Source organism: Canis lupus, chromosome 19 (genome assembly GCF_011100685.1).
Source record: "Canis lupus familiaris isolate Mischka breed German Shepherd chromosome 19, alternate assembly UU_Cfam_GSD_1.0, whole genome shotgun sequence".
NCBI lineage: Eukaryota > Metazoa > Chordata > Mammalia > Carnivora > Canidae > Canis > Canis lupus.
In genome coordinates this window covers 46431785-46554585 of record NC_049240.1, presented here as the reverse complement: position 1 = coordinate 46554585, position 122801 = coordinate 46431785, and the positions used below count along the sequence as shown (strand labels likewise).

The window sequence follows — 122801 nt, the reverse complement described above, 5'->3', positions numbered from 1 at the left end:
TAACTCTTGATTTCAGGTCACAGGCTCTGGTTTATGAGATCAAGCCCCAGGTCCAGGTCCATGCACAGCATGGAATCTGCTTGGGATTCTCTCTCATTTTCCCTCTGTCCTTCCCCCTACTTCTCTCTTTCTCTCTCAGAAATAATAATGATGAAGATAATAATAATAATAATAATAATAATAATAATAAATGTATCTATATTGGCACACTAATTGTAACAAATGTACCAGATTAATATAAGATGTTAATAACAGGAGAAACTGGGTATAGTATATGGGAACTCTCTTTACTACCTTTGCAATTTTTCTTTAAATCTTAAACTATTCTAAAATAGAAAGCTTATTTTAAAAAATTTATTTGTTCATTATGAGGTGATGCCACTTCAACAGAGCCTGCTTGATGCCCAACCCCAGCAGAGAATGTGAAGCAGTTTTGGCTCAATCAGTAGAGCTTGCTGGATGCCGAACCCCAGTAGAGACTGTGAAGCAGCCCTGGCTCAATTGAGCATTTCCTCTTTATAAACACAGAGATTGTTCCATAGATAGACATATAATTTATATTACCTCAATCAGAGCAATTCCTGGAGTGTTTTCTGGGGGAACTAAAAAAAGAGGTGTTTTTAATTTTCTTTTCTTCCTCCAGATGAGCTGTGCGCATGAAGGCCTGGAGCCATCCTGCCACCACAAAGGCAGTACCTGACTTAGGACAGGAATGAAAAAATGAGCTGAGGTTTGCAGAGTGTAATGCTTATTCTTAATCACATTTTTTTGAGCTCCTGGATCTAGTTGATTAATTTTTAAATCAACTATAACTTTTGTTCTTTTTCACTAATATGAGCCAGTACGATCCTTCTTTTGCTTAATTAAGCCAGTTCAAGTTGTGACCCTGGCAACCAATTGTTCTAATTGTAACTGATATAATGTATTTGAGATAAAGCAGAGAATTGTAGGGGAGTACACAACTTCTAACAGGGTTCTGTCCTTCAGAGATTCTCTTTGCATAACTTAAACTATGGACCCAGTGGCATAGAGGAACAAGATAGTGTATAGAAGAGAGTTGTCTGATTTATTCCTCAATATTTGTATGAAATACAGCTGTTCTATTTAATGAAGCAGTTCGGCATTTTCCTGTAATAAATGAGTTAATTGATGACAATATGGTCCCTATGCTCATTTATTATTGTTATTTTTTAATGAATGCTTGAGTGCCTGTGTGTGAGGCATTAGCAACAGTGAACAAAACAGACAACATCTCTGATTCCATTTAATAGGAAAAGATGGACCTACCCAAAAGCCAACATACAAAACCCCCCCAAAACAAGTGGGTATACTATCAGTGAAGTAGTGATAAGTGCCATGGAGCAAAGAGAGGATAGCTGAGACCAGAGGAGGAGGGAGGGAGGGTGTTGCACAGATGGCTGGTGAGGAATGTTATATTTACAGGGAATGGTGCAGTGGTCATGAGTGGGATATAACAGATGCGGTGATTCATTGTATGTGTCAATTTGGTTAGGTAACGGTGGCCAGATATTTGATCAGATGTTATTCCAGATAGATCTATGAAGATGCTTTTTGGATGACAGGAATGTTTAAATCAGTGGGTTTTGAGTAAAACGTATTATCCCCCATGATGTGGGTGGACCTCAGCCAATCAGTTGAAAGCTCTAATAGAACAAAGGCTGACCTCCGCAGTAAGAGGGCATTCTGTCAACAGATCTCCTTTGAACTTCTACTGCAACTCTTCCCTGGGTCTCCAGTCTGCTAATCTACCCTGAAGAGTTTTGACTTGCATCTCCACAGCTGTGTGACCTAATTCCTATATATTTTATTTAGGAATAATATATTTATCATTTTGGATTTTTGGTGAATTCAAGAAAGCAATGAGATTAGAGTGGTTTGGGTAGAGGGAATGAGGGGAGAGAGAATGATAGGATATGATGTCAGCATTATTAGCTTTGCCTCACAGTCAGAGAGTTTTATTGTAGGGCAGGGTGGGTTATTCAGCAAATTGACAAAATTAAATCCACTAACAGTTTCCATCCCCCCGCCCCCCCCCAAGCTCAGTGTTGTTGCTTCCTTTAGCATTGGCTTCAGGTGTTGATATCTTTACATAATAAAGTGCACCTATCATTTCTACTTTTTAAAAGCCTCCAATTGGGAGGGCTGGGTGGCTCCGTTGGTTAAGCATCTACCTTCGGTTCAGGTCATAATCCCAAGGTCCTGGGATGGAGCTCCATCCATGTCATTGGTCTCCTTGCTCAGTGGGGAGCCTACTTCTCCCTCTCCCTCTGCAGCTCCTCCTGTTTGTTCTCCCTCTCTCTCTTTCTGTGAAATAAATAAATAAAATCTATAAATAATAAATAAATAAATAAATAAATAAATAAATAAATAAATAAATAAATAAATAAAAGTCTCCAATTAAGTCTGGCTCTGACAATGATATAACCACAGACTAATATGTCAAAAAAAAATAAAGTAAAATAAATTTGATTATTTAGTGTTTTATAACAAATAAAACAAAGTCTCTAACCCCCATCCCCTGCTCTCCCCTGACAATTATTTCAATAAATCTTCATTTTCCCTATTGCTTCTCAGCAGCAGGAAAGTATATGCCTAAGAAATTAAAATATAAAATATTTTTAAATTTGCCAGTTCCTCACAATTGAATATTAGAATTAAGCTTTCAAAATTCTGATTCTTTGAGTTGACACTAAGAGTTCCAAAATTTTCCAACTCATATGAATTGTGACATACCGTGCTGTTTTTAACAAGAAAGCCTTCTGCAGAATATTAACCACACACACCCATAACAGCTAAGTAACTCTGGTATTCCTAGATTTCCATATATTTTTCATGAATTCTAGCTTTGATTCCTAATAACTGTACTTTATCTTTTTCATTTTTGATTTTAGGTACAAAGCTAATGACATTTTGTTAATTTGAAAAAAGGAGAACCCTTTATTGTGTCTAATGTACCAGGTCTCACTTTTGGCATCAGATTTCAAACCTCTCTTCCTCTTCCAGAAGAAGTTGAATGACAATAAAAAAATCTTTGATATGATTAGCAGACAGATCTGGGTCATCATATAAGATGGAATTCAAGAGAAATAAAATAGCTTTTAAGAAGCATACTTCTGCTTATACATTCAAATCAATGTTTTCCTAGTCTAAGTGGCCACCTTTGGAGGGGTCATTTATTTATTCTAATGACACTGATATTATTCAAAATATGTTTTAAAACCTTTTTCTGTTTTGTTTTGTTTTCATTCAGGTTCAGAACCCATTTATGAGTCACCTAAGAAAATTATTTGTCTCTGTGTGTATTATTCATTTAATAAACACTTACATATGCTAACTGCTGCAGCCATTGTCCTAAGATGATACCCTTTCTAAATGTTCATTTACTTGATCCTTATGCCAACCTCATGAAACAGATAATATAAGAATTTTAACTTAATCAATAAGGAAACTGATGTACCGCCCAATATTACACACTTAAGAATTTAGGGAGTTAGGCTAAACTCAAAGCCATCATAGTACCGGATTAATCACTACATTATGTTACCTCTCGCATTTAACTTTTGTTTCAAAATTATCAACCATATTTTTCACAAAGTATAAAATACCTGTAAATATTATTTTTGCATTTAACATAAAGTGGCTTCTTCAATGGTTCTTGGGAGATAAATTGAGGAATTCGAAGCAAAACAAGAACCTGAGTCATGAAAGATTAAATCATTTATATACTTACTAAGGAGGGAAAATGGAAAAATTTCTGCTAGAAAACGTTTTCTGCTTATCCTTTAGCTACTCAGAAGAACTGATATGGACATAGCCTTCTTTCTTTTAATGTCTAGTGAATTGAGATTTTACTAAGGCAAATGCAGTATCAGTTCTCTTAGCCACCAATGCAAAGCTATCATTCTTAAGTTTAAGATGTGCTATGTCAGCACTACGTTGACTTTCACTAACTCAGTCGGACCATTACTCAGTTGATCTTGATGAATCTCTACTAGTGGGATGATTTTGATGAGCTATAAATCAGCCTCGATGTCTTTTTGTCCCCTTAAATCTGTCTTGGTAGACTGTAGAAATAAGTTAGCTGAAAAGTTTTGTTCAAATATAGATTCAAATAATGCAAAAAAAGAACATATTGTGTGTGTATATATATATATATATATATATATACACACACACACATATCTACACACACACACTATATATATATATAGTATTGTGATATATATATAGTATTGTGATTTTTATTCTATTCTATTTCTATTCTTTTATTCTTCTATATATTGTCATCAAAGATCTAATCCAAAGGAGAGAATTGAATGACTCTAAATTTCTTATGGTTCTATGAATTGATCATCAGCCTAAATTAAAAATGTAATTGCTCTTCATAGGAAAACTTATTTCTCATGGGGGGGGGGGTCATTTAAGTGAAATTCCGTAAAATTGTTTGCTTCACCCATAGAAGTAACCTCCATCAGGGTAATGATTATGTCTATTTCATTCATCATCGTATTCAGCAACTAATACAATGCCTGGTACCTAATAGTAGGTGTTCCATAAATATTTATTGAGTGAATAAAGATTTCATTCTTACTGTTATAATTAAGATCCTTTTCTAGCCTGGCAAGAGTAATTCATATCCTCAGAATGTTCTCATAAAATTTCAGGAATAGACTCAGTAGCCTCACTCTTAGAGAAATATGTGATTTGGAATGGCAAGATTAATCCCATCATCTTGTATTTTTATAAAAATTAACCTATTTAACTGTATTATATACATCCTAGTTATGTGCAGCAACATCCATAAGAATAGCAAAATAGGTTTTCTTGCTTCTGCTTTTACAGATGATAAAATAGACTCCGGCAGTTTAAGACAGTGGCTCAGGGGTCACACTCTGAAGTCAAAAACCTAAGCAAGGATTTGAGCTTCTTCCCACAGAGTTCAGAAGGGTGTAAATCTGCCCCAAAAGCATAAATTATTTAATGACCTAGTTTCATCTTTTTGCATCCAAAATGAGGCTAGTATATTTGCATCTTTGTGACTGCTGAGGAGAGAGAACTCATGGCAGCTGGCAAGAAGGGCAAGCAAATTAATCAGTTTATAAAATGTTTATAAACTCCCCAAAATTTCAGGAATCCCCAGTCTAACTCTGCTCCTACTAATTCTACCAATGATTTCTTGCAGAGCCTTGATCTGATGGTCAGTTCAGATTTACTCTGTTAATTTGTATTTTATACATCTTGAGGTGTGAAACATATTGAGTGTCCCAAAGAAGCTGGTTATCAAAATCGATGGTATTTGTGAAATGCATTATGAAAAGGCTAATTATAATTTATTATGAAGCCTCCCTACATCTATCGTGCATAAACTAATGTGCTCTTCACAGCAGGCCCTAGTTTCATTAACCTTTTCATAGAAGCAGTGATCTCATTCAGAAATCTTATTTCTGAATTATGTGCTCATACTACATACTGATTCCTTCATACTTGCGGTGGGGTAGGGAGAGGGAGGACCACTGTGTAGCTGTGGATTGATTGTAAAGATTGACACTGCCATGGAAGGTAGGGAAAGATGAAAAAAAGAAGGGAGTAATTTCACTAATAAAGCTACTAATACTTCTTTTCCAGGCATGATTTTCTTTCTCTTTTTTATTGTTCCTTTCATTCCAAAAGTGACATTTTAAAAGAAAAAATATCACAGTAAATGAAAAAGTGACACACACAGTGATACAGTAATCAAGGGAGATAGTGATACGTATTTAGGGGGGAAAGAAAATGACCGCAAGTCTCTGTCATTTCTGTTTCTCCCTCTCTCGTTCCTTCAGTTCTTTTCTCCAGGTATGAGTGCATTCCCTCGATAATTAAAGACAGAGAAAATGCCATTTTCATTATTATTCTACTTTAGTATAAATCTCTCCTCTATCCAACACTCTATCTTGTTGGAAAGGACAGAAATTTCCTGATTACTCTGTATGTTTCCTAAAACAAACAGGCAAAATAAGACAAAATACATTGCCAACTAAGAGTATGTTCTTTTTGTGCACCTTCACACAAGGAACTCAGGATAGTCACTGAAGTCTTAGAGTCTCTTTCCCCTGTTTTATTTATTTATTTTTTTTCTTTCCCCTGTTTTAAATGCCCTTCACTTCTTATAGTCTTCATGGAGGCAGTAAATGCAATGAATGCAGAGTTTGTCAAGCTTTCAGCTCTTAAAGCCCTCTGACCCTTGCTGCTGGTGTCACTTCAGTTCCTTATGTAAATTTAGCTCTTGCACAGAATCTAAAACCCTTGAGTAGGTGTCAGGGAGCAAGAAGTTCCTGCCTTTTCAAGGTCCTTCTAGCTGGAAGAAGAATCAACTTGACATGAGTCAGATTAATAGAAGAAAATCAAACTTAATTTTATACATATATGAGGAAGCCACACAGACATGGAAATTCCAAAGACAGATCAACTGAAAGTATATATGTCATTCTGAAGTAAGGACAAGGGGGTAGGGCTCTAGGACTTCAAAGAGAAGAAATGCAAATAAGAGGAAGATGAAAAAGAATAAATGTTTGGTAAACAAATATTTACTGGGCCACTCAGAAAAATTGGGACACAGAAGACTGATCAAATAGGCCCTGCTAGGTTCCTCTTCGTCTACTGTACCTAGTTCCCGTCCTAATGTATTTACTATGGTGATAGCTCTCTTCTTGGAGCAGGCCCTCTATTGAAATTCTTTTAGGTGGTTGTGGGTATAAAGAACTTTTCCTGAATCTGCTGTGGTTTGATTGCTTTTTAACTCAAAATTATCTTCATGCCAACATGGCCTATCCTTGAGGCAGCCTGTCCTTAGCCGCTAGGTTGGGTTAAAAAAACTCTGGGCCAGCAGCCCAGGTGGCTAAGTGGTTTAGTGCTGCCTTTGCCCTGGGGCATGATCCTGGAGACCCGGGATCGAGTCCCACATCGGGCTCCCTGCATGGAGCCTGCTTCTCCCTCTGCCTGTGTCTCTGCCTCTCTCTCTCTCTCTCTCTCTCTCTCTCTCTCTGTCTCTCATGAATAAACAGAATCTTAAAAAAAAAAAAAAAAAAATTCTCTGGGCTACAATTTATTTTTTTAGGATTAAGTCAGCCAGGCTTCTGATCTTATGTAGATGTTAACACACCAGGATGAAGAGCACGACTTTTCATTGACTGTGACCAGTATTTTGTTTTATTTTAATACAATCCGGTTGTATCAGCATAACAGTTGGGTGCTCAGTCCTTTGGGTAATATGCATGCTCTACTGAACCAAAATCTTTCATTCTCTTCTCCTTTATTTTTCTAGGGAAATATCTTCTTTCTCGTTCCTCCTCTTCATGGTAGAGTCTTCTCTACTGGCTTTCAGATCTGCTGAGGTCAATTGCCTAGCAAAGTCCTTAAACAGTAACCTCTTGGATGATAAGTGCCTATTTTCCACAGACTCTCCCAAATATTTTTTTCCTGATTCCCGGGTCTTGGTCATTATTGACGGGCTCATTCTCTTTCTGACGAAGTCCCAGTTAAAATAATCTGCATAATATGGGCCATCATTCTCATAAATGTTTTAATCATACTTTAAAGTTAAATAATTCTATATCTGACATAAGCATTGACTATGAACGGTTTTGAAACTGTTTGAAAACAAATTTGTTTGAATAAGTACACACTTAATTTAGGCAATATACAACTTCATATTCTTCCATAAAGTTTTTAAAAAACCATTACAAAAGATATTACAGTGAAATCTGAATTCTGTCGCTTAACCACAAAAGTGCCCTGGCTTAATAAATCATGAAGAGAATCAATGAGGCTTGCACTGAATGCCTGAAAGAAAGCTGCAATCATTCATAGGGAGTAACTTTGGATGATTACTAAGTTCTCTAAAGTAGTCGAGACTGCAGAAAACCATAAATGCTTCGTCCAACAATTATCACTCTCTCATATACCACTGGAGCCATTTTGAAAGTATTTCCAATAAATCCACAAATGCCTTGACTGGAACTTACATGGACTATTTCTGCAGATCTCTATTGTAACTCTCAGTTACAAAGGTTGCTGTCTGAATGGAATAATAATGTTCTTTTGTCAAGATGATAAATATTTGTTTATAATTGTAGATCTTTTGATCAAATGCCTCTACTCAAGAGGAAAAACAACAAAAGGAATGCTGCTGCTAGGCAGAACAATGTAATGACATAGAAATATGACAGACTCACAAAACTGATTTAGTGTAGACGATGGATGATTAAGGAGCAGCCATTTAGAGGCTTAATTGAGTTAATTTCTCTCCTTCATAGCTAAGAAAATACATTCCTTGAATATGTTGTTCTATGTACCACACACTGTACTAGATCCTAGAGGAAAATAAAGACGAATAGATTTGGTCTCTATTTCCAAATTATTTCAAATATGGAGAGTTCATGATGGATAAGCAAGAATACAATAACACGGATATGGCTGAAAAGAAGGTGTTTTCACATAGCCATTATACATGGCTAATTTACAATTTTCACCATTAACATAGGGATTGTGCCTGAATTTCTAAACAAACCGTTTATTGAGATATTAAATACACAGCAACGGCTGTTGTTGAAGAGGACTTCCCAGATTATTTGAAGAAAAAAATATATGGACGCACAATACATAATCCCTAAAAGGGGGTGGAAGTTGCTTAAGTGACAAGACTACATCTTAGCCTAAGTATAGCCAGAGGACATAGAAGGTCTTCAATGATTTGCCGGTGACTGAATGAACCTAAAATAATTATAAAAGCTATATGAGAACTTATTACTTATGTGGTATGGCCTGGGTTCACACACATTGAATGTATAAAAATTAATGGTATGTTTAGAGAAGGAAAATGCTAGAAAGAGTAGAGAAAAGCTATTAGGATTGAATGAGGGCCAATGTGTTATGTAATTAAATCATAGATACTAGGCCAGTAATAATTTTATGATGGATTCACAAGGGCAAACTTTCTTTGCAGTATGTCTACTGTCAAATCAAGTGGATGATATGTGAAAACATATTTACTGGAGTATATTGTGGAGAGTCAGGCTGCATTTCCAATCCTTTCCTAAAAATAACTTATTTTGCAATGTGTTTCAATACATGAGAATGTTTGGCCTTAGTTCATGGTATCCAGAGTGTAAAAGAGTGAAGGCATCTGTATCTGCTCCCAATGGCAACACTACTTCATTTACATAGTTCCCTGAATCATTTTCACATCTTTCTTCACACACCATGGGTAAGAATGCAAGTGCTGAGTATTCTCTGAAGTCAATGGAAATCTGTTATTAGGTTAGCTTGATAAGGGTGTTGCAAAAAATTAGAAAATTTTTCCTTGTGACTAAGGACCAAGAAAAACAGATGGTTGGGTGAGGAATGCGGAGGTTGTCAGATAAAACTCTTGCCAACAAGATTTGGTGCTAACATAATATATTCAGTCAATTGGAGCATCTTGATGATACCAAATATAGAAGAGAAAGATGCTTCTGGTTGTCTTTGTAACTTATGTGATGATTGAAAGCAAACTGATTTAGCTTGGACGGAGTGATATTTGCTTATTTAGAACAAAGGTCATATTTCTAAAACAAACAAAAAAATGTTTCCCTTCTTATGTATCTGATTTTTACAAGTAAATAATAATTTTTTAGTTGTAAACCAAAGCAATTGTTAAAAATTAATCTATTATCAAATTAAGTATATCAAATGTAGATATAGATAGAGAATGGGAGAGAGATGTATAGCTCATGTACAAAAACAATTTGTATGGTTAGATGATAGCAATAATAACCAATTTTAAGTTCAGAAAAGGACTTCCTAATTCAATTAGGGAATATAATACAATATACAACAAAGCAGTTAGCCTTGGATATAATCCTTATTGCATTCCAGTACAGAGTGGGCAATCTCTGGTGCTATTTATGGTACTAGAAAAAGCTTTAATGGCACTTAGCTGCTATATGCAGCTCTTTAGTTTCTTTTCCTCTCCCTTTTATTGGCCTACATTCCAAGATTACTTTTTTCTTAGGCAGCCTGTCTATATCTTCTTTATATCTGTCTTTCTTCTTGTAATTGTATTGTGTGATTATATTCCCTTTCCTTTCTCTTTAAGTTTATTTTCCTTAACGTCTTGACAGACACATCCACAGACATTTTTAGTGATTAATACCCTGCCTTTGGAACTAAAGCATTTGGTGTCTCTCAACACTTGGGACTGCAGATGTTGTCTTAGAATCAACTTAGTCATTCTATTGCTTTTTCTGATGGGCAATTAGGAAAGAATGGAAAACGGGCAGCTTTATCCAGGGCCAAATATGATTGAGTGTCTTCAGGAATAGAGAGACACGAAACCTAAAAGACAAGAGTAACAAATAATGTTTTCCACACCAGTTTTTATATAGTCATGAGAAGAGGATCCATATGCTAGATGTGAAGATACCATAGGATCTTGAAAAAAAACTTAGAGTAAGAAAAAAAAAAATAGCAACACAGGCCTGAAATAAAACTCATTCCTTTCCTTTACTGATTATCTTAGACCAGTCACAGCCACCATAAACCTGTTTCCTCCTCCCCCAAATGAACATAATGGTACAATTCTTTAAGATGGTTGAGGAGCTGGAAATAACACATATAAAGAATTCATCACAGGATTGAAATAATTTTTATTTACATTTATAATCTCCCATACATAATTATTGATAATTATTGATCAGAACAGGGGAGATAAATGACAGAAATACAATATCACCGATGAAGGCCAGATGCTTATTTTTCTGGTTACACTTATTCTTTCATGTTCTCAATATATGCTTGATGTATTAACATCATAACACCAGAAGTTATTACTAGGTTTCTTTTAAGCTTTCTTTAAATTTTCCATTTAAATTCCAGGTAATTAACATAGAGTGTATATTAGTTTCAGGTGTATGGTATAGTGATTCAACACCTCCATACATCACTTGGTGCTCATCACGGCAAGTGCTTCCCTTAATCCTATCACCTATTTCACCCATTCCTTTTAACTTTGGCAAATTTGATATTTTTTTTTCCTTTAAACTTTATGTGTGCCTAAAATTCTGAGCATTGGAGTCTTAACATGAAAAGCAGTTTCAGAAATTGTTCCACTAAACTGGTAGGTACCTCTGAGGCTTTATTTCTGTAGTTACAATGAAGGAATAATAGTATCCTCATTCTTGATTAGTGATTCAAAATATGCCAACATCTTTATGGAAATATAATTGATCAGAAGATATTTTATCTACAGTTTTCAGGAGGAAAAAAGTTGAGGAAAGGGCAAATTATTCAAGGTCAGAGGGTTTTTGAGTGAGAATGCAAGACCCAAACTCCATACTCCATTAGCTTTTTTTCTGTACTGCATGACTTTCTTATTTTTTGGACTTCTGTAATTCTGTTTGGAGATAAATAGCTCCTAGATTAGTAGGTTGGTAGATTGAAAGTTTCACATTTATTTTAAGAATCTAACCAAATAGTCTTAGATTTCAACACAGTCCCTTACAAATAAGTTAGAAGAAAATGAGGCTTCATCTATGCTAAAACAACTTCATGTATGCTTTCTCTACATGCAAGGGAAATTGTTTGAAAATCAGTTGAATGCTAATTTCATACTAGCCATAACTTGCCTCGCATTTTGATTAGAAATTGGTCTTACAGCATTTTCTTGAAACCAGAATTATTTTTCCTATGAGGGGAATAATTTGCCTTATTTTACAAAATCACTAAAACAAATTCTTGGGCACCTGGGTAGCTCTGTTGGTTAAGAGTCTGCCTTCGGCTCAAGTCTTGATCTCAGGGTCCTGGGATTAAGCCCCATGTTGGGCTCTCTGATCAGTGGCGTGTCTACTTCTGTCCCTCCTCTTCCCTCTGTCCTCCCCTCTGCTTAAGCAGTCTCCCTCAAATCTATAAAATCTTTAAAAGTTCCTTTATTAGTCACTTTTAAAAATTCCTTAAAGTGTGCTGCTATTTGAGAATAGTAAAATTTGAGATTAATAACAACCAACATAAATTGCTCCTAACTTTTCAAAGCTTCAACTGTTTTCATTCAATCTCTGATATTATTTTCTGTTTTGATGAGGCAAGTAAAAATTCGCTAATTTTTTTCTACGTGTAAAATGTTACTAAAATATGTCTTTCACTCCTGTTAGCACAAAAGCTCCAAAGCTGTCCACCAAAGTAAAAAGATTTTTAGGGTAATGTTATTTTGTTGTTATTTTTTCCTACAGCACTAATAGAACTTTCTAAGTAAGAGACAGGGTATTGGACATGTCACAAAGTAGATTTTTGAATACTGCATAAATATATTGTGTGGATTGTTGGCAGTTTGCTGCTCCAATCTCCTCCTTTTCAAAATGAACTTGTACAATATGTTTCACAAGGGTAGGTGAGTATCTTTAAACCAATTCACTCAATCATGGGAAATGACCTTTAGGACTTTTAAAATCCTGTAAAATGTAGGAACTTCCATAATATCATTAAAAATACTCATTTAATTTTTGCTTGAATAGATCTGTGGTTCTCATTACTTCAAAGAAAGCCACTCTCTTTTGTCAGATATGAAAAAGCACCCTATTTCTATAATCTTTAGGGAGCTTTTTCTTATATTGATCTGAAGTCCATCTCCCTGTAATTCCAATTTATCATTCCTATCTCATGAATGGAACTCTACAGATTGAGTTTTATTCTATTTCCACATGGTATTCTTCCAAAGATCAAATGGTAAATATACAGATTTTAAAATTCTTCCTAAATGTAACAGCCAGAATTGGACACATTACTGTGTACTGCCTAACAAGTGCAATGCACAATGGAATTATTATTTCCTAGGGACTATGACTATGTATTAGGTCTTCATCCCCCAGCCATGCCACTCTGTTAGCCAAAATTGGGTAAATTAACAACTACACTACTCTACCTCCTGGTCAGTTATTATGTGTCAGGTACTATGTTAAGCAGTTTGGGTTTATTTCTATAACAACCATCTTAGTGCGTTTATTTATATAACAACCACTGTAGTTGGGTATTTTTATTCACGGGATCCAGACAGGAAAACCCAGGTTGTGCACAAAGAGACAGAAAGCATGAGCTATCTCATGCCAAAGCTCATATTCTTAGCTACTAGACAAAACTGCTTTCCCAAAGCAAAATGCTGGGGACGCTGTCACACAATCAGTGGGCTCAGATACGTACTGCTGGTAACAGTGATTTCCTCTGAAGGCTAGATCTGTGCCTTGGCTTTGGGCGAGACTCCTTGTACCTGTACTCCTTCAAGCCTGATTCGTCCTCTCTCTCAATAATTGTGATTTGTGCTTTAGCTCTTTGGAAAAAAAGTGGTTTCCTTCTAATCAGCTATTTTTAGGGTAACCTTTATATTGGTTTTGTTTTTGTTGTTTAATGAGCCAGAATTAGATTATGTTGTTTACACTTAAGACTGACACACTTATGGCTGTTATGCCTCCATGGAATCTCATGCTGTGATCAAGACGTATTACGTGATGACACCTTTCTTATCTTTCTATTCATAAGTAATCTTATGAAACACGAGGTTAAATTTAGTTTGTTGCATGAGAACTCCACTCTTTCCTAAGTGCTTACCAACTCAACTCTCTGTTTAATAAATCAATTCATCTATGATTTTTCTGGAGACTATAATAATGACAAAATCTATTTTAGTATCTTTAACATGTCACTGACTCATTCTGAAAATTATGAAAACATTTAGCCACTCCCAGCCTTCTGTTGGTAATAATTGAAATAATATCAGTGACATTTTATGTATGAGATCATGACATTCTGATGCCAAAAACCAGTTGTTGCATTAATCTTGATAGTAAAAATTTACTTTATTTCTGATTGTTTTAGAGAAGAAAATAATGGACAATTTTGTAGTTAGTATATCTGACAACAGCCTTGCTCTATCAACATTTCCTCTGACAATAACTCGTTATCACTTTTAGTCATTGTCCACACAATTCTCATTCCCATCCTTATAATCCCAGTCTTGTTAATCTCCATCTCTCTTCCCTTCCTGTATTGTGAATCCTACATCTAGACAAAGGCCTGGAAAAATTCTAGGCTTCAATAAAACTCTTATCTTCTACATTAATAATTGGTTTCCCTGATTTCTAGTAATCCTAATCCATATCATACTACCCAGCACTTGACTTCAAACTGGGGAATATGGTTTTCTTGATATATTAAACGTGTCACGCTCTTAACTAGAGGGCAAGAACCTTCGAAAAGAAGAAACTATTGTCTGCTTTCCTTGTCCTACTTCTACATCTATTTCTTTATGTGACAAAATCCCCAATCTTACATATTAGCCCTCTATTTCCTTAGGCTGCTTAGTTAAAACTTCTTTCCTGAAGAAGCCACAAGTGTACCCTAGTCATATAAATTCACTGTCTGAAAACTGCCTTGCATCAATATATTTTCTGACTATAGTAGCTCTAGAAACTATTTCTTTTTCTTCTTTTTTTCTTCATGACCTAGGACAGCTTACATTTTTGATACACTGTGAAAAAAATTTTTTGTTTGTTTTTAGATGGTGTAATGAAGACCTTTCCAGTTGTCTGCCAAGCTAACAGTGGGGGGCCTGGCACTGTGGGTGATTGCTGTGAGTGACTTCATTTTCCTGGACATAGCTCTGTGCAATTGATTTAGAATCCTGGATAGAGCAGAAATTTTGAATTGCGAATTCAGACATACTAGTCAATTTTGGCTCTTTTCTGAACTGAAACCTCCAAACTACAAAGCCAGTTGAGCAAATATTTTTCCCATATAAAAGAAGAGCAGAGAAATAACTCATAGAGAGACAGAGTGGAATTTAAGAAACTCAGAATGATTCAGTTTTGGGGTGCCTTGGTGGCTCTGTCTGTGAAGCATCTGCCTTCAGCTCAGGTCACAATCCCAGGGTCCTAGAATCAAACCATAGGACTGGCCCCCTGCTCAGTGGGGAGTCTGTTTCTCCCTCCCCACTCCTCACCCTTGCTCATGCTCTCTCTCTCTGTCTCAAATAAATAAAATATTAAAAAATAAAAGAAAAAAAAGACATCATGGTCTTAAAGAGTGAGGGAGGTGGGAGAGAAAGAGATGGATAAAATGAATGAGAATAACAGGAGGGACCACAGAGGAACTGCCTTAATTCCTGATGTGTTTCTAGTCTTCGTCCCCCAGAGGCTGAAATCTCTACTTTTTCCTGAGGTTTTTGACCTACAGCTTTAATTTTGTCCTACATTTCCTATTTTTTGTAAAGCTAACCTGAGTGGGCTCCTATTACTTGAAAACCAAAGAAACAGCCCAGACATTCAGCCATGGATAAAAAATGGGGAAAAAAAGCCGTGTTAAAGGGAGATAATTTAAGAGTTACACCGATATTGATATAGTCATAACTTCTATTTGATTTGGAATTTTTTTCAGTCTGAATCATAAAGCAACAAGGGGCTATAGAACTTTTCTTCTTCAGCAGGTGGTAGTGGAACATGGAAGTGATTGCCCACAGACACACAGTTAGGAGAGACACACTTGAGGATCACGGTGGTGCACAGGGACACTGTTCCGAAGTTTAAAAGGCAGTTAATAGGTCTGCAAAGTGAAAAGAAAGCAAGGGACTTTGTTATATTTAATTGGTGTTAAAATAGCATTTAGAATGTAAATTCTGAGCAACCAAGAGTCTAGAAATTATTTTTCAATTATATATAGAATATATATAATATAGTGCACTGATAAAATGTACCACCTGCCATTCCAAGAGAGAACCTACTGGCTCTAGAAAAATACAAGATGTTGAGCTAATCAGAGAGATAATCCAGATTGAGCTGTTAGAATACATTTCATTAGCCTGCTTAAGAATTTTACTTATTTCTTAGTGAGACATAATTAAAAGTCACCTCCAATATTACACTGCACAGAATTAGTCATATTTCTCTAATTTGGGTTGTTACTACAGCAAGAAGACAGTCTTTCTCATAGAATTATTTCGTGTTTTTATATATAAGGTTTTCATTTTTGGGGGTTTTTTTTGTTTTCAAATGCATCCAAGAAAATGAGAGCTGTCCAGGTAAATTCAACACATCGTTTCCCTTTAGACTATTGACCCTAGAAAGGCAGACATAAAAATAGCTACTCTTACAGAGTAGTCTTCACTGGACATTCTTCCTGTTGATTGGTTTATACTACATATGTAAAGCTTTCCTGCCTTCACTTTTAAGAAACCAAGGGCAGTACTAAAGTCAAAAGGTTCAAGCTAATGCCTTGGTAGCCCTAGAGAAAAATTTTGTCCATAGGCCTGATTCATTGTTTCTTAATCAAGAAAATACCAAAAACTAGGATACAAAGCAATAATACACTTATAAATGGTATTAAAATATAGTTATCTGAGTGGTTTTGCTCTCCGATAATCTGAAGGCAACAATTGCTTCTCATTAGTTGGCATCACTGTCATAAGGCTTTGAGGCTATTCACAGCCCTGTGGCATTTGTTCAAACTGTCTACACAGAGGAACATCATTGCAGTTCACAGCTGATGGCAGGAATTAGGCTATTTTCCATTTTTTATACCCATCGAGTCCATCCAAATTGACTGGAGACTCTAACTTTGATGCTAAAAGATTTTTTTTTAACTTTCTGCAGACTTCATTACAGTTAATACTACCCCAAAGCATAAATCTTTTTTAGAGGGTTGATGAAGGCAGGAATGAGTAAGACCTTTTTTTCCCTCCAACTTTTTCTTGATAAACAAACTCGTTGTACCTGCACATGCCATAGGTGACAGAATGGTATTTCATCCATAGAGGTGGGAGATTGCTAATTGGGAGATGGATTAGAAGAGAAGAATGGGATATGAAAACCATTTAGTAGGAACCAGGCCAATAAGGTGCAAAAGGGAGAGGAGGAATGCCTTTGGAATATTTCTCATTTTAAAAGAACAGGGAATGATTTGGAGCCGTAAGCTAAGCATCTGAAACATAATTAGCACTAAATTAATGTTTGATGACTAAGTGAACGAATGCGAACTTTAAAAAGATGAATGTGTGAATGTACTTTTCTAGTACTTTCCGCTAAAAGAAGTATCTAAGCATTGAATTTCACCCATGTTGAATGACAAATGTTTGCATGGAAACTGAACACAGTATTAACAATGAAACTTAGAACAATGCTTTTTAGCTATTAATTTACCGTATATAACTTATCTGTTAATTTATCTTTTTTCTTTTTTTGTTTTTTTGCTTATCTGCAATTTTTCAACATTGCATTTGTTTTAACATTGTGAGATATATGTAAATGAATAAAACAGTCCTTCTTCTGGAAGAGATTTCCATTCTAAAGCGATTATATAATTATATACAAATGATAGAGGCCAGTAATCAAAGAAGAAAGGGTGGCTGGTCAGAAGTGGGCTGAGGAATATGCAAACATTGGAGGAGCTAAATTTGTGCTATAAACAGACTTGTTTTTTAAGCTTTTAAATTGACCTTTAAGTTTTTCTATTATAAAAGCAATATGCATTTATTAAATAATTTTATTCATAAAATAGACAATGAAACAAGGAGGAAAATCATCCATATCAACTTTAGATATTAACACACATGCATATAGACTTCAAGAATATGCACAACTAGCAGAATTACCACAGCAATATCTAAAATGGCAAGACACTTCTACTAGCCAAAAAATTTAGTAATGTTTACTAAAGAATTCATTAATAAGACAGAAACAACCATAAAAAAGATATTTCATAAACATATTTAATGCTATGGGAAAATTCAGACAATAAATTCACATTATGCTTTTGGTTTCATAGTTTATATAAACATTTATATTTCTATCTATATCTATATTGTCTATGTATATATCATGTATCTATGTATCTGTCTATATATCTATCTATCAGTGAAGAGTCAACACAACACAAAAAAATAACTTACTAGAAGTAAAAGAATTTGCTTCTAAACAAATATTTCAAAGAATGAATAAAAAGGAAAAATCATCACTGTTGATATTTGAATTAGTGGTCTGGGAAATCAAATAGAATACCTCAAAACACAGAGCAAAAATATAAAGAGATGAAAATCATGAAGTAAAGGAAAAGGGACAAAGAAAATAGATACCAAAGACATAAGATATGAATAATAGAGGTTTCCAAAGGATAAAAAGGAACAGATGGAAGAGAGGCAGTAATTCAACAAATAAAGAAGGAAATTTCCCTGGTGTGAAGAAATATTTGAGTCTGCAAATTACACTAGTTCACTGATTTCCAGACAGGGTGGATGGAACACAGATCTAGGTATATCCTGGAAAAATTCCTGAACTTTAAGGTTAAAAGAATCCTATAGTCTGCCACACAGAAGACAGAAGTTATAAGCAAAGAAGCATAGTTTTTCCTCAGTGATGTTAGATATTACATGAAAATATAGATTCTTGAGACAAATGGACTTTAACCCAAGAATACTCTACCCAGCTAAGACAGCTTTCACATGGGTGTTAAAATATTGGAGAATATAGAAGCCACCCTAACATATAATAACCACATATTTAGTATTCAAGCAAACTCTTAGTAAATATTAAAAGAATCAGATCAGTTGTCTCAATGGGAGGGAGAGAAGGAAATAACGCAGTGGTGAGTGGTGGCCAAAGATACAATAATTACAAATATATGATCAGTCCAAGTTATGGTTTCTTAGAGTAGAAGAAACAAATTTTTATAAGAAACTTAAAGTACTAAACAATCACAACAAACTCAGCTGAATGGGGATGGAGTAGAGAAATAAAGTACTTCCCAAAGTTTTGTCTCTTGATGGGGATGTAAGGAAGTAAAAGCATTTTCAAAGTCTTATCCTCTATGTGGGAGGGAAATATAAGAAGAAAGATTGCAGATATGAATAAATAGTTGTTGGTTTTTATACAGTGATTGAGGATATGTGTTTGGTGAGGAGTGTGAGTTGAAAGAAATGCAATCCCCAATGGAAAGCAGTCCAGCCAAGCATGTCTCGTTACAGCAAGTGTGAATAGGTTACATCTATTTTGAATGGAGAGTCATACCTGGCCTCCTGCATTTCTATTTTTATTTTTATTTTTATTTTTATTTTTTTAAAGATCTATTTATTTATTTATTTATGATAGACAGACAGAGAGAGAGAGAAGGAGGCAGAGACACAGGCAGAGGGAGAAGCAGGCTCCATGCAGGGAGCCCGACGTGGGACTTAATCCCAGGACTCCAGGATCATGCCCTGGGCCAAAGTCAGGCGCTAAACCGCTGAGCCACCCAGGGATCCCTGCATTTCTATTTTTAAAAGGGAAGAGAAAATAAAATCTGAACTCTGATTCAACCTCAATAAGAGAAATCTTGTGGAGTTATTTTTGCTTACATTCTAAGAAACTATTTGTTATGACATTCCTTAGAGCCTTCTATCCCTTACTTCTTTTAAAAATTTCACTAAAATTAAATTATTTATTTACTATCCCATGTATACTATCTAAATAAAAGACGGAAAATTAAATGACAAAGCATCTAACTTTCCTTTCAAAAACGAAGTCCTAAGCGAGGATCTTATTCTCCATATAGAAAAGGATCACTGAAGTCCTTCCTCAAGTAGAAAAGAAGGAATGGTCATGCCTCATCATTTTCACAATGAAACAATGAAAAAAAAAAACTTTCTGAAAAGAAACTTGAATCTAATCTGTTTGATGGAAGCATCAATGTTTCTACAGATTTGATTTTATCTCATCAGTATAGAGCCAATGTATTTACACGTGTTAATATTTCTAAAATCAGGATGCCTTATAATCCATGTCGATTTACAACTTTAATACCAGATTTTACTTCTGTTTTTCAGCAAAATATAAAATAATACATTATCTCCAAGTTAGTGAAGTTGCTGTTTCCAGTGAGTAACCTTGATGTGTATTTAAGCCACCACAACCATTAGCAAAATTTTCACTCAAGTGTAATCTCTGAGGTTTGGCTGGAGAAAGTAGAGCCCACTGTTAATACCTCTGTAATTCTGATTTCATACATTTTTGCAAACAGGATAATTGTACATTCTTCAAATGTGCTAGCTAAAACATTAGAAAAACTCTAATTTTTTAAATATTTGATAATTTCACAGAAAAACATAAAATTAAAATCAAAACTTTGAATTCTTAAAATTGAGCATGGGAATAAGATTACCTGAGGGAGAAATGTATAAGTAAATATGGTATTTTTAACCTAATTTTCAATCCAGAAATTTTGAGTTTAATCTGGTAAAATCTCTTATTAATATATAACAAATACAAAATGTTCAAAGTGCTATTACCTGCTGGGTACAAAAAATATAACAAATAATTGCAAAATTGCAAGTTATTAATATCCGTTAGTTGCAATTTCACTGCATATTCATACCTCATGAATTGATAATGATTCATCAGTTTGCAAATGTCTCACTTTTTGTGTAAAGAGTATTTGTCAAAGGGGTTGGGAAATAAGAAGCAAGAAGATAAAACTAGTTTAAATATTTCAGTAGAATTAAAATAAGCCCAAAGTTAACATTTAAATTTGCATGCATGAAAATCATTGTTGTTTGAGGATTTTTACAACTTTTTTCTTCTGTTGAAAACACATATTGGCTGACATATCAAGATATATATTTTATAAAATATTTGATTATTCTGTTTGATGTCCTGAAAGCTTTAAAGTTTGCCTTTTTTCTTTAACTTACATCTCTTTTAAAGAAAATAACTGTGATCCTCCTATCTCTGTAGGGAAATTGTCAATGAAGTGCAAATCTGAACTTCTGAAAATACTTCTCACCCTAGAAGTATTTTCACAAGTGACTCCCTCTAGGGAGTTCATAAAAGGTGGCAGAAACTACTGAAAGGATTATAGATTAGTAAAATATTATTCGTTATCTGTACATTTGCTCAACATTAAACCATTCTATACTAAATGTTGTTTCGTTTCATAATAAATCAACGATGGGGCAAGGACTCTCTTCAAAGAGGAAGCCTATGGCCTTAAGAATTTTGGACCTAAGACACTCCTTCATCATAGGACTGCCCTCCTACTCATGTACATATGAAGGGAGATGCTTTTGAACTGGTTTAAGAAGAAATGCAACATAATTCGTGTATACCATAGAGTCAGGCATAAAATAGGTGCTCAATAATTACTGGTAGAATCAGATAATTTATTAACTCACTTCTGTTCGCGGTATCTCTAGCTTATTTTACCTTAACATAATTATCACAAAAAAAGAGCCATATTTCTTTATGATTATTTTCACTACAAGTTTAAGGCAAATATAATTAACAACAATGTCATATCAATTTTCTTTTTTAAAAAGATTTTATTTATTTATTTAAGAGAGAGAGAGTGTGTGTGCACAAGCAAGCACAAGCAAGCACAAGCAGAGGGAGAGGGAGAAGCAGACTCCTCGCCGCCCAGGAAGCCCTGTGTGCGGCTTGATCCCAGGACTCCTGGACCATGACCCAAGCTGAAGACAGACACTTAGCAACCCAGGAGCCCTTCATATCAATTTTCTTGATATTTTTCTAATTCAGTTGGTTTGAGATGGGACCCAAGAACTTCCATTTTTAACTAGCTCCTTAATGATGCTGATGTTGCTGGCTTAGGGAATACAGTTTAAGAACCACTAGTCTGAGTCAGTAATAAGTGCCATACACAGAGACAGATGGTAAATACCTGAATATTCACACATATCGGTTGATGACCATTGTCCATTCCCATTAGTAATATTCTATTCTAATAGGTGATTATGCTACCCTGACTGTTGAATATTAAATAGCACCCCAAATAATGCATTTTGTTTTTCCTTTATTGGCTTAGAAAGGTGTATGAGATCCAATTCTGGCCCAAAGTACTAAGAGTTCTACTGGAAACTTCTGAAAACATTTTTCTTGATTTTGAAAAAGAAAATGCATGTGAAGAAAGAGACTTTTCTGAATCTGGATATTGCCTTCTACCTGCATGTTGACAAGTGAAAATATGGTAGCTATCTTTGGATGAAAAAGGGAGTAACTTTCAGAGGATAAGCCAATCATTACAAAAGGCTGAGCAGAGACACAGAAGGAACATGGGGTCTTGATGATATTGCTGAACAGTCCATTTGGGAAGACCATACAGTCTTCATATTTTTTTGTCATATGAGGTTACATGTGTTAGTTTTTAAGCTGCTTTACATGGAGTTTTCTTTTCCTTGCAGCCAAAGCATCCTTATACAGTGGATAATTCATACAGCATAGTAAGTTAAAAGGTAAATTAAGTTAGTAAGTTTATTTTTTAAAAAGATTTTATTTATTTATTCATGAGAGAAATGGAAAGAGAGGCAGAGACACGGTCTCCTTGCGGGGAGCCTGATATGGGACTTGATCCCTGGACTCTGGGATCATGTCCTGAGCCACTCAGGCATCCCAAGTTAGTAAGTTAAAAAGTGAAAAGTCTTTAATTGGAGGGCAAGATACGGTATACAAAAACAAGAAAGTAATTGTTAATTAGTTTAAAATAATTATACATGTAAATAGAAAAAATTCACTTAATCATTGTAATGTTATGTGATTTACTTTAAATTGAAAAAAAATTCACTTAATCATTGTAATGTTATGTGATTTACTTTAACTTCTTTAAGATTTAAAACAAATTAACAAAGTCTAAGAAATGTTGCCATTGTCTTTTTGATGGAAACCAGGTAGAATGTTTAAAATAGCAGTTTTTATTTAAATCAGAGATTTAAAAAAAATTACTTACTGCTGATTACTTTGGAGTAATATGAATTTAGCAAAATAAATATTTCCTTTTGAACAAAGTACTGATTTTTCATAATTTGAATAAAGATTCAGTTTTATCTATTGCCAAGACTTTTTTTTTATATTGCTTTTAGACTATCTTCCGTTAGACACCAAACTTTTTCTCCTTTTTTCTCATTACCACTTATGTGTGGTTTTGATATTTCCAGTCAAGAGACTTTAGATTTTGCACTGATTATTGTCTGTCATTAAAAAGTGATCTTGAAAAAAAGATTAGATGTAGGCTGAGCTGGAAACAATAAGACTTTTAGGTCTGGGGAACTAGTAAGCTCAGTTGGTTGACACACTGCACCAAAACCTCCATATTTCATCCAGAATAACAATAGCATCCCCACTTTGCCCTCCTGAGTTCATAACTAGTTGAAATGTAGACATGGATCAAACATCTAGAGATCAGACTTATATTTGCATTGATTGTTAGTTCAATTGATGGAAAATATGGTTTTGGATCAATGCGGGGAAAGTGGGCTAACTCTTCCAGATTTAGCAGATTGATCTACCCAATTTTTGACCCACCTGGATGACCACATGCTGCCCTGAAGGAACAAGCCTAATGCAACCTCTTCACAGGAAGGCAAATATAGAAAAGGACAGAATACAAGGGAATTAAATTTCTTCTGCCGAAATCATTAATCAAATAAGGCATTGCTCCTAGGGGCAGGAATGAGTGAGGGCACAAATCAGCTGGAAATGTTTGCTCTATTATTTTTCCACTTGGGCAGTAGAGTAAAATTTTGCTCTCCTCCATACATATGGGAGGAGTAATAAATAAATGCCCTTCCCCCATACGTTTACTCAATACTTTGTATTTTCCTGTCTCCCTCTAGACTAGACTTAATTAGATTTGTTGTCGTCAGTCAGGAACATGGCTGGACCTACCAGGGGAAGAGACCAGCAGTTGGCCAGATTACCCCACCATACCTAGGACTGTTCCTTTTGTTTGTTTTGTTTTGTATTTTGGGGAGAGCACTAGGGTTCAGTTTATCTTTAGTCACGAGGGAATTTTAAATTAGGTCATAAAATAATATATTTAACTCCAAGACCAAAATAGTATCCTTTGTTCTAAGTCTCCTCTCAAACAGTGTCCAGGCACCTGTGCATCAGAACTCAACAGAGATCATGCAACATGGATGCCAACTCCAGAGGGATTCCTATGATTTGAATTAAATTGTGAGAAAGGAATTAAAAGCCCGAAATGTAATAATCTCCATTCCCTAGTAAGTGAAAGTAAAGTATGATCAATGTTCAAAGTAATTAATTACAGATAAAAAAAAAAAATAAAGTCTGAAAAAAAATCTCCTCTCTCTTAGCCAGAACAGAATTTTTATATTTTATTTTTGAAATTTGGCTATATTGGGGGGGTCCTTTCAGCAGCAACAACCTAGGCTACTTTTAAAAGCTCTGGATACGGTTTCTTTAGCACTTTCAAAATTTGAATTAATCCAATGCAAATTCATGTTCTTTAATTTTTAGAGTATTAACAATGTTAACCCTTGTCATTGGATTCACAAATGCACACCACAAACTCCCATCATACATTTTAGAAAGGCAAGTGACTTTCTAGTTGCTAAAGTCTTGTTGGAGGCAAAAATGATTGTTCCCAGAACTCGGTTCTCCACATAAACCAGGAAACTGATGCTCTTGGTGCTAAAAAACCACAGAAGAGGCTCAGCAATCTCTGCGGGGAAAAAGCAAACTCTTCTGGGTCACAACCTCATTGTTCAGCCTATCACAGTTGTCCATAGATTGTGAATTGTGAACTAAAACTCAGTGGGGAAGAAATTTCTCATCAGACTGTGACACGACATATACCTTATTTAAAGTTTCCTTGGAGGAAAGCTTATCTGTGTCTATTGTACTTGCTCTGTGTGTGTAGCTGCTGGGACATTTCTGACTTTCTGCAAATTTGAGACAGTAATTTGACAACCTTAGTTAGCAGAACTTACTTGCCATGCTCTCCTCCCTATTTAACATATTCAAAATCTCTTATGACCCATTTTCCTGTTGGTTCTATATATCTGGTGCCCAAGGCTGTGCTGAGTCGCTTCAGGCTCCTCACTGAGGTCCTGCCCTTCATTTTCCATTTTATTGCATTGATTCTCATGCATTTTTTTCATACATAATAATAACTAAAACACCTCCCCCCTTTTCTTATCGCATCTTTAGCAGCAGTAGACCCAGGCACATCTTAGATATTCTTTACCTTATTTCAGGCTTGTCCTACAACATTACAACCTTTCTTTTAAGAGACAAAAAATTAACCTTCTTCTTCCTGATATTTTAATCATCCCCACATTGCTTCTGTTCTGAGAGCTGCCCTGAAATATATTTTTAAAACCAATCTAGCTGCCATTTACATTCCAGCAAACTTGTTTGATTAGAGACTGAGATTTCCAAACACAGGCTTCTGTAATTGCTTTATTTACTTTCAAGTGTGGAATAATTTCATTCAACTATTTCCTTTCTCAATCAAAGAAAACTGAGTATTCTCAGAGAATCTCTCAGTATTTCTGGGATTACTCAGTATCCTTTTTCTTCTCTGTATTTTTATTCTCACAACTCTGAGTATTTTAAAGTCAATGGTCTTTAAAATGGGATGTGTGAACCCCTGAAGCTACACGGAAATCTTCCCAGGGGCATAGTTTCTGGATCCTCAACTTTCATGTATTCTTTTCCCTAGTGAGTTCAAAGTAGTCCTCCCACTTTACAAGAGGGAGAGGATTCTCATCCTGAATTTTGCAGTTATACTCTGTTCTGGAAACAAAAATGAGAGATCCTAACCATGAGACAATTAAAACAATATTTGTTTGGAGAAAATCTTTAATGATGATTCAAAATAAATCTGTATTAGCAATAAAAAAATTCAGTATCTTTTACATAATGCATTACTTAGAAATGGGGAGATATTAGAAATATTATAGATATTAGATTTTAGAAATGGGGAGATTTGTGGAGATATTCCAAATCGTATGTTTTACATAGTGTGCATGGTAAAGTTGATGGCAGTTTTCATTCAGAGACTTCATGAATTCTATGGTCCGTATATAGCTTTCCCTTGCAAAAAACTGATAAGATCAAAGCAAAGACAACATTGGTTTAAAAAATTATGACTGTAAAAGTGATTTTTATGGTCTTTAATTATACAAATTATTTTCAGTTATTTTAATGCTTGGTCACAGGGCTGGCTATTTGCCAGAAACTTCTAACAGAAGAAACAGTACAGCTTATGATAGTGACTATTTTAAATAAAATCAGAACATTTTAAAGGACCATTAAATATTCCAAGTTATATTTGAGAAAATTCACAGACAGACATTTTTGTATGATTCCACCAGATTCGGTGAATATGTTATAATCAGGTATTTTAAATCTATCCTATCCAATCATATCATGAAATGCTCATTATATTTACAATCATATTATCATTTTTATCATATAAAATACTTAACAAAAACTAAGAGCATATGTTAGTCTTAAACTGCATACATCTTTTTAAAAAAGAGCATAGATCTTTTTTCATTAAATACATACAAACAGTTTGGTTTTGATATCTTAATGGGGTTATTTATGTGTTGGTTCTTATTTTTTTTTTTAACACAATTCTTATTTATTACTTATAAAAGTTGAACCTCAGAAGTCAACACAGTTATGCACTGACATTTACCCAATAAACACAGTGCCTATTATAATCTTCATTTCAGAAAAAAAATTTATATATATATTTTATCTATACATTACTATCTAAAAAATTAAATTATAAGAAACAGAATATTGGATTGTTGTTTTTCAACTGATTATGAAAAAAGTCTAAATTAATTATTATAGACGCTCTTCATTTTAATCTTGATTTAGCTAATTTTAGCAATGTATGTCACAAATTGGATCCTATAATTTATATATCATTTTATACTTTCCTAAATCATATTAACACATTACTTATGTCAGAAATTAATATTAGATTTTTATAATAAAAATTAATTCCAATTGGTTGATAAGCTTGATAATGATAATGGTTAATTTTGATAATTAAGATAGGTGAGATTCATGTTCAATAAATGAGATGACCCAAATCTGTGGTATTAGTGTCGTGATAAAAATACACTTTGAGAAATAATAAAATAATTTATTATGTATTTTTTTGGCAAAATGTGTTGAAATGAAACTTAGCTTTAACAACTTTGAAATATAATCGATTGACAAGGTTCTCAAAGCAAAAGAAAAAAAACTAAATGAATAGATCAACTAAGTAGGATAATTGTTATTTGATAAACTATTTTAATGCCTCATTAGTATATTTTTCAGTGATTTAGTATATATCTTTCAAGACAGGTTACCTAGACATTTTTGCAAGTGATGGCATTTTTTTTTCTTGTTTCTGTAAAATTAAAGGTGTAAGTAATTAATTCGCCAGATGATATATCATTAATAATGATAATCATAGATGATTATGTGAATTTGGTATGCATCTCATAAAAGAATTGAGTGTTACCACTAAACAAAATTTAGCTACTTTGGTAAGTTAAGGTCCAGGCCTGTAGATTTGACTGAGAAGTTCAATTAAAGTAGCTGAAAATTATTCCATTCACTAATGCCTGAAAGGCTTATGTAAGAACTTTAACTTATATAAGAGTCTTTTAACTAAGACTTTAAGACTCCATTCTGTGTAATTTAATATTGGCCTATTTTGGCATGTGTAAGAATCAAGTGAAGGTCAGTTGAATACATCCACCTCTTCTCACCTTATTAGGATATAGTCTTACTAAGGCCAGTTTGTATTTATTAAAAAATGGCCTTGGATCTAAAATGATAGTCACTCACTAGTAGACAAAAATTCTGTAGGCTTCTGTGACTCACTGAAACAATCTCATGTCAGCTGCACTAATTTACATGAACATCTAAAGCAACCCCCATGATTTTTCCATAAACTGATGTCCACTTGTTTTGATTACCAGGAGCCAGGCTTTGTTTATTTCTCAAGGTCCTAGACAAAGACCAAGTTGCTTTGGTTTTAGAACACTAATAAATAAACTTCTTTTTTCTTTCCCGAATTTAAGTGACAATTTATAGGAGGTCAATAGAATTCAAAATGCAGCTGCAATATTAATAAAGCTGACTCAAGATCATGTCTTTATATCTGTAGTGAGAAGAACTTGCTATCACCATGCATTGCTCTGTAGTCTAAATACTAGAACAACCCACTCTTAGCACTAAACAAAAATTGTCTCATATCTGAGATGGAAAAAAAGAGAGAGAACGAGTCTTCAGTATTTTCAGATTTTTAATAGATAAATTCCATTAGTGATAAGTATGGACATACTCATGCCATTGGCAATCAGATTCTTACTTATCTTTGAGGAAGTAAATATTAGGGAAAGAAAACAGATGTACTACTCTAGCAGAAATCCCTCCCCATGAAATCATTTCCAAACACCATTAATACGGAGAATACATCTCTGGTAGCGTGATGGTTAATTTTGTGTGTCACCCTGATTAGGCCATGATTCCCAATTTTGGGTCAAACATCAGCCTGGAAGTGGCTGTAAAGGATTTTTTAGATGCTATTAATATTTAAATTGGTAGAGTTTCAATAAGGCATATAACCCTCCATAATGTAGGTCAGCCTCACCAAACCGGTTGAAGGTCTTGAGAGAAAAGACTGAAGTCCCCTGAGGAAGACAGTTCTGTCTATGGACTAGCTGCCTTTGGACTAGAGATTCAATATCAACTATTCCTGGTGCCAGTCAACAGCTTGCTCTGAAGATTTTGGACTTGCCAACCCCTACAAACATGTAAGCCAATTCCTATGTACTTACATATACATATATAGACACACATACACACATATATGTGTATATTTATATACAGAGATATTGTAGGTTCAGTTCCAAATTACCACAAACAAATATTACTTTTTTTTTTAAGATTTTATTTATTTATTCATGGGAGACACAGAGAAAGAGAGGCAGAGGGAGAAACACGTTCCCTGCAGGAAGCCTGACATGGGACTCGATCCTGGGTCTCCAGGATCACGTCCTGGGCCGAAGGCAGTGCTAAACGTGGGAGCCACCAGGGCTGCCCACAAACAAATATTACCACAAACCAAAGACTTCTATGTTTTGTTAAACCACATGAAACAACCTCTCCAGCTTTAAACTTTTCCTCTGCAGCTTCCTCACCTCTCTCAGCCTTCACAGAATTGAAGAGTCTTTTTCTGGTTTAGGCTTTGGCTTAAGATCATGCTGTGGCTGGTTTGATCTTCTAACCAGACCACTAAGACTCTCTCCATATCAGCAGTGAGACTTATCCTTCATATGTTCACTGGAGTAGTACTATTTTTTTAAAGATTTTTTTTTTAAATTTTTAAATAATCTCTATACTCAATGTGGGGCTCAAACCTACAACCCAGAGATCAAACATCATATGCTCCATTGACTGAGCCAACCAGGTGCCCCTGGAGTAGTAGTTTTAATTTTCTTTAAGAACTTATATTTAAAAAAAAAAAAAAAAAGAACTTTTTCTTTATATTTGCAATTTGGCTGACTGTTGAGCACAAGAGGCCTAGCTTTCAGCCTATCTAAGCTTTCAACATGTCTTCCTCACTAAGCTTAATAATTTTTAGTTTTCGATTTAAAGTGAGAGGCGTGCAACTCTTCCTTTTAATTGAACACTTAGAGACCTTTTCGGGGTTATTAACTGGCTTAATTTCAATATTATTGTGTCTTAGGGAATAGAGAGGCCCAAGGAGGGAGAGAGATGGGGGAATGGTTGGTCAGTGGAACAGTCAGAACAACACAAAACGTTTATGGATTAAGTTCACTGTCCATATGGGCATGGTTCTTGGCACCCCAAAACAACTGCAAAATACAATAGTAACATCAAAGATCATTGATCAGAGGTTGTCATAACAAATATAATATTAATGAAAAGTTGGAAATATTGTGAGAATTACCAAAATGTGAGAGACATCAAGTGAGCAAATGCTGTTGGAAAAATGGTTCCAGTAGATGTGCTCAACACTGGATTACCACAAACCTTCAATTTGTTAAAAATAGAGCAATTGTGAAGTGCAATAAAATGAGGTATGCCTGTACACATACATGCAGACATATCCTACTCGTTCTGTTTCTGTGGAGAACTTTGACTGAAACACCTAGTACAACTATCTTGTGAATATGACACTAGACTTTGGAAGAATTTCTCTTCTTTATTGGAAAATAGTATTGAAAGTCCTGTGTCTTTGTGATGGTTGCCATAACTTCAGATGATAGCTCCATATTGCAAAATGTCATACTAATGATAACACACTGATATACGTGAGGGGAAAAAACTCTGAGTGTTCCAAAATAATCTATATTTTCTTAGCTTTAGTATCCATCAAATAGAATTACTCTTATTTCTATATTTGTTTTCCCCATTGATTACGATCTCCTGAAGGTCAAAACTTATTCCTTCCTTAATAGATTTTATTTTTTTAATTTTTAAAAACTTTTTGAAAGAGAGAGAGGAGGGAGGAGGGGCAGAGGGAGAAAGAGAATCTCAAGCAGGCTCCATGTGGAGGCTGAGGAGAGGCTCAATCTCATGATCCTGAGATCATGACCTGAACCCAAACCGAGAGTTGGATGCTTAACCAACTGAGCGATTCAGGCACTCCTAAACCTTGTTTCTTTATTCTGTATCCCTGAGGGATAATAGGCACTGAATAGTTTATAATACAAATGAATTAAAAGGCAACAGTCTAGAATACTGAAACATCAAACAATGTAATTTATTTTCCTAGGAAATGCACAAAATTCAGAACTCTCATATGTTTAGTGACAGTGTAAACAGCACTATTTTGCAAATAATGATAGTTCTTCATCAGGGGTAAAGTCTGTTGAAGTAAATGAAGGTTGAGACACTTATGATGAACAAGAACAGTCCCATAAAAAGACTTTTAAAACTAGAAGCTAACTGTGATGTTTTAAAATTTTAGGTTATTCCAAAGCAAACGTGCCATAGATGACAGATTTGCTCTGATTGGCATTTTGATAAAGTATGTCTGAGTAGGCTTTCACTCCTCTCTCTCTCCCTCCCCCCTTCCTTTCTTTCTCTCTTCCTTCCTTCCCTCTTTCCCTTATTCTTTTCATGCCTTTTACCAATATTTCTTTCCCTGTAATTTAAAGTTGTTTATGCCAAATATTCCTATTTAGATAGATTTTCATTAATTGAACTGTTTAGTTCAATGACCTTTACCTATGTTACTAAAAACATGGTCTCTAAATTAAAATCTTAATGGACCTCATAATCATATGAATTGAAAATAAGTATTATCTTCAAGCAGATTGGGCTATTTAAGAGTTACTGTGCCTACATATATTTAGTCTCCAGATTTTGTAATCGTACATTATTGAGTTGAAAACAGTTTTTCTACCACTTTGAAACATTTCTTGGACTTCTGTCATCATCATTAGGTGGTTGTGGTTGACCGTACAATGCCCTTTTAGATGTCATTGTTTAAGGAACATGTAATTTCGCTGGAACAGTATCTTTGAATACTAGACTTTAAAAGTCAATAGTGTTCTTCCTGTGACCTACTTTTAAGATAACGATGTGACACATGGGAAACATACATTGATAAATGAGGACCTTTGTTGAACATTAGAACAAAAAGAACTAAATTGGGTCTCCAGATATTAATTATTCTCAGAGATGCAGTCCATCTTAGTGATCTCCAAATTGAGAGACAATTTTACACTTTAAGATGATTGAGCATAGAAACATTTTAGACCTGGAGCGCAGTAAGCAATATTACAAATGGGTTGAGAAGAAGAAGGAAAAAAAAAAAACCCACTTATGAACACATTTATAAATTAAGTTGAGAATGGTAATATTCTCTGCCCTGAGACATTTTGGCTAAGCAAAGCTATCTAATTCAAAATCTGAAAAGAAAGGATAATTTTACCATCTTCTGCTCAGTCTAAGGATACCCTAGGGGCACTTGCTTTGTAAAACAGATCAAAGCACTTTTATAAACAGATGTAGCTTCATCAAAGTCAACATAAACGATTTGGATTAATGCTCACCATAGGTAAAATAACAAGCAGATGTGTCCTTTGCCTTTTTATTTTTGCATAATGTTAGTTTATTTTGATCTTATGTGTAAAAGTATATATAATCAATTTACCTTGCCAAATGGATAAGATTTATGTTGATTATTGTAGTCCAGGCTTATTAGATGATCAGATTAAATAATGTATATGAAAAAAGTTTGGGAAAATACAATGCATAATACGAATGGAATTGATTATTATGATTATAATCATCATAAGTAGGGAGAGTAACTGCTGTGAACATTTTAAAATATGCTTCCAACTAGGATAATAGTCAGTCTGTCAGTCAATTGCATTTATTTTACGAGTACACACACAGAATTCTCTACTATACCAACTGGTGAGATAGAAACAAAGGCGACTCCATGATAGGTGATTTCTGAAGTCTTCACAAGGTAGACAGAGCACATGATCATCTTAAGTGAATATGTGAAAGGTAACATATGCACATCACATACCAAATGCCAAGCATATAAATTATGTCAAGGTCACTACAGAGTATCTACTCTTGGGGGAATCCCTGGGTGGCTCAGCGGTTTAGCGCCTGCCTTTGGCCTAGGGCATGATCCTGGGGTCTTGGGATTGAGTCCCACGTCGGGCTCCCTGCACGGAGCCTTCTTCTCCCTCTGCCTGTGTCTCTGCCTCTCTCTCTCTCTCTCTCTCTCTCTCTCTGTGTGTGTGTGTGTCTCTCTCATGAATAAGTAAATAAAATCTTAAAAAAAAGGATATTTATTCTTGGATAACAGTAAGAAAAACAAATGCAACCAAATCACTGCAATAAAATAGCTAAGAGGAATAATATAGGTTTATGTGTAACACAGACTGAACAGTTTTGCACAGTGGTGGCAATTTAGCAATTTAATCTCAAATCTGATTGAAAGACATGTTTTATTTGGCCAATATACTTCTCATTTCCTTCCTTTCTGCCCGTCTTCCCTCCCTCCCTGTGTCCATCCCTTTCTCACCCCCTCCCATCCTCTTCTTCTCTCTCTCCTTCCCTTCCTTCCTTCTGACAGAAGATGTGGAAGCCCTTTATACAGAGAATTATAAATCTGTATTGAGGGTTACAAGTCTTCAATAAATAAAATGTGTGCCGTTGGCTCTGAGATTTTACTTTACCCCACTTAGAACCTGCCAAATTACTTTGACACTATTTCATAGATTCTGGCAGAAGGCACAAGGCTCCTGAGTTAGAGATCAAAGTAGTACAGCTAAGGAAGCAGCATGAATATTGCCATCCTTGCTTTGGTCCCTTTGCCCTCATCACCCAAGATCACAGAGAGATGACAGGCCCAGGTAGATGCCTGCACACACAGTGGGCTGAATTATAGAAGAAAACTGAGTTTAGGGATCCACTGCTTTCACTGCAGGCAGTAAGCAAGACTTTTTTGTTTGATTTTGCATTTCGGGTTGAGAGAAGGCATTATCTCTTTTCTGAAAGCTACCAGCTACATAACTAACACTGAGAAATGACCTGTTCCAGTCCAGTGGAAAGCAGTCAGTTGCCTTGCATTCTTGTCACATCCACAAAATATGTAGCTGGAATACAAGAGGCCCAAGGAGGACTGCCTTCCCAACATGTGTCACGTTCATAAATGGTATATATTAGTATGATATATAATAACAGAACATATACATCACATACATATGTTAATTATCCCTAGATTAATTTATGAGTTTATTGCAAGTCCAGTCAAAATCCCAATAGGCTAATTTGAGGATATGGAAAAATATATATGGTTGGAGGGAGTGTATGTTAACATGATTATTATGGATTTTTATTTGGCATTATCTAGCATAATTGATGATGGTCATCTTGCATAATGCAGAATTTCTGTTTGTAATATGTCCATCTTGGTGAAACTGTCATATGTGCATTATAAGGATGTTCATGGTATTCCTTACGATATTGTTTGTTTTGGAAAAAAAATCGAAAAAAAAATCTAAAAATGTCCACATAGGAGTGGAAAAATGAATTATTAGATTGCTATTAAAATAAGGTAGTTAGGGGATCCCTGGGTGACTCAGCAGTTTAGCACCTGCCTTTGGCCCAGGGCATGATGCTGGAGTCCCGAGATCCAGTCCCACATCGGGCTCCCTGCATGGAGCCTGCTTCTCCCTTCTCCCTCTGCCTGTGTGTCTGCCTCTCTCTCTGGGTCTCATGAATAAAAAAAAAAAAAAAAAAAAAAAAGATTAGATCCAGCGGGTTAAGGGGATAATACTAAAAGGTCTAATGTGCTATAAAATAAGTCACAAAAGGATACATGCCATTTATGCAAATTAAAAATGCAGAACAATATAATTTATTATTTGTAAATGTAAAATGCTAGAAATTTAACACCATACATAGAAAAACCCCCCACAAATTAAGGATATTACCTTTGGATAAAGAGGATAAAGGGGAAATAGAAGAGTGGGAAGCTTTGACTGTTTATGAGATTTTTTTTTCTAAAATAAAGACCTGAAGCAGCTATGGCAAATGATAGCAGTTGTTAAATCTGGATGGTGGGAACATGGTTATGTCACAATATTCCTTGTTTCTGTCTGTATGTTTAAAATATTTCAAAATTAGAACTTTAAGAAATATAAAAACATAAACACTTTGCCTGCCTGCTTGCCTGCATGTCTGAATAAATGAATGCATGCAAAAGTATTAAGAATTTCTCCAATAGTTATACTGACTAGATATTAACATGTTAGTCTTTAGCATGAGCTATATTTTTGTGTTCAAATTTACAATTTAATCATAATCACTGTGAAAAATAGAAGAATATTTAACAGTTGAAAGATAATATTTTCCTGGAAGTGAAAAGAATGAGGATAAGCAAGACAAGTTCTGCTGGAAAGGTTATTTGAAATAGGGATTAAGTATTTTGACCCAAAACAATAACAGTGTTAATATTGAAAGCTACACACTGAGGAGTAAAATTTCTGGGAGTTGTTAGAACTGTAATTTTATGGTTTTTCTAAAAGGTTTTATTTATTTGACAGAGAGAGAGGGGAAGAGAGAGAGAGAGAGAGAACAAGTGCAGGGTGGGGGCAGCAGGCAGAGGGAGAGACAGAGGGAAAGGTAGGCTCTCAGTCAGGGAGCCCAGCATGAGACTCAATCCCAGGACCCAGGACCGACTGAGCCACCCAGGTGCCCTGTAATTTTATATTTTAACATCAGATTGTATTGGTGGGGGTGTGTTTTTAGTATTTCTGAGTCACTATACCTTATTTGATGTACATATCCATGGGTGTTTCATTTTATTTTACGAAGTTTATAATTTAAAAAGTAATATATGGGGACACCTGGGTGGCTCAGCAGTTGAGCATCTGCCTTTGGCTCAGAGCCTGACCCCGGATTCCCAGGATCGAGTCCCACATCGGGCTCCTTACATGGAGCCTGCTTCTCCTCCCTCTGCTTGTGTCTCTGCCTCTGTTTCTGTGTCTCTCATAAATAAATAAATACAATATTTTTTAAAAAGTAATATGCGCTTACTGTATAATAAAATCAAATTCCAAAATAAACAACCATATTTCATAACACAAAGACACTATTATTAACATTTGACTTCTCTTAGTACTTTTATATGCATACCTTTATTTTTAAATTAATTACAATCGTAACATATGTAAACCATTTTTCACAGCTTCTGAAGTTTATTTTGAGACTTATTTTCAGAATTAGAATCTAGCAATTAAATTTAGTTTTAAAAGATTGGTTTTTTAAGGTTTGCGTCAAGGTGGCAAAAACTACAGAAAAGTTTGATTCAGAAAAGTACATAATTATTTATAGACACTAAAACTTTCAGAAAGATTTTTTTTTTCACACTAAGAAAGTACTGCAGTTGAAGTCTTTCTCTGACTTTACAGCTGGATGGAGAGCAGGGTGGACCTCACAAAGCAGGTGTTTACCTCTGCCCTTTCAGTCTTCCTCGAAGGATTGCTTAGGAATAAGAGTGGAAGAAAAAAAAATCAAGCAAATTAAGTGTTAAGTCGGATTTCAGATTTGGGTTCCGAAAATTTTTGTATCTCTGAGAAACCAGAACATTCCTCCTCACCAAATACTATATAAGTGATCAAGTGATAGTACAAGCTGCCGCAAAGACAATGCAATTTGTACTCTATGTGAGGAATTGTAGAACACTGTGATAAACACATCTATATCCCAAGGATCCCTAGTCTTGATTTGATCTATACTGTCTCTAAGTTTGATCTAGTTGTAGTTTTGGCTTCTGCATACATTTGTTTTGTAAGAAAACTCAGATTTTGTGGAACAAAACAGTGAATCCATCAGTGCAATAAGCTTCAATATTTTGATAAAAAACAACTTAATGCTGGGTTCCCAACTGTGCTAAATCCCTCTGAAACATTTAAGCTGCTCTAACATTGATGACTAATTGTTTCAGGATATTTGGGGAAAAATATATTTAATTTCTATGAGCTCAGATTGCATGGCAGGTAAATCAGTCCACAAACATCTGTTCTTTCTCTTCCAAAACAAATTGTTCATCATTTCACTTGTTTAAATAAATATTTAATTACATATTAAATATATAATTATTTTTGCTAAATAACACCTAATCAAGAAAAGGAAGAGGATTGATACATATATCATATATACTTATATATATGATATCAAAAATATATATTTTCATATATATATATGAAAGAAACCCCACCCCAAACATAAGTCAATTAAGGCATTCAATTTGAAGTTTTCATTCTTCACTCATTTTGGTTAATGAAGGTTTTACGTTATTACACATAAGTGTGCTTGTGTGTGTGTGTCTGATGTTTTGATATAGTATTCTCTTAAGGATCTACACCTGTGCTGTTATCAAGTTCAGTATCCTCTAGACACATATGGCTACTCAGCAAATATGGCTAGTGCAAAATGAGATAAATATAAAACACGTATTGGACTTTAGGAAAAGTAATAAGAAAAAAATTCATATGATATTTTTCATCAATATTGTATATGGATTACATCTCAAATGATAATATTTTGGATATATTCAGTTAAATACATTATTAAGGTCAATTATGTCTTTTCTACCTTTTTAAATGTGATTACTAGGAAATTCAAATTATAGGGATTTAAACTTTAAACACATATTTATGGTCAGCACTATATTTCTATTGATCGGAAACACAAACAATTACTAGGGTACACATAAAATGCTATAGTATCTTCTTTTTTTGAACATAGAAATCTAAAAATATTTATGTCTTTGTGCATACCTAAATGGTTATTTTAATTCCAAATTAATTTTGTTACATTTCTGCCAGGACATGTACAGCATCTAAGTGCTACACTTATCAGTAGTCACTAAGAGATGCTTATGACAAATTTCAACAATTTGCGCTTATACATTTTGTTATTTTCACGTCCAATTACCTTAGAGTTTATGGCATATTCTATTCAATATCCATGTTGAGAGCTTCTACCTGGGACTGAAGAAAAGAATTATTTTTTACCTTATTTTTTTTATTGAGGAATATAGTTGAGATTTTAAAATATAATTATGGATGCCAAATTGTCCCTTTATATCTAATAATGCCTGATTTGTGGGAGAGAGCATAGTGTGTGTGCCAATCAATCCTCTCAATAAATCCCAGAAATATGCAGCCTCTCCCAGCCAGACACAACTCTTCTGGATCCAGGTGGGACTTGCCCTGCACAGTAGTCCTCCTAAACACCCCTCCTCAAAGAGCAAAGCTCAGAGGAATGGATAGAACTCACTCTCAGCCAGCAAGAGGAAGAAAGCAGGTAGCGTTGGGACAGCCACATCTACTCAGTCTTTCTCAGTTTAACTACCAGTGAAGTCACTTGATTTTTGGAGAAGCGTGCACACAGAAGCACAAGTAGTCTAGGAGTGGTGCTCTTTGCTCAGGCTTGGTAAGAAGAAAATTCTTGGAGTGAAGCTGTAATCCTACTGTCAACCTATAAAATGGGAAAAAATAACTTTTTCCTTAAAATTAATGACTATCATTTATATATCTTCACAGATCTCATAATATTTCTCTTAAGTGTGTTAATATATAATCCTTACAACTCTGATTTCAGTAGTCATTTCATTTTCATCTGGAAGACAAGAAATAGAGTCTCTGAGAGTTTAAATCGCTTGCCCGCTATTACCTAGTCAGAAAGTGGAAGATACTTTTACCAAATTCTGCTTGCTGTTCTGTCTGTTGCATCTTCATTAAAATTAAACATAATTTCTCAAAAACTCCACAAACAATTGGGTCCAGACTTGTAAATGAAATGTATCAGGATGGTGATTATGATTATTGAAAACAAAATGAAGAAAAATAGATCACCTTTCTCCTTTGGTTCTGTTACAGTGGTAAAGAGAAATTCCAAACTTTTTGAACATCATTTATTTTATTTCTAGAATCAGTGCAAAATTAACTGAAACAACTACTCTTAAAATAATATTAGTTATTATTAATACTGACATCTAGTAAGTTTTTCTTAAAAATTAAAAATCTTACTTCTCTAAAATTACTTATAGTCAAACTTCATATTTTTATTATTTTTATCACATTGTTCTGCATATGGGACACCATAATGGCTATGATTTCATAGATGAAAATGAATTCTTGCAGAGCAAAGCAAAATATTTTACAATGCATTTATTTTTATTTAAGAATGGCAATACAGATAATTTGAGGTTAAAGAAATCTGTAGCTTTTCTCTTGATCTATTGATGTTTTGGAAGGCTGTTACAAAATTACCTTATAATCTTTGAAGTTTAGTTTTATTTATTTATTTTAAAAATATTTTATGTCTTTATTCATGAGAGACACAGAAAGAGATGAAGAAACATAGGCAGAGGGAGAAGCAGGCTCCCTGCAGGGAGCTTGACGTGGGACTCGATCCCAGGACCTCGGGATCACGCCCTGAGCCAAAGACAGATGCTCAACCACTGAGCCACCCAGGTGCCCCTAATCTTTGAAGTTTAATCCGAAATTTTCCATTTTGTTTTTTTCCAGAAGTTTAATTAAAGAAGCTATATTTAAAACACATACATTTTTTTGTTGTATTCTATTTTGCTTCCTCTGTTGCTGAACTATGTGATTTCAACAGCAGTATTATTTTAATTTATGTGTCCTAAGCTAAAAAAATGCTGCATGTTATTTGCACAGTCTGTTGGGACTTATGTTGTAGTTTTTACTCAGGCAAATCCTTTATCGATTTCAATTTTTGCGTGATTAAGAATGATAGACCCATTTCTATTAATATCTCGGTACAATTAGGTCATAGAGCAGGAGGATTTTTAGTTTTTTTTACATGATTATAAAAGCTTAAATTTCTAAGACCTTTGTTATACCAGGAAACCTATTTGGCACTTATTTCTTTTCATTTCATACCATTATTGACATATAATTTAATGATGGAAGATTCCTAATGCATTTGTTGATAAATAGGAGACCAGCCTTTCTCTCTATAGGATTACTGTGTTTTATCTTTTCTTCATTAAATTGTCAAGGCTTCTCTCCTCAATCACAAGTACATCCTGTACAATGATGTACAACAATGATTGGTGATAGAAAAGTGCAGTGGAGAGCATTTCAATTTTTGAACTTCCTGGTTTTGGGTTTTAGTTAATTATTCTACAATTGATGTGCATGCAGGGATGTCATTGATCCCCATCTCCCAAATGCCTCATTTACTGTCTGATATTAGACTGGGCATTCAGGGTGGTATGTTAACTCTCTCAGGCCAAAAGAACACTATTTAGTGAATTATAATGGAGCTGTTATTATATTTAGGTTTTTTTATTCAGGTCATTTATGGCAAGCTTCGGAGATGATGCCACGACCCTGTATTATTGGCCAATTATTCTATCAATGTATGCCCCAGCCATAGTCATGATCACAGAATTACAAAGCAGAATGAAAGCTTCTGCTCAAACAGCATCATTTTAGGGAGGCATAAATTGTAGTCCAGAAAGATTAAAGACTTTGTGACATCATAAAAGTAATGACATATCTGGGGATAAAAAGACCCGACCTTTAATACATTGTTTTTGGAGAATCCAAGGTTATCGCACTTACTGATGTGTGATATTTGGCAAGTTGTATAACTTATTAGGTCTCAATTTCATCATATACTCTTTATTGATAATGAGCACTTCTAAGGTTTGTGTGACAAAAATAGCAGATGTACAGTAATTAAATTTCTTTCCCTTATTTTTGTTGTTTCAGGGAAACCCACCATCAGATTTTGAAAATTCTTCTTTTGGGCATATTACCTTTATGATTGTGAAGTAAGCAGATTTTGTTAAAATTATTCTTTTTAGTCAGAGTTAAAATACTCTAATTATTAAATACTTGAGTTTTTAAACTCAAACTCAAACTCAATTATTAAATAATTGAGTTAAAATACTCAATTATTGTTGGTGGGTGAGTGGAGAGAAAAACAGAAAGGATTTGAGGAAGTTGGCATTTCAGTCCCATTGCATTAGAAATAAACCACAGCTAGAAATAGGTTGTGTATTTCTTTGAGTGGAAGATTTTTTGTAAAATTTTCCCTTTTTTCATCATATTTCTATGAACACGAATAAGTGAGTGCTGATTCACTTGTCCTCTATATCGCTCCCTTTGCCTCTTCTCTATTTGATCTTGTAAGCATAGGATCCTGGAATCCTCTTATAATATTTTTTTTCCCCATAGAGGAAAAACTTAGTCCTGTATATGATATTGGTGAGATAGCTCAAAAATGTCAAAATTCAATCATTTGATTGCTGACTTGGATTGCTGTTCAAGAAATACAATATAATTGTTGAAATCATTTATTTGAAATGGACTTTAAATCTTATGACTATTTGAATATTAAAATAGTTGAATGTATCAAATCACCTTCATTCCCATTGTTGTCTAATTATAGAGGAGGAATTTCAGAAGCTATATTTATAAAATATCAGACAAAAATGGTTAACCTCAGTCTAGACCTGTGGGTTGTTGAGGTACCAAAGCATTAGGAAGAACATAAGATGAATGTGCCAACAGAACTCTTCCTAATAAGAAGCAAAGAAGTTTTAACGTTTTAAAATGGAAGTTAAATGTCTTAAAAAATGTAATTTTTTACTTAAAAGTAAGGTTATTATAATGGCTAGTATGGAATACACACCAAGTTTTTAAGACAATAATTATAGACCAAGTTTATTTGAATTAGAAATTCATTAATGATAGGTTTGTTTTGAAAAAAGTGTAATAAAGATATTCAGATAGCATTAGAAACATTAATTTATGATCCCCAATGGATTGTTTATACAAAAGCAACATAATTGCCTAATGATAATTCTTATTTTTATAACATTTATGATTATATGGTAGTTGATGGGTAGCCAAATATTATCATGTCATCTTCGAACCATCCCTTGAAATAAGATATTACAATTATTTTTATTTTATACATGAGGTAATAGGTTCAGAAAGATTACATTTCCCAAGGTTACCCAAGCTGGAATTTGAGCGCAGCAATTCTAGTTCCAATCAAAATCTTTGATTTTATATCACACCCTAATGCAATACATAAGAAACACTTGATAATGTGATGAGAGAAGTAAAATGAGAATTTAAAATCTGGGTTTTGGTCCTGACTGTGTCATTAACTCAGTGCTGAAGGAGCATACGAACTTTTGGATCTGCAAAGAGAAAACTGAAGCCCAAAGTGCTTACTTTGCCCAAGTCACTGTTTAGAGTTTCATAGACTGTCCTTACCTTGCAATATAAAGAGTATACTAACTACAAATTAAATAAAATAAAATAATTATTTGAAGCAAATAAGTTATATCAGGAAAATTTTTAAAGAAATATATCTGGGCAGTAAAAAAAGTGATACATTGGAGCTCAAAAAGAAAATGCAGAACAAAACAAAAAACACATTCTTTTGTTATATGCAGATGACCAATGCAATCATCTTCCTAGTCTTATGTTTCTACATTTTCTCCAGAAAATGGATTAATCATCTCTTTTTAAATTCACATTTCTTAATTCTGCCTTCCTTATCTCTTCTTATGACCTGGTGTCTTACTAGATAGTCAAGTAGATTGCCTACAAAGAAAGAGATATTTTTTAGCTAAAATATCTATTGCCAGGTAATTTCCATACTCAAAGCTCAATTTATATGGTTCATAAAAGGACTTTTGGTAGCGAATATTGCCAGAACAAAGCGCGGATTTAATGTGCTTTCTGATTCCAGTGAGATTCTGAGTCGTGTTTCTGCTTGGGCACATATATGAAAATCCTTTTCCTGTCTCCATGCCTCACTGCTTACTCCCAGGCTTTCTGAGTGTCTCTTATCATTGGTTACTCAGAGTGTGGTCTACTGACCAGCAACATTGGCATTTCTTTGTAAAAGGCTTGCTGAAGACCTTCTATACTTACTGAACAAGAGCAGTATTTCCAGATAGTTCCCATTCATATTAAAGTTTGAGAACCACTGTTCATTGTTATTCATCATCTCAAAGATAGACACCTTTTCATTATTATAGCTCTTTGGACCCATTTCTCTAAGTCCTCCATGTCTTGTTATATGGATAGTATTTTCATCTGACTTATTTCATTTAGCATAATGTTCTCTAGATCAATCCATGTTCTTGCAAATGACAAGATTTCATTTTTTTATCACTCAATAATATTCCAGTGTGTGTGTATGTGTCAAATCTTTATCCATTCACCTAATTATGGGTGGGATTTTTGAAAATATCCATTTAGTACTCATGCATGGCTCATGTTCTAATGAGTATTGCAGGATGTAGAATGGGTTAGAGAGAGGGTTGATATTTTTTTAAGCATAGATTGTGCTGTTTATGCCTTTTTTCACTGGCTTATAGATTAGAAAAGAGACTCAGAGGAATAAAATGGTCTATTCATAGGCACAGGGTCAGCTAGTTGCAAACTTATTACCAAGATTTCTGTTGAAAAGTTAAAGAGACTTGAGTAGACACTAAATGCCCTAATGTGCTAACAATATGGTCTCTCTTGGATATTTCATGTAATCTCTGCAAAGCAGGTAGAAAAACCATGGAAAGATTGCTTTTTAAAGTGTGGGGCTGTATTGCCAAGGCAACCTCACATTCATTTAGTCCTTGCATCTCTTTGAGCATGATAAAATTTTACCCAATATATTTTTATTGGGTCATAAATGCTATTCAAGTGAAGCCTATGAATTTAAAAATAATTGATTATGTATGAAAACTTTGTATGGTGACAGATGGTAACTACTCTTATTGTGGTGGTGGTGAGCATTTCATAATGTATATATAATTGCCTAATCACTATGTTATACACCTGAAACTAATATAATATTGCATGTAAATCATACTGGAATTAAAAATAATAAAATAAAAATAATTGATTATGAATTTTACATAGGAAGAATGGAAAATTTTGAATTAAATCATAAGCAATTAGCAAATGCCTTGTGCTTTTAAGGCAATTTCATCAGAATTCCATAGATGACCATTTTGAGGTTCAGTACATATTAAGTTCTAGAAAGTAAAGCCTCTCAAATTTTTGAATAAGAGTTTCATCAGCTTTTCTTGGCTAAATGCAAAGCATTTAATCTAGATAGCCTATGTAACTCTAAAAGCTGTTTGCTAAAAAATAAAAGATTACACTGGAAAGAAAAAACAATGGACTGTATTGTGAAGCTCAACTAAAAGGAAGTTGACTCCAGGTTTGCGATTTTCTTTTAGTCAAATCTAACCAAAAAAAATTCTGAACCTTAGCTTAAAAAAATTACTTACAATCAAAAGAAACTAAGTGAATTTTCTCACTTTGGTAATCAGCTTTGTGAATGAGAGTTGTATATATGAAAGATTCACCAAATAGAGAGAAGCACAGTAGCGATACTAGCAGTATTTCAATGTGAGGAGTAACCATCCTGTAATCTTGATAAAACAATACAGAATAAAAGAAAGAGCTTCTTGCTCTAAAATATAATGAGACTCCTCCTTTCTACCCCAAAAGATAAATCCCATATTCTGTCTCCACACCTTCAAAAACTATGTTCTGAGGTTCTTCCCTCCTGTTCATCTCTATCTGAATTTTGTGTGTCACCCACTAAAAACCTACACATTCATTAAAAGTCCTCTCAAAAGCTACATGGGCCATGATGGAAGCACTCCCTAACCCTGACCCCAGTGGATTCACAACAGTTGCCTCTATGGTTCCACAGCTGCTGCTGCTGCTTCTTCTTTTAAAGATTTTATTTATTTATTAGTGAGAGAAAGCAAGCACAAGCTAGCGGGGTGAGGGGCAGGACAGAGGAAGAGGAAGAGGAAGAAGTAGGCTCTCCCTGAGCAGGAAGCCTGACACTGGGCTTGATCTAAGACCCTGGGATCATGACCTGAGCCAAAGGCAGATGCTTAACCCAGTGAGCCACCCAGGCACCTCATCACAGCTACTTCTTTGTTACACAAAATTAAAACACTTTCGTGGCCAATGGCAAATGACATTTTGTGATATGTATGTACTTATATCTCTATCTGTTCCCTTCCAATAAATTTGAAAGCAAAGAAATTACCCGATTAATCTTTCCAGTTCCCACATTATCCAACCTATTCTTAGCAATACTATGCTCAATAAATGTTTGTTCTGTTGCATTCACACTAAAATGTCTATGTCTAATCATATGTTTTAATATAAGGTTATTATGGTTAGAAAATAATCAATTTAGAAAGAGGTAGAACAAGATCACCCGGGAAATGATGCAGAAAAATGTACAGAAATAGATGTCATGAGGAATGAAAATAATCTCCTAATTGCTAATTTATAGAAGGTAGACAATTAGCTGGCCTGCTGCTAAAGTCATCGCTAGTGCATTATGTAAATGGTTGATATTTTCCACTATAGAAGAATTTATGATATTATTGTGTTTCTCCAGTTCAGGAAATGATGTAAGTAATTGAACTGTGACAACTCTGTTTTCATAAATTCCTGAAGCCTATTGAAGTTACATCTTCAGCTCTGGAAGATTATAAATCTTTCTTAACCAGAATTTTGAAGTGGTTTTTAACTTGCATTACACAGACGAAATTTATTACTATACACACACACACATTCCCAAAGACTAAACACCAGTCTAAAATCTTTCTATTTAATTCCCTCATCAAACCAGATAATTTTAAACTTCATTGTTTACTTTTTATTCTGTGTGCTATAAAAGATTGGTTATGTTGTACATACTAAGCAGATTTCTTCTCTGATCTTGCTATCTTGATATCTTCTCATCAGAATAATTGCAACTTTATATTTTGAAAAATTTTAAAATATGCATTAAATTTTCCAATGAGGAATCCATTATTTTTGTCTTTTTTTTGAAGCTGAACAGAGGAGAATTTATAACAGCCTAAAAAGAAATTAAGGCTGAGTAGAACATATATTCTGCTGAATTTAGTGATATCAACATGAGTTATTTCTTTTTTTTTTTTTTTTTGCATCTATGTTTTTTATCATGGATGCATTCTGACCAAACATAAATGAATTTTTCTTCATAGATACACAGCATTGTTCTCTTAAAATTAAAAAAGAAATCATGTCATAAAGTTTATGTGGCAACAAATAGCTTTATTTATCTTCATTAGATAATTAATTTGTAAATATATTATATAATTTCATTAATAACAATGAAGACTTTCCTTTATATTTTATTGCCAAAGATGTTCTCTTACTACATGTTTTCTTTGTAGTGAAAAGTATGTCTTTTAGATTTGCTTTTTAAAATATATTATTAATATTTTAAATGTATTTTTTATACTTTATTCAATCTTCTTTCTTCACATAGTGTTTGATTTCTTCTGTTGTTGGAACTTATCCTTAAATATATTGCTTCATGTGTATTAGAACTATAAATATCACTTCTATTATACTGCTTTATTTTCTTGCACTTAAAATTTTGCCTTTTTTTTTTTTCCTTTTTTTTGGTCTGTCCTTGAATAATTATTTATTCTCTATCATGTTTGTTGAATCACAGTTCACACTTTGTAACACTTAAGAGTTTGAAAGTCAAATTGCATTCCAAATTGTATATTTCTGAAAACCTCCTAAATATGAACATAAGTTCAAAGTTGGGAAATAAAGCTGACTTAATTTTGTTTTTTACATGGCACTCATTTTTACAAAAAAACAACTAACTCTTACTTCCTCATGAAACTTTCCCAAGTATACCCTATGATTTTTTCCCCTTGAATTCCTATAGGATTTCTCTCCATGTATTTTTTTAATGGTATCTTCTAATTTTTTTTACAAATTTTAATATAAACGGATAAAATTACACAACCTTTGAATTACAGTTAAGGCTGTTTTTGGTATTTCAATCACTATCATCCTATGATTATATACTGAGATATTTACCATATTAATGAAATAATGAGATGATTTTTGTAAAATATGTCATCAGTTTGACCTCTATGGACCATGTCTGAGGGATCATAAGCAGAAGTAATTTACAATTTCTTTGTATCAGTTATTTTGATTCAGTGCATATGTTAATGATAATGTTTAAGATGGACAACAAAGCAGTGTGCACTGTTTAGTTTTAGTATCCTCTTATCTATGTCTTAATGCCCCAGCAACGAATTTTCAGTTATCTAATAATTAAAACATTAGATAGGCTATCTTCATCAGTGCAAAAGGACCTTTTCCCTCTTGGCTGTCTAATCAAAGCCACTTTCCTTCTGTTGAAGTACTCCCTACAGAGGCTACAAGTCACAGAATGTATGAAGATTGCCCTGACATCTGCTTCTTCCTCAGTATAGCATTTCTGCTGGAACAAAATTATGAATTAAAAATTTTATTGAGGCAAGTAAAGGAGTTGTGAGCTCACTGAATCCTACCTAAGTGAGAAAAAAAAGTTGTATGCATAATTATACCAGAGAAGAACCTCAGTTGTTCTCTACAACCAGGCCCTCAATTCCCTCAGTTGTAGTATCGTTATTATTTAAGATTGTATGTATGTATGTATGTATGTATTTGAGAGATAGTATGAGAGAAAGGGAGAGTGAGCATGTGCATGAACAGGGGGAGGAGCAAAAGGAGAGGGAGATAGTGTCCAAAGCAGACTCATTGCTAAACATGGAGACCATCTGAGCTGAAAATCAAGAGTCGGACATTTAACCAACTGAGACACCCAGATGCCCCATTAATTGTAGTATCTTTTGGTTCTTATCATTGTGATTGCTTTAAGTCACAGTTTTAAAATGATAACACATATTCACAAAGCCTCCAGTAGGTTTCAGACATTGTGTTATCATCACATTTAACCAACCTATATGGTTTAACCCCTATCCATACCCAGAGTAGGTTTTATGATTCTGTTTAGAAAAGATAAATTGAAATAACTTGGTTTAGGTCATTGCAATAACAAGTTCTATAATGAGAATTCAAGTGTAAAATTTGTCTTTCTTCAAACTCACATTCTTGACTAAACCATGTTGCCTCCACAAATCTTCTCAAACATAGTGTGAACTAATAGCAGGTTTCTTTTTTTTTTTTTTTAATTTACAATATTATTCTTTACATTTATACTACTGTGACAATTGGAGAAAATTAGGTAATTCCCATTTTGGAATATTAATTTTGAATCTAGAGACAGCCAAAGGATTCAAATATATCTTGTGAATATGTTTTGACTTAGTTTTCCAGGCCTATTGTTGATATCAATGTTACCAATATAGATCCCTTTAAATCTTTGGAAATGAACGTAAATACCTTTTTGATCATTTTTTAGCTTTCACTGTCATTTTAATTTGAGATATATCATTTATAATCTGACATTTTGATTATGTCTTTAAACGGCTACAATATATATCATATTCAGTCAACACAGACAGTATAATCAGATAAATGGAGTAATTCTCTGTCATCACATTGTATTGATGCTGATAATAACTCAAAACGTTCTATGAGGTTATTCTCTCTAAGCTCGATAGAAATATTGTTGCTGTTCTTTACCATGTCCTTTTAGATAGCACCTAAATATTTTCATTCATTCACTCATTGCTACTGTTGCTCGTAGGACAATAATTCTCAAACACTGTTGACTCACAACTCATCTGAGGAGTTTATAACTGGTGCCATCTCAGAGACTAATTCATTTGACAAATCTAGCCATTCTGAGGCATATTAATCCAAGGTCAGTCACTTAGCAAATAATATTTATTTAGTGAAAAACATTAGATTCGTTTCAAAAGCATATATTCCTGCCTTTGAATATTCTTAAATATATTCAGGGAGATGAGATATACACAGATTTTAGGATATCTGTGAGACAATAATCAAATAGTATTTTTTGAGTACTTTCTAACAACCATAATTTTCAAAGCACATATTCTTCATTGCCTTCATTTCAACATTATTTTCCCTGATCATTTTCATTTAGGGGTATATAGAAAGGCCGTTTTAAATCTTTTTCTATACATAGTATGGAGTATTGACAGCTGGTTGAGAGGTAAATAGTCCATAAATATAAAAATTATTACTATTAGGGTTAAATATCTTATAACTTAGTTTATTCTATAGATATTTTTGTCTCTTAAAAATGATTCTATCCTTAGAATTTTGAATTCTAAAGAATTAAATTGCTATATTTAATTAGCATAAAGCCCAGATAAAAATGTGGTTTATTCATTTTCAGTTTATTCCTTGTTCTAATTTTGGGAATAAGTCATCACAAATGTGGTAAAATATTAACTTGGATTTTATAATTACATGTATTTCATTCTGATATATGCATACCATCTGGGTTTATTTGGCATGCAATATGAAAAGTTAAGTAATCTTTACCAAACTAAAAGTTATTGAAATATTTATGAAGGTTGACATGTATCTTTCATCACTAACAAAATGAATGCAAATATCAAAGAAGATATCTGAGGAACTCACTATGGGAAAAATAAACAAATGAATAGTTAATCATGGGAGAAATAAGCAGGATTAACAACTACAGGCATGTAGAAGATCTTTTGTATTAATTATAGCCAAGTTTTGATGTGTCTCATTAAATTTCAGTCACAATTTTTTTTCAGAGGAGCTAATTTAAGTGGTTTTTGCATTGAGCATTGTTGAAATGTTTAAAATCTGGACAATGGGCTTGAATCAGAGTGATGGTAAACAATGTCATGTTTTCTGGGTGCCATAGGGATGAATGTCAGCCTGACCTAATTTGAAACCTCGTTAATGATGTGAGAGTCGGAGCAAATAGTGTACTAATGAAATTCTGAGATGAACTCAGATTGGCAGGTAGTGAAACCATGACTAAAAAAAATAATGGCCATTGTGTAAGACAACCTTGAACAAGTGGAATCTTGGCAAGAAAGTTAAACACATTTAATTTTTAAAATGGGATACAGCTGAAGAAATTAAGGGACACTACAGTGTGAGCTCAAGCCTTAAACGGCAGTTTGGAATTAAATAACCGTAAATATCTAATTTCACAACAAAGTAGTTCCATAGATAGTACAGCATAACATTCAAAAGTTAAAAAACTTAATAGATTTGTTATATATACAGATATCCACATATCTATTTGAAAATCTACAGGAACTTTTCTGTACTTAGTACTCTGGATATATCTACATTATAGCCCCTCAGAGAATGAACTTTAAATCTTGTTATTGATGTTGGCTATCTCATTCCAAGAAAGTTGCATATGAAGTGGCAGGAGAGAAAGAAAAAGACCCATAAAAAGCAATTAGGGGAGGGGGGAAGGAATAAGAATTAGGAAAGAACAGCATTGGAATGACACCTTTGGGAAAAGAGAGAAGAATGCCTTCCTGGAATCATTTATATGAAAAAGAAGTAGGGAAATAAACAGTAAAACATGAAATTTAGAAGAAATATCATGAAAAGAGTGGTAAAATAACGGAAAGAGTAGTATTTACAAGTGAAAATAGTTTGAAAATAACATTCACTACAAAGATTATCTTTTCAGAGCACACAGATCTGTTTCTAAGTTATCTTACAAGCTCAACTGCCCTGTTTATTACTATCCTAGAATCCTTTCTGCTCTTCTAATTTAAATATTTCTGTGATATAAACCTAGAAAAATTCCCAAACACTACACATTAATAATTTTAAGCTTATTGAGAACCTATTGGTACATTTGTCGGTTACAGAGCACTTTTTGCCTTAGGCAACTTCTAAATTTATTTGGGGTTCTAGAGTTTGGTTGAGTTTTAAGAAAACCATGTACTAAAAATGCATTTGTTTAGGGCATGGGGAAGTGCTCTATTTTTGGTGTCATAGCAAATATATTTTAATGAATACTGAATTATAAACATTGTCAGGCAGATTCCATTAGTAAAGTTATCAACCAGGATTACCTTGGGTATATCCCTTAAACTCTTATATTTAATTGTGAAATCAGACAGGTGGAATTAGATGATACAATGACTCTAGGATTATATAGGGGGGAATAAGTCTTTTGTCCCTCTTATCCTCTAAGATCTTGGAAATAGAGACAATATTTTCAAGAACAACGAAAAGAGGGGGCATAGTATAACTAATCAGAACAGATTCTACTGTACAAGTTTAATGGAAATGAAATAATTACTCATCAGCTACCTAAACACTATATTAAGACAGTATAAATAATATTAGAAACAATCTAGAATTCTGAAGATTAATGAGGCTAAGTGTAGATATTTAAAGAGATTTAAGAATTTCCTCTAAATTAAATTATAAATAAGAAGGGTAGATCCTAAGGAAGAAGAAAGAAAAGAATGATAGTGTTCCTTTAGGGTCTACTGTTACTAAAGCCTAACTTTTAGCTCTTGTACTTAAATTTTTCATATGGAGTTTTGATGAATGCCACTTGGAGGCACTCTTATACTGTAGTACTGTGCAATTTATATTATCAGGATGTCATATAATGAAACTTGCAGTTTTTATTTCCTTTTTTAATTCTAATAATCACTTGGGGATGGGTAATTAACACTGGTTGTGGTATTTAAACTTTCACATGATTTATATTTATCACCTTGTAATTTTTGCTGTTGTAAATAATCTCCTGTTCATCTAATAAACCAGATTTCATTCATTCCTGTAGGGAATGGGGGTTTTAGGACAACACCAAAGAAATAACTTGAGGAAAAATTTTAGTTCACAAACTCATGTTTGTTTTCCAAATTAGAAATTATTACTTTTTTAAAAAAATTAATGTTAATTTAAATTTGCTATTATCCAAAGTAGAACAATCAATGAGAATTCAGAGGCACTCTTGATGAGAACCAATCTCTTTAATCATTTAAAAAAATTCTGGAAAATATAAGCATTTAACAAGATTATATTAAAATATCTGATAGAATACAATGGCATGTACTGGAATATACATTAAATTGATTTGCACTGGGAAACTAAAGCTCATAAGAAATTTTTAGAGGAATGGAATCATATTATTGGAGATTTTCTTACTTGTATTTACTTTTATAAAGTTAATTTATTTTAAAATTATATGAAAATTATTCATATACATGTGAAAACTAGGAATTGTTCATACTTTTCTTTGTTTCAACTATATTTGGAAGATGCTGAATGTTACATGAGTAAGGATATATATTTTGCCTCATTTCTACTTTAATCTGAAAATGAAATCTATAAAATAATGCATTAGAAGTAATTATATTTTACTATTACTTTTGCATAGGATAGTGTAATATTCTTATTATAAGTGATGCTATTATCACAATCAAGCTACAAAATTAAAATGTTTATTTTTACCAACATTTTAATTAATTGGTAATAGATAATACTGATTAGTATATTTAATTATGCATGAAATGAGTAAACAGTAACAGAACTTATGTGTATGTTAAGTTATATTTGAAAAATACTAAGATTTTATTTCTTTAAGCTCTTGTTAGTTCAAGAACATATTGAAAAAGCTGTGTTATTTGGATAGCTTGAGGGGGAATGAGTTTCTTCACTAACCTGACTTGTTGATTAAATCCCCATCCACAGTTTGGGCACTGGCTCACTCTTCACTTTCTGCATTCATTCCTTCTTACGATGGTTACTCATCTCCAGGGGCTTAACAGCTAAGGCATTCATGTTTGTCAGCACTATAAATCTTGCTTTGCCCTATTCTTACATATAATGAAACATTTCTTTAACTAACCTAGGAATTTGATTAATATTTGGACGGAAATCACAATCCTATCCTTATCCTATCTCTGTCCAAATATCTCTATCTCTATCTTTCTAAATCTTCTTTTTATCAGTTGAGGTTTTATTGGTTGAAGTTAATATATCATAGATTAAAAACTAACAATTAAGGGTAAAGGTTATTTATTTAAATTCATACATGAACTATGGTTCCACATAGTCACCAAAAACCTACTCTCTCTAGGAACTTAATGGAAAATTATATTTAGAGCTAAGAAAACCAAACTAGCGGTCTATTGAAGGAGTGAAGACATGGATTTTACTTCTTGATTGAGGAATTTTAAAAAATCACATTTAATGCAGGTTTTTATCAAATTTTCCAATCAAAAATAGACTCTAGCTTAAATAGAGAAATCCAATACCCAAATTGTAAATATCAAAACAAAATTTTTTAATTATAAATACATGCAGTTATTCTGTGGTGGCTCTGTCAGTTAAGCATCTGCCTTTGGCTCAACTCATGATTTCAGGATCCTGGAATGGAGCCTTCAGTCAGGCTCCTCGCTCAGCAGGGAGTCTGCTTGTCCATTTGCCCCTCTTTCTGCTCTTGTTCTCTCTTTCTGTCTCTCTTTCAAATAAATAAAATATTAAATATATATATATATATATATATATATATATATACATTCAACTTAGCATTTTGTATATTTAGAGATTTCTAATCCAACCAAATATATGTGTTCATTCTAATGAATAGTGATTTTCTTTTTCCAAGTTTAAAATTAAATGTGTTTTTTCTAAACTAACAAGAAAACATTTCCTAAATCTGTAATTTTCTGTGACTCTCCGATTTTCTGTTCCCTTACATATTAGGATGAGTTCGTTAGTGATCTAGTCTAATCCTCTGTGTAAAGCCTAAGGTATTTACCTTGACAGTATTCCAGACACATAAGAATCCAGCTAATGCCCAAATACACAGAGGAATAATTGACTGGCTCAGGAAAGTCCAATCATATGTTACCCAGAAACAATAGACAGAATATTTCTTAATTTTTTTCCAATTTTATTGAGAAATAATTGGGATACATCACTGTACAAGTTTAAAGATACAGCAAGATGATTGGATTTACATATGGTGTGAAATGATTACCACAATGAGTTCAGCTAATGTCCATCTTCTGATACAAATACAATAAAAAGAAAAGAAAGAAAGAAAAAAGGAAAAAAAAAAGGTTTTCTCCTCATGATGATAAATCCTAGAATTTACTCTTAACTTTTCTATATATCATATAGCAGTTAGTTAGTCATCATGTTGTGTGTTATACCCCTAGTACTTATTTATCTTATAACCAAAAGTTTGTACCTTTTGACTATCTACCTTCAATTTCCCCTCCCCACAATGTACATCTCATAACCACAAGTCTGTTCTCTTTTTCTATGACTTGAAGATTCCACTTAAAAGTGACATCATGGAGTATTTGTCTTTCTCCGAATTATTTCACTTGGCATAATGCTTTTCACATCCATCCATGTTGTCCCAAATGGTACCAATTTCCTTGTTTCTTTTATGGCTCAATAATACTCATATACATATACAAAGAGATGTATCTATCTCTTTGTCCATTGATAATCATTTAGGTTGTGTCCATGTCTTGACTATTGTAAATAATGTAGTGTAAATAATGCTGCTATGAATATGAGGGTAGATACATCTTTCCATTTAGTGTTTTTATTTCCCTTGGATATATTCCCAAAAGTAGAACTGTTGGATGATATGGTAGTTTTGTTTGTATTATTTGAGAATCTTCCATAGTGTTTTTCATAGTGGCTCTATCAATTTACAATCCCACTAACAATGCACAAAGGTTTCCTTTTCTCCACATTCATGCCAACATTTATTATCTATTATTATTCTTTTTGATGATGGCCATTCTACCAAGTGTGAGGTGATATTTCATTGTGGTTTTAATGTGCATTTCCCATATGACTAGTGATGGTCAGCATCTTTTCAGGTACCTATTGGCCTATATATCTTCTTTGAAAAAAAAAAAAATGTCTGTTCAAGTCCTTTGCCCATTTTTTAAAATTGCATTTTGTTTGTTTTCATTGAGTTGCAGAAGTTCTTTAAATATTTTGGATATTAACCTCTTATTAAATATATGACATGAAAATATTTTTCAAATCCTTGGGGTTTGTTTTGTTTTGTTTTGTGTGTTTTGTTTCGTTTGTTTTTACCTGTTGATGCTTTCTCTTGCTGCAAGCTTTTTGGTTTGAGGTAATCCCACTTGTTGATTTCTGGTTTTGTTTCTTGTGCTTTAGATGTCATATCCAAAACAGCACTATGAATGCCAATGTTAAGGTGCTTTATTTCTATGTTTACTTCTAGGAGTTTCATGGTTTCAGGTCTTACATTTAGGTCTTAATCCATTTTAAGCTTTTTTTTTTTTTAATTTATTTTTTTAATTTAAATTCAATTTGCCAACATACAGTAGAACACCCAGTGCTCATCTCGTCATGTGCCCTCCTTAATGCCCTTCACCTGTTTTGTTTTACTTTGTTTTTGAGTGGTTTGAAAGAGAAGGTCCAGTGTCATTCTTTTATATGTGAATATCCAGTTGTCCCAAGAACACTTATTGAAAGATTGTCTTTTCTCTATTGAATAGTCTTGGTTCCCTTGTCAGTATTACTTGACTATAAATACATGGGTTTATTTCTGGGATTGCGATCCTGTTCCATTGTCTATTTTTATGCCAGTTCCATACTGTTTTGACAACTATAGCTTTATAGTATACCTTGAAATCAGGAAGGATGATGCCTCCTGCTTTTGTTCTTTTTTAGTCAGGATTTCCTTGGCTATTTGGAGACTTTTGTGGTTCCATATGAATTTTAGGAGTTTTATTTGTTTTGTTTTGTTTTTTAAATTCTGTGAAATAAAATTCATTGGAATCTCTTGACAGAGATTGCTTGAATCTAGGGATGCCTTTTGCAACTACTGACATTTTAATAATACGAGTTTTTTCTAATCCATGAACATGAGATACCTTTACACTTATTTGCATCTTCTTTGATTTTATTCTGCAATGTCTTACATTTCAGAGTAGAGATTTTTCACCTTCTTACTTAAGTTTATTTCTAAGTACTTTATTGTTTTTGGTGCTATTGGAAATGTGACTGATTTCTTTATTTCCTTTTCAGATAATTCATTGTTAGTACATTGAAACGCTACTGATTTTTGTATGTTTATTTTATATCCTACAACTCTACTGAGTTCATCATAGATTCAAGAGTATTTTGGTTGAGTCTTTAGGATTTTCTATATATATATAAATATCATGTCAACTGCAAATTGAAATCATTTTATCTCCTTTCCAATTTTGATACCTTTTATTTCATTTTCTTGCTTGATTGATCTACATAAGATTTCTACTAGTATGTGGAATATGAGTGGTAAGAATGGGCATTGTTATTCTGTTCCTGATCTTAGAGGAAAACCTTTCAATCTTCTATCATCGACTATGATGCTAGCTGTGGGCTTGTCATGTATTGCCTTTATTATGCTAAAATATGTTTCTTCTGTGCCAAATTTGTTGAGACTTCATCATGCATGGATGCAGATGCTGTCAAATGCTTTTTCTGCATCTATTGAGATGACTGTATGATTCATTTTTTTCATTCACCATGTATTACATTGGTTGATTTGTGTATGTTGAACCATATTTGCATCTCAGTGATAAATACCACTTGATCATGGTATATTATCTTTTTGATGTGTTACTGAACTCAGTTTGCTAGTATTTTCTTCAGAATTTTTTAAAAAGATTTTATTTATTTATTCATGAGAGAAACAAAGAGAGAGACAGAGACATAGGCAGAGGGAGAAGCAGGTTCCCTGTGGGGAGCCCGATGCAGGACTTGATCCCTGGACTCTGGGATCACGACCTGAGCCAAAGGCAGACACTCAACCACTGAGCCACCCAGGAGTACCTTTCTTCAGAATATTTGCACCCACATTCATCAGGATTCATCATAGTTTTCTGTTCTACTTGTGTTCATTTCTGATTTGGGTATCAAGATAATACTGGCCCTATAAAATATGTTTGGAAGTGTTCACTTCTCTTTGATTTTTATGGAAGAGTTTGAGAAGGATTGGTGTTAATTCTTTAAATAGTAAAATTCACCAGTAAAGCCATCAGGTCCTGGGCTTCTCTTCATTGGTAGATTTTAGATTACTGATTCAATATTGTTACTCATAATTGGTTTATTCAGATTTTCTATGGCTTCGTGATTCAGTGTTGGCAAGTTGTCTATTTCTAAGAGTATTTCCATTCTTCTAGGTTGTCCAGTTTTTTGGTGTTTAGTTGTTTATAGTAGCCTTTTATCATCTTTTGAATTTCTGTGGTATCAATTATAATGTCTTTTTCATTTATAATTTTATTGATTTGGGGTTTTCTTTTTTATTCCTTGGTTAATCTAGTTAAAAGTTTTTTAGTTTTTAAAATTTTTTCTTTGGTTAATCTTTTTCTACTGTTTTTCTGTTCTCTATTTTATTTATTTATGCTCTAATCTTTATTATTTTCTCTGCTAATATGTTATCCTTTTTCTTGTTCTATAAAGTGCAGTTAGGTTGTTAATTTGAGGTCTTTCTTCTTTCTTACTGTAGCTATGTATTACTATAAAATTTCTTTTTAGAACTGCTTTTGTTGCATCCCACAAGTTCTGATATATTGTATTTCCATTATCATTTGTCTCAATGAACTTCTATTTCCCCCCTTAATTTCTTCTTTGATCCATTAGTTGTTCAGGAGAGTCTGTTTAATTTTTTATGTGATTGGAAATTTTCCAGATTTCCTCATTACTGATTTCTAGTTTCATGCCATTGTGGCCATAGAACATACTTGGTATGACTTCAATCTTCAATTTGCTAAGACTCTTTATGGTCTAAAATATGGTCTTTTCTGGAAAATGTTCCATGTGTGCTTGAGAAGAATGTATTCTGCTACTGTTGGATACAATGTTCTGTATATGTCTATAAATCCGACTGGTCTATAGTGTTATTCAAATCCACTGTTCCTTTACTGATTCTCTCTATATATAATCCATTCAGTATTGACTGAGACATTAAAGTCCTCAAGTGTTATTGTATTAATGTTATTTCTCCCTTTAGCCCTGTTAGTTTTTGCTTCATATATTTAAGGGCTACAATATTGGGTGTGTAAGTATTTACAATTGTATCTTCCTTATGTATTGACACTTTTATCATTATATAATAACCTTCTTTGTCTCTTTTTATAATTTTTAGTTTAAAATCTCTTTTGTCTGATATAAGTGTAGTTACACACTTCTTATTTTATCACCATTTGTTTTAAATGTCTTTTTCCATTGCTTCACTCTCAGTCTGTGTGTGTCTTTAAAGCTAAAGTGAGTCTCTTATAGACAGCACATTTTTTTATCGTGTGTGTGTGTGTGTGTGTGTGTGTGTGTGTGTTTTAATCCATTCAGCCATTGTATGTTTTTTATTTGGAGAATTTAATTCTTTTACATTTAAAGTAATTATTGACAGGTAAGGACTTAATATTGTCGTTTTGTTGTTTTCTGATTGTTTTGTACATCCAATCTACCTTTTTTCTTATCTTGCTGTCTTGTTTTGTGTATGTGTTTTAATACCTATTATGGTATTAGTTTGATTTGACTTATTTATTATGTTTTTATGTGTGTAATTACTACAGGATTTGTCATTGTGGTTGCCATGAAACTTACATAAAAAATCTTAATTTTCTCCAACAGGCTTTTCATTTGGATGGGGCCAGGAGCTACCCTGAGCCTCGGCTATGAATTATCCTCCTGCCTGTGTAGAGCATGAAAATGTTCCATACCTGGTACTAGTTATGCTCTGTGGGCAATCAATTCCATCTGTCCTCCTCTCAGCTCAAGTGTTGCTGGGCTGCACTGCTTCCAGGAGTTACCACCAGCTCTTCTGATCAGATAGGGTTAGAAAACTTTGTATAGTGGGTTGGGCTGTGATTCAGCTCCTTGGCTGGAGGTGGAAAAACAGGGGCCTAGAGCCAACAAAGCTCTTCACTTGAGGATCCAAATCAGGCATATCTACAACCAGACAAGCTCCCTAGTCAGGGTGTGTCCCCATCTTAGTTCTGCAGATGAACAATCTCCCAGTTGGGACTGTTACTTGGACACTGCAGGTGTGAACTCAATATGCCAATATCCATGTGCTGGTTGTTGCTAGTTCCTTCCCTCTTCTTTGTCACAATCAGATTCTCAGTGGTTGAGCTCCCAGATTCCTCTGCAATACCCATGGTGCAAGATCAGAGTAAAGGTGCCTATAATGCAACCCGAATTTGGGGGCTGGTTGTACCCCTTAAGTTTTCTTTTCCCACTGGAGAAACTGAAGGGTCACAGAAGATGTCTCCACATGGTGTGGTGCTAGCCTAAGGGAAGGACAATATATTCAATGTGCAACCTCTTCTCTTACCCTTCTAATAGAGTCTTTCCTGGCCTCTTTGGTGCAGACAGGGGTGGAGGAAGGGTTATTTCAGCCTTACCTTTGTGTTCTAGAATCTCTCACTGGTATCTTATTTGTGAATGGTTGCCAGTATTCTTATTGTGAGTGAGATAGAAGCCAAGAACAACCTGTGTTACCATCTTGGTGATGTCACTCATTCTTAATTTAAACCATCTTCTGCCTTTTCTACCGTAGGCTCAAAATATTGAACTTGTGAACACATCCTGGTGGCTCCTTAGAACTTTGCATTATTTAAGATTATGAATTCTTGATCAGATCATCTGCATCAAGTAAGTAATCTCTGTTGTGTAGATCAGTCATATACCGAAAAGCCACTTTCAATTCAGCTCAAAGATCCACTTAAAAATTCTTGTCTCTACTTTACTCTTAAACCCCCAAATCAGTAACAACTTTTGCTAGCTGGAAAAACATGCTTCTTAAATGAAACAACAAATGTAAAAGACTCACATACAACTTGACACCAAAAATGTGGGTAGTAAATAGAAAAGTACTTGGCTTATTGCTTTGGCCTAAAGGATGATCCAAGACCTGGAGAGCTGAATGAAAGTGAAGACAGTTACATTAAGACTTTGGCTGTGCTCTTTGTCCCAATATCCTTTTTTTAAAAAAAAAAAATTATTTATTCATGAGAGACATACACAGAGAACGAGAGAGAGAGAGAGGCAGAGACACAGGCAGAGGGAGAAGCAGGCTCCATGCAGGGAGCCTGATGTGGGACTCGATCCTGGACTCCAGGATCACACCCTGGGCTGACGGTGGTGCTAAACTGCTGAGCCACACAGGGATCTCAGTCTCAATATCTTCAAAATGAAAATCCTAATACAACATTGGAATCTGTTCATCTTGTTATGTTTGATGTAATGGAGAGGGGATGACTACTCTTGCCTCTGACCTCATGGTATCTCCACGTGCCCTCTCTCTTGAATTACAATTGAAAGGGGGATCCCTGGGTGGCGCAGCGGTTTGGCGCCTGCCTTTGGCCCAGGGCGCGATCCTGGAGACCCAGGATCGAATCCCACGTCAGGCTCCAGGTGCATGGAGCCTGCTTCTCCCTCTGCCTGTGTCTCTGCCTCTCTCTCTCTCTCTCTGTGTGACTATCATAAATAAATAAAAATTAAAAAAAATAAAATTGAAAGGAAGCAGTAAATATGCTTTCAATTGTACACCATTACTACAGAATCTAGTATTTAAAAAATCAATAAATATTCATTCAATAAATATATATTTACTGAATAAACAAATTAGTAAATATTTGAAAACTCTGTGTGTGTGTGTGTGTGTGTGTGTGTGTGTGTGAAAGACATCTTGGACTGACCTCCAGTTTAGAAACAAAAAAGAAATATCCACAAGAGAATCTTTTTTGGAATAGAAAGAGGACCATGATTTAACTAGATTTAGCAGGATACTCTTCTCCTTTTACTCCCAGGATATAGTTCATTTTATAATTTTTTAGTATATATGTAAGAGAGAGATCCAATCTCACAAATTCCATTATTTCCCAAAAACATTTATATCTAGCCTGAAGACAGCTATGTTCTCTGACTTTTCCCAAGTAAAGAAGAAAAATGCAGAGGTCAAGTCTAGGAAAAATATTTAAATAGTAATCTTTATGCACTGCAATCTTATTTAAGAAGCATGTCTTACTGCTGGTGAGGATGCATAAAATCCCTATTCAATATGAAAGTAAATAGAATGTCAAGAAAAGAGGAAAATAAGGCATACCATTTTTCTTGATGATGTTTCTATTTGCTAGAGTACTAAATATTCTTATGGGAGCATCATTATGGCATTGAGGGAAAAAAACACAAGATTTAGAATCAAGTAGACATGTGGTCAAATATGTGCTTTAACACTGACTTTGGAAAGCTACTGAACTTCTCAGAGCCAGTAAATTCATTTGTCAACGTGGTTGTGAATATTACATCAAATAATGTAAGCAGCATGTGTACAATAATGTCTCTCTCATTCTCTTCTTTTTGTCATTAGTAGTTAATCCTGGATAATTACTATATCTAGGGATTTATAATTGTGGTGTATATGCAATCAGTAATGAATGCCAAATATCTGTCAGAAACTATTGAACCTGAGAAGATATGCAGATGGCCAACAGGCACATGAAAAGATGCTCAATATCACTAATCATCAGGGAAATACAAATAAAAACCACAATGAAATATCACCTTACACTTGTCAGAATGGCTAAAATAAAAGATACAAGAAACAACAAGTGTAGGCAAGGATGTGGAGAAAAAGGAACTTTTTTGCATCATTGGTGGGAATGAAAATTGGAGCAACCACTGGAAAAGAGTATGGAGGTTCTCAAAAAATTAAAAATAAAATTGCCATATGATCCAGCAATTCCACTACAGATATTTACCCAAAGAAATTTGAAATACTAATTCAAAAAGATATATGCACGCTTATGTTTATTGTAGTGTTATTTAAGATAGCCAAGATATAGAAGAAACCTGAATGTCCACTGATAGATAAATGGATAAAGAGTGTAAGATTACTCACCTACAAAAAAGAATGAAATCTTGACATTTGCTACAACATTGATGGACTTAGAATGTATAATGCTAAGTGAAAAAATTATCATGTGATTTCACTCATGTGTGGAATTTAAGAAACAACAAATAAACTAAGGGAAATAAAGCCAAAAAAAAAAAAAAAAGAAAAGAAAAGAAAAGAAAAGAAAAGAAAAGAAAAGAAAAGAAAAGAAAAGAAAAAAGAAAAAAAAAAAAAAAAAGAACTAGACTCTTAAATGCAGAGAACAAAGTAGTGGTTGCCAGAAGGAGGATGCCTGAAATACATAAAGAGGATTAAGAGTATTCAATAAGCACTGAGAAATGTATAGAATTGTTGAATCATTATATGTACACTTGAAAATATTATACTAGTACATATTAATTTACTTGAGTAAAAAATAAAAACAAAAAAACATTGAACCTGGACCTGATGACATTGGCACATACATAATTCTGAATACAATCTGGTGCCTCTTCAGACCTCTGGAATATATAAGGCACTAAATTCCTGGTCAGAGTACCTGTATCAAATACATAACCCATGTAATATAGATCAAACATATACCAGAAATCCATGTTGCTTGACCTTAGGAACTCTCTATGTAGTGGATGAGATGAACATAACAAGGAGGTATTTTCAAAGTATTGGACAAAGGGGGTAAGATATGAGCACAAGACTTGGATTCAGTAGACTTAGAGTCAGCTGTGCTTAAATACAAGATTAATGGCAGTCATTTAAACTAAGTGAGCTTTCTTGTTTTTCTCACCTAGAGTCATATAATCATAAGATATATTGAGAGTCTAAAAGCCACAATTTACTAAACTTATATACAAAATGTATTCTTTATGAAATAAAGGCAAATTTTATTCTTTAAATTTTTGTTCTACAATGGAGTGTGAATGAAAAGAGGAGGAAAGTGAGGTCTGTAAAGTCAAGGGGAGGATTAACATGTACTTACTACCTGATTTGTTAATATTTTCTAATTCTCCAAAACTAAAACTATATTTACTTCCCACTGTAAAAAATTATAAAATCAATAAATCAAAGGGGTCCCAATTTACCAAATAATAATTGGTTACCTCTGAGTTATAATCTACTCTTTTTCATTCATACCCCTTTCTGAAATGTTGGCAGAATTGTCGTTGTTGTTGTTATTATTGTTGTTGTTGTTAAAAAGCATGAATAGTTTCAAATTTCCACTATGGTAGCAACAGTTTCACTTGCCAAACATTCCATCTGCACCACCACATTTCTGTTCACCTTTGACCATGTAACTAGTATTTGCCTGTGGACTTTGGGCAGCAGTGATGTGTGTCACTTCCAGCCAAAGCTTGGAAAAGCCAACAATTCACAAGCTCTTTCTTCTCCTAAGGCAAGAGCAGATAAGTCCTCAGGCTGATAAAGTCATAGATCAGATCAGTTCAGTATCAATGGCTGGCTGGGGCCCTGGTTGTGCTAAACAGTTGCCCTAATCCATAAAAGATTATGTACAAGAGAGAAATAAACTTTTGTTTTGTTAAACCAGAGAACCCTTGTGATTGTTAGCGCGGCATACCCTGCTCTGTACTGACTAATTCTTATCTGAGATATCTGTATTATAGCCTCCATTCTTTATCACTTGACACTGACTTTGCCCACATAGACATTCAACAAATATATCAAAGTCTAGTCAGGGGGCTAAAGTAAGTTAAATATTAGGAAAGTATATGTGTATACAAATAAGTTGCTTAAAAGGACTAGGGCTTTTGGAAAACCAAAATAATGGAGGACCATTACTAGTCTTCAATAATTATACTATCACTAAGTAGTCGTGCTGAAGGAAACTAATAAGGTTATGAAGAGAAATGCCAGGAAGTGGTACAAAGCATATACCTTTTTACTTTGAATCTAGCAGATCCATCAGCAGAATAAGATAACCAGAAGCATGCTCAGAGAAGTCTAAACCTATATTTTGCCCTTACTTCCTTCCAACTTATATAAAAGAGTACTAGTAACTGATAACTTTTGACTTAGCTTATAGGGCAAGGTTAAAAGTTCAAGAGCCCCCCCCCCCCCCTTTTTAAGAAAAAATTATGTAATATGGCAAAACTGGAAGCAACAGTTGGGAAAAGCTTAATCTAAAAGGCTTTATTTTTATAAACAGCCTTTGAAATGAACTATATTGAAATTGAATGGATACATTCCTAGAGCTTTTAAATTTTCTAGGAGAAAATAAGTGGATTCATAACTACAATTCAAATTTGAAGTTTTTTATCAGAATTAGTTTTGGATGTTTATGGGAAGGGATGTGTAGGTAATGCCAATGGTGTTCTAAATATGAGGTTTTCACACTATTAAACCTAATGAACTATGAATATGTGAGTTGAAAATATAATCTCTCCAGTTATTTCAATTGATTTAAATCTGGTGTTGAGGCATTTCATTTCCAACCTAAGAACATTTTCAAGACTAAATCCAAACGACTTTGGTTACTTTGTTTTTTTCTGATTTGTTTGAAATTTTACATGACTAGTTTTAACATAGACCTGTATCATATAATAATTGCCGCTGGCTAGGAATTTAAAGCAATGAGAAACTTTTCATGCTGCTTTCTCAAATATTAAATCACTATCTTCTCTATTAGAAAGACTCTTGCAGATACAGTTTCACTTGCTCATGGGTCACTAGATGGATTTATGTTTGTGGTTTACACCTTAACTGGTGCCTATTGCCAATTTGACCAGCCAACTGGTGGAACACTTAAACACTTTCTCATTAAAATGACTCAATAGAGGTGGAATTATGCACTAGAGCATTAATCAAAGGACCATCTGTTCCAACAAGAAATTTTACAGTTTCTTAGTTGTTCTCTGAAAATTTAGTGAGACATTTAGGTTACAAATCTCAGCATTTGCATAATATTGACACAGATTATAGATTAGTCTGAAGTGTTTATAAGATAAAGAATGTATAATAATATGTATATATAAAGATAATTTTAGCTCTTCTAAAATGATATCCAAATTTAAAATCTAATTATTTCAACATTATTCACTCTTCTACATTTTAAAAATACAGTGCTTAACTGTATAGTTACCAAAGTTGGATGGGAATTCCCTATTTCAGATTTAATACCTAAAAAACAGCACATACTCTTTCAGAATGTTCCCTGTAGCACCTTACCATTATCTGAGAAAATGTTTGTTCTCTTTGAGAGAAGGGATTTAACATTTCCTTTCAAAAATCAAGATCTTGGAGCTAATGAAAGCAGATAATAAGTATGCGTGGGTCCTAAATATAAGATGTGTCAGTTAGGATGGTTTCAGCTGCAAGTAGTACTATTCCCAATTCAGAATTGCTTAGACAATAGGGGCACATGACCTCATGAAACAAGATTCCCAAGGGAGGACATTCCAGAGTTCATCAAATCAATGGCTAAATGAAATCATCAAACACCCAATTCCTCTAATCTTTTTGAGCAAGCATCCTCTTCCTGTGAGCTAATGTCCTTAAACTTGACCCCTTTTGGTATTACTGATGAGCTTTCAGCATCCCATCCTCACACAATCATCTAAATGTCAAAAGAGGCAAAGAGTATATATTCCTAAGAGGAATGAAATCTTTTCCAGAGGCCCCTAGAAGATTTCCTCAACATTGTCCTGATTTGGAATTATATAAGAAAATCCTTATTAAATCCTTCTTAATTCAGGCTTGAGAGGAGTAGAATTGCCATGATATTCAGTAATCAAGATTCATCCTCCAACTAGGTTTAAGGAGGAGCCCCTTTCTAAAGCAGGTAGTCACCTGAAATCTAGGTAAATTTGTGGTTAGATTAACAAAGAAAAATTGGGAAAGGATGACTAGTAGGTAAGTGACCTAGTGCTTGCCCTTGAGCATGAAAGAGTCATTTCAAAGGATCCAAAAATAAATACCAAGAGGAATGTGATGAGGGACAAAATGAGATGTTTTGGTACTATTTCCCATTTGCAGAAATATCAGTATTTTTTACTTGCTAATCCTTCCAATGATTAGTATTGTTCTATAATTAATACAGTTGTGGATAGCAAGACTGAGTATTTGAATGGAAACATCATTATAACCATGAAAGACTAGAAAATATATATAGAAAAATAATGCTTTTTAGCATTAGCAAGGGACATATCTGAGTACCCTTGATGCACGTAAAGAGAATAAGAAAATTTTAACATATAGGAACAATAAATAATTTGTTATAATATAACAGAAGACTTTTCTAAAAAAAAAAGATTCTATTTATTTATTTGAGAGAGAGAGAGTGGAACAGAGGGAGGACACACTGAACAAGGAGCCTTATATCTATTACCTGCGAGATCTTGACCTGAGCCAAAATCAAGAGTCCGTCCTTAACCGACTGAACCAGGCACCCCAAAATAAACTCTAAGAAGATGTTCAAAACTAGCACATTATCCCTAAGTTTCATTTAGAAAGCTTAATGCCAGGCAGCCTGGGTAGTTCAGCAGTTTGGTGCTGTCTTCAGCCCAGGGTGTGATCCTGGAGACCCGGGATCGAGTCCCACGTCAGGCTCCCTGCATGGAGCCTGCTTCTCCTTCTGCCTATGTCTCTGCCTCTCTCTCTCTCTCTCTCTCTCTCTCTCTCTCTGTGTGTGTCTCATGAATAAATAAATAAAATCTTTAAAGGAAAAAAAAAGAAAGCTTAATGGCATTAACTTGAAGGGTAACTTTAAGGTGTGGAAGTTTTAATACACATAATCATGAACACGCTTTTTTTTTTTTAAAGGAGGGGATCTCTAATAATTTTTTGCTTGTAAGTATAACAACACTTTGAGATTTAAAAATGAGCAAAGAATTCAGTAACAAGAAAATGCTTCCTCCTTAATATCAGTTAAGTACTGACATATCCAATATTAATGTGGTAGAAATTTATCTTAACTCACAAGCAGACCTGCATCATTGTTACTCCTGAGATCACCTGGAGGGTACCCTTCAGGGCAGTAGTCATAGCTCCGGGGGCATAATAGAGGTACATTTGTTTGAACAATAGATGACTGAGCTTGGCTCACTTGGCAACTCCTTAGAGCCAACAACTGTAGTAAACTTTCCATCACTTTTTATTTTCTATTTCCTCAACTTTAACACCTGTATCTTAATACCAGTAAATGGAGTACATGTCTTTGATCTATTCAGAGTTGCACACTTCGCACATTTGGTTTGGGTGAGTCACTGACTAGCTGGCTATTGTTATAAGACAGATAATGAGTAGGTAGTAGCAAAGTTATCTTAATGTCTGGAGAATCTTCTTTTTATCCCTTGGAGTGCTAAATGCATTTTCTTCTCTGATCCTCAAATAGGTTCTAAAATTCCACCTCTTTATAGAAGACTTAATAATAGGAAGAAAACTAAAAGTTCAGCTGTGACCTTGCCTAATTAAACATTAAACCCTACTGAGCTGTCATTGTTCACTGTCTCAAAAAATTAAACAGGATTTTTGTTTTAGATTGTATATTCTTCTAATCTTACTTTTTCTTCCTAATCTCATCATTTTATGGAGTGACAATTAATATTAGTGTGTATGTCAGATTTCTGTTCAGATATCACCTTCTGAATCATTCATTGTCCCTATAAATATGTGCTTATTAGTCAGATAAGACATTGTGCATAAACAAATCTGATAAGCATCAGATCACTCCCTCATAGGACACAATTTGTCTTTACCCTTTATGCCAAAGATTCTTCTTACACAAACAAAATTTGGGGAAAATTATAGTTCTCCATGTCCATAAGTGAAGTTAGTGGAACTACTAGTGTTTTGTGCTTATTGACATCTGGTCAAATGGAAAAATAAAATAGGACACATGAGGGTTAATTTTCCCACAGAATATAAATGCCTTGGGAATTAGAACAAAAGTATTCCGCATGTTGCAGAAATATTAACTTTGTTGGGTAATATTACCTTTGTTGAGATTCAGACATACTGGGCATTCTTAGAGTCCTGGTAGGACATTCCTAAGAGAATTTCTTTGCATGGCATCTGAAGTGATCCGCAGGAAAGAATACTACTAGAGAGCTGAAGTATCTGAAGCATGTCTTGGAAAGATAGTGTAACACACCAACCTGACAGTAACAGAGGGAAATAATTCATCCCAAGAGAAGAAGTAGCTGTGCATGAGAGTTAACTTTAACTGGAGTCATTGTAGAAGGGGAGTCACAATTCTGATTAAATCATCAGTCTCACATATCCCAAGAAGAAGGACTATAAAAATAAAAATTGTACAGAAAAACTGTGTGAAAGACTGAATTACAAGCAGTTCTGCTTTGAGAACTCTCCAGCAAAATACTGCATGAGAGGGAGTGACCTTTTTCTCCAGTTAGTCACAAATCACCATGTAGGTAGGCCACCACGACAGGCTAAGTCACTGATTGCAGGGCCTGGTATGTCAGTCAGTATTCTCCAGAGAAGGGAAGGAAAAGGAAAAGGAAAAGGAAAAGGAAAGGAAAGGGGAAAGGGGAAAGGGGAAAGGGGAAAGGGGAAAGGGGAAAGGGAAAGGAAAGGAAAGGAAAGGAAAGGAAAGGAAAGGAAAGGAAAGGAAAGGAAAGGAAAGGAAAGGAAAGGAAAGGAAAGGACTTATTATAAGGAATTGGCCAAATGATTATGGAGACCAAAGTTCAAAATCTGCAGTGTGGGAAAGCAGGTTGCAGACCCAGGAGAGCTGATCGTGTAGATGAAATCCAAAGGCAGCCTACTAGAGAATTTTCTCTTACTTGGGGAAACCAGGTTTTTTGTTCTATTCAGGCTGTCAACTGAAAAGGCCTACCTACACTATGGAGGGAATTTTGCTCTACCCAAAGTTCACCAGTGTAAATGTTAATTTCATTCAAAACACTCTCGAAGTTGACACATAAAATTAGCTATCACAACTGCCAACATCTGATGGGAGAAGATAGGTTTAATGAACATATTTGATACCCATTGGGGATTCCTGAAAATAGTGGCAATTGAAAAGAGGACCCTGTAGGTTGTTAGTCTATTACAATAGCAGGGGAGATATCGGTCAGTGGAATTTAAATCATTGCAATTATTTAATTTCATACCATCATATAAAAAGCTATTAAGGCCAAGGCAAACTCCACCTACATGCTGTTCTTTATTTGTACAATGGGCATCTTGGGCTATAAACCATTAAAAGGTTAGACTGATTTAGAATGCTTAGCAAAATATCATCTTTTCAATAATATTTAATGATTATTTTGCAAAAAGTGTGACATTATAGTATTTAGGAGCATAACGGAATGAGTACATGGGTTCAAATCCTGGTTCTAACTGCTTACTGTATAGCATTCTGTAAATTACTTGATGTTTCAATTTCTTTATGTGAAAGTAGAACTACATAACCTTCTACACATAAGTGTTAAGAAAAGTAAATGAGACAATATTACACAATTTTTAGTGCATAATCAATACAAGTTAACAATTGTTCTAATTATAATTTTAATAGTGTAATCAAGCTATAAGTTTTCAACTAATTACCAGTCCCTCCATTTGTATGCATTTATTATGCAGCCAAAGGTTTGCCAAAAGTAAACATTTAACAGTAATAGAAAGACTGGTTAACAACAGCATAATTGTAGAGCAATGACAAATGAAGGAAATGGTTAATAACGTTTGTATTTTATGCTTAACTGGTTTATATAAGGGAAAATAGAATTTTCTGTGTGAATATGTTTTGTAATCTATACAATATGGATTATGTTGAGTGGGCACCATCCATATAAGGAAATTTCCTTTCTTCTCCTTTTTTAATTGATTACTTTTTAAAGTAGTTTTAGGTTCACAATAAAATTGTGCAGGAAGTACCACAAGATTTCCCAATTACCACCTTTCCCAACATATGCATAATCTCCTTGATTATCAATATTCTGACCAGAATGGTACATTTGAGCCTACTGATGAACCTATATTGACACTGACACACTGTTATCATATTAGGATTCACTCTTGGTGTTGTACATTCTATGGGATTGGACAAATTTATAATGACATTTATCTACCATTGCAGTTTCATAAAGAGTAATTTACTGTCCTAAAATCCTCTCTGCTCTGTCTATTCATCCATCCCTCTTCTCTAACCTCTGGCAACCATTGATCTTTTTACTATCTCCACAGATTTGCCTTTTCCAGAATGTCATATATAAATATATAGTTGAAATGATTTAGCATATAGCCTTTTCAAATTGGTTTGTTTCACTTAGTAATGTGCACTTAAGTTTCTTCCATGTCTTTTCATGGCTGGATAGCTTTTCTGTGCATGTGTGTGCTGAATAATATCCCAATGTCTGGATGTACCATAATTTATTTATCCATTCACATGGGTAAATACCACAAATAATTGTGGATTGTATGGAAGAGTATGTTTAGTTCTACAAGAGACTGCAAACTGTCTTCCAAGGTGACTGTACCATTTTGCATTCTCACCAATCAATGAATGAATGATTGAGAGTTCCTGTTGCTCCGCATCCTCACCAGAATTTCGTGTTGTCATTGTTCTGGATTTTGAATGTTTTAATAGGTGTGTAGTGGTATCTCATTGTTGTTTTACTTTGCATTTCCCAATGACATATCTTTTCATATGCTTATTTGCCATTTATATACTTTCTTTGGTGAGATGTCTGTTAAAGTTTTGGCCCATGTTTTAATAAGGTTGTTTATTTTCTCATTGTCAAGTTTTAAGAGTTCTTTGTGTGTTCTGAATAATAATACTTTAGAAGAGAAATCTTGTAAATATTTTCTTCCAGTCTCTGGCTTGTCTTTTCATTTTTTTATGTATTTATATATCTATATATATCTTTTCATTCTTTTGAGAGTTTCATACACAGAGAAGTTTTTCATTCTAATGGAGTCCAATTTACCATTTCTTTCATGGAGTTTCCTGTGGTGTTATATGTAAAAAGTCATCACCAAATGCAAGGTCATCTAGATTTTCTCCTATGTTATTTTCTAGGAGTTTTATAGTTGCCCTTTGCTCATAGGCCTGCGATCTACTTGGAGTTAATTTTTGTGAAGTTTGTAAATTCTGTGTCTAGGATAATTTTTTATGTGATTTCCTAGTTGCTCCAGTATCATTTATTACCATTCATTTTTTATCTGTGAATAAGTTTTTTATCCAAAAATATCTATTTATTTATTTATTCATCAGCTTTCAATTTTTGAATGACTCATACATACAAGATACTATACTAGGCAGTAAACTTTCATAAGACATATTCATTGTCCACCAGGAACTCTATCATAAAAGATAGAGAGCAGTAAATCAATAATTAAAATAAAATAAAATTACACACATGTAAATATTCCTGTAAGGCAAATGATTACCTTTGTGCATTGGTAAATATAAATTATAATGCATACAATCTATTACAGCATGGTATTGTGGATAGCTTAAGTATAGAAAGATTTGGTGGGAATTTCAACAAAATTGTGACATATATTGTCTCCCATTTAGAACAAAAAAAATCTGCTGATTTACTCATTCAATCAGTACTTATTATACTAGTAGTAAAGGGAAATCACTGTGTGACTGAGGTGGTGTATGGAGTAAAATCAAATACAAGTCTTGACTTCAGGGAGCTTTGGAATATGGCAGAGACAGAAACATAATTAGTCATAATTCAAGGAGGGGTAAGGCACATGCGCTAAACGAAGTACTCTGAAAGATCTATGGGATGAAGAAATGATGAAGAAAAGAAGAAATGATGATTAAAAACAATAGTAGGCAAAATCGCTGGTGCCTTCACAGGAATCAAGGGATGTACTAATAGTCAAATAGTATTGTAGTATTAACTGCTATAATTTGGCAGAAAACCAATGATAATTTCAGTTATAAATGTCTCAGTTATAACTTACTAAAAAGTACTAGTTTTATTAAATATCAGCTTTTGAGTACCTACTTCTAATATACTCTATGGCAAAATGGAAAGTGTGCATAAAGTACTTCTATAGCATGTTGAATACAATGGTTGCCTAAAGGAAAACCGTTGTGTGATTAAGTTGTGAACTGAACTAAAAACTTCATGAAATATCATTTTTCCTTAAAAGAATGCCAAACCAATACTATGGATATTTTGACTTGGGTCAGATATTTTCTCAGAAATAAACAAGTGACTAAAGCAACTGATAGTATATGCTGCCAAGGGAAAACAATTGAGTTTTCAAGAGAAAATTAAAATTTTGGAATACTTTTATCTGCCACTGTGAATTTGTCAGCTTCATAATATTTAAAGACCTTTTTGGTGGGATCAAAGGTGCTGTTACTGAATGTAATTTTTAAATATTATGTAATGAAATATGTCAATAAAAGATATGCAAAAGTCAATAAACCCGTATTTTCTAAATGATCAACATATTGTTATAATATCATATATTGGTAACACTCATTCAGATCACAAGATTAATCAATGAATATTAATGCAAAAGAGTGTGAAAGTTTCTTTGATATGGTTTCAGATTTTGCAGTGTAATCAATATTTAAGAAACTACTTCTTATCAATTATTGGTGTTATATCAAAGAACACTATCCATAATCATATGAATAGATTATTAAATATTTTTCCATTTTCTAACTACATATTTGATTTTTTCAATATACTACAACCAAAAAAATATTGTAATAGATTGAATGCAGAAGCAGATATAAGAATCCAATTGTTTTCTTTCAAAGCAGCCATCAAAGAAATCTGAAAAATGTAAAACAATGTTATCCCTTTCTCTGTATTTTAAAAATATTTTCATAAAAATATGTTTATATGTAAACATGAAGTGGATTTATTATTAGCAGTTTAAATAAGTTAATAAAATAATTTCTGAGATCAAAAAGTTTGAGAATGACTGCTACAGGGTGGTGTAAAAGTAAATGAAGGTGATGGGCACTGCATAGAGGGACTAGGCAACAGTACCAAAATTATGTCACTCCCCTGTTGAAACTTTTTGTAGTCCCCCATATAGCTCATATTAAACACCAAAATCTTCACAATGGCCTAAAAGTTTCTACCCAATCTTTCCTTCAAAAACTCTCTGCCCTCACCATCTGGTATTGTTCTTGGCAATCCTGTTCAGCTATATTTTCCTCCTTGAAAACATCTCAGTGCTCTACACATATGAACTCCTTAATGGAAGGATTTTTTAAATTTTTATTTATTTCTATAAACTCGGCATCCAGAACAATACCTAAAAAAATACGAGTTACTTTATAAATCTCTTTTTGAAAGGAGTAAAACCATTCTTAGCTGAAAAACTAGAGAAATTTAGAAATTTAAATTTATTTCTGAATCTCTGAAGTAAATCCTAATTCTCAAATTTATCTCTGGTTATGAATATTTTCTTATATTCTACGTCCAAGGGGATGTTGTGGTTTAATTTCAGTTTAAAACCATATTCCCAAAATAATATCAGAATTAAACCATGAGTTGGAACTATGACATTTAATTATATCATTCAAAAAAATGTTCATTGAGCATTTATTACATTGAAGATACTCTTTTAGCTACTCTGAAAGTCAAGATGATGAAAATATAATCCTTGTCAACTATGTGGAAGATAACATAAAATATACAGTGGACAATTTCACTATCAAAATGGCAGATGGGTTACATATTGAAATCACTGCTTGCCATCTTCAATCTACAAAAATCACAAGAAAAGAAATGTAAAAACTAGTTAATGAGCATATAATCTTGGCCAAAATAAAGAGGATTTCTCAGAGGCACTGAATTTGTATAACATTTTTTTAAAGGCATCCAACTGAAATTTACCACAATAGCAATAAGCTAAGGACCCAAATAGGATGTCATAACCCACAAGACAGTTTACACAGTCCAGAATGTGGGAGAGGTCCCAAACTAAAGCACACAACTAAAAAGAGCAGCAAATATCTGAGAACTATGAACACCATAAGTTAGGATGTAAATCAAATATACAAAAATGCCCAACAAAACAGAATTAATTTGTCAATCCAGAAATAGATTTTAAATAACAAAGAATTAATAAGAATGAGTATATCATTCTCATTTAGCTAACAGGGCATATGACTAGAAAACACATGCCGTGGAGACTTAGAAATTCAAAGAGATCTGTGAGATGGTGGGTTAAGACAATCTTTTGGAAAACATTAGGTTTTAAGCCATTTGTCAATAGCAAACATGAGATTTAGATTGATGGTGAAGAAAGACAAAATCCATTTCATTTAGATTATGAAGGCATTTAGGGAGGATTGAACTCTCTAGAAAAGAGGACTGGTGTTAAGAAGAGGAACATAAGAATCAAATTTCAAGGCAGAGATGAGGATGAAAAATTTGGATTTGAATTAACATAAGGGGAAATACTGTAGGCTCATTAGTAGAGGAAAAATCATGTCTCTGGATAGCAGAGTACCAGTTTTAAAGACAGTTGCTTTTCTGTGCTGAAAGGGTAGTAGTAGCAAGTGATAGAAAGAAGAGTCTTAAGTATAGGAAGGGTTAATGAATACTTTGTAGGTCTGAAAATTCTCCCTAGGCTGTTCATTAGCGTCACACATTTTCTTTCATTAATATTACACATTTACAAATTGGTAATCAGTTAGTTGATAAATATTATCTATGGACATTTTAATAAATGGCTCCAAATTGTTGTTCCTATTGAACAGGAGGGTCTATGCACTCTTCCCTTTTGACATTTATATACTTTGAGTTTGGATTCACTTTGAACATGAGGGAAAAGCAAAAGTGAATGCATGAACATAGTAGAATATGCATTGTATGCCCTTAGTTTGAAATGAGGTTCTGACTCACCAATAACCATTGAAATGGAATGTGGTAACTTGAGGTGGGCTAAAGCCATAAAACAAAATGCATAACAACAAAACACAAAAATCTAAAATATAAAGAGCAAATTGAAAACATGCTATTAACCTTGGAACTAGGTCATGGAAAATGCTTGAATAGGCCTTGAGGAAGCTGTTGGGAAAATTTAAAAATAAGTTAAGGAAGCTGTTATTGGAAGCTGGAGGAAAACCGATTTCTCATTACATAGTGATCAAGAATTAAGCACAACTGGCACCTACAGTAACATGGAAAAACAAAGTATCTAAATGACCTGAGAGATCCAGCCAAGGAGATATTTCGGCAGCATGTTCCAAGTGTCCCTTATATTCCATAACTACGCATCATAAGATGATACTAGAGAGTGATGAGCTAAAGAGAACTTATTAGTCTTTCAAGTAGAACATAGAGAAACTATGAGAATCAGGATTTCCTGGTTTTAAAATGCAACAACTCATTCCCAGTGCATTAGTTCAGGTCCTCCAAGAAGCAGATGTCCAAAACAAGATTAGAGTGTGATAGATTTATAGTGCGGTGGGGAGTGGGAATAGCTGTAAGTTAGAAAGAGCAGGGAGCCAAGGGAGGGAGAGAGAGGTGGTACACCATGATGCAGGCACGACACTTTACAAGGAGAGAACAGGAGAAAATACTGCATAAACAGAACCTCAGACCAGGAGTGCAGGCCTAAGGAAATTTTAGCCAGGCCAAAGTTGCTGCGAATTAAGACTGCGATAGGAAAATAGTGGTACTGAGAGATGGCGGTCATCTGTCAACTAGACTCCCTGCGGCAGGCGATCTGGGTTATGCACTTTCTGAGCAACCACAGTTCCCTGCTTACGCTGCACAGTACACTTCTCTGCATATGTGCCAAGAGCAGCTTCTCTTGGGTTCCCTGGGACCTCTTTTCCTGAGAGTAAACTTAGAAGAATGGGTTATGGAGATAGCCCCCATCACAGTAACTCATCTTGGAGCCATCAGCATCATCCTCTCCCTCTTCTGCTATCCATCCTAAACTCCTCTCACTCTCATATGGAGTGTAATTCTCTGCTGGAATGGCATGGCCTTTTTCCATAATTCCAGGTGTCTGCATTTTTATTCTTTCACTGCAGCTTACCGCGAGCTCTATCCTACATTTTTACCACTGCTGATGCTTACAACACTGCAGTGTCTGCCAGATTTTATGCCCCAACCAGGGTGACCAACCACATTGGTTTATCTAGAGCTTTCTTGGGTTTAGCACTGAAAGTCTCATGTCCCAGGAAACCCATTTGTTCCAGGAAAACTGAGGTTGTTAGTCACACTACAGGTAACAGAGATGCTTGCAGGCCCCATGAAAAGTTAAAGTCTTCCATGCTATTCTGTAGATGGGGTGAAGCAGTATCCCTATGCCTAACATTTGTTGTCTCTAGAACCCAAAAGGGCTGATCACCAAATGCTGTGATTCTTTGTGGGAGAGCACACAAGACGCAGCAATGCATCTTTTATTTTGCAGGAAATATCCTGGCATGTGTCTGAAGTCTCCTAAAATTTAATTGTAGTGGTAGGTCTCTGAATTTTGTGGCATTTCTCTCTCAGCCTCTGTGGCTCATGTGTCTTTACGTGGCCTCTAGGTTCCAGCCTCCCTTTACTCATTTGGTCCACTCGTGTGATATAATCAATGTAATGATATGTGTAATGTTCTTTGAGTTGTCCAGGCAGAGCTGACATCTTCAGACTATATTATGGTAGAAAATAAGAATATTAACATAGTCCTAAGGCAAACCATAAATAAATGTTGTTGTTTAACTGACATGAATGCAAACTGTTTTATAGCCTTTTTAAATCTGACTCTAATACAGTTTTCAAATGAGTGGTCACACGCAGCGTACCTGAAGTCTTGCTAATTTGTTCTTGCAATGATATCACATCTGGCGCAGCAGCTATAGTCTGGGTTACTACTTGGTTAAGCCTTCAGGAATCTATAGTCATTATTCAGAATCCATCCCATTTTTGCAGAGGTCATATTGGTGAATTAAGTGGAGGTTACATATAATAAAACCATCACCCTTGCATCTGGTAGGTCATTAGTTCTAAACTCTAGTCACTCCAGGATATACTATTATTTTTAGGGAGATGGTTTCAGAGTTTTCTATTTGGCCTTCTCCACCGTGAAATTCTTAGTATCATGTGTGTTAGTCAGTTACTCTAGAAACAGACAGCAAGAAGGGATGAGGTGTGCAAGAGATTTCCTCAAGTACATACTGTGAGGGAAAAGAGTGGGGAAGCCAGGGATGGTGGGGAAAAAACCACTTGATTGTGATGCAGGTCTGTCCCCTGTGAAGGAGAGAGAGTGTGTTGGATAGGCAGATTAGCCAGCTGCAGTGCAGTTCTAAGAAATTTCTTCTAGGCAGATAAGCCAAAGTCCCCCATCAGGGGAGTGTTTCCTCTCATAGGAAGGTGCTTAATTTACCCTTGCCACACTTAGTTGCCGAGAGCAGCCCATGGGAAACATGGGCTCATTCCTTACGTGGTAGATTCTAAGCGCCCCACTGGGATTATCTGTCAGTGGGCTTCATCTAACAAGAGATCTGAGTGGCATGTTGTTATGGCTACCACACCCACTATTGCCAGCAGAATATTTTCAAGTAGTGAAAGGCCTCAAGGCAAATCTAGGATGCATCAGCAAAGTATGGTCTCAGGCTAAAAATTAAACAAGGGATGACCATAACATATTTTGTAAGACTTCTGAAAGATTTAAGATGTGCATCAAAAACCCTTTCAGTGTATAAAGTCTCTCAAAGGTTTTGTTGGATACCAACGGTTCTGAGACCCTTAGAGTTTGTATGTTTGTTTGTTGGCTTTCCTCATAGCCTCATTACAGCCGGTGCAAGAGAGGTGTGGCCTTTGTCTAATGAAGTGAATGATAAATTGGCACACAAAAACACATAAAATTTAAAGATTTTTATAGCAGCTTGGACGGAAAGAGAGTACAAAATGAAAAAAGGGCTTTGAACTCCCTATTTTTCCAGGTAGGATTCAGGTTGAAACAACTACACAGCTGCAAACATGGGCTGCTTTTTATAGAAAGGACAGAACACAGACGTCAGAACAAGGGCCCAGAGGCTGGAGCTCACAGCCATGGAGAATTCCATAGCCAGGAGCCAGGGAATAGGAGTGGACTCTAACCCAGAAACTGGCAACTCATACTGGCTGGATCTTAGACATGCGATGGGATGTTGACTGCTGGGCACTTCCAGTCCCTCTCCTTCTCCCTCCCCTCATCCATCTCCTAGCAGGAGTGCCACTTGTACTTAGCCTATGCCTACCTCACTCTTGTACTTTGGGTATGCGAAACAAGATAACACATTTCTTTAGTTCACCAGATTTAAGACCAAGAGAGACTAAACTCAAGGACTATATTAGAAGATCACACTGAGGAGCATTATCCATACCTGGACCATATTTAAAAGACAGGATCTTGGCTCTTGAATTTGAACCTAATCCCATAAAGAGTTTAGGCATTTTGAGAGCCTTGGGAGAGCTTGATTTATTTTGCAGATGTGATCAATAATTTGTGTTCAGATGAAATTTTGCTGGCTTTTTAAAATAGTGGTAAATTATTTTAGCCTCCTTCCAGGAGAGGTCATTCTGTGTCCCCTTGCCATGAGTATGGATGAGGTTTGCATTTGCTTTCAATTCTTAGAGCCCAGCAGAAGTGATCCTGTGTGACTGGGGTTAGTTTATGAAAACTCGTGTAGCTTTTCCACATCCTCATACTCACTCGTATCACATTTTTTTTTTGACCCAGCCATTATATTGTGAGAATATCAAGCCACATAGAAAACCTCTTACAGCTGTTCCCATAGACAGATCCAGCTATAACCATTCTTCAAGTCATCCCATCCCCAGTACAAGGAAGGCATGAGAAGAAAGTTCTAGATGATTCCAGTCCCGTGCTATTCAAATCTTCCCAGGTGAGCCCCAGACACTGTGAAGCAGTGTGCTCTGTCCTATTTCCTGGCCTAAAGAATCCTTAAGTGTAAGAAAATGGTGTTGTTTTCTACTCCCAGTTTGTGGTGGTTTGCTTCATAGCAATAGCACTAGGAGGTCATCCAGTATTCTTTATTGGAAAAGCGGAAAACCAAAAAGTCAAATTCAAAATAAGTCTCTAACTTAAAGCCTCTCTTCCACATTTTAAATCAGTTATTTGTTTTTTTCCTCCAAATATTTGAAACTATAGCAGCTATCATGGCTGTAGGGTTCTTAAACCACATATTTCTCCTAAACTCTTGACTTTGGAATTTGAAAGATACACCTAAAACAATGTTACTGGAAAGTTTATTATCCCCAAAAGAGTACATTTTAGGATGAAAAACAATATTTAATAATTAATCTTGACTCATTATTAAATAATTATTGACTTGACAATATTTCAACCTTAGGAAACGGAGAGAAAAGAATATTTATGCTGCTAGAATATATTTAGAAATATATATATCCACTGACTATTTTAAAATTCTAAAAAGCCAAAAGGCAAAGTTCAATATATGAAACACATGTGTCTCCTCACAGACGTGGAAGTGTTTACACGTGGAGAGAGTCAACAGGTAGAGAGAAGTGGGGAGGGATAAGAAGGGAAGCATATGGGGGATCCCTGGGTGGTGCAGCGGTTTAGCGCCTGCCTTTGGCCCAGGGCGCGATCCTGGAGACCCGGGATCAAATCCCACGTCAGGCTCCCTGCATGGAGCCTGCTTCTCTCTCTGCCTCTCTCTCTCTCTCTCTCTCTCTCTGTGTGACTATCATAAATGAATAATTAAAAAAAATTAAAAAAAAGAAGGGAAGCATATGAAGTATGGAAACAGAAATTTTGCATATTTGTATGGATTATATTTTCCTAAAATTACAGAATGTGAAGCTACAATGCCAATGATTTCTCATTCATCAATTAAAATTTAGTCAACTTCAATCCACTGCATATTTTCTTTTGAGTAGCAGTATTTCTAGAGCTTAATGTGCCGTTTAGGTTCTCAGAAGGGCCTTTGAACAGCCTGTGGTGATAGAACAGACCTTCATTCAGTGAAATCTTGCTGACAGCTGAGAGCAGAACATTGCATTTTGTACCCTTAAGATAGTATAATTGCTGGGATGCAATTGGTCTTTCATCTTATGGTAGTAATCAATCAGTGATTGACAAGCCTAATTAGAAGCCCGGGTATATACAATATGAAAGCACTTTCTAACAGTATCATAGCCCAGAACATCTTTTTAGCAATGCTATAATAAAAACATAGTATTTTGTGGATAATTCAATTTACATTGTTGCCATTATTGTTTGCATATATGGAAAGATTTTATTGGGGTAGAAGAATATCACCTTTAGAAGTATAAATATACCACTCTAATGGTTTCATGGTATCTCTCAAGACTTCAGTATTTTGGCTCTAAAGGTTCGATGATATTTCAAATCAGCAAAGATAAATGATCGTATGTGTACATTTTTTTATTATCTTCAGAACATAGTGTATTTCAGGTGCATAGACTTATTTTTTGATGAAATGCTTCCCCCCTCCTCTTCCCAACTGAGGTAATTCATAATGGGATACAGGAATCAGAAGAGAAATGGCATCTGTTTAAAAATATGGTGCTTGGTTACAAAGTCAAGATAAAATACCATATTTTGTTAGGCACTGAAAATATCTAGAAAAATCAGTGCTCATTTCTTTCTATAATATGACATGTGTTAAGAAGTCTCTGAACAGATTTTTTTCACATTGAAATATCTTCAAAAATGTTAAACTTCAAACTGGATAATTACACTGTATATTTATCTTTTAGCATTTCAATTAGGATCTGTTAATCTTGAACTTGTGCAACTTACTTTGTATGCAAAAGGAAAAAGTGGAATTACGGGAAGTATTAAACCATTATTTTTGTTCTTGGTAAAATGATAAAATAATGTACAAAGTGCTTTCCTTCACTTTTCTGATATTTCTTTTAGAAAATGAGGCTTTCCATCATACAGAAAGTGACAAATTACTGAGAAAGCATACTATTCTTTCTTGTGGTATGTGGACTGCATCAGAGACATGGATTTTCCTGAGATTCCAAAGGGAAAGACAGCATAAAAAAACACAACTACAGTTTTGCTCCAAATATCCCAATACAGTAGTTAGAATTTAACTGTCTCCTTAAACATTCTACAATTTAGTGAATCCATATTTTCAGAACAAAATTTAAAGCTGAAACGTGGTGAGCGCAATATCTGGAAAAGTGCCAAAAAATAGTCTTTAGCAACGTGTGGATATAAAGGAAGCGTTGCCTTCAAATGGATCAGATGTGGGATCCCTGGGTGGCGCAGCGGTTTGGCGCCTGCCTTTGGCCCAGGGCGCGATCCTGGAGACCCTGGATCGAATCCCACGTCGGGCTCCTGGTGCATGGAGCCTGCTTCTCCCTCTGCCTGTGTCTCTGCCTCTCTCTCTCTCTCTCTGTGACTATCATAAATAAATAAAAATTAAAAAAAAAAGTCAACAGTTATCACTGTTGTTCTTAAAAAAAAAAAAAAAAAAACAAATGGATCAGATGTAAAGCACCGCAGAACAAATACAACTCAGCAATCCATTTTTTAAAGATGATTTTTGAATGTTATGTAAAATATGTATCATTTTTCAAAATTTATTATACTGCAACTGTTCTCTTTGATACTCTCACTCCACACATTGCAGGTCGGTAGATCTCAATAGAAATATCCTGCCTTTGATGGTTTCATCTCAGCTCCATCAACCACATGGTAACTTTTAAATTCAAATTACAAATACTACCTGGATGTGATATTTGAACATAAAACTCAAAAAGCATGTTAAAAGAAAGCAAAACTAAGTTTATTTTGCTTAAGAAACATGTTTAGAGGACAGTCTTGGAATTTTCTCTGCAGTGGTAAGAAAATAACAACTAAGATGCGTTTACCTTATAAAACCACTCCAACAAATTTCTAAAGACACATGGCTAAAATTTATACTTGCTTGAATTTCTCCATCATGATATTCTGTTTTGAGCTTTCCCCCCCTATTTCCTTTTGCTTTTACATATATGCCCAAATCCGATTTCCAAAAATGCCAGTGATTTCCTCAACATCTCTGGTTTCATCCCTGTCACTGCCTAGTGATTTTATGCATCCTTCATTTATACACAAATTAAGTCTCCACGTCATCACTCTATTCACTACCAGTAACTAGTGTGAATGACACAATAGGTCATGGAAAAACAATGTCATCTTGCAGATTATTTAATTTGGGTCCTGGTTCTATAGCCTACAGTAGTTGCTGGTGGAGAATAATCATGGGAAAAGAGAGAACAGTAATGGAGGACAGTGTTGTACACAGCTTTCATTCCAAAAAGTATTTGCCTACCTGCCTAATCCTGGGAAATTTGTAGCAGGCTTCCCTTGGCACAATTCACGAGCAAGGAAGTTTGTCTAGTATGTTCATATTTGAAAGCGTTACTTGCTTCCATCTCATGGAATTCTTTTATTTAAAGGGGGAAGGGTAGCAAGGAATTAGTCTAATGACAACTAAAAAACAAAACAAGCTACTGAGTAGTAGCAGAGATATGTTTCAATCTATGCTGAGATGATGCATAAAGACCTGTACTTAAAATAGTAACTGATTAGTTGGAAACTAAAGATATTGATGGGAATATTGATGACAAATATTATCACAAGTAATCGATTCATACTTGGGGGGAGACAACAGAATGAAAAGAAGTTACCCTTTGCTTTACAAATATTCTCAAAAGATTGGAAGGATTAATTTGAGATTCACAGTATAATATAGCTATATTTCTTTGGAATTTACCATTCAATATATTCAATTTTTATAAACTCTTTATTTCCTACAGTGCCTTTACATCTTTTAATAATATTTTTTCTAGGTTCTATAAGATCCTGAGTTTAAAGGAAAAATAAACTTCAAAAATTTTAGGGAGTGCTTTCCAAACTAGAAGGACCTCCTGAATATTCCCAATATTTACTTTCTCTCCATCATCCTGTTAGATATTCTATCTTTTACGTGAGCTTTAACTATATGTCTCATTCATCATCAGTCAGTATCATCTTCGGTATTTACATGCTATAATCAGTCTTCATTGACTGACCTCCAAAACAGACTAGGTATAGGAAAGATTTATTTAGAGATATCATGTTACTTTTAATCGAGAAGATAATTATTTACTGTATTTACTGGAGGTGTTCTTCAATGTTTTTTCTACTCCCTCTCAACGACTTAACTTTTTTTTTTTCTCTTCTATTTTATAATTCAACCCATTGCCACCACCTGAATTTACACAGCAGATAAGCTTATTTAAAAAATATTTTTGGATTCATATTTCAGTTGAACCTCATAAAAACTTAGAAAAAATAAATTTTGCTACATATTTGACTGTGGAGGAAATGATGTGTGTTGACTCACACAGCTAGTTATGCCAAAGAGAAAACTGGAGAGTTTCTTGTTTCTGGTCATGCTTTTTCACTGGACTATAGTAACATATATGTCATAACAATATATATTTATAACTGTGTTTTATGTATATAATTATAATATATATAGTATATAGCATAATGTATATAATATAGATAGATAAATTGGTTCAAATTTAATTCCTGCAAGTGATTACTGCTCACCTTATAGAACAAGTAAAGCAAGAAAAAAAGGGCAAATGACCAGATGCTATAAGACTTATTGCCATTTCCTAACTTATCTTGACTTTCAGCAGTACTTTAAAATTTTAGTTTTGAGGTCTTAAAACCTAAAGAGAGAGAATGAGAGAGATAGAGGAACTATGAATTCTGTCTGATTACATCAAAAGAAAACTAAAAAAGTAGTCAAAATTGAACATGGGTATATTGTCTAACTATCTTTTCAAAAAATGGAGAAAAGAAAGTATAATATAAGTCCCAAGTTTTATTTTAGTAGATACAGAGAGAAACTATACTTAGCTGAATAAAGTATATCATATAGGAGTCCTAAGGAGTTTTCAACACATATAATCAAGATTCTTCTATGGAGGAAATGTTTCATTGGTTTAGGAGAATGGAAATAAATTACATTTTCAAGAAGATTTTTTCCATATGTGCTTGTAATAAAGGGTGCACTTATTAGCTTGACATCTTTTTTTAATTAGCTGACATGTTATAATTCTCTCTGTTTGTGTACAGTGAGATTTCATCTCTTTAGCAAAAAAAAAAAAAAAAAAAAATTCAAAGATTGTCCATACCATGAATAAAATACACTGAAACAGATTGGAAAGGAATATGCCAAATATCTACTCTGCTTTTCTGAGTTCATTGGTGAAATTGCACTATATCTGAGCATAAACCATAAGCACTTAGTGAAGAGCTTGCACATCTCAGTTCCTCACAGATGCTATCTGCTCAGCAGTTTATCTTGCCAAATATTGACTTGGAAAACTACAAAGGACATCTTACTACATTAAACCCATCAAAAAAACCCCAAAACCAACCAACAAACCAACCAACAAACTAAAACCATTCCAAAGAGCCCATGGTGTCTGAGTGAAAGGGTAAGTGAATTAAATTAAATTAATTTATTCTTTTAAAAGGTTTTATTTATTTATTCATGAGAGACACAGAGAAAAAGAGAGAGGCAGAGACACAGGCAGAGGGAGAAGCAGGCTCCATGCAGGGAGCCTGACGTGGGACTTGATCCCGGGGCTCCAGGATCATGCCCTGGGATGAAGGCAGTGCTAAACCACTGGGCCACCGGGGCTGCCCTTAAATTTAATTTTAAAATTATTTCAACACTGAAAGACATTGAGTATTTTAGGGGAAAACTTTGAAGAACCACTACTGATAATACTCTTCAACTGTATAAAATACATAAATGATGAATTTTCCATTTAAACTACATTTCTTTATAGCATCTATATAATAAAGATGATCTTCTTAGACTCAGATATTACTGAAGATAATGAAATACTGTCTGGCCAGGAACTGCTGCTTACAACTTTTCATATGTAGGTTGAAACTGTTCACTTAATGGGAAATTCTGCTGACACAGAAAGTATAAACAGTTTTTGGGAAATGTCAGAGAAGTAAAGCTTCAAGATGAAATAAAACAAAAAGTAGGGGCTCCAAGTGCTTCTTTTTGATCTATTTAATTTAAAATGGGACAAGCTCTTATTAAATACTTACTTAGTAAGTAGATAATACGGGGAAACAAAAATGAATAAGACTTAATCCTTGATCTTGGAAGTTGTGGTCTAGTGGACTATTAGAAAAATAAATGATTGTAAAGTCTCTCTAATGTAAGAAAAAATAATAATGTCTGAGAAAAGTAAAAATGTAGTCCTCTGAAAAGTCAAAGGAGGGATAAATGATATCCTTCTGAAGCTCCAGAAGACCTTATGGAGGAGGTGACATTTAAATGGTCTTGTAGACTGATAAAAAATTTAGTACACAAGGGATAGGAAGGGATATTATTCTAGGAAAAAGAACAGGATGAGTAAATATAAAATGTGTAGCATTAAATAAGAAAGCCATGAGTAGTAATATGAAGGAGATTAGTAAGGTATTGAATGTTCTTGAATGTTCAACTCTGGGTTTATATATATATATTTATATATTTATAATATAATATATATCTATATAGGATTCATGCTAATATATATTCATATAGGATTCATGCTAAATATATATATATATATATATATATATATATATATATTACTTCAGTAGGCAATGGGGGAGTCTGTAAAGATAAAAAATAATATTCGAGTATACCCTAAGAACATAAATCTTCAGGCAATGGAGACAATTTATTGGTTATTCCAATTCAGGGACCATTATAACTTTCTAGGCAGGATATAATGACATTTCTTACCAGAGTAATAACATTAGGAGTATAAAGAAAAAGATGTTACACCAGATACAGGAAAAGAGAAAGGAAATCTTACCATGATGCGAAAAAAGATACAAGGATGAAAAGAGACAAAATAAAAAGTTATTTTGAGGATATTAGCTAATTGGAATGATGGCATAGAGATATTTTAAGGAATATGAGAATAGGTATGGAAACAGGTTGGGGCCAGAAGAGATTATAAATTGCAAATTCTTTAATAAAAGGGCAGGCAGCTGGGTGCCTAGGATGAGTCTCCGGAGGAGACTGAATATGGTGTTGGTGTTGATAAGATATGAATATAACTTATACATCCTTCCTCCCTTGCTATTCAAGGATGAGACTAGCCCTCATCTTTACTCTAGTCACTGAAAATATCACTATCTCAGGAAATTAAATTTCTCATTGCAAATTAATACATTGATACTTTGATGTAGCAGAGATATTTATATATATATATATGATTAGCATGAATTAATTTTTATGCCAGAGAGGATCTGCTCTGATCATTTTCTGAGTGAGCTGAAACACTGAGTGCTTGAACTTATTCAGATGAGGACCAGATTCATACATGAATAGTAAAGAGGGAGGAATGCCTAAGTTGTGTTCATATCCTATTAACAACTTTGCATTTCAAATCCTAAATTAATTGTTTTGTTCAAGAAAAGCCTGAGCAAGGTTCATCTATTCAAAAATGCCTGAGGGTTTTCAGGAAATAGGGATGTGGGGAGAAAAATTGTAAATCTCTATATTCTTTACTTTTCTAATGTGTGCAAAGGAGAGTAGTAATAGAATCTTGTGTAGATATGAATGGTAAATCAATCATACATGAAAGCAGTGAGAAAGGTGCCCAACACATGACAAGTGGCACAATTAGTGTTGGCTATGATGAAGATTGAGATGGAGACATAAGAAAGTGGCAATAGAAAGACGTACAAAAGAAGAATGAAAAAAGTTATAATTTTCAGAAAGGCTAGGTCCAGCAGATAAAAAATTTAAAAATGATCTACTTGATTGAAAATTCAACATCCCCCCTTACTTTCTCTTCTGGATAATGATTTATCCTACAGAATTTTGTTCACTATTAAGTGTGTCTTAAGTTTTGCTTACTTGTTTCCAATAGAATATTAATATCCATTGGAAACGGAAAGGATTCACACCTCAGAAATAAAGTATATTCAAAATAAAATTTTAATAACATCAATAAGAACAAAATAGGCTTTATTGTGATGTACACATTTCATATGATGGAAAACACTAGAAATTTTGGCTGACCACATTTTACTTATGTCATGTGTAATCTGTAGAATATTAGATTAGGGATGGTGCATTTGAAAAATGACTCTGAATTGCATTTAAGTATTTTTGTTATCTTGGCCAACTATACATGTAACACATTTTATAATGAAGTTATAACAGCTTTCAAAGAAGAAGCAGACCCCCCCCCCCAAAAAAAAAACCCTCTAAGCTTCAAAAGGAAATAGAAATCCATGAGTGAAATGTTTTGCTTTCCCCTTAATCTAAATGGGCTGCTCAATAACTTGGCATTAAAAGTCAGTTCTAACTTTGGTCTAAGTACCAACTTTTTCAATTTTATGGTTATCTATAAACCTGGATTTGGTATGTGACTCTTTCCCAAAAGCTATAATTTTGGACTTACTGTAATTAAATTTAAGTTCTTATCTACTAGAAAGTAAAATATCTTTCAAATATGTGTAGGGTCAGGTCTTCAGAAGGTTGTGGGCAGGGGTGGTGAGGGTATCTATGATAAGAGCTCACATTTTCTCTAACCTCAGAAGTAATACTTACAGGATAATAACTATTCACATTTACTTCACCAAGGGAACCATTAACTGTTGGTGTATTCAAGTAACTAGCAAAAGCCAATTTTAAATCGAATTAAATCGATGGATGTTTGTGGCATATTGACAATCGGGGCCATGATTGTAAAGTTCCTGAGGGTTAATTGTTCTATGCTTTCAACCCATAGTATAATGTCATCAATTAGCAGGGAATTAATAAGTGCTAATTGAATTGAACAGTTAAAAAAAGTGAAGATAATAGAACCAAGTATAAAACATAGAATTTTAGAATAGATAAATAATAAAGATATAGGTAATTTAGGCTTAAGTCCTTTAATATTCTGAGACAATATATAATTTCTAGTTTCTCAAATAGCAATAGATAAAAAACCTTCTATATTCATGTTGGCAGGCACTGTAAGAAGGAAAATCTAAAGGCAAACTGATTAGAATAAGTAGAAAGCAAATATATATACAAAAAGATGAAATAAAAATAATAAAATAATGGAATCAAAGTAAATCAAGGAATAAATCTGTGAGTTCACATGGCACAAAATAAATTTGTATTAAAAGGTAGATTCTCAAGAAGATATAAAACTATGACATTTTTTCTGTTAAAGATTATGGAAATAAGGAGTGACGCAGTATCTGGTACTGATATATGTGGGACATTTCAATGAAACACTGAGCATTTTTTGCCACCTATGATCGTGAGAAGAAAATCCTTTTGTGGAGAGAATGAGAGATAAGACTGAGACTCTGGAGGTCTTTCTTAGTCTCAAAAATTTATGATTGTGTGAAAAAGAAGTTTAAAAAATAGCTTGATAGAATTGATACAATGAAGCTAGGAGACAAGCAAAGGACAAAAAGATATAGACAAATAGCAAAGAGGCAAAGACATTTTCATCTCCAGAGGGTGTTAAATTTCATCTCCAGAGGGTGAAGATAGGATGTGTCTATGTTCAGCTCTTTCTACATTGGAGATGAAATTTGAATAGTTTCTGATTCCCCATTAATTCAATCATATATATTTGATTTTCAAATTTAAATTAATTTCCTTGGTATAAACTGTAAAACTATGATACTCAACTTGACTTTTTTGATCAATTTTAATGATTTGTGAAAATTCAACAGAGAATTTGGAAACACCAAAAGGCAGATTGATATGCATACCCTATGCAAATGCTCATAGCTAGATATAAGGAAGGGAAAAAGACAGCCAGAAATAACAAGATCAGGATGACATATATAGCTTCACATGCCAAAGATACAGAGGCATGAGAGGTTAAATTAGATATGTGTAATTTATTTTTTATTTTTTAATTTTATTTATTTTTAAGAGAGAGAGGAGGAGAGGGTCATAGAGAGAATCTTAAGCAAGCTCCCTGCCCAGTGCTGAGCCTGACACAGGGCTGAATCTCACAAACCTGACATCACAACTTGAGCTGAAATCAAGAGTTGGACACTTAACCAACTGATGCACTCAGGTGTCCCTAGCTGTGTGTAATTTATACGTCAGTTTACCTCTGCTCTTTTCTGTTCTCGGAGACTAAAAATTTCTACATTTTATCCCTTGTTTATGTAATTTAATTACCTGATTAATCAAAGATTTTCTTTCATTTTTCTGGAGTGACAACAGCTATATCTTCTATTGTTAGTTTTTAAGATATGTGGAGCCCAAGACTTTCTTCTCTTCACCTGCTAAACACAGTAATAATATCTGTAAGATTATTAGTGTACATCTTCTCTATTATATTGCAAGCAGAAGAAGTTGTAGACTGATAATTCCTCCTGATTGCAATTTGTATATTAAAAGTCTTAGAAAATCAATGAAATAATAGTAAGGAGGTATATACTATGTAATAACTAACTAATGAAACTTTTTTTTTTTTTTTTACTTTTGGGTAATGATTTGAAAATATATTTATATCTTCACCAAGAGGTATATTTTTTAACTGAAAAGGTAAAGGAATCAGGAGTCTATATTCTCTAAACAAATCACATTTAGGATTAGATTTGATTCCATTCATTTTTTAGATTATACAGACTTCATTAAAGAAGAAAATGAGGATGAAAATGCTTTAAGGAAAGTACCTATCTATAGTATTTTATTATTAAAAATTATATGGATTAAGTTAAATATTTATTCTTGACTTTTAAATTTTAGATTAAATGTGTTATTGTCCTATTTGCAGAAAAACAAAAACAAATGTACCAAAATTACATACTTGGAACATTTTATTCTCGAAAAACAAATCACAGAAGTATAAAACTCTGGCAGTGGGAATCAGTTGTAGGCATTCTGATTTGTTTTGTTGTGATGCTCCAGTGATGATAGTGTGCAGTGCAAGTTGAGAAATCACTGCATAAAATTATTCAGCCCAAGTCTCACTGTTTCAAAACCTGAGGTAGACTATAGCTTCCCTACACCCAGAACAATAATTACCCTGATGACTACACCACAATTACCTTTTTTTTAGATCATAATACAATGGAATTGATAGATGTGATTTATTGTGTAATCAAGAGAGGAAAATTAATGGCAAATAGAGGTCCAGATACGAAGAAATTGGCTTGTTTTCTATATTTACACATTGATTGTCAGTGACTATATCTGCTGGGTCCAAGTAATACTGGAAATAGCTTCTTCAGGTCGGTAATATCAGCCAAAATAATGAAATAGTAGCCGTGTCAGGAAGCAACCTCACCTGACTCCTCTATTAGTTGGGAGAGAATATAAAGTGACCTGCTCTCTCTAACATGATCTTAGACCAATTATTATAGTGCATCGTTCTCAAAAGGCCAAGATATCTTAAACCAATGCCCATCGATAAAAGCTTTTCCCATAAACTCCTCCTATTAATTAAATCAAATGTAGCTTTTAAATTGATGAGACTGCAAAGATAAGTTGTTTCTTAAGCTTAGTATATTTATCAATAAAATAATGTAAAACAAAACAATGAGTAAGAATGCTAAAACACTTAAGAAAAGAATTGTGCTATCCACATTCAGTTGTCACTGTGTGTTCCTATAATTGAAAGAGGGAGTTACTGAGGAAAATTTAAAAAAACAAACAAAACAAAATAAAATGAAAATGCTAACAATTGGCAAATATCCAAAATATAAAATGTGTTTCATGTCATGTCTATTTTGACTTTTATGGAGAGAATGATCCTAAATGTGAACTTATGGAAAATGAAGGGTCATTAAGCTAATATCAAAGGTTCTAGATAGGAAGGTCTACTGTTGTTTTAGAAAGTGAGATTTATAGATTGATGCATTTAAAACATGTGGTTTATTTTCAACATCAACTTAGTCACAGAAGAAATTGTGGAACCTACTGAGAAGCCAAAACACATATTTCTGTTGTTTTCAAAAATTAATACAAATCCACTTTTTTAAAAAGATTTTATTTATTTATTATGACAGACACAGAGAGAGAGAGAGGTAGACACACAGGCAGAGGGAGAAGCAGGCTCCATGCAGGGAGCCCAACGTGGGACTTGATCCTGGGTCTCTAGGATCACACCCTGGGCTGAAGGTAGCACTAAACCGCTGGGCCACTGGGGGCTGCCCCAAATCCACTTTTATTTTTTTTTTAAATTTTTTTTTTTAATTTATGATAGAGAGAGAGAGAGAGAGAGAGAGAGAGAGAGAGGCAGAGACACAGGCAGAGGGAGAAGCAGGCTCCATGCACCGGGAGCCCGATGTGGGATTCAATCCCAGGTCTCCGGGATCGCGCCCTGGGCCAAAGGCAGGCGCTAAACCGCTGCGCCACCCAGGGATCCCCAAATCCACTTTTATATGCTGGTTTTAGAAAACTCATATATATAAAAGGAAAATAACTTATTTTACCTTTATTAGCTTTGAGACATCCTTAAATCCAATGTGTAGTTAGGATCGAATTCCTGATCCTTAGTATACTAATTCTGAAGGTTTCTTCAAAAATTCTGATGCCTACCAATATTTATTTAACAATGACAAAGAAACATTTAACAATATTTTGAAGCTTTGTGCCATTCAGGGGTTACCTTCCATTTCCAGAAGGACATGCTATAAATAGTTACTTTCACAAAGCCCTTGAGTAGAGTGTTTCATTAGAACTGAATTTCAGACAGACAGTTTTATTTATCTGGAAAACTAATAGAAAGTACCTCTGAATTTAATGTAGGTTAAAAATACCTTCTATCTTCCAAAGATATTTTAAAATTAATTACAAAAAAATAAGAGTTTAGAAAAAAGTATAGTTTAGATCAAGGTAAAATTCCTCTAGTTAGAAGGTTCAGATTTCAAAATATATCTTGGTACCCATAATATTAGCATGCCTGTAATACAATTTAAGGTCCCTAGAAATATTAAATTTTTATTTTAAAAATTTTAATGTTACTTTTCAAAGCCAAAGAACATGTTCCAGCTAGTGAATAAAATCTAAAAATTAATCTTTTTGATCAATCACAGTCTGTCTCATGTGCATTATGAAAAACACTAGAATCTTACCAAACATTGGACTCAATTACTAACACATATATGGAAAGACAAAATACATATTGGACTCGAACAGATGTAGAAACACCTCTTGGTGACTTACAAAGAGGGCAGTCATGAGTGAGTGCAAATAAATGGTAGTCAAATTAGTATTAACCCATAATATTTCATTCACTCAAAGTCTCCTTGTTAAGTGCAACACTCATTGGGTATTTAGCTATAAATAGAACAAGATATAGTTTCTGCCCCTGTGGAGCTTTTAATTTAGTGGGTGTTTCTTATCATTTTTGTCTCTTATGTTTTACTGACTCAAATATTCTGAAATTCCCTTGGTTTTCAGGATCATACATCCTCTTTCAAAATTATATAACATTGCCAGTTACTAGTATCAGCAAAAACCACTCAGATTTGCAGTAGCAAACTAAAGGCAGAGACTGGTCTGGCTTACAAAATTTATTTATTTATTTATTTATTTATTTATTACTTTGTGCTTCCTAGGACATCACAGGAATAGATAAGGCACCACTTTCAGCTCAAATCAAAAAGATTTATGGAAAGGTCCCTTTTTATTAGTTGTTTCTAACTCCTTGGCCTAGTTTCCAAGATCCTCAATAATTATTAAAAAAAAAATCTAGAACATTTTCTTTCCCTCAACCAGTTTTCTTTTTTTCCCCACTTCAACGAGTTTTCATTTAGATGTCCCTTGTCATCTAAGGGGTGAAGGAGTCAGCTAGGTCCAATCAGAAGATGGGTCACCTGGCTGGCTCAGCTGATAGAGAATGCAACTTTTTTTGATCTTGCGGTTGTGTGTTTGAGACCCACATTTTGTGTAGAGATTACTTAAAAATAAAATCTTAAATTAAATTAGAAGAATAATATTAGCAATGTTATTGAATTATAAGTTCATATTAAGTTATTATTATTAATGTAACAACAGATTAATAAGGTTTGCATTAATAATTGTTGAATTCTTGTTACCTGCCAGACACCAGATTAAGGAATTTATATCATATTATCTTCCTTAGTCTTGATAACTACCAAATAAAATATTATTTTTATCTTTTACAATTGAAGTAATAAGGCTCAGGAAAGTAAGAAAATTACTAAAATTACTACTAAAACTTAGTAGATGATTAAAACTTGAACCCAAACATCTCCTACTTTTAATAAGTGCCTTCTTGTTTCCTGATTGTACTCTGGCTCTAGATTTGCCTTTTCCCTTTACATTCACTCTTTCATCAAGGCCAGTCAGCTTTCTAAGTTTTCCATCATTTTTTAAATCTATCACTTCCTTTGTGAGATCACAGTCACCATCTTCACAGATTCATCAGCTTACCACTATGACTTTACTTCTCCCACTTACCCATCTTTCTGATCACCATTAATTAATCATCCTACAATCACCAATTCGTGTAGGTCTCTCCCATCTGCTTTGCCAGAGGCTTTAGCTCCTTTACTGCCTTTTAATGACCCTTCTGGCTTCACTCCTGCCTACACATACTTTCGTGTATCTCCGTGATGGGAATCCTTTACTGATCTTACATGATAATAACCGTGAAAACAATACACATCTTAGAGGTGATAATATTCACTTTAAGAATTATATTCCTATGAGGGAGAAAAAACATAGTGCAAGGGTGTAGTTGGTGAATCAGTGCAGGTATAGAATTAGTGGCATTTTAGATAGACCTTAATGACTAGGTATGCTATTAACTTGCATCTGAGCCCAAAGACGTGAAAGTAATTTGACAGTCATATCTTTTTCCCTCTAGGGGGTATGTAATTTCTTCTAGAGCAAAATCCTTGCTCTCATCTTCTTTTTCACATTCTAAGTATCCATTCAAGTATTAAGGCTATCCCAGGCTCTCTATAAAGTTCTTTTAAAAAATAAAATTCTAATAAAAATGAATTTGACATCATGCTGCAAATTATTAGAAATGTGCACATTAGGAATTATCTCTATAAAAATCATCAGATTTTCAATGGCAAGTCAATTAACGTGGGTAATAATGATCTGTGCACTGTGCTAATTTCATAAAATAGAAAAAAAAAGTTTGTATTCTACCCAAGCACGGGGTTTTTCACTCTCAAAATAATAGTCTTTTAACATGAGAATTTAAATAAACTAAAAAATTAATGATAAAAGTTCAGAACCAAAGGCAAGGACATTTGCTAACATAATTATAAAAGAGGTGGAATTAGAAATTCCATTGTCCTTTTACCAATGATATTTTAAATACAATTTACCAGAAATAGAAGTAAATGAAAGAAAATGTGGGTCTCCATATACTGTTCTGTAGACATTTTAATTTTATTTCTCACTTTCTACTCATTAGAAATTGCCCATCATTATTAAGGATGAATGAATCATTTACATTAGTTAAACCCAGGCCCTTTGCTAAAATTTTGACCTGGCATATTTTTCCTAGAGAGCTAAAATTAAAAATTAAGTATGGACATATATTTCTTTCACTTGAATTTCTTAATGTTAGCTGTAACTAAGGACAAAATTAATAAATAGAAATGCTTTCTGCTTTTCTACATCTTTTCAGCAGAAGTCTCCAAGTGTACCTTGTACATTAAAAAGCTAATATAGCTCCCTTACTTTCAATTGCCTCATAGAAATATTATTTCTCTTGCTTCCTTAGGAGTTAACTTCTTAGACATGCTGAGTTCTCAGAAAACTTAAGTGGTAATCACAGATAAAAATGAGCTAAAGCTCACTCACCACTTCCTATGATTATCTCCAGTGTGTAAGGCTAAGTAATGAAAACTGAATGGTGCAGTTTCCTTACATATAGACACCAATCAAAATAAGATTTAGAACTCAGAATTACTTTTACAAAATTATTTTATAATAATGAACATTATTTTCTGCAATAAAATGGGATTTTTAAAATGTTATGATGATTCATTTTGGCTTAAGACATTTGAAAATATCCTCTCAGAATTGGCAATATTTTAGAAATCCAATAACCTTTTACTCTTTATGTCCTTATAGCACGCAATATGCAGGACAGGGCCTAAGTTGTCATTATTGTATGTACCAGAATATGCCTGTCAGATTGACCAGTTGACTCTGTTTATTCCAAGTTTATACAATAGATTTTTATCTTGATGATCTGTAGTCCATTTTAGCTTTGAAAATTAAATGCTAAGCATGAATTATTTTTAAATATACAGAAAATTTTCTTATTCTTTTTTTTAAGATTTTATTTATTTATTCATGAGAGACAGAGAGAGAGAGAGAGAGAATGAGAAGCAGAGACACAAGCAGAGGGAGAAGCAGGCTCCATCTAGGGAGTCTGATGTGGGACTCGATCCCGGGTCTCCACGATCATGCTCTGGGCTGAAGACAGGTGCTAAACCACTGAGCCACCCAGGGATCCCCCAATATTTCTTATTCTTGATGGTTGAAAATGAACACTGAATATTATCCTTCTCTGAAGAAATGGAGCTAAAGGAGATAGTAGGTGTCTCATAACAGGTTTCTGAATTTTTTTCAAAGATACATACTTTGTTGCTTTTATCAGTGGATTTTGATTCTTAAGTCATAAATCAAGCATCAGTATCTTTGGGCTATTTTAAAAAACTTTCTTTGCTAGATTAATTTGGCCTCCTAAATGCTACTTTATACCAAAATGGAGAAAATAAAATCAATTAGAAAAAATTATATATATGTATATATATTTCTTTCAGCAATCACATTCAGATTTACAGTGCATATTCTGGTACTGTTCAATTTGAACAATTTTCTTCTCCTGCAATAAATTTTAATCAGATACTTTGTACCCAGTTGTACTCTTGTCTGAAACCTTCCAAAGTGCTGTTGTTGCCAAGGAAACCATTTCCTTATTATCTGTGCATTCAGCACTGTCTCACTGTCTGGCTCATTTTTCTCCTCTTTTTCACTCTTTCCATGACTCAACTGGAAATTTTATGTCATGTGTTAGTTAAAATAAAACACATTGCTTTCCTCCTCAGAGTACAACGCTCATTTGAAAGATGCAGAATGCAGGTTTCAACGATGGCTTCCTAGCCACATTATTATTTTTTGTGTGAAAAAAAAAAAAAAGAAAGAAAAGATACAACTTTTTCATTCCTTTTTTTTGTTTGTTTGTTTCATGTTTTACTCTACATTGATAAGCTGAAAAGTGTATGAAGTCTTTGTTTTGATCTCCCAGCTATATTGAGTGCTATGAAAGTCTGGAACAAGTGTTCTTTGAGTAATATCTAGCCCTGACTCTGCATATAGTGTAAGAAGGAGGAGGTGGGAAAGGTGACACAAACATGAAAGAGAACTTGAAAATGGTAAACTGGTTTCACGTCAAATGTTTTCTGAATACTTGCCTGCTTAGCCTCTGACACTCTTCTCCACTCCCCAATTCTTAAAATTCATATGCATATAATAAAATACCTTTAATTTTTAAACAGGAAAAAAAAATGTATAGAAAAATCCACAATAACAGTGAGGAATTTACCACGTGCCTTTCAGAATAGAGAAAAAGGGGATCCCTGGGTGGCGCAGCGGTTTGGCGCCTGCCTTTGGCCCAGGGCGCGATCCTGGAGACCCGGGATCGAATCCCACATCGGGCTCCTGGTGCATGGAGCCTGCTTCTCCCTCTGCCTGTGTCTCTGCCTCTCTCTCTCTCTCACTGTGTGCCTATCATAAATAAATAAAAAAAAAAAAAAAAAAAAAAAGATTCTCAGAATAGAGAAAAAGAAGATAAAACAATCAGTGAAGCTATGGTCTTACATGCACCTAGTTTTTTTGTTTGTTTGTTTTTGTTGTTGTTATTGTTTTAGTTTTACTTAAGTTTTCTAAGTATTTATCAAACACCTACTGTGTTGTAAGCAATATTTTAAGTTCTATATCTAGTAATACAATGATCAAGAACACAGAAAACTATCTCAATTACATTAGGTATAAATTTTATTGGGGAAAAATGAGAGATAAACAATTTACCGAAAAAGATAATTTCAGATGATAATTGCTATGAAGAAATTAAGATGGTAACCAGGTATGTGGTGGCGGCCTACCAAAAATATAAAATTCAGAAAATAATTCTCTGAGGAGATGACATTTAAGTCAGAGACCTTACGAATGGAAAAAATGAACTAGACATCTTTAAGACAGAATGCACTAAATATAAATGACTATTTGAAGCCTCAAATGAACACATTTTATGAATATGGTTATAATATTTTGCAGATGTTTCTCTAATGCAGCTGTCACACCATCTCACCTATGATCTCCTCCCTGCCAATCTCCCACAAACCTAGGACCAACCATTACTTCACTACTGTTGTTTTGTTTGCCAGGACAGAAGCAGGTGCACAGATACTCTGCAGGTATTGAAGCACAGATGCTATTCTCATCCTCCTCACATATACTATTGAGATATTTTATGTCTCCGGAGCTGTACAGACTTACACTTTTGAGGTGCAATTGACTATTAGCCTCTGTGTGATGAGGCTGAGCACAGCTGCGGGCAACATGGACAGTTGAATGGGTAACCACATTCCTTCTGAATCAATATGTCTTCCTTGCTTTTAGTTCTCTTGCTCTTCGCTACTAAATAAACCTGCAAACCTTCATTGGTTCTATCTATAGCTTCTTTTTAGTTACTTCTATATTATGCAATGTTGATGAAGGTATAGATAGGTTATAGAAATTCCTGCCCTTTACATGTCCCTCCTTTTTTTGAAAGGTGTGTAAGATGAAGTCTCCACCTGAGACGAAGTCAACTGATACCTAAGGATATCTCAATGTTTGAGGGAAGAAATAACCAGAACATACCAAGAATTGCAAGTCAAAACAACAATTAATATTTTTTAAAAGTGGCTGTCTTCACGTGGTAGTAATTTGTATTTGTTTTCTTTTTTTTTTTTTTGTATTTGTTTTCTTTTTCGTTTTCTCATGGGTGTTTTCTATGTTTTTATGAGAAATATACAAGCACTTTCATAAAAAAAAAAAAAAAAAGAACGTTAAAATTAGAAATGATGAAGTTATCCAGGAAAAAATCCTTACACCGCTAAAAGAGAGGAGGCAAGAACAACACGATAAAAACATAAATAAAAACAAACACCACGAGGTTGATGCTGGTGGTGATGTGATCATAGGCGATCTCTGTCTCAGAGGGCCAGTTCAACTGCTTTCCTAGGCCTCAAGGCGAACACTTTCTGATGTGAAGGAAATGAAGCCATGGTATTACTCAGCCCCTGTTGTCTTGTTCTCTGCTCTGTTTGCTTCTCAACAGCTCTGGCCTGAGAAGCCTGACCTTTCATAAGTTTTGCCAGTGAATCTACACACTTTGATTCTTTAGCACAGTGAACTGAACAACAGCTGTCCATCAAGTTTAGCTAGGTTCTTTGAAGCTTGGCAGCATTGTATAGTCCAGGCTTTTCAAATGTTGCTTATCCGCCACAGTTTCTTTTGTCTTTTCCAACTAATTCCAGGTTCTGACCTGATCCCGAATCCTGAAATTCCCAAAGGCTGACATCTGAAGAGGCATGCTCTTTAACTTATATAATCACACATATGTGCATCCCTACAGACAGACCCTGAACCTTGGAAGAAAACAAAAAGAGGAAAAGAAAGAGGGGGAAGGGGAAGGAGAAAAAGAGGAACAGGAGAAGAAAGGGTCAGATGGCCAAAATGAAACATGGGTATACCTAAAACCAAACTGCACTTTTGAAGAGGAATTTACATTATAATTTTGTGAATTTATCAAAAGGATAAAGTATATTAAGGAGAAAAAATGGAATAAAGCTTTTGCTTCTGTTTAGCTTTCAAGGGTTACATTTTTGTCTCCTCTGTTAAGACAAAATATATACAACATGCCTCCCTTCTCATTCATTATTGGTGTTACTTCCAACTAATTTCAGATAAATGATTTTTTTCTCTGAATAATGAATGAATCCCTTTAGATGTTTATAAATGCTGCCTTTTACTTTTTAGGTGGTATCTTCTTCCTTTAGGCATTTTGTAGAAAGGGGTAAACCTGAAGAAATAAAATATCAAAAACACAGATTGTAAGGTGATGGAAACTCTTCATTTTGACTTTGCCAAATTAGAATTTGATTGCTGTTATCACCTGGAATTCTATTAGTTCAGTCATTCCTGTCTTATTGACTTTCTCTGGGTGAGCATGTTCTAAGTAAAACAACTAAAGCCATTTTTTAAAAAAAAAAAAAAAGCTTTTAAAGATACTTTGACCTATAAAAGCACATGATGCCTTTAGAATCAGGTATTGAAAAGTTAAAGAAAAGGCAATCTACAGAGACAAGCATAATTATAAGTAAATAAATTGTAGGGCTTAATTGTGAAAGTTCTTTTGCTGTGGTCAAGGGGATAAAGCTATTCTCACAGCCTAAGTATATTCCAGACCTGGAGAGGAACTTTGAGAATGGCCAGAGAGTCCTCCTTGCTGCTGGAGCCATTTTTCACTCAGGGGATCAGGATGGGATTTATTTTCTAGGATTACTATTTAAATTAAATACACAAGCTGATCTTTTGAAATGTTCATTGGTGTAGCTCTCCAGCAGAAAAAAAAAAAAAGAATATTTCAGGCATGTGAGTTGGGACAATGAGCCTATTTACATTCACTGACAAAAACAGAGTAAAGGGGGAGGAGAAGATGAAAAAGGCATGCGACTATGTTTATTTGTAAACTTTTAGTTTTGTACTCAGAATTGAAAATAAATTTTCAATTTTATCTGTGAGTTATACCCCAATAAAGCTGGGGAGAAAACTCAATTGTGCTAATTTGGAGTTGGACCAAGGGCTGCTGCACTAGCATGCAGATTATGGGTTGTTAGGAATGAGGGGATGGAAGAGGAGTTGGTACCAAAGGGGTAAAATAGCAAGGGCTAAGAGAGAACAAAGTGTAAGTAGGAAGAACTGCAACTTTACAGTAATCGGATTTTAGATATAAGGCGTAAAATCAAATATCATTCTCCAGCTATTCTCAGGCTGACCTGAGTCATCTCAAACACTAAACAAGATTCTGAATTTCATTTTTTACAAAGCACTTAATGAAATACCTGACATGCAATAAGCACCTACCAAATGGCAGCAAATATTGCCGCCCACCTGTATTCTGGGCTCAGGGTTCAGAAGCTGCATTATACATGCATGACACCATTTAACCAGAAGAAATGGAAACATCATTTCAGAGTTATCCATATATTAGGTGTCTACTTAATAAAACAGGTGATCTATTTGCTTCTTCCTCTAGAAATATAATAGCCTTTCTCCTTAGATCAATCCTTTAGCAGTTAATTTCTACAGATATACTTTCCTTTTACCTTTCCTTTTCCCCCTTCCTCTCTCTCTTTTTCTGCTTACTATTTTAGAAAGCTAACCTCTTTTGCCTTAGCTAACAGAAGAAGGACCCGTATGAAAGCAGTCATTTGTAAATGGCCATTTTCAATTTATTGTTGAAAACTTCACTCAACTCCTCAGATGGTTCCTTCATGATGCTTGTCTAGGGTAGCAGAGCAGAAATGACTTAATTTGAAAGCAAGAGAACGGTTTCCTGAGCTATAAGTTAACAAATTAGTGGAAAATGTTTTCTTCCTTTACTCTGTGGTGATCTGTCTACCGCTTGGGACCTACTAACACCTTGCTCCCTTCAGATATGTGGATTGTGGCCTCTTTCACACCTTCATCACTTGAACGTTCTACTATTTGAAAAGTAGAACATATCTTTCAAAACTTTATAGTTGTATCTAATGGGATCTAGGTGGCTGTGGGTCTGGACTTTAGAAACTGAATCCTAAAACTACAATCCTAAAACTTAGAGAAAGGGGCCCAGGGCCAAGCACAGATTCATTTCGAGTAAAAGGAAAAATTCTAAAAGAGACAATTCAGGGCATATTTGCCAACATTCCTTTTGACTCTGAAAGTTACTTTTCGACCTATGTCTTGACAAAACCTTGTTCTTAAGAGGAAAAACAGACCTAATGGGTGTGAACATCATAATTGCATCTTTACCTAAGATCTTAAGTACCATCCAGGGGTCTTGCCAAGCTTCCTATCAGGAAGCATTATTATTCATTACATGTTCTTGTTTTTTTTTTTTTTTTTTAACTAGGATGTGTATGTTATGAACTAAAGAAAAGGAAAGGTCATTATGGAAACCTGGCCTAAGGAAGCAGGATCGGCTTAAGAGCGACATCTGTTAAAAATGTAATTAAAGAATTGTTCTCCTATCAACCTGGGCTGGGCTAAGCTGGTCATCTGACAGGGTCGCCTGGCTTATACAGAGATTTCATGAAATCTGTGCTTAGGGCAATCTCTCTTTTCTACAATCATTCACATTACTATGTGTCTATTTACCCAGAGCCAAAGGGAAGCCAAGTGTTCAGGCTGATAGGAAGCCTTAAAGATTTCCTCTGTGTGATCTTTTCTAGCGCTTGCTTTAATATAATTTTTCCCCCATTGGGTAGGACAGATGCAGGGCCTGAGCAGGTGGCTGGGTGAAAACATGGTTCACTTAGTGTCTCTGTGCAGGAAGCTTCTAGAGGCTCAGCCAAGTGAGGGTAGGTCAGAGCAAATCTCCTCAGTGGGGTAACGTTTGGTCAATTCTGCAGCACCTCACTAGCATAATATTAAAACCACAGAAGGTTGACAAGCAATATCTTTTGTCTCTTAACAACTACCCAGTTTCACCTCTGCTTCCACTGGTCCAATTCTCTCTGATTAGCTGTTTCAGTGGCAAATGAAATAAAAATCCATGGTATTAACCTGTCATATTAAAAAACCCTTTTTGCTCTGGTGCATACATTTGGCACAGCTGTGCATTTTGCATTTAAATATCCCTCCACCAGTGGGCTGCTCGAAACTATTGCTTTTCTATGGGAAATTAAACAGGGAGCTGCTTAATGCTCCTTGTTAGTTTTTTAATAAAAATGAAAGTGAGAAGCCAGCAGTATGGGGAGCAAATGTCTGCAGGACCCCATGGCTGTGCTAAAAGCAAAGAGGAGGAACCGAAATGCATATCCCTTTAAACTGCCCCTGCACCGGTGGATTTTGCAATGCCCGCTCCACTGTGGCCCTCTGAAATTGCCTCTCAAATGTTGTTTAGAGGTTATGTTAAATTGGCAGTCTTCTCCTGGGATCATTAGGCAGCTTTCAATTTGGGTTTCTAATAAAATATTGAAAGTCACGATGTAGAAACAAAGCTGCAGCTATTGAATTTGTGTGGCTTTTGTGAATGAGGGAGTCAAGAAGAAGAGGACAAGAAATAGAGGAAGGGGAGGAAGAGAGAGGAAGCAAAGAGATTGGCAAAACCAGACACAGGAAGAGGGCAGAGACAGAGTGAAACAGAGAGGGAGAGAGAGAGAAAGAGAGGGAGAATGGCCAAACCTCTGAACGTGAGCATCTGACATGGTATTAAACAGAAACAATTTGTCCAGGCTTAGCCATTGGTCTCATCGAACTCACTTCTAGGGCCAAACACTAAAATTTCAGGGAAAATAATTCCAGATTGATCTCACTGCAGCATCCTTATTTCAATGCAGACCATGTCTGGTGGGCTGTCACAGAGATTTGTAATTGTAAACATGAAATTAGTCATTAGCAGCCGTGTCCCAAAGCAATAAAGGCTTTATTTCTTTTCCGTCCTTACCTTTGTCATTTCCATGCTAACATGCACGCAATTAAATTTATTGAGATGACAAAACCTAACTATCCAATTTTAAAAATAGTGATATGAACTAACTTTAAAAAGTTTACTGTGCAACAGACATTGACAAACTTTCTGTAAAGGGCCAGAGAATCAATGTTGGCTTTGTGGGCTATACGGTCTCTGTCGCAACCGCTCAACCCTGCAATACAGGCTGAAAGCAACCACAATTGTCAAAAATGGGTGTGGCTTTGTTCCAATAAAACTTTATTTACAAAACCAGGCATTAGGATGGATTTGACACAAGGATCAGGTCTCTGCTGTGCAAGAACCCCTTTTAAGTAACCCAGGGAACAAACACAGTAAGCTTCTAGGGGAAAATAAATATCCAGTAAAGAAGCTTTTCCTTATAGTTCTCTTTTCTCATGAGAGAACATAGGTCCTTAAAATTCCTAATATTGCAAAAACACTCATTTAGTACTCTGAGGGTACTTATACCTGCATTTGACACTAGTGGAAATTAATCTTCCTCCACTTCCTCAAAAGTCAATGTCCAGGCTCTCATTCTATTTGGAAGAGTGATAATTTTGATAGTTTACCCATCATTTCAATTTCTACCAATTTTAATACTTCACTAAATCCTTTTGATTTTTTTTTTTTTTTTGTATTGCTTCCAAGCACACACTTCAGTTTTCCAGTCTGTGGTTTTAATTTATTTTTTTCAGTAATGCCTTGATATATGAATTTCAAATTCAGTTCTTTGTTTTTGTGTTTTTTAAAGGTTTTATTTTGTTAGGTAATCTCCATACCCTACGTGGAGCTCAAACTCATGACTCCAAGATCAAGAGTCACATGCTGTACCGACGGAACCAAGCCAGGCACCTCTTAATTAAAGATTTTTTTTTAATTCCATAGAATAACATACACGACATGTGTATAACCGGAGTATATATGACCATAGTACTTCATAATTAGGGGTTATATTTAGAAACAATGTCCAAACCTCTTCACTCCTCAATCAGGAGGGAATTCACAACTCCCAGCTTCATGCTGAGGAATGATGGGTTTGGACTTTACATCTAAAGCTCCAACTTTTAAGATTTCCACCTAGAAACTGTCCCCTTCCCTCCCCAAACACCTAGCTATTAAAGCCAACAGAACTCACATCCAGAAACCCACAGGCGACAGAAAACAGTTCTTAGTGGGCTCACAAGGACATGTTGTTGCAGGATTCCTTTTCCTTTGGTGGCCATGGTTCTGGGTCACACCGCTTTGAAGGCTGAGGAGATAGATCACATGAAGACTGGTGGGCAGCAAAGTTTGTTGAGGGAGAGCAAAGTACAAAACTCCCGAAGAGAGGGGGGACCTGAGCAGGTTGCCACCAGAGTTTCTAAGTCTAGGGGTTGGTGTTCTGGGTTTGTTGGCAGGCTGTTTTAATCTGATTACTCCTCCATGTTTCTGTTATACAGCCAGGTTTTTGTCATCTACCTATCAAATGGCAAAAGGTGGAGGGCTCCTTCCAGGGTGGTGTAAGATCCTTTCAAGGGTGCTTTCCTTTTAGGTTGGGGGCCCCTTGTCCCTGCCTGCCTTTCTTTGGACTATCTTTCATTAATGTGGCTGTGCTCCAGGGGTTCAGCACAGAGACAACAAGCAAAATGCCATTTCCTAGTCTTTCCCTGAAAGAGGATTGTTTGCATACACTAAAAGCTGCTGCCTGAGGGTCAGACTTGTAATTTAGCACACATCTGGGAGCTATCTGTGATCCTCCCTGGGGACCAGAGAAGCCAGCAGACACCAATTCTGCCTCTCACTCAAGTCCACTCCAAATAGCCAATATCTCCCTAGAAGGCACTCGTGTGTATACCCAGCCAGCAACCCAGCTTTTGTGGCTGCCACTCAAGGGAGGACAGGCTTCTAGGTCATCTGGCTCTATTAGTCTATGGAGCTTGCTTTCCAAAGTCTCATAGGACTATAGCAAACAAAAAAAGACTATTCGTGGACACAAGAGCACCCTCCCCACCCCACTACAGATGATACAGCCAGACCCAGCACAGAGGGAGCAAACAAAAAAAACCAAAAACAAAACAAAACAAAACAAAACAAAACAAAAACAAAAAACCATCAGCTTGCCTCCTGGTGTTGACTGTGAGCCTCCTCTGTGGGGCACTGACAGGTGTTGACACACGTTCAACACTGGGACCCAGTAAGAAAAAAGATGGCTTGGGCAATCACAAAAGTTTGAAATGTTCAGAATAGGCAAACGTAGTCAGATAGTATATTTGTGGTTACCTAGGGGTGAAGGTAGAAGTAGGCACAGTTTCTGAGTTTCTTTTTGGGTTTATGAAAATAATTCTAGATTGATTGTGGTGATGGTTGTATAACTGAATATACTAAAAATCCTTCAGTTGGTCACTTTAAATATGTGAATTTTATGGTAAATTGGACCTCAACAAAGCCCTTTAAAATGAGAAGCTGGAGTCATCTCTTTTTCTTCCTTTTTTAAAGATTTTATTCATTTATTTGTGGGAAAGAGCGAGCATGAACAGGTCTCTCTAAAGACAGCTATTTGTTGAAAGAGAGGGAGTGAGACCAACGCTCTTACAAATTACTTCTATGGAAAAATCCCTGCACACCTCAACTGCTTCCTCACCTACCTCTCTGGCTTGGTTAATGCTTTTGCTCATAGTAGATAACGAAGAATCAGTTTTCAAATGACTGAAAAGTTTTGAATTTAACTTGAAAAATTCAATGTGAATCTCATAATCAAGCATTTTTATGTATATTAACCTGGGACTGTGAACAAAGGGTAGAAGATGAAAAAAAAATGAAAAAAAGTTTGATCGAGACCCAAGGTTTACAGAGAATGGAGGAGAACACTCAGGGGGTCAAAGATCCTCAGAGGGTCTTGCTTTTGGGCTTCCCATAGAAAAGACACCTCAGAGCAGTGGACATGAAAAAGACAATTCTGAACAATTCATATAGATTTTGCTCTTCTTTTATCCTGATTGGAAATTAAAAACTACTTTATTGGAAGACAGAAAATCAGGTGACATAATGTGACTCATACAATTGATCAACTGATGACCAGAGAACTCAAAGGAATTACAGGTTTGGGGGTAATAAAAAGTTTCAGACAGCTCTTCAATATACTTTTAACGTATCTCAGCCTTAGTCCTTTCCCATTTTCTGGTTACGTGATAAAGAGATTGATCTAATTTCAGTCTTCCTTTGTCTGGGGTTTTTGTATCTCCAGTGCATTTTAATGTTTCAACAGAGTTAGACCATTTTATTCAAGAAACACAACTTCTAACCTCTATCATTTCTCTATATTTGCTGCTTTTCTCTGCTTCCTCCACCTACCACCTAAGTTCCAGCAAACTTATTATCCTTTATTTGATCTTCCTGCTAATAATTTAGAATATGTTAGGATTTGCCAGGTTGTAATGTGGTATTCAAGTTGTCTAACTTAATATCATAGTAAGGTTTGCACTAAGAGAATTTTGCAAATGAAATCTCTTAAAGACAAGATGATGACACATCACAATTTTCCTTTCCTAGTTGCAAGCACTACAATGTATGAGGTGGAAATTATCAATGTCTCAGAAAGACACAGTAACTCAAAACTGCTACAGCATAGTGAAGTGCTACAGTTGGCAGTTGGCGGGGGGGGGGGGGGGGGGGGGGGGTGGAGGGGTGGAATAGAACTGCCAAAAGAGCATCAGGGAAGTTGAGAAAATGATAACATCTGAGAATGTGTTTATGAATGACAGTAGATGGCTTTTTATCAACTCACTTGTAGAAAAGTTGAAAAAAAATGCTGATTATTTTTTTTCTCTTTTATTCCCTTTACCATGATTATTATTGAATGATTCCAGCAGCAGATTTTTTTTTTTAAAAGAAGGTTCTAATTTCATTAAGAATTACCTAATTTCATGTCAGTCAGTTATTTTCCTCTCAAGCCAGCACAAGATAGCAGCTGATGCCTGGTGGCTAACCTCCTGGTAACTGCTGCAGCTTCATTTGATGATTAATTATTCATTGAGCACCTACAGTGCCCAGGGAAAGCCTCACGCTCTTGCTAGTGACTTGCAGCTTACTAGGCAAACACCAACCAAATGAGGCAAACAAAAATGTGAGCAAAGTGTGACAAATTTACAAATGTGCATTCTCAATCCTCTAAAGGGGAGTATATTTCCAAGATAGAATTATGCTCTGCATCATCTTAGAAATTCAGCAAAATCATTTGAAAATAAAATTTATATGTGTAATTATATTAAATATACATATATAAAATTCAGAATTTTATATGTGTGTATCTATCCATTATCTGTATCTATCTATATCTATCTATCTATCTATCTATCTATCTATCTATCTATCTATCTATCTATATGAGGTCCACAAGGGGAAAAAATATTCACAAGATAAAACATTTTTAACCTTTGCTTATGATGAATGAGAGAAAATTGGCATGGTGTTTTTGGTGTTTTTGTGAGGCTTTTAACACAATACCCAAGCATTAATATCATTTATAAATAAAAGTATACCCTAAAAGCAGGGAAGAAGATGATTTAATCAAGACAGTCTCAAAGGATAGAAATCTTCTGAGATCCTTGCTGGAGGGGATATAGTTCTTTAATATATGTGGCTAAGGATTCAGGGAAACGTAGTCCCAGTTTAGAACTTCATTCTCCAGACCAATAGCTGAATGTTTTGTCAATCTCTGAGGCGTGAAGTCCCAGTTTTCTATATAGATTGTTGTAACAAGCCACCTTTGTGTCCTGCCTCTCTGACACATGTGCTTGCAAATGTTCCAGAGAAATCCATGAATGTCATGGAATGTACCCAGCTTTGACATTCTTTCTGTATTGCTTACCAGTTTACCAATGAGAAAATGGGGGTGAGGGCAGGGTATTACTCTTAAATTTAGCAAATTAGTTTATGTTCATAAGCATAATACTGGATAGTCCTCTTCATTTCATCTCTAGCTAGGGTGACATTTTGAACCTCATTCTTACTAACTTAAATGTTTGAAGCTCCTAGGTTCATTGAGTTTTTCGAAAACTTGCCCTCTTTGTTCATTTTCTCATCTGCCAACATCACAAAATGTAAATGGCACAGCCATCCACAGGAAATCAGGAATCCTATTTCGTTCCTAAGTCCTAGAATTCCTTCAAAACAAATCTTAGGCATACATAAAAACACGGATCAAAATTAAATCTTAAGTCAAAACTGAATAAATATCAGCCAATGCCTCTTAATAATAAAGACTAGAAAACCCAGGAGGTGCATTGAATGTAATATGTGAGCCTTTGTATCTTCAGCAAGTAAAGTAACATCATTTATGGAAAAAGCACTGCATTTACCTCCACCGAACTGGGAAGAGAGTAGCCATCTCACCCTTACTTCAGGGAACTGACATTTCTTTCATGCCTAATAGGCCTAGAACAAATGGTAACTCATAGGCTAATATATTTGATTTTTATTTTGATATATCCATTCGTCTTCCTGAAGTGTTATTGAGCTATCATCTTATTTTCCATATTCCCCAAATGTTTTCTAGATACATTTTTTAGTAGGGTTGACAAATAAAATATAGAATTTCAAAATGATTTGAATTTCAGATAAACAATAAATAAATTTTAAAAATATAAGTATGTACTATTAAATATTCTTGGCATCCTTATACTTAAAAAAATCATTCATTGTTTATCTGAAATTTTAATTTAGCTGGGCATCTTACAGTTTTATTTGCTAAATCTGGCAATCCTAAAGATGGTAATTCTTTTAAAACTACACAGGCTTTTAAAGAAAATGTTTATCTTAGCCAAACCTATCATTCCCTCCTTAGCTCTCCTTATTGTTAGCAATAAGAAGATCATTTGTACATAAATGATTAAAATAATATTAGCATTTCTTTCTGGCCCTGGAACCCCCCAAAAACCAACTTTTTCACTTCCTCTGCTGCAAGAATAGAACTGTTTCATGTGAAAGCCATTGTCTTTTGCAGCTGCAAAGTGCAGAGCCAGGAGTTCATTTGACCTCTTCACTAACTAGAGCCATCAATGCATTTCCACTTCATTTATTTTCATTCCCTGAAGTAACAGCACAAATAGAAAAACTTCAGTAGAGTAATTAAATGACAATGGGTACAGAGGAAGGGGCCCAAAGTGACATGCTTTGGAGCATTAAAAATATTGTAATCAATGAGACTTCTTACTCAATGATGTGATTCATTTGTTTTTAAACATCTTGTGGCCACATATGGTCTTAAGACTGGAGGCAGAATCATATAAGCAACTTTTAAGAAGACTTCATAGAGGCTTGTGATTTTTATCTCTTGGGGGAATTGTTTTTGGACTAGTAATTGCTGATTTCTACCTATGTAAATTTCTGAGGATGAAGTCTCTTAATTTGCAAATAAATAAACAAACAAATAAATTATTCCCCTAGAAATTTAGAAATCTTTGCCTATTTATACATCTCAAAATTAGATATAACATTGAGTTTTGTGTAATGTGACTTGTGAGTTATGTAACACCAAGTTATTGTGTGAGGGAGAGGGTAAATAAAGCCAAAAGGAGCAGAAAACGTTAAAAAAAAAAAACAAAAAAACGAAACAGAAACTAATAAAGACAATAACAAATAAATCCCCAAGAAAGAAACCAAAAACCATAACTAGAAAGACCCGTACGAAAGAAATAATTACGTAGCTAATTCCATTACTTCCTCCTTGACGTTTACTCTTCCTTTCCGTCTTCCTTACCCCATCTCTTTTCTTTCCCCCTAGTCATTTCATTTTATAATTAACAGTTTTCATTTTTTGAAATTTAGCTATCTCTTACACTAGCCATGTTTTATGACTTCATGCAATTAACCTAAAACATATGTTATAACTTAAGAACATTAAAACTTAAATGTAAAACTTATATTTACAAAGGAATAAGATGAATAGAGGGACCTTAAATATTAATGAGAGACATGTCTCCTAGGGCCTCAGGTATCAGGGATGAAAATATACGCAAAAACTTGCTGAAATATGGTAGAGTATTATAGAATGCAACCTTAGTTAAGACTTTTGCTCTTGGCCCAACTGCACCAAATGTCAAAGTCTGTGATCATAATGTATTTAAAATATTCAGGTGCACAGACAATTTATTAAACCTGGTCAAACAAAAAGAATGAGTGATTACTTCATACTTAGCCTTTAATTAAAACAGAATTCTTTCTTGAAGGGGTAACTCATTTTTAAAAATTATGTTTGTCCTTCTCAAAGGGGTAAGGGTTATATTTTCTCTTTCTATGGAATTAATATTAAAAGCTAATGAAAAACTCTATGTGCATCACAAATACAGCATACTAATGCAACAGACCATGCTTTTATGAATATGACTTATAATAATGTGGACCTGATATTGCCCAAATTTGTTAGAGATATTATCCAACCCATAACTATAGGTGTGTGGAATTAGAGGGCAGTACATCATCATGAATATATTTGAAATTTAAGGGAAAAAACAATGGTGACTCATTTGGATGAGCTATTAAATAAGGGAGGACTCAAGGAGAATATTTTGACATAAGGTGTAAAGACAAGGTATTGAATAGAGCCAGGGAGGATATAAGAGAAAGCAGGTGGTATTAAATAGGTGAGTGGAGGCCGTCTTGTATAGGAGCAGCTGTTCCGACACATAACATAATGACATGAACTTTGGATTTAAACAAGCCTTTGTTCAAAACGTGATTCTTACATGTACTAATTGTGGGACTCATCACAAGTTCTAGTCTCAGGAATTTCATCTCTGTAATGATGATGGTGATGATGATGATAATGATGATAACAATGACACAGAGGTTTTGCATCATGAAGTCTGAAGACGCATGCAGAGGACAGAGCACTTGCTACATGTAACAAATAGCAGACTTTTCTATTCCATGGGCACACAGATTTATTTAAAGAGAACTGGAATGAGCCATTACTTGTCACTCTCCATAATGGAAGAAGAAAGTAAAACTGAGCAAAGGTGAGTAGTAATGTGCATTTAAAACCAGAATTCAAAAAAAAAAAAAAAATAAAAATAAAAAAAAAATAAAACCAGAATTCAGCATGGGAAAAATTTTAAGACAACAACACAATGATGAAACTAATATGCATTCAGTATGAAAAATATTTGAACAAAAATATTTAAAGTCATATAATATAGAAAATTAAAAATCACTTCCATAATCCCAACATCTAGATATAATCATTATCAACATTTTTCTTTCATCTCAGACTTTTAAAAATATATTCATATATACATACACTCATTGACACACTTTATTTTACTTTTTTTTTTTTTTTTTGGTAAAAATGAAACTTGACTAACAATAAGTATCTTCCCTTTTAGCATATAGATATCTTTCCATGTAAATATATATGTTGATATTGGTATATAATATGCTACATGTTACTCCATTGCATAAAATTTCATACTTTATTTAACCAATCACTGATGATGGACATTTAAAGTATTTTTGAAATTGTGTTTTTATAAATTATATTAAAATAAAACTTTCATGAGTCCATACTAATGTAAATAAAGTACTGAAAAATAAATAAATTAAAGAGAACAGACAAATCTCCTATGCAGAAATATTTCAGATAATTTATGTAGATGCTCCTATGCAGAAATATTTCAGATAATTTATGTAGATGCCCTCAAGGAGGTGAGTTGTACATAGTGACTTACTTCTAAAGAGTACAGTCTGGGAAGAAGAAAAAGATTCACTTCATAGAAAAGAAACATAATCAATACTGCTTCATCCAGATGATCGAGTTTAACATTATAGTGATAAGTTGTGCTGATAGTACATACCTTTGTAATTAAAATGGCACTTTTCTTCTCTGTGGTCTTCCTCTCGAAAGAGCATAACTCCAGTCTAATCATGAAAAAAAAAAATTCAGACAAGTCTTAACTGAGGGACATTCAGCAAAATACCTTAACAGTATCTCTCAAAACTATCAAGTTTGTGAAAAATAAGAAAAGGCTGAGAAACTCACAGCCAAGAGACACAGCCTAAAGAGACATGATGACTAAATGTAATATGGTAACTTGGAAGGGATTTTGGAAAAGAAAAGAGTACATAAAAACCAAGGATACCTGAATAAATTATGGACTTTAGTTAATTACAATGCACCAATATTAATTACAATACAATATTTATTATAACAAATGTACCACATCAATATTATTAATAGGGGAAAATGGATATTGGATGTATGGGAAATCAATTTTTTAACTTCTCAATAAAAAAACCTTCTTATATAAATATTTCTTACTATCAAAAATACTCAATATGAATTACTAAGAATAAAAAATTGGGGATCAGAGCATTAACATTTGAAATACTTTGAATGTATATTTTCGAATTGCCCCTTAGTAGGTTGTACTTATGTACATGAACACAGTCTGTAAGTACATATTTACCTCTACTCAGAATATTACGATCCCATTAAATATTTTCATATGTTAGGTAAAAATTATATTGCTTTTTAAATGTTTTTAGTAATGAAGCTGACTATATTTCTATATGTTAATTGGCCCCTCATATCAATTTATTAATAATTATTAATATGGATATATGTAAGTTAACAGAAATATTTTAACATTCAGAGTATTTCCATAATTGGCATTGTTTTCATTCTTGCCTATACCTTTGTTTAACCTGTAATTTTTTGGTACCTCACAGTATATTTGAGACGAGACAAAAATCTCCTCAGTGGAGTCAGTGAGTGTTCATATACTCTTATTTTTCATATTGTCTCTACCTTTGGGAAAGACACTTGAAGCTCCCTTCAAGCTATAATCCTGCTATAAAAGGTAAAGGCAGATTGTACAACTGATGACTGTAGTAGATTTGTGTGCTATTTAAATTTAGAACAAGAGAACTATTATGTATTTTCCTATATATCTATATTTTTGGTTTGCAGTGGATAATTCTTTGCAAGAACAAACTAAATATAATAACCCATTCAAAAATATCCCCCTCCCAAAACAAGATAATTGTGAAGAGCAAATAATTTTCAGAGCTATCAGATAAAAAGATGCAAAATACCTTCCGTTTTTTATTACAATTCAAATGTTATATAAGTTGCTTTTTATTCTGGTTATCTCTAGACTTTGTAATAGTGTTTTTTTTTTTTCAGAAACATATTGATGTAAGCTAGAAAATTCTGAAACTGTAATAATCCTCATCAAAATGACTATTCTATTTAAAACTCAAGTCTAGAATAAGCATGCTCTTTATAGAAACCAATTAAGTAATTTTTACTGTAAGTTGGATACCCAAGGCAAGGCTACAACTTAAAACATCTGCATAGAATTTCAAGCATTTATACAAAAGATGAATTGCTGACCAGTATTTTGTCATTTTTCTCCTCAGTAGGGCCTAAAGATCTGGGATACTGTCTTTTTCCTGTATTCCCCTTAATGTTTATGAAAACTGCATCATTACTGAGGAAAAAAAAATGGTTTTGTAAATTAGTTTTGTGGACAGATGCCACATTTCTACTATAAAACTCTTTGTACCAACCAGTTCCTCAAAAATAGAGCATCTACCCTCAGTGTTGCCTTGCATAACCCTTCAATTTTTCCAGGACATGAAAAATACGATTGGAAACATTTGCTAATATTTATTGAACACATATTATGTGCTGTTCTAAGGACTCTGAATAATTGTATTTAACCACATAATCTTATAAATCAATATTCCCATTTTTACAGATGAGGAATTAAAATGCAGAGCAATTAAGTAGCTTACTAAGTATCTCAAAGCTAGGAAAGGAGACAAGTCACTTGAACTACACAGTCCTCTTTAGAAAACAAATTCTTAACCTGGTGTTATTCTCCCTCACAGATCCCTGAAGACATTGAGGCAATATTGGAAGAAAGATCTATTAAAGTTACCGCGTGGGAAAACGAGAGAACACGGGGGACATGGAGCAGTTGTAGTGATGCAATTCAGCTTGATAATATATAAAACAGATCAGGTCTTTCCTTTAGACATTTAAAAAAAATTCCTGAGCATCTCATATGTATATTTCAGGCACTGGTTTGTCATTCAGGTGAATACACATAGACATTAATGTTACCTTATGGAGCTCACCATCTAATTTGGGATGCATAAATAATTATAAGTTATAGTAATTGTGATAAAGAAGAAATGATTGTGAGTCATGAGAGGCTACAATGGGGCTATTTGTAGGTGTACAACGGGTTAGGCTCACTTCAGGGAGAGATGTCAGATCTGAAAAGAAAAATGACTTGCTTAAGGTGGTACAGGTCCAGGGTGGAGCTGGTACAAAGTGGAATTTTTAGATTTAAAGACTTTTATAGATGAAATATAGGAAAAGAGAGGAAGAATGTAATAAAATTGCGTAAAAAGAGAGTCAGGAGTTGAATTTTGAGTGCATATTTATCAAGAACAATGGGCCATTTTTGGAAGAGTTTTAGCAGAAAATAACATAAATGTTTATATTTAAAATATATCACCATGACTTCCATGTAAGAACAGATTTGAGGTGGTCCAGAAGGGAAGGGGAAAGATGAGATGGAATCTATTTTAGTAGCTCAGGTGAGGTAGGACCTTTACCCAGAGTGGTGGTGTTTGGATGGAGAATATATTCAGATAATATAAATATAATATAAATTTAGATAATATAAGTCCATGGAAATGGATCTGGTATGGAGAATAAAAGAGGAGGAAGAATTAGAACCTCTGAATTTCTAATGTGCCTCGCTTGATAAAGCATGGCTGCATTTGTTAAAATACAGAATGCTAGAGAAGGGAATGATATTTAAAGGAAAAATTGAGTTCTACTTTGGATGATGAAATAGAGTTGCATTTTTTTTTTTATTTATGATAGTCACAGAAAGAGAGAGAGAGAGGGGGGGGGGGCAGAGACACAAGCAGAGGGAGAAACAGGCTCCATGCACCGGGAGCCCGACGTGGGATTCGATCCCGGGTCCCCAGGATCGCGCCCTGGGCCAAAGGCAGGCGGTAAACTGCTATGCCACCCAGGGATCCCCTAGAGTTGCCTTTGAAATATTCAAATTTAGTTGCTCTATACAAAGAAGATGATACGGATCTAGAACTCAAAAGTGAGTTCTGAGATAAATTAAAAAGCAAAACCACAGGTGTCAGTGTGCTTGTCAGGGAAGAAATAAGAAGATGAAAAATAGAATGAAATCTTAGGACCTTCTAATATCTAAAATCTAAAAGAAGAAGAGAAGAAGAAGAAGAAGAAGAAGAAGAAGAAGAAGAAGAAGAAGAAGAAGAAGGAGAAGGAGAAGGAGAAGGAGAAGGAGAAGGAGAAGGAGAAGGAGAAGGAGAAGGAGAAGGAGAAGGAGAAGGAGGAGAAGGAGAAGGAGAAGGAGAAGGAGAAGGAGAAGGAGAAGGAGAAGAAGGAGAAGGAGAAGGAGAAGAAAATAGTAAAGATTAACATGGATAGGTCAGAAAAGTGGGAGCTGTAGTAGATCAGAAGAGCATACTATTCATGAAAGCCAAGGGTAAAGGGAATTTTGAGAGAGAGAGAGAGAGAGAATGATTAATGCTACCTAAAGCTATTAAGTTCAAATAAGACAATGACTTAAAAATATCCATTGAAAATATCAATCTAGAGATAACAGTCTTTTTTTTTTTTTTAGAAGCTGCTGGAATAACTAACTTCATTATTCCTGTACTCCCTCACTGTCTCTTCTTTTATCTTTTTTTTTTTTTTCATTAATTGTGTGTTTTGTTTGTTAAGAGACATGAAGTAGAGGTTGGTTGAATGAAAGGATATGATCAAGAGTGCAGACTACTGGCTTGTGCAAGGCAGACTCTATCAGTGCTCCAAGTTAGCTGGATACTCCTAACATTTCCTTTAGTCTTCAGCCTTAGAGAAATGCACTGAGTCTTAAATTAGCTACAAATAGCCTGTAGACAAGGCATTTAAAATGTGATTTTCTCAGTTTGCAAAAATGAACCACACTTAACTCTTGCAAAGAAAATCATGCTGTCCATCAGGTGATTGAGTGGCCATCATGCTTTCTTCACCGTCTAGCATGCTGCTCCTGGTCAAAAGTTCGGTGGGGATTTAACATGAAAATTTGGAGAATTACTGTGCCCAGGAGGGGAGACGATTTAGGCAAGAAAACACACTGAGATGAATTGGTAGCAACTGAAAATAGAATTTTCATGGGGGATAGTGTGGCTTTCTGTGATGGTTCCAGAGACAGTAGTGGTGTTTGCCTTTGAGCTCTACCCTGATTATAGACTAAAGGATTGAGTTTACTTTCATTTATATATCCATCTAATCCTGATCATACATGTTATTCTTATCAAACATGATCATTACTACATATGGGTTAGTCATTCTAATTTACTAAGACTTGACAGAAAATTTAATAATTATACTGCACCAGTTACACCCCTCAGACCTCCAGAAAATAGGCTGTTAGAAAATGATATATCCTTATAAATAAAATAAATAGGGAGTTTGGGATTAGAATTCAGGGCACTGGCTTTACAATCCCTTTTCTCATCATTTAACAACAAAACTAATGTTACAGCTGTTCATGGCCATTTAAAATAGCAGAGAACATATTGCCAAAGGAGGGTGTGGGTGTATGTCAGGCACTGTTTTCTGGCCAAATTTCAAGTTGGATCATTCTTTACCAACTTCCTAAATCTCTGCTATTTTACTGGAGCAATATCCATTCCTTTTCTCCCTTATTAATCAGTGCTGTTTGCTGTTAAATATTTGCCATGGTATATTTCAAAGCTGGTTCACATATTCTAAAGCGGAAAGTCCTAGTTAGTCTTCTGAAAAGCAATAAAGCAATCCCATGTGCATAAATTGAGTAAGATACTTTGAATCAATCTGAAAGTTTATTTATTTATTTTAAAGATTCCATTTATGTATTTGACAGAGAGAGAGAGAGAGAGAGAGAGAGAAAGAACCAGCAGGGGGAGCAGCAGGCAGAGGGAGAGGGAGAAGCAGGCTCCCCACTAAGTAAGGACGATGTGGGGCATCATTCCAAAGCCCTGGGATCATAATCTAAGCCAAAGGCAGATGCTTAACCAACTGAGCCACCCAGGCACCCCGGAAAGTTTATTTTATTTATTTTTTAAAAGATTTTATTTATTTATTCATGAGAGACAGAGATAAAAAGAGAGAAAGAGAGAGGCAGAGACCCAGGCAGAGGGAGAAGCAGGCCCCACACAGGGAGCCTGAAGTGGGACTCGACCCCGGGTCCCCAGGATCACGCCTTGGGCTGAAGGCGGTGCTAAACCGCTGAGCCACCTGGGCTGCCCAAGTTTGTTATTTTAAACAGAATTTCAGGACGCCTGGGTGGTTCAGTGATTAAGTGTCTGCCTTCGGCTCAGGGCCTGATCCTGGAGCCCCAGCATCAAATCCTGCATGGGACTCCCAGCAGGGAGCCTGCTTCTCCCTCTGCCTATGTCTCTGCCTCTTTCTGTGTGTCTCTCATGAGTGAATAAATAAAATCTTAAAAAAAAAAAAAAAAACAGAATTTCATATTTAGCTAATGAGCTTCTCAACAGTGTTTTAACTTCAGACCAAATACTGACAATCTATTGCTATCAAAGAGGAGCTTACTCTTAGGAGTACCCGTTTTGAAAGACACTAACAATATTTAAAGTCACATTTCCAACTTAAACCTTTCTGCTTCTTTGCTTTACCGCCATCCTCATCTCCTTCCTGCTATATACTTTTAACAGAAGCACTCAAAGCTACTTGGATAGAAAAGCTATCTTGACTTCTTACAAAGACCAACATCTTAAGTGGTTTCCAAGTTGTTTTGATGGATATTGTTTATCAAGTCATCTCTGTCTCTCTGTTTAAAATACACAAAACCAAATGTACTTCAAGAGACAGTAAAATAAATCAAATAATATATATTCAGTCCTTTCCCAAATGCCTGAAAGAAACAAGTGCAGCACATACAAAAAAAAAAAAAAAAAATGACAAGTGCTTTGCTGCCTTTATCTTTTTTTTTTCTTTCTTTATCAGGCTTGAAATCATTTCTGAAAGGAAGAAAGAGTCTAGTGTGGACATTTCTATTTCAACAAGATAGCTAGTATTCTGCCTTAAGTACCAAGGTAAATACAGAAAATAACTTTAAATGGACACATTTAACTGTAAGAACTTGAATGCAATTGATACACTTCTAAGAGGCATATTCTGAAGTAGAAAAGATATATAATTATTCCTCTTTCTCTGGGAGAAAAGGATTATAAGTACAAATAAAACATTGGCTTCTTTGTATTCAAAATATTTAAAATATTGCATTGACTGACAAGAGATTCGCTTTAAGAATTATTTAATATATTTTAATCTATCACTATTTGGCAATTATACAAAAATATTATGTTTTTAGTTGTTAGAATAAAAACAGCAAAGCACACTATAAAACCAAGATGTTACCTAAACATCTCCAGACAACCGGGATAATACTGTCCAAACACTGTGTTGGTTCACATGGTCTTTGAAATATCTAAGTGAATATCTAATTCTGGTCAATGGAAACTAAAGCAAATATTCAAATAGTCAGAACATGAACATGCTAGTTTGTTGGCCTCTAGCCAGCTGCTAAGTCCAGTTCCTTTATTATTCCATAGTCTTTAGCCAACTTTTACTTGCTCATTTCCAACATTTGTTCATTTCACTCTCTCAGTTGCTTAAAACACAACTTTACACACTCTTCTTTCTCCTCCTCCTCTACCTCCTTTTGCTCCTGATTCTTCCTCTCATTCTTCATGTTCCAAACCCACACACCAGTAATATTTTCTTTACTTCAACTAATCGAATATTTTCAATCCCTCCTTGGAAACTTTGAAATATTTCTTGGACTATGAAAAGTAAAACAGGGATTTACCATGAATCCTCTCTACCTGCAATTATAATTAATTAAAATATTTTTTAATTGTACAATTGGTTGTCAACATAGTCTATGGACACATCAGTATATGTGCACTGATTATACTTGTTTTAGAAAAACATCCTTGTGTATTGGCGATATTTCCTGACATACCATTTGAGAAGATTTTTTTTCTTGCTTTTTTTTTCTCAATTCATATTAAATTCAGATACCTGCTCTGGCAGATTTAAGCAGTTAAAGCTTTTAGCAACTAAGAGGCCTCTTGAATTTGCTGTCTTCAGCTGATGATGAATAAATGAGAGAGGACAAAATCAGGGCATAGACAAAGACAGCACATCATGCGAGTTAAGAAATGCTGAGAAGGGTCCACTTAGCCCACTATTTGGAAAGGATCCTGGATACTTGGAACAGAGATTCTGCAGAATGGAATGAGAAGTTCTACTATTTTTTTCTAGTTTTAAATCTAAACAGAACTAACAGGGGAAAAAATGCTGGAATAATAGATTTTTAAAAACTGGGGCACTCATGTGTTCACAAACCACAATCCCATTGCCAATAGACCCATTTGAACAGTTCCCATTGTTTGGGGGTAGCTATCATTGAGAAGTCTGTAGAAGCAAAACAAATGGGTGACATTGGTGCCAAGTGGCCCAGAGAGAGAACATTATATCATTCTACTTAAATAAGGGCTCATAGTTCTATAGTGTCCCAGTTAAAGTATCTGAGGAGTCTATTTGATTTGACTCTACTTATTAAAAATAAGTTTTAATTCAAATACATTAAAAAATAAGATTTTTTAATGTATTTGAATCTGTGTATATCCATATATGATCAAAGATGTATATCTATGTCTATCATTACAGCTAAATATTTAAGCTTTGTGCAGTCATAATCTTACTTAATACAATACCATTTCTTTAGTTTTGCTCATTTGGCTGAACACTAGCACTGTTTTAATCTTTTTCTAGGTCTTGGACATTATAATTTTGCTCTGTTCTCCTTGGCATCTTATTCTGTATCATTTTACTTCTCAGTTAAACATCCACACTGGTCTCTGTGAGAAAAGATGCAATGAGCTGCCCTCAATTTTTAATCAATATTATTTAATTAAGTCTTGTACCACATAGTAACTGTGCCTAGCTGCTAGTAAGAGAAATAGAAAATCATAGTAAGTCAAATAAAATTAAAGTTTATGTTGCCCTGTCATAAAAGAAGTACAGAGTTAAACCCTCCAGGACTCAGGGTTTGCATTTTGCCAGCAAAGATGCAAACACCTTCAATACTTAGCCCCAAGAATTTAGCACTCAGCTTCCATCCTCAAAGCCAATGTCCAAAATAACTACAGATCTTCATCCATTGGGTCTTAGTTCTAGACAGGAAGAAGCAAATGGAAGGAAGTGATGGCAAAAAGGTGCACATTACCCCTCTGTTGCAAGAAAATCCTCAAGGAATTTTCTCCAAAGTGCCATCTGTCAAATCCCACTTATGCACAATGGACCCCCTTAGTTGCAATGGAGCCTGAGAAATGTAGTTGCTTATGTGGGCACACAGCCAAGCAATAAACTAGTAATTCATTCCTAAAGAAAAGCAGACTAGACTTGAAGTAACAAAGTGGTATTCTTTGATTAAACTATTTTTCTCCCTAGGAGGAGAAACAGTATACTCCAGCTTTCTCTAAATTTTACACTAGCTCTTTAAATCTGTAATTACCCTAAACACACCAAAATGTTTCTATTCTAATTTCCACAATAATTTCTGAAACTTTTACAACATAGGAGATATAATTTGAGGCACTCAGTAGTTTAAAAAAAAAAATAGCTTCCTTTCTACTCCTCGTGTGGTTGATTGCATTATGATTCCAAATCATTTGCTTCTCTTTCCTTTGTCTCAGAGGTTTACATATCTTGGCACATTGCTGAAAGCCTTGCCTTACCTCACTGTAGGTAAAATGTATTTCCTTTTTTCAATGTCAAGTGTGTCCAAGTAGCTCACTTACTTCAGCCAAAAAAATGAACCAAAAGTGGTACAGCCTATTCTTAGAAGAAGCTTATGTGCTGTTGTCTGTTTCCATTAACTATTTTGTTCTTGGGAAGTCGGGGTGTCTCAGTCCATTAAGAGTCTGACTCTTAAAAAAAAAAAAAAAAAAAAAAAGAGTCTGACTCTTGATCTCCACTCAGGTCATGATCTCAGGGTGGTGAGATTGAGACCCATGTCTAGCTCTGCACTTAGCATGGAGTCTGCTTGAGATTCTCTCCCTCTCCTTCTGCCCCTCTCCCTGCTTGCTCTCCTCCTCACCAATAAAATAAATAAATACAATCTTTAAAAAAAAAACCTATCATGGGGGCCCCTGGGTGGCTCAGTTGGTTAAGTGTCTGCCTTCAACTTGGGTCATGATCCCAGGGTCCTGGGATGGAGCCCCACGTTGGGCTCCCTGCTGGGAGGGGAGCTTGCTTCTCCCTCTCCTTCCTGCTTGTGCTGCCTCTTGCCATTTCTGTTGCTATTTCTCTCTCTCAAATAAATAAATAAAATCTTAAAAAAATAAACTATTTTGTTCTTTTCCCTTCATGATAAGAATAGTGTCTTCTAGGGGATCCCTGGGTGGCGCAGTGGTTTGGCACCTGCCTTTGGCCCAGGCCGCGATCCTGGAGACCCGGGATCGAGTCCCATGTCGGGCTCCCGGTGCATGGAGCCTGCTTCTGCCTGTGTCTCTGCCTCTCTCTCTCTGTGTGTATTTCTCATGAATAAATAAATAAATAAATCTTTAAAAAAAAAAAAAAAAGAATAGTGTCTTCTAGATGGGGCTCTCCCATTAGCCTCTGCTCTGAAAGGTGATGGTATATAAAGTAGAGGCAAAGTAGGTGACAGCCATACCAAGCAAAACTGAACTAATGTATTTATATGCTATTAAGATATTAAGGTTACTTATTATCATTGCAAAAGTTGGTGAAAGTTGTCTAATACTAAAGTACATAACTTATGTAAATGCTCTGATACTATTAAAAATTCTTGATATGCAAACAAGGTCTAAGAAGTCACTTGCACCTGAGGTTCATCTTTCTTCCTTTTCCTACATTATATTTTAGCAATTACCAGAGACTGTATTTAATGAGTTCATCTTATAGGGTGTCCATTGTTATTTCTAATACAGAGACGAGGGAAAAATAAAATGTCTAGAACTGCTCCTCACACATTCTCACTTCCTTTTTTAATTTGAATCCTTATCCTTTCTCTAAATTTTCCTATTAATAAGGAAACAGAGATGAAGCATAGGAGAAATCAAGCAGAAGGCAGTCAAGCTTGACTTTCATTCTTTCAGAAAGAGTTGAACTAAATCAAAGTTGCCCAAGGAAGAATAAAAATGGATATTCCTCTCATTGAATCCTACCACATTGTCTGAACATGCCCCTAAACAACTCATAAATAATTTTGCTGCTACTAATTAAAAAAATGAAAGAAGAGTTACTGGAGTTTTATTTATATATTTATTTTTGCTTTTGGAGGGTACCAAATGAATTGCTTTAAAAAATCTCTTCATAAGTTGGCAGGCTACATTTCATCAGAATTTAAAAAAAAACTCCTTTAACATAAAGAAAAAAGATAATTTTAAGAAAATACTTATGGGTACTAGATATAACTCTTCTATGTAGGATAGATACACACACATTTTTCCTTCTTTTTCTCCTATCCTCTTTCAACTTCAATAATTCAATTCAGATAGCTGAGGATTTTTGTTATTTGTTTTGTTTTTGTTTTTGTTTTAGAAATAAGATTAGGTACAACAAAGGTAGAAACAGACATCTAGAACTGAGTGATTTAATAGGCATTCTTCAAAAAATGACAGTTACATGATCTTGAAAAGGAAAACATTTTAGGGAGAATATATCAAGAAGAGACAGCACCAGAGCTATCACTGGAGTCATACTTTCCATGATGAGACACTGTTTTAATTAGAACTAATTACTTTCAGAAACTAAACTTCTTTGGGTAGAATTCATTAAAGAAATAATTTATACTAACTCTCATAGCAAGTTGTAATGAAAACAATACCATATGCTTGTTGTGGTAGCAGAACAATGGCTTTCCAAAATACACATACCTTAATTCCCTGGACATGTGAATATGTTACTTTACATTGCAAAAGGGCCATGCAAATGTGATTAAAGTAAAGACCTTAAAGTGAAGAGATTATCCTGGATTATCCAGGTAGGCAAATAGAATCCCATAGGTCGTTGTAATCTTTTCCATCTGTGGTCAGCTAGAGACATGATTAGGGAAGAATCATCAGAAAGATGCAAAGTTGGAAGATGAGCCAAGTAGGGTGCTGGTCTCTAGAAGTTGGAAAAGGTAAATAGATTTTCCCTAGAACCTCCAAAGAGAAACACAGTTCTGCCAACAACTTTTAGTCCAGTGAAATACATTTCAGATTTGTCTTCCAGAACTATTAAACAATAAATCTGTATTATTTAAGCCATCATGTTTGTGGCAATTTGTTGCAGCAGTCTTTGTTTGGTAATATACTTACCAACCACCATTGCCTTTTTCTGCCAGATACACAGTTAAACCACATTTCTCAGATTCCCTGGAATTTAAGTGAGACTTAGGACCATCTACACGGGCACGAAGACTGTATAGTAACATATGACCTGCACTTAAAAAGGCCCTGTGCCTGGTTTAAAGCTCTGTTTTTATAGTCATGAAATTCTCAATAATGTTTGACCAAGAGGCTCCACAGTTTCATTTTTTATTGGGACTACAAATTATGTAGATGGTTTTGTAGAGACTATAGAACCGAGGTCTGTACAATGACATTGATAGAGATGATATATGCTGTTTTGGGGGACAGACCCTAAAATAAAATAATTAAATTAAAAACTTCCCAATTCTTTACTTTTTAAAAAGATTTTATTTAGTTATTCATGAGAGACACACAGAGAGAGGCAGAGACACAGGCAGAGGGAGAAGCAGTCTCCATGCAGAGCCTGATGTGGGACTTGATCCCGAGACTCTGGGATCACACCCTGAGCCAAAGGCAGAGGCTCAACCATTGAGCCACCCAGGCGTCCCTCTTACATTTCTCTCTTTTCATTTGCTACTAAGAACCAGAGGATCCACTAAGAATGCAGAGGTCCCTAGGAATGCTGGGAGTCCAC

At 34.6% G+C, this 122801-nt stretch overlaps 2 long non-coding RNA genes across 6 annotated transcripts; one reads left to right on the top strand and one right to left on the bottom strand.

Moving 5' to 3' along the window:
- Nucleotides 1-35549: 35549 nt before the first annotated feature.
- LOC111091074 lies at nt 35550-58597 on the bottom strand. 2 transcript variants are annotated; one of them, XR_005373823.1, is made up of 4 exons: nt 58518-58597; nt 37659-37859; nt 37314-37369; nt 35550-35858 (listed from the first exon to the last, which is right to left on the bottom strand). It is a non-coding gene; the product is annotated as an uncharacterized LOC111091074 (long non-coding RNA). The 2 variants fall into 2 exon arrangements; XR_005373822.1 differs by lacking the exon at nt 58518-58597 and adding an exon at nt 57904-58409.
- A 102-nt stretch (nt 58598-58699) lies between these two features.
- On the top strand, nt 58700-98043 carry LOC111091183. 4 transcript variants are annotated; one of them, XR_005373820.1, is made up of 6 exons: nt 58700-58837; nt 77709-77874; nt 83304-83473; nt 96307-96607; nt 96806-96952; nt 97554-98043. It is a non-coding gene; the product is annotated as an uncharacterized LOC111091183 (long non-coding RNA). The 4 variants fall into 4 exon arrangements; XR_005373819.1 differs by having other exon boundaries at nt 96417-96607; nt 97554-98035; XR_005373821.1 differs by lacking the exon at nt 83304-83473 and having other exon boundaries at nt 97554-98036.
- The last annotated feature ends 24758 nt before the right edge of the window (nt 98044-122801 follow it).